Source organism: Dasypus novemcinctus, chromosome 1, assembly GCF_030445035.2.
Source record: "Dasypus novemcinctus isolate mDasNov1 chromosome 1, mDasNov1.1.hap2, whole genome shotgun sequence".
Classification (NCBI taxonomy): Eukaryota; Metazoa; Chordata; class Mammalia; order Cingulata; family Dasypodidae; genus Dasypus; species Dasypus novemcinctus.
The window spans coordinates 11,587,800-11,731,978 of NC_080673.1; the positions used below are offsets into that span (position 1 = coordinate 11,587,800).

Genomic DNA, 144,179 nt, shown 5'->3' on the forward strand with positions numbered 1-144,179 from the left:
ATATCATTCAAAAAGGAAGGGAAGATTAATATTCCAAGATAAACAAAAGCTGAGGAAGTTCATTACCATTAGCCTGCCCTACAAGCAATACTAAAATAGTTCTTCAGACAGAAAGGAAAAGACTAGACAGTAGATTGAAGTGGCATAAAGAAATAAAATTCTCTGCTAAAGTTACCCATATACATAATTATAAATGCCAGTTCTATTGAATTGTATTTTTTGGTGTATAACTTCACTTTAATTTCTTACAGGTTTTAAAATGTAAATGCATAAAAAGTAATGATAAACCTATGCTATGAGGCATACAATATAAACTTATAATTTGTAGTAAGTACTACAAAAATTGGGGGGAATAGATATTGATATGATATTGAAGTTAGGCTGGTACCAAATCAAACATGATTGTTATATTTTTATGATGTTAAATTTAAGCTCTCTGGCAACCAAAAAGAATATATATGAGAAATATAGAGAGAAATAAGGAGAGGCTCAAAATGCTATAATACAAAAAAAAAAAAATTCAAATAAGTATAAAAATATGCATTAACAGAATAATTACGGGACAAAAAAGCTATCAGCCTTACAAAAACCAAATGCAAAATGACCAAAGAAAATCTTGCATTATCAGTAGTTACTTTAATTGTAAATGAATTAAAATTTCCAGTCAAAAGGCACAGATTGGCAGAATGGATTTTTTAAAAAAAGCATTACTCAACTATACATTATTTACAAAAGATAGGCTTTAAGTCTAAAACTACTATGATGGGGAAAATATCACTATACACTGATAAAGGAATCCATTCAAAAGAAGATATAACAATTATAAATATAAATGTACCTTATGGCAGTCCCAAAATATATGAAGCAAATATTGACATATTTTGAGAGGGGAAATAAATGGTTCTACATTAATAGTAGGAGACCTCGATACACTCCTTTCAATACTTAGCTGAATGTGAATAAGGAAATAGAAGATTTGAATGGTATTATATATCATTTAGACCTAATTGATATACATAGAAGAATTCACCCAAAAACAGCAGAAAACACATTGTTCTCTAGTATACAAGGATCATTCTCCACAGTGGACAAGTTTCAATAAATTAAAAAATATTGAAATCATGCAATGGATTTTCATTGACCACTGTGGAACAAAGCTAGAAATCAATAACCAAAGGAGAATCGAAAGATCACCAAAGTGTGGAAATTGAACAACACATTCTTAAGCAACCAAATACTCAAAGAAAATGGGATAAGGAAATTAAGAAATATCTTAACATATCAAAACAAATGGAATGCAGCTAAAGCAATGTTAAGAAGGAAATTTATAGCTCTAAATGCTTGTATTACCATAATCTCACAACTAGATTAGAAAAGAAGAGAAAACTAAATTCAAAGAAAGCAGAAGGAAGGAAATAACAAAGATTAGAAGAGAGACTGATCAAAGAAGAAATAGAAAATATCAACAAATCAATAATTACTAAAGAGAATTGAACTAATAATTTAAAACTTCCCAACAAAGTAAAGCCTAAGACTTTACTTTAATTCATAGGTGAATTTCACCATCTTTCCAAAAAGAAATAACACCAATTTCTGCTCAAACTCTTCCAAATAATTGAAGAGGAGGGAATGCTACCTAAATACCTGACAAAAAGAAAATTAGAGATGAATATCCCTTAGGAATATAGATGCAATTTGGGAAGTGGATGTGGTTTGAGTGATTAGGCTCCCTTCTACCATATAGGAGTTCCCTGGTTCAATTCCTGGGGCCTCAATTCCTGTAGTGAGCTGGCTTGCATGGCAAAGCTGGCCCATGCAGAGAACTGATGCAAGAAGATGATGCAACAAAAAAGAGACACATAGGAAAAGACAACAAACCAAGTTGTGAGGTGGCTCAAGTGATTGAGTACCTCTCTCCCACATTGGAAGGTCCTGGGATCAGTTCCTGCTGCCTCCTAAAGAGAAGACAAGAAGAGAAAACCAGCAGACACAGAAGAACACACAGCAAATGGACATAGAGAGCAGACAGTAAGTGCAAGCGGCAAGCAGGGAGAATAAATAAGTAAGTAAATAAATATATAGGTAGATTAATAAGTAAATAAGATACATAAATGTAAGATTTGTCAGCAAAATATTAGTAAACTGAATCTAAAACACCTAAAAGAATTATACAACATGATCAAGTGGTATACAAGGGTGGTTCATCATAAAATCAATAATGTAGTATTCTGCATTAACAGAAAAAAAGGGAAAAATGATCATCTAAACTGACACAGAAAAAGTATTTGATAAAATCCATTACTCTTCTTGATAAAAACATATAGAAACCTAGGAATAAAATGAAACACCATCAATAAGATAAAGGGCATATATGAAAAACCCACAGCTAATATTATATCATACTCAATGAGGAAAGACCTAACACTTTCCTTCTAGGATCAAGAACTGCCACTGCTGTTGTTCAATACTGTACTGAAAGTTCTATGCAGAGCAATTAGGCAAGAAAAAGAAATAAAAGGCATTCAAATCAAAAAAGAATAGAACTTTCCCTATTTATAGATTACATGATCCTACATATAAAAATTTCTGAAAAAATTTACCAATAGCTGCTAGAACTAATAAATGTATTCAATAAAGTGGCAAAAACCACATGCAAAAATCATAAATGTTTCTATTAATGAACAATCAGAAAAAGAAATCAAGATAAAATTTCATTTACAATTTCAAATAAAACAATCAAACAACTGGGAATAAATCTATGCAAGGATGTAAAGGAATTATACAAAGAAAACTACATAATTTTGCTAACTGAGATCAAAGAATACCAAACTCAATGGAAGAACCATGCTTGTTCATGGATTAGAAGACTAAATATTAAGATATCAATTATATTCAAAGAGATTTACAAATTCAACACAATCCCAATCAAAATACCAGCCACCTCTTTGCAGGAATAGAAAAGCCAATTACCAAATTTATTTGGAAGGGTAAGGCACCCCCAGATAGCAAAAGCCTTAATAAAAAAAAAGAATGAAGTTTGAGGACTCACTCTTTCTGATTTTAAAACTTATTACAGACCTACATTAATCAAACATCGTGGTACTGGCGCAAGGACAGGCATATAGACCAATGGAATAGAATGGAGAGCTCGGAAATAAACCCTCCCATCTATGGCCAAGTGAGTTTTGACAAGGGTGCCAAGTCCACTCACTGGGGAATAAAATAGTCTCTTCAATGAATATGGTTGGAAACACCAGATATGCAAATGCAAAAATGAATGTGTGCCCCTATCTCACACTGTAAAAAAAATCTACTCAAGAAGGATCAAAGAACTAAATATAAGTACATGACCTATAAAACTCCTAGAAGAAAACCACCGACAGCATCTTGAGGACTTTGTGTTAAGCAATGGTTTTTTTTTTTTTTTTTTTTTTTTGGACTTTGCACCAAAAGCATGAGCAACAAAAGAAGAAGAGGAAAAAAACAGATAAAGGTGACTTTGTTTTAGTCTGCCAGGCTGCCAAAATGCAAAATACCAAAAATGGGTTCTTTTACAATGGGGATTTATTAACTTACAAGCTTAACATTCTGAGACTGAGAAAAATGTCCAAATCAAGGCATCATCAAATGATGCTTTCTTCCTGAATCTGGCTGCCAGCAATCCCGGACCTCTCTTTCACGTGGCAAGGCACATGACAATGTCTGCTGGTCTTTCCCTTGTCTTCTGAGCTTCATTGCTCTCAGCTTCTCTCTCTCTCTCTCTCTCTCTCTCTCTCTCTCTCTCTCTCTCTCTCTCTCTCTCCTTCTTTCTCCCTTTTTCTCTCCCTCTCCCTCTCCCTCTCTTTCTCTTTCTTCATAAAGAATTCCAGTAAGAGGATAAGGCCCACCCTGGGCCAGCCTTAACTGCTTAACTGAAATACCTTAATAGAAATGTCCTATTTACAATAGGCTTACACCCACAGGAATGGATTAGCTTTAAGAACATGATTTTTCTGGGTCCATTCACCTTCAAACTATCACATATTTCATCAAAATTAAAACATGTGCCTCAAAGGACTTCATCATGAAAGTAAAAAGACAACCTACAAAATGGGAGAAAATTTTGTTGTATCAGAACATGAATGAATCGTGAAGGTATCATGAGTGAAATAAGCCAGACACAAAAGGACTAATTTTGTACATTCTCCCTGATATGAAATAATTAGAATAAACATATTCATAGAGTCAGGAAGTAGAATGCAGTTTAGCAGGGGCCAGGGTGAGGGGAAGAAATGGTAAGTGGGGAGTTAATGCTTAATTGGTATAGACTTCTGTTTGGGGTGATGAAAAAAGTTTTGTAATGGATGGTGGTGATGGTATATATATAAACATTGTTAACAGCAATTAACAGCATTAAATAATGTATTTGAAATTGGTTAAAAAAGGAAATTTTAGTTTGTATATTTATTACCAGAATAAATTTTTTGAAAACAGGACTGTAAAACACAGTGAACCCTAGGTATGATAGTTAACAGTACAGTTATCATTTAAAAAATAAAAAAAGAACTCTTTGGGAGGAACACTATGGCCTGAAATGATCTGTATCAATGTTCATTTTAAATGCTTATGCAGATACCAACAAATAGTTTTTTTTAATAAAACAAGTAAGTTTAACATATATTTCATCATTTTTTCTAGAAATTTGGTCTCACAATTAATTGCAAGTGTTGGATGGTAATGGAAAGACTTCTTAAAGATCACTTTTAAAAGCATACCATAAGTGGTGGCATTGTTCAACCACAGAACAATTTTTCTAAAAAGGAAGATGAGTATATTTGTGTAGGGGTAGACAGACAGATGCACGTTTGCCTCAGATAAGTTATATAGAAGTAAAGACAAATTGCTCTGAAAAAAAAATGTGTCTGATAATGATAAAGATCCTCAGGGTGAAAATTCATGTGAAGAGTTTGAATGAATTGTCCCATGAAAAATTGAGAAAAGAAAGAAATGTGTCTAAATTATCATTTTATTTGACATGTGAAAACTTAACACTGAAACAAACTTCAAGACATTAAATATTCTAAGTAGACATTTGACCATTTCTGCTACATCTCCAAGAGAGGCAGTAAAGAATAAGAGTAAAAGCATGAACTGTTAAGCCAGACTCTCCATCTTTATATTCACACTCAATCATTTATTGTCTCTGTGACCTTCGGCAAGTTTGTCAACTTTTCAATGCCTTAATGCTCTCCTGGGTAAAATGTGGATAAAGATAGTACCTGCTTTGTAGGGTTATTCTGAGTATTAAATGAACTAATGTGGTAGCTATTATCACTTTATACAGACTTTATAGAGCATTTCTTGTCTATTTTACTAATTTGGCACTTGTATAACAACTTGATCGTTAGGTGTCTATTCATCTTTCTTTTTGTCATTGCCCAACTGAACTGGAAACATAAGAGGACAGAAGTCATGTCATACATTTTCTGATAGCCCTCCTACCAAGGTCCCTTGTACAATTAATGAGCTAGACAGTATTTGTTGATTAATGAGATTTTATTCCTCAAAAAGACTTCAGCATTTTATGACTCACATGCCACACAGAGGTAATAAATGCTTCGAATCAATCATTTTACTCAACATGCTAAACAAAATGTTGTTGCAAAATAGCAAACCACTCAGTAAGAGTCTTAGGCACTATGAGAGGATAGATAGGCAAGATGGCGGCTGAGTAAGGACACCGTCGCCATCTCTCCTACAAAGGAGCAGCTGTGTGGTGACGGAGTCCTGCCAGAGGAGACTGTTTCAGGAACCTGCAGGGCAGAAGGTGTCTGGACATCGATCTGGCAAGACTTCAGCAGAATTGGTGTTTGCTCAAGGTAGAACTGTGGGTTTCTAACACTGAACTCAGAAGCCGTGGGAAGGTAAATCCCTTCTCCTTAGGGCTAAGAGCAGCAGCATTCACTGAGAACTGCTGGTCATGGGGCGGAGATTCCAAGCCCCGTGGCCCCCAAACACATGAATCCCAAGCCTGTGTCCCCTGAACCCCCGTGGCCCATGTTTCACAGACCTACATACCCCGAGTCCACATTCTCCTGGGCCTCTGTTTCCTGAGCCCAGCACTCCCAGAAATCCAGCATTGCCCTCCCCCTCTGGTCACAGACTAACTCCAGGAGTGGGAGAGTTTAGGTGGGAGGTGCAGAGGGGCCAACAAGTGCAGGTTCAATTTTCTGGTCCACCCCTTTTACTGAGTTTGGAGGAGCATATCAGCTGACTTGGGGAGGGCCTAGGAAGAGAGGAGAGGTGAATCTGGTGAGAGAACCCAATTTACCTAAACACCCTGGGATAGGAAACTTGGTCTGGGAGAAGGTGGAGTCAGAAAATTAACTAGCCCCCTTGTAGCATACCTAAAGGGGAGGGACAGTAGAACATGCTTTACAGGCTTCCAATAGCATATTTAGGGTTCCTGGCAAGGGGTGGGGGCTCTCTCAAGAAATTAAGAGTCATTATTTTCTCAGGTGAGTTGGTTCACCAGGGACCCATTTGAATTTCCTACAGGAGCCCTCACGCAGCCTTCCTGCTGCCTTGCGAGAGAAGGAAGTGAGGAAGGGAGAAAGATGGAAGGTCAGACTCCTAAGCAGTTTGTTCAATTTCAAAGAGGATTCTTGCCTGAGGCCTTGTCTGGTCTTTTTTGTTGGTTTGTTTCGTTGTGTTTTTTTCCTCTTAATCCCCACCACTGCCTATTTTTTTTTCTTTTTCTTTTTTCTCCCTTCTCTTTTTCTTGCTCTGCTTTTTTTTTCTTCTCTTTCTTTTTCCTTTTTTTCTCTCTTTTTTCTTTTTTTATATTAGTGCTGCAGGCAACATTTCTTATTTGCTCTATTTCCTCATCCTCAATTTTCTCTTTTCTGTGTGTACTGATTTTGGCTACCAATGCTATCCCCTTTCCTTTACATCATTCTCTCCTCCATCATTTATTGTTTCTCTTACATTCCACCTCTCTCTGTTTAGCCCCCAATATTTCTGACTTTTTATCTCTAATACCTCTAATCTGTGTTCTATCATTTATTCACTCTTTATATTATTGTCCTCACCTTTCTTTTTCCCTCTCTCATGACCACACTGATTTTTTATTTCATAATATATTCATCCCCGTGTTCAGTTTAATAACTCATTATTGGTACTCCACTTTTTTATGGTTATAACTATACACAACTTCCATGAATTCTATATCCATTCTCCTAGATCTCACATGGTCCTTCTGCTAACATTCACTATCAATTCTACTACTATATTTTTCTTTTCTTACCCCTTTTGCTTTCTCTGGACCTAATATTTTCCTTCAAGGAAACTTAGCCAACAACAAGGAAATAGAACAAGAAGAAAAAAGTGACATAGAGAAGACAACACGCACAGAAAAACAGCAACTAATTAAACCCCAAGACTAGATGCAGAAGACAATCAACAGAATATACCCAACAAGATAAAATGATGACCAGACAGCAAAAAAAACTACAGACCATACCAATAATCAGGAAAACATGGCCCAATCCAGTGAACAAACTAAAAACCAGGAAGAGAAGTGGAACATTGAACAAGTAATTAAAGTTCTCAAAACATGTATCAGGACCAATTTGATGAAGTGAAGGAAGAGATTAAGCACATTAAGAAAACACTTGGAGGGAAGCGGACTTGGCCCAGTGGTTAGGGCGTCCGTCTACCACATGGGAGGTCCGCGGTTCAAGCCCCGGGCCTCCTTGACCCGTGTGGAGCTGGCCATGCACAGTGCTGATGCGCGCAAGGAGTGCCGTGCCACACAGGGGTGTCCCCCGCGTAGGGGAGCCCCACGCGCAAGGAGTGCACCCATAAGGAGAGCTGCCCAGCGCGAAGGAGGGAGCAGTCTGCCGAGGAATGGCGCCGCCCACACTTCCCGTGCCGCTGACGACAACAGAAGCGGACAGAGAAAGAAGACGCAGCAAAAAGACACAGAAAACAGACAACCGGGGGAGGGGAGGGGAATTAAATAAATAAAAATAAATCTTTAAAAAAAAACAAAAACAAACTAACCCCAAAGAAAGGAGAAAGAAAGAAATAACAGAGATCGCAGCAGAACTAATGAAATAGAAAATAGGAAAGCACTCAAAAAAATAAACAAAACAAAGAGCTGGTTCTTTGAGAAGATCAATAAAATTGACAAACCCTTAGCTAGACTAACAAAGAAAAAAAGAGAGAAGATGCAAATACACAAAATAAGAAATGAGAAGGGTGATATCACCATTGACCCCACTGAAATAAAGACTATCATAAGAGGATACTTTGAAAAACTGTATTCCAAAAAGAAAGGCAATTTAGAGGAATTGAACAAATTCCTAAAAATACATAAGCAGCCTACATTGACAAAAGAAAAAATCGATGATCTTAATAAACCAATCACAAAGTAAAGAGATAGAATCAGTCATTAAACACCTCCAACAAGAAGAGCCCTGGGCCAGATGGCTTCCCAGGTGAATTCTACCAAACATTCCAGAAAGAAATAATATCAGTTTTGTTTAAACTTTTCCAAAAAACAGAAATAGAAGGAACATTGCTTAAAGCATGTTATGATGCCAACAGTACCCTAATACCAAAGCCAAACAAAGACACCACAAGAAAGGAAAATTACAGACCAATCTCTCTAATGAACCTGGACATGAAAATCCTCAAATAAATCCTTGCTAATCATATTCAACAACACATTAAACAAATTATACACCACGACCAAGTGGGCTTCATTCCTGGTATGCAAGGGTGGTTCAACATAAGAAATTCAATGTACTACACCACATAAACAGATTGAAGGAAAAATATCACATGATCACATCTATAGATGCAGAACAAGCATTTGACAAAATATAGCACCCTTTCTTGATAAAAACACTGCAAAAGATAGGAATAGAAGGAAATTTTCTGAACATAATAAAGGGTATATATGAAAAACACACAGCTAACATCATTTACAATGGTGAAATCCTAAAATCTTTCCCTTTAAGATCAGGAGCAAGGCCAAGATGCCCACTATCACCCCATCTATTTAACATGTGTTAGAAGTACTTGCTCAAGCACTGAGGCAAGAACCAGATATAAAAGGGATCCAAATAGGAAAGGAAGAAGTCAAAATTTCACTGTTTGCAGATGACATGATCCTATACATAGAAAGCCCTGAGGAGTCCACAACAAAGCTTCTAGAGCTTATAAATGAGTTCAGTAAAGTTTCAAGGTATAAGATCAATGCACAAAAATCTGTAGCATTTCTATACACTGATGATGAGCAATCTGAGGAGGAAATCAAGAAACAAATACCATTTACAATAGTAAATTTAAAAAAATCAATACCTAGAAATAAATTTAACCAAAGTTGTGAAAGACTTATACACAGAAAACTACACAAAACTGTTCAAGGAAATCAAAGAAGACCTAAACAAACAGAAGAATATTCCCTGTTCATGGATAGGAAGACTAAATATTATTAAGATGTCTACCCTACCAAAACTGATCTACACATTCAATGCAATCCCAATAAAAATCAACACAGCATTTTTAAAATGAATTAGAAAAACTAACTATGAAATTTATCTGGAAAGGAAAGAGACCCTGAATAGCCAAAGACATATTGAAAAAGAAAAATGAAACTGAAAGAATCACACTACCAGACTTCAAAACATACTACAAAGCTACGTAGTGAAAAATGGCATGGTATTGGCACAAGGATAGGCATACTGACCAATGGAACGGAATTGAGAGTTCTGATATAGATCTTCATATATACAGTCATCTGATATTTGACAAGGTCACCAAAGCCACTCATCTGGGAAAGAATGGTCTCTTCTACAAATGGTGCCTAGAGAATTGGATATCCATATGCAAAAGAAGGAAAGCAGATTACCATCTCACACCTTATACAAAAATCAACTCAAGATGGATCAAAAACCTAAATATAAGAGCCAAGACCATAAAGACCTTGGAAGACAATGTAGGGAAGCATCTACAGGACCTTGTAATAGGAAATGGCTGTATGAACTTCACACCCAAAGCATGAGCAGCAAAAGAAAAAATAGATAAATGGGACTTCCTCAAAATTAAAGCCTTTTGTACCTCAAAGGAATTTGTCATAAAAGTGAAAAGAGAGTGAGGTAACAAGCATGCTACCATCGTTGGGCAGGCCCAGCACGTTGAGATGAGGCCTCGTCTCCTGCTGGGTGAGTGCTTGGAGCGGGTAGATTGTCGCCCCCCTGCTACTCTTGCCTGTAACGGCTGCCTCCTCTATCTCCACCCAGCATCCAGTCTCCATAGGGGCCGCCCTAGGGTAATCAGCCTGCCTCTCCTGTGCCTCACCAGAACCCAACCCACAACTTCCCCTTATCTTCTGCCCCAGCCCCCATATACCCCCTGCCAGAATGATAACCTCGCCTCTGCCCCTTTACCTAGCAACAGCCTCCAACAACCAATCGGAGGTCGCCTTCAGCTTAAGCCAATCCGCACCCCACACGTCGCCCCTTACCCTCGTGCCTCACCCCCAACCGTCCCCCAGCCAATTAGCGGCCTCCCCTCACATACATTGCCTTATTTGGCTTACCCTTGCTACCGCCAGCACCCTAGCCTATATAAACGCTTGTCTTCCTCAATAAAGCAGACGCGTTGCCACCACTCTCCGTCTCCGCAGCATTCTTCGCGCCACTGTGCGTCCACCCTTGACACCGCCCGCTGTCCGCCGTGCGCCCTCAGTTGGCGCCCAACGTGGGGCAGGTAAGGACCCCCGTCCCCTCCCGTGCCTAACAGCCCGCTGGAGAGGGCTCTTCCGTCCGCCCTTAGCGGACCCCTCGACCAGCCCCGTAAAGGCTCGGTCTCTTCCGCCCGGCACTCTGCGCGGGCCCCTCATCGCCCCCCCCTCAGGAGGGCTCTGGCGCACTGCAGCTCGGGCCACTCGGGCCCAGCCACCCTAGAGGCATCCGATAAAGTCCCTGCTGTCCCTCCACCTTACCCCCGCCTCGCTCCATAATTTGGCGGACCTCATGCCTGTTCTCCTCCCACCACAGCCATTCCTTCATTACTTCCTCCTCGTCACCTTTCTGTTTGTCATCCCCCTCTCTGCCTTCTGCCTTGCAGACATGGCTCCTAGGGACTGGAACCCTGGCCAAAGAATCCTCTTAGCTGTTGCCTTTCTCCTTCTCATCCTCGCTCTGGTCTCCCTTATCGTCCTGTTTCTCAAAAGGCCGTTCCCTTTTTTCCCCTTCCTCTCTCTCGCCATGGGGACCTCTCTCTCTCACAAGCAAGCACACCAGGTCCGCGCCCTGGCGGCCCTGCTTGACTTCCATCAATGCAAGGTCTCCGTCCGACAGCTGCAGTCCTTTTGGGACCTCCTTCTTCCCTTTAATCCCTGGCTTGCTACCGCTAACCTCTGGGACCCTGACACCTACCGAATTCTCGTCGACCGCGTCGCCGCGGCTATACAGCACGAGAATAAACACTTTCCCCCGGGCCTTATTCCCGCTCTCATTATGCTCCAGTCCTGCCTCCTGGGGGCTCGCCCCTCCCCAGACCTATTTTACAGAGGAGGAGGAGGACAACGCTCCCGCCGCGTCTAACTCCGATTTCGCCTCTGCACACGCTCAAATGGAGCGAGTACTGGAGCAGGGCCCGCAAGGCCAAGATGGCGAATTTCCACCTTCTTCTTCGGCTGTGAGCCGCCCACCTACCCGCCACCGCAGCCGAGGCCAACAAGGAGGGAGCGCCGCCGCCTGAGGGCCCTGCAACACCAGATGAACCAGCTCTCCCTGGGTGCGACGGATCCAGAGGAAACGAGGAATCTACTTCGTCTATACCACGCAGCTAAACGCGCTTACCCCGCCCCTCACCCAAACCTCTCTGCTCTTCTCCTCTCCATGCTCTCACTCCTCCTCACAACCCCGACGGTGCTCTACAATCCACAACACCAACCTTTCAATTGGTCTCCTTTTTTATAATCCGGAAAGCACCAGTCTCCTCCCCATCACCTTCAGTCCCAGTCAGCCCAAATAAGGTTCTAAACCCTCCCCCTCAGCCTAACCCTGCGCCCGCTTCACACGGCACACCGGTTCCTTCTAGCAACGGCACACTTAGCAACAGCACACCCGTTACTCCTGACCGCCCACCCTCCCTGGACCTAAGCCACCCGCTTATATCCCTTATTGATGCCTCATTTTACTCCCTCAACTCCTCCAACCCCAACCTCACTCAAGGCTGCTGGCTCTGTTACTCCTCCACGCTCCCCTACTAAAACCACGACCAAAACGCCAAAAACCAGCCCATCGCCCGCAGCCTAAGAGGACCGTGCCACCGACTTGATTTTGTCCCCCTGTCAGCCCTTGCCCTATCCCGCTGCCCCTTACCCCGCTCCTCCCGCCTACAAGCCGGCAGAGGCCGTCTGCCCATTGCCATGCAGCCCCCTTTCCTTCTAAGCTAAAAAACAAGGGTGAGATGAGGTAACAAGCATGCTACCATCGTTGGGCAGGCCCAGCACGTTGAGATGAGGCCTCGTCTCCTGCTGGGTGAGTGCTTGGCGCGGGTAGATTGTCGTCCCCCTGCTACTCTTGCCCGTAACGGCTGCCTCCTCTATCTCCACCCAGCATCCGGTCTCCATAGGGGCCGCCCTAGGGCAATCGGCCTGCCTCTCCTGTGCCTCACCAGAACCCAACCCACAACTTCCCCTTATCTTCTGCCCCAGCCCCCATATACCCCCCGCCAGAATGATAACCTCACCTCTGCCCCTTTACCTAGCAACAGCCTCCAACAACCAATCGGAGGTCGCCTTCAGCTTAAGCCAATCCGCACCCCACACGTCGCCCCTTACCCTCGTGCCTCACCCCCAACCGTCCCCCAGCCAATTAGCGGCCTCCCCTCACATACATTGCCTTATTTGGCTTAGCCTTGCTACCGCCAGCCCCTAGCCTATATAAACGCTTGTCTTCCTCAATAAAGCAGACGCGTTGCCACCACTCTCCGTCTCCGCAGCATTCTTCGCGCCACTGTGCGTCCGCCTTGACACCGCCCGCTGTCTGCCGTGCGCCCTCAAGAGAGCCTATATAATGGGAGAAAATATTTGGTAACCATATATCTGATAGGAGACTTATATCCTGCATATATAAAGAATTCCTATATCTTGAAAATAAAAAGACAACCCATTTGAAAAATGGGAAAAAGATTTGAACAGATGCTTCTCCAAAGAAGAAATACTAATAGCTAAAAAACATGAAAAAATGCTCAAAATCACTAGCTATTAGGGAAATGCAAATAAAACTACAATGAGATACCATCTTACTCCCATAAGACTGGCAGCTATTTAAAAAAACAGAAGACTGAAAGTGCTGGAGAGATATGGAGGAATGGGAACACTCATCCACTGCTGGTGGGAATGCAGAAGGATCCAGCCATTCTGCAGGACTGTTTGGCAGTTTCTCAAAAAGTTAGCTATAGATTTGCCATATGACCCAGCACTTCCATTGCTGGGTATATAACTAGACCATCTGAAAATAGGACACAAACTGATATACGTATACCAATGTTCATAGCAGCACTATACACTATTGCCAAAAGTTGGAATCAACCCAAATGTCCATCAGTGGATGAATGAATAAATAAAATGTGGTATATACATATAATGGAATACTATGCAGCTATAAGAAGGAATACAGTACAAACACGTGTGATAACATGAATGAATCTTGAGGACTTTATGTTGAGTGAAGCAAGCCAGGCACTGATGGACAAATACTACATGAGCTTTCTGATATGAAACAAGCAAACCAAGCTGTCTCAGAGAGGTAAAGACTGGGAGATAGGTTTAAAGGAATTTGGTGGGGAGAGGAAGCTTGCGAGCTGACGCCTACATGGGTGAAGTCTATGATAAGCTGGAGATAAGTATTTGTACAGGGAAGGGATAAGATGGGGGCATAGGGATACCTTTGGGTGGGGCTTTATGGGCTTGGGTGGGGCTAGGGTTGGGAAGATGGGTCAGATGACCCAAGGAATAGGGGGGAGGCCTGGGGGAAACATTGAATATGGGAGAATGGCAGGTATATGGTTGAAACTATACTGTTGAGAAAACTCTTCAGAAAATATAATAAGGAAGGATCATGTGTTTAATGTGTTTAATGGGGGGGCATCTGGTACAGGGACAAGCTTCTAGGGAGTATGTGAGTGCTCCTTTTGTCATAGTGTGTTATATCATTGGGTGGAGACTCATACAATGAGTATGGAAGTGTACCCACATCCTGGGGAGACCCGATGCTCCCAAAGAGAGGGAATTGTATCTCTCGAGAGGATCACTGGCTCCCAATTAGTTAGGGCAGTCTAGTATGTCAAGCCCTCAGCATTGTTTCAGTATCTGTAAATCTGGTTCCTCAAGTAGTGAGGATTGAGTGTCATGGTGTACCCTGAGGAGAGGGGGAGAGAGGTATAGCATGGATGGAAGCAGGGAAACTGGGGGGCAATGGAAGTGCTCCACAAGATCATGCAATGATGATGTGTCAACTTACACCTAAAGTGTATAAAAGTCTATAAACTAAAATGTAAACTATAATGTAAAACATAAGGAAACTAAAAATTTAGAAATTTGTATAGTCTATAATATAAACAATAACATAAACCAAAATGGAACCATGTTTGATAGCTATGTTTCAAAATTCATACATCAGCTGCAGCAAATATAACATAACAGGTAAAGATATCATTGCTGGAGAAAGGGGAAAAGGGTTTGATGTTGGATATCTGGGAGTCCCCTATAGTGTATATGTGAATTACTGTGATCTAAAACTTTTTTGAAGACAAAATAGAAATTAGAAGAAAAAAAAGAAAGGATGTAGACATTGGGGAAGAAATGAAAGTGCCTTGCCACTGTACATACAGGGCAAAACCTATTACAGTGATGAAAGAAAAAATATTAGAAACAAAGCTTTATAATATTTTTCATTTTATAAATACACCAATTTATTTTTACTTTATTTTAGTATTTCCAAATTACTATGTATACTATTTCTAAACTTTACCCATCACTGTATTTCAATTTCCTGTTAATTGAATTTGGCAATATGTTAGGATTCATTGTTGAAGTTTGGACCACAGAGAAGTTCAACTATGGCAGGGGAGGAACTCTAGTGTGGTGTGTTATTGATGGGGAGCACATGGGTGGGGAGAAGTTCTCCAGGGCATGTATATAAGGAACATAAATATGTTAGGATATATGTTGGGTATTTTTATAGTAATTACAACTACAAATATCAACTGAGGGAGTGCTGAGTTCCCACCCAGGAGAGCTCTGTCACATTCCCCAATGGAACAACAATAATCCCCCAAGTTCAATGTCAAAGATCAACAAGGAAGGATGGTGCAATAATGAGCCCTTGATACTGATGACTATGCTTGGGAGCCTGTGTGCCTGAAATATGAACTAGGTTTAGAGCTGTAAGGTGCCTAAGAGTTACCTCCTGAGAGCCTCCATGTTGCTTAAATGTGGCCACGCTCTAAACCAAACTCAGTATGTAAATGCATTACCTTCACCCCAACTTGGGACATGACTCCTAGGGATGAGCCTCCCTGCCACCAAGGGATTACTACCAATCACTAACTGAAGAAGCAACTAGAAAGAGACCTTGAATAAAAGGGCCAATTCAGACCAGCAGAATATCTCAGCCTACATGTTGGATCAAGTGTTAAAAACTGCTCTTTGACTTGAATAAAAGGGGGAAATGGCAAAGACAAATGAGTGTATATGGCTAAGAGTCTTCCAAAAAGAGATAGGAGGTCACCAGAGGGGTTGCACTTACGCACACCTCAGCAGAACCCCAGAGAGAGCCAAAGTAGATACAACCCTAGGTTCTGGTTCTCCAGAAGGCTACAGAGATCCACAGGTTTTATACAGTCATGGAAGAAGGATTTGGAGCTCTGTGCCATGTCAGAGGGCCCTACTTTGGAATTTGTGCTCCTGCATGTGATGGAACTGGACTCAGATGTGATTTTTCTATACATGCCTCTTCTGTCACTTTTACTGAACCTGTGGTTGGTGCTAGGAATGGTCCAAACTCAGGAGACTTGAATCCCTGGACTGCCCATGTGCCAGCTGGACCCTGAACCTCAGCAGAGTGGTGACTCCTACTCTCTGGTTCATTGGTCTTACCCAGGTCAGCTAACAGGGAGGTGAAGATGGTCAACCACCACACCAGGGAACCAAGAGTGCCTATAGCTGTAAACAGAGGAATTGCATCCATCATCCATGTGGAATTTAAGTCCCCTCTTACTCTAGAGATGGAGAGGACATCACCATCCCAGGGTCCCCAGAATGGAGGAATAAAATATAGACTAGAGTGGACTTACTGATATTCTACTATAAAACTATTGTGACCAGTAATAGAAGAAATTTCAACATTGAGGTGGATAAAGTGGCCACAGTAGTTGCTGAGGGCAGGGAGAGGGTAGAAGATATGTGATGTGGGGGCATTTTGGGATTTTGAGTCGTCCTTAATGATATTGCAGGGTCAGATGCTGGACTTTATATATCCTGCCATAACCCACTGAATGTCCTGGGGGAGAGTGTGAACTACAGGGTAAACTATTATCTGTGTAGTGCAGCAGTGCACCAAAATGTGTTCACTGAGTGCAATGATGAGGGAGGTTGTTGGTGTGGGAGGAGTGGGGTGGCAGGGTGGGGGGTATCACGGAACCTCTTATATTTTTTAGTGTAACAATTTTTGTGTGATGTATAGAACCTCAAAAAAATACAATTTACAAAAATGATGTGGTGGGGGGAGGGGAGTGGGTTATATGGGAGCCTCTTATGTTTTTGTTTTTTTAAGGTCTTTTAAAGTAACATTCCTTGTAATCTATTAACTTTAATTTTTTAAAAAAAAAGGAGTCTTAGGCACTATGATTTTTCCTGCAGCTATATTTGTCTGACTTCAACTAACCTGTCTCTTCTCAGTTGAATTGAAGTGTTAATACTTTTGAGGTGTGAATATTCCTGGCCTATCTCCTTTGACAATATTTGTCTCTTTCCAGAAAGGCCACACAAGGCTAAGTGAATGGAATGGACTTTGGTCCTTCATACATATTATCTTTAATCTGAGGACTCTGTCTGCTGATATTCAGCCAGTAACCAGGTCATAAGGTAGACAAAATCATAATAATGCAAATGACAAATAATGCATAGTCTACATGATGTGATTTTAGATCACCAGGATTTTCCAGTGCCCCAAAATACCTTCCCCACTCTACTTGCCAATCTCCTTTGCTTGGTCCAATTGCCTGACATACAGCAAATGGAGATTTATTGTTATTACCAACCACTAGAGAGATAAGCAGGCTGTTATATTCAAATATCCTACAGAGATATGCAGATAGGGGAAAACAGGGAAGAAAATAATAAATAACCCATTAACAAATTCTTCTAACTGAAAAACTTTCTTCCCACAGAGGAAGTAACTCCACAGCAGAGGGATGTTCTATATCACCTGAGAAGAAGGTAAATTAGTAAGGATATATTCCAGTTTCAGGAGTTCGGTAGGTTGAATTACGTACTCCAACAAACATGTCCTTGACCTTAATCCACATTCCTGTGGATGTGAACCATTGTAAATAGGACCACTGTAAAAATAACCTTTGGGTATTTTTAAGATTAGGTGTGGCCCACCTGTCTGAGGGTGGCTCTTATTCCAGATTACTGGAAGTCTGATAAAGACAGAGCCACAGGGAGGAGCCAGAAGCCAGAAGTCAAGGAGAACCAAAGAGCAGACCCAAGGAGAAATCACTTTTGTGGAAGGAGGTGTACTGCAGGTCAAAGAACCCCCAGGATTGCACCAAGCCAGCACCAAAATGCTACTTACCCCAGGAGGCAGCCCCCAAAACCATGAGACAAAAAATTCCCTGTATTTAAGCCAACCCATTGTGTAGTGTTTGCCATGGCATCTAAGACAAATGAAGACAAGGAACATCTCTGAGAACTGAGGGAAGCAGAAAAACAGACTTCACCAAATAGCTTCTATGAGACAAATATTATATAGTGAATAAGAGGCTGATATTTGCATTGGTGAGTTTTACTAGATTTTAATGGACTTTAGTTTTACTAGATACACAAATGAGTAAAAATAATTTACCTCCTTTGAACCTTAGTTATGTCTTCAGCAAAAGGCAATCATAATCATAATGCCAATATGATGAGATTATGATATAAAATAAGATTACCTAAATTGTCAGTATTGCACCTAGTAGATGATAAATAAAGGTTAATTTCTTTTCCCATCTATTAAATGGAATAGTAGAACTCTTTTGTCACCAGAGTTATTGGTAGGATTGAGTGAGTAATATAGGCAAAAAGAGTATCCTACTGATATTTGTTACTATACAGCACAAGAATTACATCTGGTCAATTGACAAGGAGCTTTGTTTAAAAACTGAGCATTTAAGTGGTTATAGTTGGTTCCAGGTTACAGTTGATTATAATAGTGAAGAAGAAAATCTCCTATCCTTGAAATCAAGAACCTTGGGTTTGATTTGAACTCCAACAACTAATATCCCCGGGGGTAAATTGCATCATAAACAAGTCCTCGTTTCCCTGTGATAAACAGGAATGGCTTAAATTCCCACTCAATAGTAGTTCTGGTATTTTAACAAACTTACGGAGATGAAAGTCCTTTTAAAGTTGTAGGGAGGCATCAAGGTATCAGGGAAGAAATCAAAAATGAGGTTGATTCTCAGGTCCGAAGCACCCCAAATTTCTTAATTTCACTGAACATCTTTTTAACCCTGAAAGATCACTATCATAGGCCAATGTGAAGATTAAGCAAAATAGCATATCACTGCATCTCAAACATTTCCACTAAGATCCTCTGTTTTAGTTTGCTAAAGCTGCCAAATGTAATATACCAGAAATGGGTTGGCTTTTACAGTAGGGATTTATTAGCCTACCAGCTTACATTTCTGAGGCCGTGAAAATGTCCAGATCGAGGCATGTTCAGGTAATGCTTTCTCCCCAGAGACTGGCTCCTGGAGATCCTGGACTCCTCTTTCACATGTCAAGGCATGTGGTGATGTCTGCTGGTCTTTCCCCTCGCTTCTGGGTTTCACTGCTTTCAGCTTCTTGCTTCTGTGACTCTCTCTCTCTCTCTGTATTCATCCCATTTATAAAGGGCTACAGTATGGGGGTTAAGATCCACTTTGGGCCATGCCTTAATTGAAGTAACCTAATCAAAACATCCTACTTACAATAGATTTACACTCACAGGAAGGAATTAGTTTCAGGACTGTGGCTTGCTGGGATACACCCAGCTTCAAGCCATTCCACCCTCCAAGAGCAGAGATTAACTTGTACGTTCACAGGAATCAAGAGAGCAGTATAAGCATGAAACTTCTCTGAGTTTTCTTCATTAACCTTAATATTTTATTCAAATATTGTAGTTACTGTAGGATATGATTATTTTAATAAAAAATCTTTTTTTCCTAAAACCCTCAAATAATGTTGATCTTCCAGGAGGAACACTGTATTTACCCTCTGATTTAGAATAAACCAGTATATCATTTCTTGATATATGTAGACACTTTGAGGAACCCAGAATATTGTAAAAAGATCTAACAGGGCTGGGATTACAGTAAGCACATCATTATATTGGTTCCCTCCAAAGGGTGCTGTCCTGTCCTCACCCGAGACTTCCTGGCTGGCTTGCCTGCTCCTCCTCCTACTGTTCAGTTCCTAGGAAAAGGTAAACTTTGAGTTGCATCTGACTGCATCTACCTTCTGATAGCAGATTTTTTTTTTTTGTAATCTCACTTCTTTTCAGAAATGTTTGTTAATGTTTCATTCTGAAAATTTCAAATTGATTTAGAAATAATAAAAATTGCTTTAAATTCAGGTTATAAGCAGTTCACATGCAGATGGCATTCAGTAGGAGCCTGTGAATTCAATCTGGCAAGGTCCTGTCCAAAGTCATGTAATCTAAGAACATAAAAACTGATGGGTTCTCTTCAGTGACTACATAAATCGCTGTCAACCTGTCTGATTATAGATATTTTTGTCTGGACCTGGGTCTCAGGTGTAGTGCAAAAATTCAGGCTATTTTCTTCCTGTAAATTTAGTCTATAAAAATACTCAATGAATACAGTACTACATTTCAGGAAAATGATGTCTCTCCATATAGTTGAGGTTAAACCACAACCTCCATAAATTATTTTGTAAGAGACAGTGGTCATTAAATCTCAAAAGACATTTATGGAATAATCTATGGTCCAAGCATTGAACAAGCCTTTTTCAAGCTCCCATTATGAGCAAGACTTTTTCACAAGTAATAGGTGAGATGCAAAGATGAATAAGACACAGTGACTGCTCTTGAGGAATAAACAGTTTTAATGCTACATAAATATCCTATTAAAAATTCCATGCTATTAAATAACTCCCACTTTTTAAAAGAAGGGATATTAATAAGCATGCTAGATTATGTAGACCATACGTCAATATGACATTTTTCCCAATTTTCCAGAGACCAAAAGTCAAATTTTTAAGATGTACTTCAAAAAAAGTTTTAAAAAGTATTAATTGCCAATTTTTAGATAAATTAATTTTATTGATACATAGTAATAAAGCATCAATCTATCCAAAATGTACAATCAACTGTGTGTAGTATAATCACATAGTTGTGCATTCATCACTTCAGTCACTTTAGAGTATTTTCATTATTCCAGTAATAATAATGATAATAAAAAACAAAATTCACCACCTCTCAATCTCTCTGTGTTTCCTTGCTATATACAGAGCTGTTATTTCTTTCCTTCTCTCTAATATATTGGTATTTATATTTCGTAAAAGCTGTCTTATTTATGCAATATCACCCATATTCATTTATGTTATATAGTCCCATGTTACAATTTTAGCTTTCCTTCTAGTAATATACATGTCCTTGGACTTTCCCTTTCAACCACTCTCATATCCATGTAATAGCTTTGTTAGTCACAAACCCCATGATGTCCTCTCACCATTTCTATTCCAAAGACTTACAAACAATGTTTTATCCAATTCTGCACAGATTAACCCTCAGCTTTCCATTCTCTGTTCTCTATTTTCTGGTGACCTATATTCTATTCATTAATTCCATGAGTTTACATTTTTAGTTCATACAGCACAATCAAGTATTTGTCCTTTTGTGTTCCTCTTGCTTCACTCAACATAATGTCCACCAGGTTCATCCATGCTGTCATATGCTTCATAACTTCATTTCTTCTTACAGCTGCATAATATTTCATCATGTGTATATACCACAATTTTCTTCCTCATTCATCAGTTGATGGACATTTGGGTTGTTTCCAGCTTTTATAATTGTCAATTTTTTTTATAGCTGTCTACAAAAAAAAAATCAAACAAAAAAAAAGTCTAAATGAGTGACCAGTTCACCAATCTGGACTTAAAATTCTCACCATCACTGTTCATATATACTTCTTTAATTATTTATGTGCTATCTTTCCTTCCTTCCAGTACAGAAATGCATTTACCATTTTATCAATTTATAAAAGAGTATTGCCTCATTCCTTTTATTTATATGACCAGTAGATTTATAAACTCTTAATACCACAGTTAGTGAGTCCAAAGTTATAAGAAAGTTTGTTCTTGATTTTTTAAAATCAAAAACCAAAAGAGTGTCTTTTCAGGTCTTATACAAAAGGAGATTATTCAACACTGAATTTAGTGGAAGAATTGACTTTCATTTTCACTTGATGAAATTAAATCTGAGTCTCTCACACTGGTTCTAAGAATGTGAGTGGGCTAAAAATGCACTCAGGGCTCATATTTTGCCCTATTTGAAAGGATGCAAAGATCTGAGGAGAAATAAAATAAGCTGACTGCAGTCAAATTAGATAACAAAATGATTTTTATATAAGGTTGTGATGAAACCATATCACTTTTGCTTCACACCTACTTTCTCTTGTACAGTTACTTCTTATGAATTATGCAATATGCATCTTAAAGATATCTATTTTATTTTGAATGAAAAATCTTTGTGCATTGAGACTACAGGATGGGAGCTGTAATTAGCTGATAGTGGATGATCTAAATATACAGAAGGAGAGAGAACTCGGCCCGGGCCTCAGGAAGGACTTGAATGCTGTGTGCCTGGGTGAACATTTTGGAGGACCAAGAATAAGCAAAGTGCATGTTCTATCCCTGCCTCCAGCAAGTTTTAAGTCTAGTTGCAGAAAAGTTTCAGGTAAATAAATAGGATATATAGAGTTAGAGAAAGGTAAGCACATCCAGAAAGCTGGAGGGCCAGCAATTAAAAGTTTGAGCAGAGTCTAAGATAAAAAGGAAGCCCAGGAGACTGCATAGACTGCCAAAGTATAAAAGATTTAGAAGTTGAGGTTCCTGGTGAGAAGGGGTGGAAAGTTAGGAATTTAGGCAGGACTGTGGAAGGTCTGGTTGATAGGAAGCAAAGAGTCAGAAAAGAGCAGAGCACAGTTAGAGATCTCAGAGCCTCATAATATTTAAGTCCAAAGGGTCATCCTTCTAGTCTGGCAATAATAATGAGAAATGAAAAGAGTCTGGGAAACTGAGTAACTGGAATGAGTCTGGAGACTCACTAATTCTAATGTTGAAATAACTAAAGATCCAGAAGAAATGTAGATTGTGATCCAAGTGCTGCAATTATGGAATAAAGTGAAAACAAGTGAATGAATTCCACTAAAGACTGACATTGAGGATGGTTGAAAGTGAATTTTATCTAAGCTGCATTTTACTGCAATGAGCTCAAAGGATAGAGGTTTTTGCAAATAATACCAGATGGCACCAGTCTGGAGATGTTCTGTGAGCATATCACCCCTTTCCCTCAGGAAAGATACTCTCAGGTTATAGTGATCACTTCCAGTCCATTCGGGAGGGAATCTTCTAGGACATGGGAAGCCATGAGCATGAGCTCTCTGACTATCTTCTATCCCCAGCTTTGCTGTAATTACTTAGTTGCAAATACCTGGTTGCAAAACCGCTTTGTAAAGCCAAATTACCCTAATCTATCTTTCAGGTTACAGGCACAACATTTTGCTTGTTCCCTAAAGATTGCATAAGAATGAGGAGGCAACTACTTGCAGTCACATTTTAGTTACATTTCAATGACAGTTGTGTAAGAATGCTCCACCATTTACCTTCTGCACCACACGGCCTGGGGAAACTGAGGACAGAAGGTCTAGCTGAGGTCTACCAGGGCTCAGATGAACCCTGATGGAATTAGATCCTAGCAATAAAGAAATGCTAAAGAGCTTCTGGTTGGGGAATTGAAGAGAGCCATTAGATTGTGAGGTCTGCAAGACTGCAAATTATTTCTATAGGTTTCTGTCTAAATAGACAGCCATCCTCAAGGTAAAACAGACAAGAGTTGCAAAAGTGATCTTCCATGTCAATGTATTTCTTTATTACATTTTAAACATGGGCTGTATTCTCAACTTCATCTAGGTCATGATTTTTATCATAATTGTTAAATGGAGAGGTCTTGATTTGCCAGGACTGCTGCACCAAAATATCACCGGCTCTTTGGTTTAAACAACAGAAATTTATTATCTTGCGGTTCTGGAGACAAGAAGGCCAAAATACAGGTGCTGACAGGGGTATCCCTCCTCTTAAAGGGGAGAATCCACTCCATGCCTCTGCCTCGACTTCTGCGGGTGGTCTCCGTGGGCTCACGGGGACTAACTCAATCTTTGCCTCCACCATCTGGCCTTCTCACTCTGCCTCTCTCACTCCATCTTCAAATTTTCTCTCCTTATAAGGACACCAGTCTTCCTGATGTAGGGCCTACCCTTATCCAGTTGGGCCTTATTTTAACTAACAGCATCTCCAAAATATTGGGAAATAGTATCACATTCATAGGACCAGTTATTAGGACTTGAACATATCTTTTTGGAGGATCCAATTTGTCCAAAACAGGAGACATAGACTTTAAGCAGAAAATTCTAAGGTCATATGAAACGCGACCCACTGAAAAAGAAATGTAAGTCAAAATGCAAAACTCAGAAACAAACCAAAAACACAAAGAAATCTATAGGTTCAAATGATGAACTTCATCAAGCAGAATATGGAATTGGGATGGAAATAGTATAGTAGTACAAAATGCACCATTTATGATTCCTAGCAGGCCATGCCCCCTTCTAAGGAGAAATTCCTTCCTGCAATCCCAGTCGCAGAGCAGCCCCAGCCAGCTGCGTTTTGTACAGTGTAACCCACCAGCTGAGACTCAAGGTGGACCCCTAATCCAAAGACTCCATCCACAGATTGTCCAATCAGTTATGGAGGAAAAAAAGAAAAGTATCAGAATTAATCAGATTGTATCTCTTAGGTATTTGAACTAAATATGCAAAAATCACATGATAATTTGCCACTAAAGCTAAACTGAAGGTTAAAGGAATACTAGAGCGTCCACCAAAAAAGCAGAAACTGCTTTTTTGTCTAAAAGCAGAAACCGCAGTGTGGAAAAAAGATTTAGAATGTGAAAGAAAAGCAGGTAAGGAACAAAAGGCGGTGAAAGATGATTAATGGGCTGGAGTGGAAGTCAGGGGTTCTGATTTGAAGCATTTGATGACTTAATGATTTCTGTCTTGTAACTACTCCTTCCATGGCCACTTTAAAGCTATAACTGTGGCGTCACTGGACATGCAGTAGGAAGAGATGCTACAGCTGCATGCAGCACACCATTAAAATGGGGACAGCCAAGAATTCCTGTTGCAGACTTGCTTACATCCATTTCCAGTCTCCATCAGGCATGGTTTTACTACAGTTATTATTTTGAAGTTGCCATGAAACTGCAGTCTTCCTAAGGAAAAAATAACCTAATTTAATCTATATTCATTATAGATTTATCATAACGAAAACTAAAACATAACAAAGAAGGCCTTTATATGTTTTTTTCACCCAACAAGCAAAATAGATGCACGTGCAATATGCAGAAGGTGAGGGTTTCAGTAGCACAAGCCAAAAATATTTAGGATCTTTAGAATGGAGAAAGCAGAGATGAATTCTCCATCTCTGTTTAAGAATTACCTGTGAGAACTAAAACTTCAACTTCCTGTATTTACTCTTTCAGCATTAGTAGAAATAACAATAATAACAAAAGTTGGCATTGGGTCTGCTCTTGCCCCAGAAGAATTTCAGGAACAAAGCTTTCCTGCTTACTCTTCCATGAAGAACTGGGCGTGCGAGTCGGCCACTGACTCTCTTCAGTGCCCTGTTGTCTGCTAAAGGGTCTTGTGTTCATCTCTTTGCTCAAATACAGTGGTTTTCTAAGTGTAATCCTTGGGCAGCAGCAGTAGCAGCAGCACACAGGCACTGTTATTTCTAAAGTAAACACAACAGACACACAGAATCAGAAATTCTGGGGTTGGGCCCCAATAATCTTTGTTTTACCTTTGCATGCTAACGTTTGAGAACCACTACTGTAACACTTTGTGGCTTTAAATACAATATTAGAAGGAAGCAGATATGATTCAAGTGATCGGGCTCCCACCTACCACATTGGAGGTCCAGGTTTGGTTCCTGGTGTCTCCTGAAGAATATAAGTGAGACAGCGAGCTTTTGCAACAAGATGATGCAACAAGAGACACACGGAGGAAAACATAATGAGAGACACAACAAAGCAGGAAGTAGAGGTAGTTCAAGCAATTGAATGCCTCCCTTCCACATGAGAGGTCCTAGGTTTGGTCCCTGGTGACTCCTAAAACACAAAACAAAACAACAAAAAAGAAGACCTGCACACAACAAACAGACACAGCAAATGCAAACAGCAAAGGGGTGGGGAGAAATAAGCAAATAAAATAAATCTTAAAAAATAAATAAATATAACTTTAGTATTCCTCCTTCCTTGGGGGGCATGCATCATTAGCTCAGAACTTCAGTGGCAGTTGTCACTTAAATTCTTCTCCATAATGACTGTTAGCAACAGTAACTATCCAACTGTCACTGGCTTCCGCACTCTGCCTAATATACAGCCGTACAACTTCCCTCAAAAGTCTCTCACCAATCTGGGTGTCTGGGAGGATATTGCACGTTAGCTGTTAAAAAGCACTCCAATATTCTCTGGCTCGGACTTGCTTTTGTTATATCAACTTAATTGCTGTGCCACAAATACAACTTCTATACAGCAGGGTGTAGGGAGAGCAGGCTTGTTGGGAAAGAGGCTGAAGGATTTGTCTTGGAGCTAAATTAAAAGCAGGTACACTGGTTTTATGTTGTTTATATGTTCCAGATCAAAGAAATGGCACAGCATCCAAAGATGTTTTCACATATACTTTGCATTGATTCCCAAAATGTTGATTTTATTCATCATTTCACAGGTAACTAGAGAGCTAATAGGAATAATAGGAATCTGATGCTAGGACTCCCTGCCCTGTTCCTGTCAAACCTTTTTCAATAGGAAATCTGCGGAAGCAGATTTGGCTCAACTGACAGAGCATCTGCCTACCACATGGGAGGTCCAGGGTTCAAACCCAGAGCCTCCTGACCCGTGTGGAGCTGGCCCATGCACAGTGCTGATGTGCGCAAGGAGTGCCGTGCCATGCAGGGGTGTCCCCCGTGTAGGGGAGCCCCACACACAAGGAGTGCACCCCGTAAGGAGAGCCGCCCCATGCAAAAAGTACAGCCTGCCCAGGAGTGGAGCCGCCCACACGGAGAGCTGACGCAGCAAGATGATGCAACAAAAAAGAGACACAGGTTCCCAGTGCCACCATCAAGAATTCACATGGACTCAGAAGAACACACAGCGAATGGACACAGAGAGTAGACAACTGGAGGGCAGGGGGAAGGGGAGCGAAACAAATTTAAAAAAATAAAAATCTAAAAAAAAAAAGGAAATCTAAGAGATTATCTAGAAATCACATGTTTGGATGAAATAGGTAAGGACAGTTTACGAAATCTAATCAGTGAGGAAATGACAAAAGTAATAATTATAGTTGATATGTCTAGTGACATTACTGAAAGAAGAGAAGCTGAGGAAGATGTAAATATCTATTAGAAGGTAAAATGATTTTGAGATTAATTTAATTACATTGACTACTGCAGTAACTATAAAGCAGGAGCTGTATTTTAATTTCCACAGAAGACAATGTTGAAATTTTTGTCCTTTTTATAATTATGTCAGCGACCTCAAATGTGAACTCTCCTCAGGAGAAGCAGAGGCGGAGAGGGGCAGGTTGGTTATCAAACCGGATATGGAATGTCAAGTTTTTAAGTAAAAATTTGCATGCCCCTTAATGACTTTGCCAAGTGCATTGATTTTTCTCAGTCGTGAAATTTTAAACTGCAGCTTGGGTATTAATTCAACTGTAGTAGAATGAAATTGTCATGGATATATTTATCCATGTTAAAGGGACTATAAAAGAATAGCATGATTTATTTTAAATTAAATTCGAATTAAAACTATTTACACGGGAATTAATTTAATCACAATTCCTAAAATTCAGAAACTTTTAAGAAATGAAATTGAACAGACGTTTGATATCATTCAGCAGAATATGGCATGTATATGAATAAAGAGAAATATCATAGCCAGAAAAATTTAAATAGGCAAAATGTCATTAACCCAATTGGAATTTAGCCAGATTACTAGAGTTTGTCCCTGTCACCCTTAGGGCAGTGTCTCCTTAGTGCCAACTTCCAGGATTTTTTTTTTTTAAATGAAAAGCTCAAAAGGGTACTACTACAGCAAAGCTACTCAATGAAAATCTAAGAACCTATTTTCACTTTTATTAGCTTGGAGTGTAATTCCAGCTAAATCTTACACAGCATCCTCTTTTTAGTGAAACAGCTACAATTTAGATTTTAATAAAGCTTCTTGACTTTGCCAGGAGGGAATGAACATATACACAAGTGGGAGTGGAGAGAAATCTTCCTATAGTTATTTATTTACAATAAACTCATTGATTGGTAACATTGTGAAAATAAGAAAATACATCCCCTTAATTTTTGCAATTGCATGATTTAATATACCACAGCCATTACCAAGATATATACACAGTTTAAAAACTCACATTCTAGGCGTCTGATGAAAAGGTATTATTTTAAAAAGCAACCACAGGTTAAGACTGATTTTTAAACCTTGAATGAGCTACATTTTTGTGTTTTAAAAGATTATGTCCTTGAATAAATGCATAGCATATTCATACCAGAATCCATAAAATACAAACTTTTTTGTATAAAAAGTTGTGTTTTTCTAAGTGGTAACAGAAACTAAGTATCTTTTGCTTAAATTGTGGCTAATACCATGTGCCTCAGGGTAAGAGGTTTTGATTTGGGTTTTTTGTTTGTTTTTGTTTTTTTTTCAGCGCCAAAAAGGGAAAAAAGTAAGTTGATACACAGTTCCGCCCGCTGTCTTTCCTGTCTGAAAGCTCAGAGAAACAAAGGTAACATTGTCATTGTTTTATGATTTCAACTCTGCTGGGAAGCTTCTCTAGTAAGTTTCAACTGCCGGAGATGCATTTGATGGAAATCTTAAAAGCAATTGAGTGGTATAAACTGTTGACTTTTATCCTCCCCTATCATGAGTCTCTTATTCTTTGAAGAATCTTTACCTGGGAAGCTTTCAACTTCCATTGTCATACGAAGCCTTCTGTACCCAGAGAGAAAACAAAATTAACTTTTCAAGGACATGGTGGTCTGGAAAATGGAAAGTTATTTAGGAGCTAAACATAAGTTCAAAAGTCTAATCGATGCCCCCATTGAAAATAAGTTGTGTGAACAACCTGTTTTCTCCCTTAGGCCAGAAATTATGCAATTTATTTCATTTTCATTCTTCCTTCCTTGGATTATTTTTATATTCATTGTCATATTGGCTCTTGCACAATTTAATATGAGTTTTGGAAGTCAGTCATAGGCACCACAAATTTTCTAAAACTGTCTTAATTTTAAGTATTTTATTTTAGGCAAATCATAAGTGTTCCTGTTGTTTCCAATTGCACTGAATTTAAATGTCCTCTACAAATAAAGTGAGTTCCTCTTTTAAAAAACCTTTCTTCTAAAACTAACATTCAACGTCCACATGTAGTGTAAAATCAACTGAAATAATTTCTTCAGAAACAGTCTGAGTTTGTTAGTAATCTTATACTATATATACTATATACCATAAGCCTGTCAGTTAGCCAAGATGGATATTAAAATTATTCAAACCCAAATCTTAATTCAGCACTATTAATAGAAAATTATTTTGTGTTATTGATTGATTTGAATACTTCATGGGCAACCATGGCTAGGGCCTAGTTCTCATGTGATTCTCCTTTCACAGCAATTTGAATAAGAAGGCAAATATTTCAGAACCGCAATAAATCAAATGATAAATGACAAAAGATATCAATAAGAGAGTAATTAAAAAGAAAAAAAAATATCAAGGAGTTCAGGCTTTGCTATAGAACAGAGTACTGATCAGAATTAGGTTTTAGAGAACATAAACATAGGGTTATCTTTATGAAGAGATCAAATGAAATTTGTCTAGTCAAATTTATGACAGGTTAGAGGTAGAACCCAGGATTCTGAAGTTCCAGGCTAGTTTTGCTAACATTATTCTATTCTGCCATTAATGTTTCCATAACAGAGAGAGACATTTGCAGTATGGAATAATTTACATAAAAATAATTTATATAGTTACAAAAAGTACATTTTTAAATGAGAGGTAGAGACTAGATTACTATAAATGAAAATTTTTCATTATTTAGTTTTCTGCTTTTTGTGTTATAAATTCACCCATTTCAATGTTTAAAATTATGTTTGAATAAACAAATTTCATATGGATGTTTAATTTGTCTTTCCTTCTTTCCCTCCTTTGTTCCTTTATTCCTGTCTCTCCTTTTTTATCTTTTTTTAATCTCCTTTCTGTCTTTAAGACTATGGATATCTTCAACCCTAGCAGTTTACTTTATCAATAGCAAATAAAATACTATGAATTGATATATAAGTAGCCTTTATGAGATACAACAATTTTATAAACATATAGTATTCTTTGTCTTTTGCATTCAAGTTTTCACTTCAGATAATATCTCTGTGTATGAGTAGAACTGAAAAGGTCAGGGCATGATAAGCAATATGCACACTGTAATCATATTTAGTCTGCTCTCTCACCTTCTGCATCACATAGTTTCAGATCTAGGTAATATACTCTAACCTTTCCAACCCCAGTGCCCCTGTTCAAACCTAAAAGATACAGTTACCTATTCCCTCCTCCTCATCTCCCAGAATTAATTCATCATGCAATCTTCCTAATTTTTCTCATGAATAATTTTCAAATGTACACACCCACATACCTTTTTTTCAGCTACTTCTACTCTCCCTGCCATTTTCATCTCTCACTTGGACTATAACAATATTTTTTTTAATTGGCTTTTTGGCCCTAAAAATCCAACCTCAATATTGCTACCAAGATGAAGTATCTATATTAAAAATCTGCTGAAAAGCCTTCACGAGCATTTAAGTGTAAGTTCAAGCTCCTTACTGCGACTTGCAGTTCCCTGAGGTCTGAACCTTGCCTTCCTTTACAGTCAGGGAAAGGAAAGCAAAATCTTGGATCAGGGTGATTTCTTTTTAGCATCTGTTTGCAGCTCTGATTGTTTACTTTGTTGAAACCTGGACTCCAGGCTGCATTAGGATGAGTGAAGTTGAGGGGCCAGAATTTTCTTGGAGTAACGTAAAAAGAACACAAAGAACAAGGAGAACGATCCATTTTGCCAGACTTTAGATGTGTGACCCACCACCTACCCATTAACTCTGTTTTCCTAAGCCCAGAAGCTGGGCCCTGCATCAAGACACCAGGAAATGTATTCAAGTGGGAAAGCATCAGCATTCTTGAAAATTGCTTTTAGCTGCGGTCTTAGTTTGCCAGGATCACTATGACAACCACAAAGTGTCTGGCTGAAATAACCAGAATTTATTGTCTCGTGATTTTGGAGGTACAGGCCCATTAAGGCTTGCTGTCTCCCGGCCTCGGCCTCAGCCTCTGTTCTCTCTCTCTCTCTCTCTCTCTCTCTCTCTCTCTCTCTCTCTCTCTCTCTCTCTCTCTCTCTCTCTCTCTCTCTCTCTCTCTCTCTCTCTCTCCTCTCTCTCTCCCTCGTCATATTGGATTAAGGCTGCCCTCATTCAGTTTGGCCATACCTAAACTAATAATAACATCCATCTCCAAAGGTCCTGCTTACTAATGGGTTCACACCCACAGGAACAAGCCTTGAATGTGTCTTTTGTGTGGAGCAGGACTCAACCTCCAGCACCTGTGGGTAAAATGCCACTGAAATAGCTTTCTTGCTATCATCAATGGAAAATCTTGGATGTGGGGACAGCAGAGGCTAGGTAGTAGCACTTAACTGTCAGTGACAAGATGAGACTTTTACCATAATAGGCAGGAGAACCAAGTAGTAAAGCACATACTTTGATACCAAAGAATTTGTTGCTAATGTCTAATCAGATTATCATAAAGCCCTTAATACCCAAAACAATAGATATATTCTAAAACATTTATTTAACCACCTCAATAAAATATCATGGCTCATCAACCAATTATGAAAATGAATTAAGTCATATACCCAAAGTCTCTGAATGAATGGGGAGGCAAATATTTTTGAGATATTTTTGATAACATCAAAGTATATTCTCTTATTCTTCCTCCCTGGCTTTTGCCAAAGGAACTTGTGGCCATTTACGAGTGCATCTGCATATTGGGAAAGAGAAATATATAGACATTTAGAAGACTAAATCCTGGTCTGATAATCCCTGGAGACCTAAAATGCCATTATGATACATAACTTAGAGTCAAGGCCTGACACTATTTCATGGTAGACCCATCGTCCTTTTACTTCCCAGAATCTGGGTGCATTTTTGGAATGGAATCATTCAATAACTATCAGAATCCATACAATTAATTTCTGAACCTTGAAGAGAGGACTACCAAAGTAGGAAGAGCCAACTGGGAGACCATCGATCCTTCCTTCCCTAAGAAGAGTTAAGCCAAAACAGAAATTACATTTATGGCATGGCTCTGTAAATTAGTGCCATCATTAATTAATTAAAAGATACAGGGGTTTTAATCCGTTTCATGTGCCTTTTAATTTGCCTTTTTGTCTGTACAGAAAATCAGTGACTTAGAGAATGACAGTAAATTAAGAGCTTAATCAATAGTCACTCTATTTCAAGCCACAAAATCAAACTCAGTCTTTTAGAACAAATCAAAAGAGCCCTCCAGCTAAGTATGAAGTTAGAAAATGTTTTCCTCCATCATACTAAGTAGAGAATATTGGAAATAGTTTGCTTTCACCAGGTGTGGATAGCAGTGCATTTTCACTCTCCTGTCTTGAGCACGTCAATTTTCCAACTCTGTGTCAAAAGTTAGTCTATAGGAATGATATAATATCTTCCATACAATATCAGGTTGGATTACTATACTGATTATTTCATAATAGTAGAGCGATGAACTCCATTTTTGTTTTCTTGGTTGCTCAAGCCAAAAGTGTGTGATGGGTGTGCTTAAACAACAGGAAATATTAGCTCATGGTGTTAGAACTATGAAAGGTCCAAACCAAGGTGTCATCAAGGCGATGCTGCCTTCCTGAAGAGGGGCACTCTGGGGCAGCTCAGGTGATCCTTGGTCCTGGGCTCCTCTGCTGCATGCTCATTCACATGGTTGCCTCTGCTGGATTCCCCCAGTCTTCCAGTTACCTTCAACCTTTAGCGTCTTCTTTCCTGTGGCTTTCTTTCTATCGGTCTGAATTTCATTCTGCTTATAAAAGGCTCCAATAAGAGGATGAAGACCCATCCTGTTTGAGGTGCGTCCCGTCTTAACGGAAGTAACCTTACCAAAAGCTCCTCTTTACAGTGGGTTCACAGCCACAGGAATGGATTAAGTTTAAGAACATGTTTTTCTGGGGTACGTAGCTCAAGTCACCCCAAAAACAAGGGTAATCCACACACAATTAATATGAAAAACTCATGTGATATATTCATGTCATAGAATAGTGTGCCTCATATGATCCTATTTGCATGCAAATAACAAAAATAAGTTGGTAAAATCAGTGATTTCAAATTTAAATATAAATTTTGGAAGAAAAAGTATAAAACTGATTTCCTCTGGGAACAAACAATTAAGAACAGATGTAAGGAGGGCACCTTCTAATATTTTTCTTATGCTCTTTTGTAAAGGTTGAAAATTTTACCAAGATAACGTATTACATTTTAATAATAAAGTATTTTTAAGATAACTCCCTTCCTTATTTGACCCCTAATCAAAAATATCTTTCAAAAGCTTTTGCTTCATATATCTTTGGTCATTCAGAGAATCCAAAATACTCTTTGAGAAGATATCACAAGGGCTTCCTACAAGGTTTTTTAATATTCTTTTGATAACAAATGCATTATTTTGTAAGAAAATTTCTGTATCAATTTCCACCTGATTGAGAAACTGATTTCAGTGGAAAAATATTTATATTCTTATTTTAAAGCAATCAGAATATGGTTATGACATGCATTCAATTTAAATCTCTTTTAGAAAACATGTTTTCCGGGGGTACATAGCTTCAACCACCATGACCACTAAGTAGTAGCAATTAATCTAGTAGTTCTAACAAGACACATGTATGCAAGAAAGTTCAAGATAAACCCCCTAAAAATTTAAAGTGTTCAATGGACTGGACATGTTGGGATATCCTTGCCAAAATGAAAGGTAAATTGTTGTAGCTTTCATCACCTGTAACTGGGAAAGAATAAATTGTGCTTATGATTTGCTTAGATTGTGAAAGCAACATATAACACACTGGTGCCTGGATATAAACTCCTTACTAAGAAATCCGTAAGACTGACAGTTTTAAATGGAATCCAGAGAAAGATAAGTTTCTACAGCTGATAAGGTTGCAGGAAGAACATCTCTGCCGCTTGGTTCTTATGATTTAGTGGACCAAATAGCACTTGAAATGATTGAGCTCATCAGAATGCTTGATGTAGCCAATGACAGTCTTCAGGAAGAGAATCAGAGCAAACGCTCGCTGAAAGCCCCCTGAAGGAGAAACAATACCCCACCGGTAAGCAACTCTTCTCCTCTTATAAACAGCTGTCAGCTGCTTATCAGGATCTGTAGAGTGAATGCCCAACTCTAGACACCAGTGACCACGCAAACAAAGCTCTCCAGCATGAATTTTGTATTTCTGGGTCCACAAAATCAACAAATTAGATATTCTCAACAGTACTGCATCATCAAGTGAATGTAGATGCACTGAAGACACAAATAAGTTCCATGAGCAGATAACTCCAATTTTCATCATTTCTGCTCTTGTTGTACTGCCTCCTATGCCTGACAGAGTCTCATTAGAAGTACTCTATTACCAATTGAGGGTGGAAGAACTCATCTAACCTTAGTTTACTTATTCATGATAAATTAGACCCATCCGGAGGTGGAATGATGCATCCTTTCATGCCCACCCTAGAGTCTGACGGAAGATCTATCTTTCCAATGGGCACAAATTCCAGTGTGGTTTTGAGGTGGAGTATATGCTCCAAGCCCCCCTCCAGTATATGATGCTAAATCTCCCCCAGCCAAAATACGTGGACCTGGAAATCAAGTGGAAGTGAAAAATGGCCTTTCACTCTTACACCTTATGTCTCTCTCACAGATATTTACTTTCCATCCCTGGAACTTTGGTTTCTGCTTGCTTAGAAGTTTTAGTGCCTGTGGAATAGACTGCCAACTTCCTAAAACTAATTATCCCCTTTTGCATGTTAGTAACAGAACACCTTAAGCAATTGTTTAGCGTATAGCTGCCCAGAGAGAGACTACAAGTTCCAGTTTACTTTGCCTCCATATCAAGGCAAGTGATTTAAGTCCTGGCGAATGGGATGTGAGTCGAGTGATGCATGCAACGTCCAGGTCAAGCACTGTGAAAAGGAAATGCTACAATGTAAACCATAATCCATGCAGTGCAGCAGTGCTCCAATCCGTATTCATCAAATGCAATGAATGTGCCACACTAATGAAAGAAGTTGTTGATGTGGGGAAAATGTGGGGGAGTGGGGAGTGGGGCATACAGGAACCTCCTATGTTTTTTAATGTAACATTTTTGTGGGATCTATGTATCTGTTAAAAATAAATAAAAAATATATTATTATTTTTAAAATTCCACTTCCTTTCTAGATTTTACAGATGTAATACAGGTGAGCTTCCCTTGTATATAAGGACAAGATCATAAAGCAGCAAGGTAGAACAAATAGAAGGAGCCTCTGGATAACCTCATAAAGCGCAGGTATCCAAATACCTGGAAACACTTTCCAATCCTGGACTTGTGAGAGTGAAACTACCTCGTTTAAGCTACTCTACTTTGAGGTTTCTTCATTACAGCAGATTAGCCTGGACTTTTACTGAAACAGTAGCCAAGGGAGAAATGCTCTCAGCACACGTTATAAAAATGGTCCCACTGCACCAGCACATGAGACTGCAGTTTGGTCATTTGAGGGTACTCATGTCACTAGACCAACAGAAGGAGAGGGGAGTTGTTAGGTTTCCTGGGGTGATTAAAACAATTTAAGGGGAAATAGAATTTTGCCATAATATAAAGATAGGAAAGAATATGTCTAGAAAAATGGGGATCCTCTGAGATGTCTCCTAATTCTGCTACAATCAGGAAGATTTGAGTCACCCACTAAGAATAAACCCTGATTTGCCTATGTGTCATCTGAGGGAAAAGGGAGTTTAAATAGGTGAAGAAGGGAAGAAATTACAAATATCCATATGTCCTCATGAACAGCTGTAGAAAAACAGGGCTATGCAAACTACCAATATTTTCTTTATTACTCTTATGTATAAATTTTCCTGTTTATGATTTCTCCCTCCTCTCTACTGCTTTATATAGGATCTGCAGTTTTGCAGGTAGTGATTCACTTTATAATAGAGGCTACAGATTAGGGGATTGCAGGGAGAAATTAATATAATCTATAAAGGACGTAAGGCGTAATGAGACTTTGGATCTTCTTTCTGGGGACAGCATTTTGTTGTTTGTATGAGGAAGTATTGCATTAGTTGGAATAAGAACATTTTATATCTATGATCGTTATGTGGAAGTTTAAGAATGTGAAGCAGGAAGTGTACAGACATGGACTGAAGCAAGTTGCAGAGCATGGCGTGTATGTGGTCTAGTTCACTCTCCACCAATACCTACCTGCTGCTAGTATTTCTTCCTCTATTGGGAGGCTGAAAATCTAAAAAAGAATTGCATCATCTCCTAGACTGCTGCCCACCTACAGCTCAAATGTCATGTAAGGTCTGTCCACCAAATAACTCATTCAAGATTTCAATTGGAAATTGAGTTATATGCGGAGAAGCAGAGCATCCATTGCGCTGGTGCAGACTGCAACAGAGAAAAGTACTTTTTGAGGTGGCATATTTGTTGGCGCCTTTGGATTCAGCAGATGGATCTCTGATTGGGCAGTTTTATGGGCTGAATTGGGACCTCCTCATAAAAGGTATGTTGAAGTCTTATACCCCAGTGTCTCTGAAGATGACCTTATTTGGAAATAGGGTGATTGCAAAGAGAATTGGAATTAGTTAAGTTAAACAAAGGTCATACTGTCCCATGGTAGGCCCTGAATTCAATACAACTGGTATCCACATAAGAACACAAGAAGAGCCCCAGAGAGATGATAACCATAGGACAGTAGAGGCAGGAGCTGAAGTGCTCAAGCTGCAAGCCAAGGAAAGCCAAGGATGGCCAGAAAACACTGGCAGCCACAGATTCTCCCCCACAGGCCTCAGAGGTAGGAAATCCCTCCTGATGCCTCGATCTGGGACTTCCAGCCTCCAGAACTGGGAAACAGTAAGTTTCTGTTGTTTTAAGCCACTCGGTTGGTGGTAATTTGTTATAACAGCCTTAGGATACAGACCCAGGCAGCTTCTGAATTTGGGAAGAAATGGCTTGGTCTGGAGCTAGCAGTGGATGACAATTTCCTGGTGGTGGCAGAGGCAGCAGCTCCCTCAGCCAGACACGTTGATGGGGTGTCGTTCATAGAACCTCAACTCGAAGCCACAGTCTTTATGGATGTTGAGCACTCTATATATCTTAGAAGGTCTTTTGTCTCCTTTTAAACTACTCAATTGCTTTCATACCCAGGTTTAGATAACAAGCAAGCAGATGATTGTTTTTACTCTCTCTCCTTTATGATCATTCACTTGACGAAGTAACAAATATGAAAAAAGAGATCTTTCATGTCAAAAAGTCTCTTAATCCAAGTGTGAGGCTTTGAATTCAGAGGAGAGATTAGGATTAGTGATTTAAAAAAAAAAAAAAAAGCAAATTAAAGTTAGGGAAGTGGATATGAATACCATGAGGAGGCTACACAAACAAGGAAGAAAGCCCAGGGCAGAATTTTGTATAGTGTAGAGGGGAAATTAACAGTAACAAGTAGATAAAGCAGTGAGAGAAAGAACGGCTATTAAATGCCATGTAATGAAAGCTAGGTGTGAATTTTTTTTCTGAAAAAGGAGTGGGGGCATTACTATAAAATACTGATGACTTGTCAAGGAGGATATAAAGTGGAGAAGGACCACTACTTTTGTTTTTAGACAATCACATGTGACCATCAAGGCTGCTGATCAGTTACTAATGAGGGAAGGTATGAGGCAGATTATTGAGTTAAAGTACGAGAAGATAATGTAGAAATTGTATTATTGAAGATAGAAAAGTTTTATCTGAAAAATGCATTGGCTAAAAAAGGAAAGTGATGTGTTCCTCAGTTTCCTGAGAAAATAGCATGGCCAAAGGAAAATTTCCATTTTGCTTCCTGTTTCTTAATAGGGAAGACATGGAAATGTGTACAGGCAGAGGCAAAGCAGGTTGGAAGAAGGAGAGAAATTGAAGATGCGATGGAAAGAGGGTATTAGTTTCCTAGGGCTGCTTTAACGAAGTGCTGTGAAGTGGGTAGCGTGAAGCAAGAGAAAGGTATTCTCCCACAGTTCTGGAGGCTAGAAGGCTGAAATCAATGAGGAGCAGCCTCCCTCTGGAGGCTCTAGGGAAGAATCTTTCCTGGCCTGTTCCAGCTTCTGATGGTCTCAGGTGGTCTTCGGTTTGAGGCAGAATAACTCCAGTCTCTGCCGTCTTTGCATGATCTTCTCTGTCTGTCTCTGAGTGTATTCTTATAAGGACTCCAGACATATTGGATAAAAGGTCTATCCTACCCTGGTGTCTTATTTTAACTAACTATATCAGCAACAACCCTATTTCCAAAAAAGGTCACCTTCTAAGGAACTTGAGATTAGGACATCAATATATTTTAGGGGTGTCACAATTCAACACACAACAGAGAGGAAAATTAATGAAGGATCAGAAACAAGAGGGGCGAATTTGGATAAGTTGAGGTTATACAGTTTATTTAATTGGAGATAAGAGAAATAATTATTTCTTCCAACAAAAATTCACTTACTGATTAGGTTAAAAATTAATTTAACCAATAAATCTCTGACAACTAAGTTTTTTTTTTTAACTTTTCTCTGTTCATCAGAAGGAATACAGAAATCTAATTTTTTGTTGTTGTTGCAGTGATGTTATAAATTGTACTTTACAGTTCACATTCCTGGAGAGCAAGAGTTCATTGCCATTCTAATTATAATTCAGAACTACTCTGTGCCTTTTCGAAACACAGAAACTAACAATGTTGCAACTGGAATGGACATTGTAAGAGAACGTTGAGTTCTTTCCTCATTATTTAAATTAAGGTTTCAAAAGAGGTCAGGTACACTAAAGCACAAGAATTTTAATTTGTAAAACAACCCTTAAAAAAAAACTCATTTTCTCTTCCAAATATACTTCAGAAATAGTTCACATAAAGAGTGTAGTTTGAGGAGACTTTTTCTAGGTCTGCCCAATTTAAGTAATTGGCAACAAGATCTCAATATTTTTTGTCTATATATTGATCTAAATTGGGCAGAACAGAATATACCGGAATAACTCAGGACCCAAATAAAATTAGAGCACTCTTCATCTCAAAAAAGTATTTCCTTCTTTTATCCTAAATTACATAGGTTGATTTTCTATCCAAACTAAATTCAACATACACTTTTGTTTATGGCATGTTGTGATCCATCCTTATGGTTTAGTTTTACATGAATGATTTAAAAACATGACATGCTTTCTCATAAGCCATAAGGGTAAAATACTCTGTGAATCGTACTTTGGGAGCCTTGAGGCAAAGAAGCCATTATATTGGATTTTTCTGAGAACTCTTCCACAAAGCCGTGGTGTTAACTAAAGTCTATAAGGCAAATCCACACATCATAGTGGGAACACACACATACACATGCACACACACGAGAAGGAAGAGAGTCCGAGAAAAGGAGCAGTGTCAGGCTCCTAACGCAAGAAGACGTGTATCTGGTGAACTTCAACCGCTGTCTTCCTATCTTTCAAAGACAGATAATGAAGAAATAATGACTCAAGGAAATTGAGACAAGATGTAGTTGGCAAAAAAGGGTACTTAATAGTTGCCAATTCACTGGAGATTTTAAGAGCCTTCAGGATCTCTATTAATGGAAGGAAACTATATATATATATATAATATATATATATATATATATATAATCTATTAGCACTCATGGGTTAAAAAGTATTAATCATCGCTGTAGTGGGCAGCCTCTAAAATGCTTCCCAGTAAAGCCCACCTCCTGCTCTCTATGGCTTTGTCTAAATCCCATCCTCTAAGCCAGACCTAATGACTCGTTTGTAATGAAGAGAATAGAGCAAAAGTGATGGAATGTTACTTCCTCAAAGGTGATCCTTCTCACTCTCTCCCTCACTCACTCTGAAGGAAACCAGTGGCCACATTATAAAATATCCTATGAAAAGGCCCAAATGACTAGGAATTGCTATCTGCAACTAACAGCCTGTGAGGACTGTGAGGCCTTCCAGCAGTAGCCTGGATGAAATGAGAGGCCAAGTCTCTTGCAGCCAGCGTGGGAGATGCTTGCAGCCCCACAGCCAACAGCTCAGCTGCAGCCTTCTGAGAGACCCCGAGCCAGAGACAGCCAGCTAAGCCACACAGAGATGCCTGACCAACTAGAAACTAAGAAATAATAAATACTTGTTGCTTCAAGTTGCTATGTTTGGGGTAATTTTTTACACAGCATTTGATAACAAATATAATCTTTAAAATCTTAACGTTAAAGCTGTCCTTGCATTTGATTTATTTTTAAACAATTTTTATAATCCAGGTACTGCTCTTAGTGCTTTATAAATATTAACTCATTTAAATGCTACAACCCTCTAAAGGAGATTTTATTATCTTTTGTAAATATAGATGGTGAGGAAGATTAAACTACTTTACCAACCACTACTAAAAGGTGAAATTCAGAGTTCAAACTTTTAACTACTATGCTATGCTGCCTTTTTAAGTAAGAGCATATTTGTTGTTTTCATTGCTTTTTAGATTGAAAATACCCCCAAAGGAATTCCCTACAACTGAAACATTCTAGCCAAATAAGCAGTTAGTTTATGAGTTCCTTAAGTCATGGACTATAACTTATACTTACCTATATGTCCATCTTCTTCCATATCACCTACCACAAAAAGTATGCTCAAAACATGTTGAAAATTTTTGACTTAGGGATGGGAAAGCAGTAGGGTCAACTACTGAAGAATTCATTCTATGTGAAAAGAAATATCGTGGAGCTAATTTTATTGCCAGTCACCCCAACAGTCGTTTCAACCTATTCTGTAGAAGAAAGTCCAATAAAATGAATTTATATGCATTTTCTTCTATTTACTTCCATGTGTACTAGCTGGAATGAAAGGTTTAACAGCTGATCAATGATCAAGTAATTTGTGGACATTGGAAGTAATTTGTGGACATTAAAAGCTCACCTGGGTGTTCTTAGATTTTTCTCTATGCTGCTACCAGTCATGCTATGTCACCTCCCCTGTATCCTTTTATTAAAGCTAAGTAAAGGGATGCTGGATGAAGTCTATTATGTCTCATGAATTTGTTTTACAATTCAAACTCAGAATCTTTATCAAGTAGAGTGAACATTTTAACTGATTTGCAAAAATCTGTGGTTCATCTCTCAAACATATCTTCTCATTTATAGTCACCTTTTTAAATTAATACACCTAAGTTTAACTATGATGTAAAAAAAAAAAAGGAAGAACAAAAAAAATTCAATAGTAAAAAGTTCAAGGAGAAAAGAGTGAAGCCAGAAGTTAAGAAGCTAGTGAGCTTATAACAGTTCTTAGGAAAAGCTGCTTTATTTTTGGATATTGATCACTATGTTAACTGCTTTACATGGACTGCAAAAGAACTTGGTCCACAGAATTAAAAGAGCTCATTTGTAATTCCCTAAGGAAAGCTTGCACATATGCTTCTTATCATGGATAGGTACTTTTATTTTCAGAGAACCAGAGAAGGGGGAAATTCCACAAAATAGAATGGTCACAGGGAGGAAACAAAAGGGACAGAGCTTCTCTAATCTTCACCCTTGGTTGTCCCCATCCCATGGCCCAGGTATCACATCTGTGTACTCAGGTGTTTGAATGTTAAGCTTCCACTCTTAGTATGAAAATCTTAGAGATAAGATCAGAAATGACTCTTAAGTGAACTTTTGAAAATTAAGCCATTGCTTATTTTAACAGCATTAAATGCATACTATAGAAAAATATGGAAATGGGTTGTATAGTAAAATCAGTCTAATTACCAGCATGTTTTGTGACTGTTCAGAAGCATGGTTATTTTAAATGTAAAGTATTTTTACTATTGTGAACTTACAGAGTGAAATATTTCAAAAGGGCCTTTATAAATATTTTCACTTTCCATATTATTGCTATGTGTTTTTTTCTTTATTAGAGAAATTGTGGGTTTACAGAACAATCATCTTTAAATTACAGGATTCCCATATACCACCCTATTATTAACACCTAGTATTGTTGTGAATGCTTTTTATGACTAATGATAGCACATTTTTATGATTTTTCTATTAAGTATATAGTACACAGTTTAACTTAGGGTTTACTGTTTGTGTAGTGTACTTCATTGGATTTTTTTTTTAATTTATTCTGTGTTTTTAACATATTCAAAGACTTTGTTTATTGTCTGATTTTTACTGAGATTGTACAATACAGAGTGACAAAGTATGCATTATTTTTGGGTTGTTTTGTTTTTCGAGATTTATTTATTTCTCTCTCCTTCTCCTCCACCCTCCCCAGCCCCGCTCCCCCACTGTCTGCTCTCTTGTGTCCATTCACTGTGTGCTCTTCTGTGTCCACTTGCATTCTCGGCAGCACCGGGAATCTGTGTCCCTTTTTGTTGCGTCATCTTGCTGCATCAGCTCTCTCTCTGTGCAGCACCACTCCTGGGAGGGCTGTGCTTTTTTCACGCATGGCGGCCCTCCTTGCAGGGCACACTCTTGCTCGTAGGGCCCCCTCCATGTGGGGGACACCCCTGCATGGCACGGCACTCCTTGCGCACGGCAGCACTGCACATGAACCAGCTCACCACATGGGCCAGGAGTCCCTAGGTTTAAACCCTGGACCTTCTATACAGCAGGCAGATGCTCTATCAGTTGAGCCACATCTGCTTCCCTGCATTGTTTTATATTAATAAAAGACCCAAAGATTTGAGGATAATGATATTTTATAAAATAAAGGGAAGGTCAGCTATTAGGGAACAAACTGCTGTGCCTCAAAATAAAATACTAAATACTCCATGTTAATAAAAGTTTGCCCTACTAGAACAGTGTTATAAATAACTAATATTCGCAAACAGTCTTATAGTTTACAAAGCAGTTTCATCCCTTTTAAGCTTCACAAAAATCATGTCAGGTATGAATGACTATCTCTATTTGACAGATAGAAAGAGAAACTCAAAAAGTTGTGTCTCTGACCACAACATTTCCAACCTTAATTTTATTTCATTACACCATACTGCTTATAATTAGCTAAGGAATATCCCAAGCTTAGGAGAAATAAAACTGAAGTAATTAGTCACTAATGACATTACAACAGGTCTTACTTATATTTAATTTGCATAGAACTGCTCGCACATGCCAAAAATGACCAACAGGAAAAGAGGGAGAATAAGTATACTATGATGATACATATAACGACTTTGTGCCTAGATAACAGAAGAAATATGTATAAAAGAAATAGGAAAATGCCAAAAGATAAAGAAATTGAATTATGCAACCACATTCAGAAATAAAGGTCCTTGATGCTATTTTAATTCTCAGGTAGTAAATATATATATGGAAGGACATATTAGTATTTTATTTTCAAGTAAGATTGACACAGATACTGATTTGGGAATTTAGAGCAAAAATAATACTTGTGGAAAATAATCTCAAGATATTTTTATGAAGTATCCTATACAATGGAATTAACATTATAAGGGAAGTACAGAATGCCTGTTCCTTTCTTTCACCACCAAGTCTCCCATGGGAATTAAGGCAATGTTACCAAGCATGCAGAACATGCATATAAATTAGAATGCTCTTTAAAAAGATTTTATCACCTCTGTCAATTTTAAACAGGACACCTAAACACTAGAATCTAGCTAAGATTTAAAGAAGTCTGGGAAAAAAAACCTTGGCAAAGCTACAAAGAATACACGGAAAGAACAGAGTGCTATTGAAAGAAAGCAAATTAAACAAGCCACTTTAGTCTTGACCTAAATTCACCAACAGGTCCAATATTCTGAATCTGTCCTGGAAAAATATATTCCACAACTGCTTGTAAAAGCTATGGGGGCATTGTGATTTATAATAGTAGTTCTGAACAAATGAAAACCCAACGTTTCTACAGTTGAACAAAATTGAGCTTGGACAATAGGGAAGCTTAAACTCATTTTGATTCACGCAGTGTTTCAAAAACACATCACTAGGAACTCTCACAATCAATCCAGGACCTAACTGGCAGCCAGAATCAAAATCTCCCAGCAGAGGTACATGTTGACCAGATTCTGCATGCTTAAAAGTCTCAGGGGTTGCATACTTGTACAAACTATCTTTCTCTTTTTCCAGTGGGACACCTGAAGGAGACCTGTAGGCAGAGAATTACAGCAATCCAAGTTGGATATCATGAGAGCACGAATTAAAGTTGCACTGCCTATCTGTGACCTTATATTCTAACTCACTCTGTTTCTAAACTGATTATACATAGGTTTTCCCCAGTAGACTGAATGTAATTCAGAAAGAACAGCCATCAATTAATGTTTTCTTCTTGTGCACAGAGAAGAGAACAGCTCTCATTTTACTTTGTAACAGGAAGAGATGAAAATCTGCAGACGCAGAGCTTTGGAAGCTTTAGTATGCATTTCTTTCATAATATCTGAATTATATTTCAGGACATCGGAGGCCTCCAATGCAAGATATCCTATGATATCGAAGCAGGTGTTCTTCCAAGCTAATAGTGAAAAATACTCTCTAATATCTAGGTCAACTTCACAATTCTATCCTTATTCTTTTCTTGGTTCATAATATCTATTTATTTCTGAAATATTCAGACACAGAGCCACATCACTGCAAAATGATAGAAAGAAAAAAAGAGTGCCTAACTTCTGTCCCTTTACCAGGATGGGCTGCAAAAGCTGTTAATAAGAACAAAACCAGATAAGGGGTAACCTGGACTGATAAAAGACAGTAAGATCCTCACAGGCAGCTTACTATTGTACAGAGGCCTCTAAGTCCTCACATGGCACAGAAGGATATCAAAGTTCCTAGGCTGGATTCAGGAAATCCAGGCAACATTAGCTCTCAGACTGAGCACAAGGTTTGAATACAATAGCTGGTTTTCATTTCTGTCTTATAGAGACATATGGTATTTTGGGATTTAATGCAACCATTCAAAAAATTTGTGTTTTCCCACAGAAGCTAATTGATAGATATTTTTGCATTATCCATACAGGTTTACTTTTCTAAAATTGATAAATCATTCCATTCTCTAATTTCTGTTGCATATGTAAATGTATACTTTCATCTTTTTTTTACATTATCAGAAAACCTTTATAATTTTATCATCATATCAGAACAGAGGAAGTATCTGCTTCATGAAGTTATAAACTGTGATTGCACCCTGGACCTTGGGGAAGTCTACAAAAAGATTATTTTATAGTAAAAATGAAATTGATAATGATGGAGATATATAGGTAGATAGATGATTGATAGGTTGATAGACAGATAGATAGATAGACAGATAGATAGATAGATAGATAGATAGATAGATAGGTAGGTAGATGATAGATAGATAGATAGATAGATAGATAGATAGATAGATAGATAGATAGAGACAGACAGATCAATCCAGCTTTGTCCCAATGTTTTGCCTCTTCTGGCCTCCTTCTTGAAAATTCTCAAGTTAAAGATGAGTAAATGCACTAGTTTTTTGTTCTTGTAACCAAAAACCTATGCCATTACCCACCAAAGAAGAGCAAATGGGAGTTATAAGTAATCACCAAATGGGGCAACTAATGAATCTATACAAAGCTATCAAAAATGTCATGCTTTTTTTCTCAAAAGGAATTTTTCCTTCTAAACGCCCCAGATGGGGTCCTGAGCTCCCCACTTCCCTTTCCTTTGATAGAGAAAATCTAAAGTAGATGAAACACTCTTACACTCTGACTAATGAAACTTTCGCTCAATCTAGTAATTTTTACAGGGCAGGCACTAACAGAGCATTCAGATGACCACTTTTCCAAGTACTGACCACTCTTTCAAGTACTACAATCATATCTGATATGATAGTAGTTCATATCAGAACTACTATGAAATTTAATTTTAGTATTTTATGTTCACTCTGGGTTGAATGTATACGGATTTTAAACCAGAAAATATAACATGTTCACATTACTTCACGTTACCTTTCTATAATGTTTTACTTTACCTGGGTCCTTGTTTTCTTTATTCCCTTTCATATAATCTAAATGATGCATAATACGTTACAGTTCATTTTCTGAAAACATATTTTCTGCCCTCATGGACTTTCTCCTTCTACTAAGAGAACTCTGTCCCCAAACTTTACCCAATTTAAGTGTCTTAGTTTGCCATGCTGCTATGACAAATACCATACAATGGGATGGCCTAAACAACAGGAATTTATCGGCTCAAAGTTTGGGGGCTAGAAAAGGTCCAAAATCAAGACATTGGCCAGGCTTGCTTTCTCCCTAAAGACTGTGGTTGCCAACAAACCTCAGAGCTCAGTCACCTGTACCTCTGCTTTTGGCCACAGGGAAATACTCTCTCCTTCTTCACTTCTGTGCCTTCCCATTTTCCTTTATAAAGCCTCCCACAATCCAGATTAAGATACACCCTCATTCAGTGGGGCCACAATTTAACTAAAATTAATGTCTTCAAGAGATCCTCTACAATAAGTTCACACGCCCATACGTTTTGGGGGGATACATAATGCAACCTACTACACTAAGTGTCTACTGCTGTCCAAGAACCAATTCAGCTGCTAACTCCTAAATGATCACCCAGACTAGATGGAAATGTTCTCCACTCTGAACTTTTACAGCATTTGGACCACTCTTACAGTATGTACTTATTATATTTCTTAGATAGTTATTTTTTTGTTAATTATAGTTGTGAGGGTGAGAGGAAGGAAGAGGGATGGTAATATATTCTTTCACCACCAGTAGGCACTTAATAAACATGCATTATATGAAACAACATCCTCTTAATTAAGAGCAAATCTAAGTTTTAGTATATAATTTTTATTAAATGTTACTGCTTTAAAAATTGTGAACTTTTTCAGGAAAAACTGTATCTCCTTTATGAATTTATCATAAAAACAGAAGGTGATATTTTGTATTGGATATCACTTTTAAACATCTGAAGCTTTGTTAAAACTCTGTGAATACCAAAAACTACTGGCCAGCAAATGAAAATAAAACGAAAGAAAATTCATCTTTCCAGTTAACCAGCCTTCTCTAATCACAACATTTTTGGTGGTACCTCATTATAACCAAATGTGGATAGTCGGGCAAACATAGGAAATGTATTTCTCTTTCAATTTTTGCCATCCCTTGTTGGGAGCAAAAGGTTATCAGAGTAAGGGAGAAAATCTGTCCCATATTCCTCTTCAGTAGGGTGCTTTTAAAATTTTCTTCTCCTGTTCTTCTTTTTCTCTTTGTAGCAAACATATTCTATATATACCCTTTTTTCAATCCACAGGTAAGGAGGTGTTTCATATTTTGAGGTCTGCTTTGGATTAAATTAGAATTGCTCCCTTTTCAGATACTGAGAGTTCACCTTGTTTAAATGAAATCCCTATTTCTTCTCATTGGTTTATTCTTGAAATTGGAGTTTGGATTGTCTCAATTAGTTTTAAATGTCTTAATTTCCTTGCCAAGGAAGGAATTCTTACTCTTCTTCAAATTTACCCACCTCTTTAATCTTTTCCACAAGTGTCAAAGGCTGGATCATCTTCATGTGGACTATGCCCTATAGCTACTACTCTTGATTCAAGAATAATGAAGACAGAAGAGTAAAGATTTTTGTATATTGATTCTAGCTCCCAGCTTCAAATCCCTATGAAAATTCTTAATTCTAGATTGTCTATGTTACAAAATGCTTAAAGTAATCAATATGACTTCCAATTCAATATACATTTACTTAATCATTTTAGAGCCCTTAATGGAGCACTTATGAAAAACACTTCTCAAATTTTAGTCCAGGGGTCGGTAAATTTTTTCTGTAAAAGGACAGACAGTAAATATTTTACGGTTTGTGAGCCATATATAGCCTTTGTTAGAGCTACTCTGTTTTACTGTCATTGCACAAAATCCGTCACAAATAAGATATAAATGAATTAACATGGCTATTTGCCATTTAAATTTTAATTGTAGACACTGAAATTTTAACTTCTTATAATTTTCACGTGTCACACACAGCTTTCTTCTTGTGATTTTTTTTACTATTTAAAAATGTGGAAAACATTCTTAGCTCATAGATGACACAAAAACAGATGGCTGACCAGATTTGACTCAGGAGCTATAGTCTGTTACCCCCAGCTTCACATAATACAAGGGGAATCAGATTTAGCTTCTGTAACTAGTTACAGAGAAAGGATATGTAAGCAAAATATTAATCTACAAAGTAGTATTAGGATAGTTTAGAGAAAGCATAAATAAAACTGTGTAAAGAATCATTTTGTGCATAACTGATGGTTAAATTTCATGGAATATTTCCAATAAAGTAAAAAGCACTGAACGTTTGTATATATAATATTGACTTGGACTTACCGTAAATGTAGTATCACAAATTAGAACCACCAAAAAAATCCTCAAGTCTATCACTTAGAAGGAGGACACAACATGAATAAGTAAAACAGGAAGACTGGACATAGCTCAATAGAGTACCACCACCGAACAGAGGCTAAAGCAGACAGGACACCAAAATAAATGTACAACATAGCAAAGCACGACACCTTAAATCTATTGCTCTCTCACAATGAACGAATACTAAAACTGTATCAAAGTAACTAATGCAGGCAAAAAGAAATGAAATGCAGACCACTAGGAAAACATTCCGTGAAAATGAACGGACTTGATGTTGTTCTTTAATGGAATTGTTTAAAAACAACGGTGGTACTCCTCTCCCCTTCAAACTCTTAAATATTCCAGGTTAAAGCAAGCACACACCCATAAAACAAACAAAAGTCAACGTTCAGTTATATGAACTGCATGGCAGAGAAGCCAGGTAAAACTCTGCAAGTGAGCTGGGCGTCTAACATTGCTAGAAGAAATCAGGCTGAAGAGCAATGGACTTGAATGATTTAGGATAACAACCAAGTCGAAACTCAGCCCAAACACGATTTTCTTCCTGAGTGTAGGACCGCCAATTACTGCTAAATTTCATTTGTGCTGTGCAGATACGTTTAATGAGTAATTTATTCAGATATGATTATTTGCGCTATTAGAAGTATGCTTACTTACAGCAAATTGATGATTTTAATTTATCATAGATTTAGCCATTTTGTGATTTCAACTTTATTTCAGGCATATGACTGGATAGAATAATTATAAAAGGCTTTGCCTTAGCAAAAGTCAAAATCAGACTGTCTTTATATAGACCAGTAGTTGGACTTCTTTTCCACTCATATTAGATTTTTCCTTTTAATTTTTCTCTCCCAAGCTTTCCCAGTGCAAAGGCTGGAAATTCTCCTCTGTGTCAATGGTGAAATTTATTCATACATTTGTGAATTCTTGAGCACCAAGGGTGACCTCCATGGCAGAGAAAATATAGTTCTCTGTTTCCTTCCCCAATTCCCCATGTTTCCACAGCTTTTCAGTTTTACTCCAGGGTATATTTTTCTCATTCTTCTTGAGATGGGGTAAACTTTCATATAATACGAACAAAAAGCTCTAGCAAGGGAATTTAATTGTCCAATTAGATGTTATCAAAGCCTAATTAGAGAGAACAGAGTATACCCTGTGACCTAATTCTTAAGAGGTCAATTGGGAGAAAAGCATCATGTTTTCAGCTAAATGCAACCACTTGCAAAATCTTATGTTGGCTCTGCAGAAGTTCTTCCTTGTAAAATAGCTCTCTGTAGAATTTAGCAGTTAAAAAAAAACTGTCAGTCGAACAAATTACCCTTTAAAGCTCTGCATATCAGTTATTTCATAAAAATTTTTGACTATACAAATTTTGGTTAGGTATCAGCACCAATAAATGCCCCATGTTTTACAGGTCTTTCCAGGAGAAAGTGGGCTATCATTACAAAGTATTTATTTATAGAATCCAATTCCTGGAGGAAATTTTGTCTGGGTCTCCAATAATACTAAATAACCTTTACATTATTACCACTGGGTTCGAAAGGGAGAAAGGAAAGGAAATAGCATTAATTGAGCTGCTACAAGATACCAGGCCTGTACTTTAGGTATTTAATGTGTATTTCAGCAGGTAATCTTCTCAATTCTATTATTACATAGATGCTATTATTATTTCACAGAGATGCAAAGAGGTTAATTATCCAAGGTCATTCAGATCCTACAAGTATCGAACGTAACAGACTCCAAAGTCCACATGCTTACCACCACATAAACACTGTTTTACTTATTAAATTTAAAGGTTGAAAAGATACTCTTTGGGTAAAAATGGCAAGAACAGTTTTTCTTTGCACGATTTACCTTTCCTTAAACCTCACCCATCTTCCAAGGCCAAAATCAAATCTCACCCCCCCATTTCTTCCCTCTTCCTGATTCACTAGTGATGGCTCCTTCCTAACACTCTCCCAATATTTTTCTGTGTGACCAAATCATCAGTATACCATACTCATGGCACGTTGCTAAATACCCAGAGTCCCTCCTTAGAGCCCCTGACCTCACAAAGCCATTTCTCTAGTGTTAATGGTCATAGTGTCTAATCAAAAGTCCAGGAGACTTCTGGCCCAGAGTTCAGGGTAGATGAGGGCCCAGGAGAATTGACAATGTCTGTGCATATTAATATCATTGTGTTTAATCCTCTTTCCTCTTCCAGAAAAAAATGGAGTTTGTTCCAACTAATAATAGCTTGATAAAGCCAATAAACACTTAAGTGTTTCTAAATTTGTCCAGTAAATTGGTTCCATAGTCCATCATATGAATACATACAAAGTGCAAGCTAGATCCGTGGGGCCAAGAGAACAAGAGAGCACAGGGCTGGTAGCACGGCCGTAGGAGGAGTAGCGGTCCAGGCAGGCTAGACAGATGGGGTCAGGCTCAGAGTTTCTCTGTGTGGACACATATCCAGGGTTGGATGGAAAATGGACCTACCAAACATGTATCAGAAATGACCGAGATAATGAGGACCAGTCAGAATGATGGACATCTCATCTCAGCAAAACCCCGTGCGAGCAAAGACGCTGAGGGTCAGACCCTGTTTCTGCAGGACCCCTACCAAAGCCCTGTGACTAATATGCCTCCAAAGTGTAGGCACGATCCTGGGATGAAGGAGGAGAAAACTCCAAACGGACTGAGTTGATGTGTCTGCCAAGGAAGAGGAATTGGCTCAAAGTATAACTTTTGATGAATAGAAAAATAAAAACATATTGATTTACTGTGTTCCAAGTGATACAAATTAATTCAGGAAATCCTCAGAAATGGCTATTATTCTTATTGTCAGTTTACAGATGTATATGGAGACATTTTACAGAAGAAAAAACAAAGTGAAATAACTTGCCCATGTTCTCACAGCAAGTAAGTGGCAAAGTTAGGATTTGCACTCAGACAGGATCGCTATTTATTATAAGCATTGCTAATTACATAAACTACTAAACTGCCACCTTTTGCACATATCAACTCATACTGCTGTTTGCCTAGCATGGACAGTAATTTCCTACTCCATTAAACTGAACAAAAACATCCACAGTAAGAAATAAGGTCATGGTAACGCTAGTGACAATTGTTGATGAGCTCTTTTCCCATTTAAATGAATGAATTTAATTAGAAGCATATTCATGTGTCATGTAGTATTCAGCAGAAAATTCAGCAGTTAATAAAAATACATGACATTGATATATTCAGTAGTGTTTTGATATAATCACAGTCCATCAGTCCTATTTTTTAAATTTATATCCAAAGAAAATCTTAATAATGTATCAATCTTATCATAATCTCTCAAATCATGTAGATAATAGATAATATTTAAAGATGCAGTTTTCTTTCTGGACAAGAAAGCTGTATTTTTTAATTAAAGCTCTAGTTTTCAAATCAATACGCTTTAGCTCTCTTTTAGAAAGGATAGGAAGAAGAAAGATCCCATTTTAGAGAATCCTGCATCTAAAGAATCCAGTTTTATCCCAATGGAAATGAAATTGTTTTCTGAGTCGTTGATATCTTTAGCAAAAATAGAACTAAATAGAATAAAAAATCTGTCCCTCATAACCATAACTAATACACCTCAAAATTGTCACCAAATTGAGTTAGGATTGCTTTAATTGCAGTAGGACCTGAAGTTCCAAACAGCCTTACATATTTTAAAATTTTTCACTTCTCATTATCTCTCCCTTAACCTTCCCATAGTTAATGATGCACAAGGATCATATTCCTTGCACAAACTAAAATAAAAATATGCAATAAACTCATTAAAAAACACAGATTTGGGCATTATTTAAATTAAATCATGTGCCTTACATTGAGTATGATAGAGACTGCATCTCAACACCTGAACCCAATACCATAGTACGGGGCGTTGCTTCCCTGATGAATGGCACTACCGGTTAACTGATGAACAAGGAGTAGAGTTCCCAAAGAAGAGGAAAGAGGAGCAAGAAGGAGAAACCCAGATGTAATGCAGATTTGTCAAGTACAGCTTTGGCTAGATTAGTTTGGAACAGGGCCAGTAACTGAAAATGTTTGTGGAAAAGCTCTTGCTTAGGAAGATTAAGGAGAAAACAGGTAGCCATCTGTATGGGATTATCAGATATTTTTCAGAGGTTCCTGAAAACAGATGTCTCCCTTTATGACATATATATTAATGGGTCATTAATATATATTCCATATATGTTTGATACTGTGGTTTAAAACCCAAATGAAACATTATGGCTAGCATTATGCTATAAACAAGCTTAACAATTCTCAAACTGATTTATTTGGACTTCAAAATGTGTTTTCCCACAGAAACAATGATATAAGTGGAACTTGGGGTCTAATAGCTAATATAAATGAAATATTGATGATTTGAAACATGAATTAGAATATTTAGTCATCATAAAACAAATAGAAATTTAAACTTTTAAATAGAACTTTTCCAAAGTGATACAATAGTAATAAATATATTAAAACACATCAAATGAATATAGAATATACTTTATTATTTTTAAAGATTATGGCTGAGGAAAAGTATATTAATAATACGCAAAAAGAGACTGCTATGGAAATTATTAAAAAGACTCCTGGGGTTTTAAAAGGGTCTTTCTTTTCTAATGAATACTTACAAAATGCCTAACATGTATGATCTTCTTTGCTGGGTTGCTAGGTTTTGTAATAGTACCAATCCTTAAGGAGCTCACAGTCTAGCTTAATAAACATTCTTTTTGTTCTTTTCTTTTTTTTTTTCCCAGAATAATACCAAAAAAAGGAATTTATTTTCAGAAGTTACTAACAAAATATCAAAAAGCCAACTTGCCTGTTACAATTCCATTTGTTCATACACCCATAAAGGATTTAAGCTTACCTTCTTAGTACAAATTTGTACTAATTTGAGTTGGCCTTCTTTCTAAGTCATACTATTCCATGCCAAGCTTCTATATAACTTTATCCAAAATAAGAAAATGCTCTCTAAACTAAAAATGTGTTGATTGACATAGAGTCATTAATATTTGTTAACAGACTTGAATAGGGATAATTGGGTTGGGTGTATTTCTCAATTTTCTCTTTACACATTTCTGTTGTTTGAGTTGGTATAATGAACAGTATATTACTTTGGTAAAACTTTTTATAAGAGAAGCTTCTAATGGAGGAAAATATAAAGAGAATCTGTTTCCAGATGTGTTTGGAAGCCTTCAAAAAACACTAAATCTTGTACCCCCCATAGCCAGTTACCTTGCCATTCCCTTTTCCAATGGAAAAACAAAATAGGATTGGAAAATTGTAAACCTTCAAAGGCTTGCAATAAAAATTTTTTTAGTTAGGACTTTCCATATAATGCACACAGTCTCTGGGTTTTCCTGGATAAATATTAGGATAATGATACTAAGAGCTAATACTTGGTGATCTCTGTGTAGAAAGTATTGTAAAAGATAACTTATTTAATGTTCAGCTTCTGTGTATGATATTGACTTAAAGCTGAATTTTTCCTGTCTCAATTATTTTCCTGTTTCTTGTTGCTCATAAGTTACAGAATTAACATTTTGTGTTTCATAATCAATCTCATTGACAAAGGATTTAGCCCATGTGCACTTAGAACATCTGTGATTTTTCTTACCACTTTCAATTTTTTAAAAGTTATTGTTCCCATTTTTGTGCCATGAAAATAAAATTCATGTTCAAAGTAGCACCTCATTCACTATATTATTATTATTAATAAATCCCCTTCTGCTTAAAATAGCCAGATTGGTTTCTATTCACCAACCCAAAACACAATTTCTCTCACTCTGCTTTTTATTCTTATTTTTAGCATTTCTTCAAGTTTCCCTCAGCTCTCTCTGACTTTCCTGATATATTTTCTCTCAGCTTTAGAAAAGTAGCAATGTAAAATATGGAGTGTGTTGTCTTTGTAGTCAAATAGCAAGTTCAAACCTCAGTTCTTTTTACTAGTTTTATTAATCTAAACCAATAACTTGTTTCCTCATCATAAAAATGAAAAATTTCCAAAATTATCAAATTGAAGTAAGATTAATGCCTTTCATGTTAAAAGTTCCTGCAACATGAGTATGAATCAGATATTTGGTATTCTGAGAAATCAGTCTTTAACCAGAAAGATCTAGTACTCAAGACTCTCCTAGCCATAGTAAGCCCATACCCTTTATGCCAGATTGTGATTTGAACTCAGGCCCTTGAATTCTCTCATTTGTTCAAGCTCTAAGCCATGAGGAAAATTTCCATCATTTGTCTTGGAGCTGTAATGTGGTCATATTGAATCTTTGTATGACTGTCTAGGCTTCTGGATCAAAGCCAGGGCTATGGAGGCAGATGTGTGAAAGTTCTGTATCTCTTGCTTACATCCCCAATTTGTAGATACATCCCAATGTATTAGAAAGAGAAAAGAGCAACACTGCCATATCAAAAGGTAAAAAGGGGACATGGGTATACAATGAAGAGAGAGAGAATCGTGCCTGGTCTTTGACATATTTGGCTGGGATTTCTAATATGTACCCATCTCCTAAGGAAAATTGGGGATTTTGCTCCTCCAATTGATAATAATAAAGAATTCTAGACATGTAGCAGCCAACCAGCTTGCCTAAAAAGTCCAACCCAATTGTCAGTATCTTAGAAAGGAAGTAGAACGTAAAAACATAGCAACAAACAAAAGCAAAAGACTCCTTGACTATTTCAGCTAAAGCCACTGCCAGAAGGAAAGCTTAGGGCTGTAAATGGAATAGAAAAAAAACCTCCTGGATAAAGAATTCTGTAAGGTGCTGCCTACCTAGTTGTAGCAACTCTCAACCTCAGAGTCTTGATAAATCCTCATTTATATATTAAACAAATTCTAATGAGAGAACCTACTACATGTTGGGCTGAAGATAAGTAAGTGAAAAAGACAGACATAGTGCTTATCTTCTACATTCTTCTGAGGAAAACAATCAACAGGTAAATGAGTAAATAATATAATTTCACATAAATGCTGATGTGTGTGCACATGTGTGTGTCTGTACACACACAGGGTAAGGAAATAGAGGGTAGGTTGGTCAGAGTAAACATTTCTGAAAAGATAACATTTGTGGAGAGATGGAAATGGTATGAGATATTAAGTTATGCAAAGACCTGGGGGAAAGAGTGACCCATACTTTGGGGTTGAAATGTGCTTAGCATGTTCAAGAACAATAAGAAGGTAGTTGGGGTTGAAGTGGAGAGGAGGAAAAGGAAAGTAGTAGGAAAAGGATGCTAGAAGTGGGTAGGCAATAGGCAGATGACATGCAAGTGCTTCTCAAACTTGGCTGCACATGAGACACCCTGGGGAGCTTTACATTTCCAGGATGAACCAATGCTTTTAAAACATCCCAGGTGACAACCAATGTGCAGCCGAGATTAAGAATCTGGGGCCTTTCAGGTCAAGGTAAATCACTGGCAGTTTAGATTGTGTGTTTCTTTTGTTTTTTTTTGGGGGGGAGGGGAAAGTTGCATCATCTAATTTATATTTGCAAAAGAGAAATTCTAGTTGCAAAGGGGATGAAGGACTATAGAAACAGAAATACCTATTATTGAGTTGCTACAGCCAAGGCCAGGGTAGAGATGATAACAGTGTGGAAGAAAATGGCAGCAATAGAGATGGCGAGAAGTAGAGTCAATGGGACTTGCTGATGAATTGGATATGAGTTTGAGAAAAGAAAAGTTAACTTCCAAGCTTTTAGTCTGAGCAATTGGATGGATGTTGATGTTACTTACCAAGTCAAATTTTAGGGTCTTCTAAACTTGGAACTGGATCAATTTTGAGTCAGAGATCAATTTTAAAATGTTGCCAATTCATTATGCTTCATGAAATCAATTTCTAAGATTATTTAGACACAATTCACACTGCTTTTCCTTTCTCTATGTGAAGGTAGAAGTCTTGAAACCCAGAGTAGAACTGGCATTGCTCTCAATGATTAGAGGTAGAATATGACAAAGAAGTTTCTCATGATTTTCTCTGTTTTTCATGGGGAAAGGTTAGAAATTGTGGCAGATATTGTTAGATTCTGAACAGTGTTTACTATATTTTCTGGGGCAGAGAATTCTGCTTTCAGAGTGGGCTTATGGTATTTTTGTTTTTTGTAATCTCTGCCTGTAGTATAATCCTGTTAGATCTTTATGCTTAAATCTTATTAGAGTCCAACTCGAGGGAAATCTCTACAACTTTCTTTTGTTTTCTTAATGAGCCAAGGCCTTTATTGTGGAGATGAAGTTACATAAAAAATGAATAAGCAAAGAGAATTCCTAAACAAAGGAGCTTTAAGCAAACAATTTTCTAATGTTATTTAATCTTTCTTGAAGCAGATATGTATTTATCTATGGAATGGGCAAAAGCGCTTGCTTGGTATACCTTGCTTAAGAACAGTGGATGTACACACCACCAAAATAATTGCTAATGTCCACCAGAGAATATATACAGGCATGCTAATAGCACCTAGCCCAAACTGGAAACAATGCAAATCAATCAATACTATGTGGATAAATAAATTATAAGACAGTGCTCACACAATGATTAAAAAAAAGAACTACTTCATGCAATGATAAAGATGGGTAATATCAACATTGTGTTGAAAAAAAGAAACTAGGTACAAAAGAATTCAAATACGGTTTCATTTATATGAATTTCAAGAACAGGCAAAACTATTTTATAGTCCTAGAGATCATCACACTAGGGCTGTTCCTTTCTTAGGCAATAGGTAGTGACTAGGGTGACTGCTGGAAATGTTCTGTACCTTGGTCTAGATGGGGGTTACAGAGGTGACTGCTTTATATGTAAAAACTCATCAAGTTGTACACTTAAAATTTGTGCACTTATACACACATATATATATATGACAACATATACCTGGTATAAATATGTGGTAACTATAAATATAGACAAAAGCAAAGAAGAAGCAAAAAGAAAATAATAAGGATCATAATTTATAAGTAACAAAGTTCTCATAAGAAGGAAAAATATTTGCATTGTAAGTATCAGGAAATTCTGACTTCACATACTTTCTGAAGATATCTCATCATATGCATATAGGAGCAACCCAACTCAAGTGTCTATACAATAACACCTAGATAACAGAGTGATATGCAACTTTTAAAATTTTGACTCGTCAACACCAGTCAATTAGAATGAATACCTGGGCTATCAGAAAAATATCAGTGATTTTCATGCAACTGTATGTACTGACCAAACACCTATATTGCATTTTATGAAGATTATTTTTAAAAATCCATTGAAAAAGATGGAACCCATACTCAGAAATGAAAACTCTACATTAAAAACTACCAAGTTCATTCGTTGGATTCTGGTATCAGTCTTTAGTTAGCCCTCATTGACAAAAAGATAATTAGCCTTTATGGAGTAAGAACTCTACACTCTACTGCAGGGGTTCTTACAAGGGGTCTGTGAGCTTGAATTGAAATTCAAAAAAACATTATTCTTGTGGGGACATGTTAGGGCTGGTGTGATGTATTTATTAAATAATACACAGTATATTGTAAGGAGTCTGTGGTTGTCACCTGACTGGCAAAGGGGAGCGTGGAACAACAACAAAAAAGGTTAGGAATCCCTACTCTACTATAGACTGCTCTATTCTCATTAACTCACACGAACTTGACAAAAGTCATGTGAGGTAGATTCCCTTATCAAACCCATTTAACAGATGAGGAAAATTAAGTATTGTAAGGTTAAGTAATTTGGCCAAGGTCACTCAATTAATAAGTGGCAAAGTTGGGAATCAAACCAAGCTGACAGAACTTACGGTATGTAGACGTAATCACTGTGCTGTGTTTCGTTTCAACCAAGAAATCAGAAAAAAGTATCTGAGTTCCCTTATTAATAAATCTTAACCATTTCCTATATGTGAGCAAATATATTTTTTAAGTACAGAGTCTCAATCAACTAATTTCCACAATAGATTTGGCCTCCTCTTTAGGTGCTGGGTATGACTGGACGGTGCTTCAGTTCCGCATTTCCAACCTGAATCCTGTGTATCTGTGATTTCTCAAAGGCATTGCATTTTTGGGGCAATATGGTGGTGGGAGGCCTGGGCTTTTACAGTGACTCTGACAGGCAGAGTCTCTTGTAGCTTTTCCACTGCAGAGTCAAGTGTGCCATGAAAATTTCTATTTATCACCATTAAACAATCTCTTATACTCTGGGAACAGTGGCTCAAAGAATTACCATTTAATCACTTCATCCCCAATATTGTATATGTCATTTTTATAGTCATGGAATGAATTTTTTAAGGTCATTTAGGTCATTCCCAAGTCTTCTAAAATTATACGGTTACTTCATGTTAAATAAATGAGGATATTTATTACTAACAGACCAAAGAAGGTAATTTCAATTCCAATATCAAATCTCCAATAACCCACATTGTCAAGAAATCTCTTATGTTTAAATAACCTAATACTCTGGGCTTCATCTTCACCAGATTCTCTTTCATCATATTCACATTAGTTACGGATCTTGAAATGCCACCAAACCTGCTGAAAAGGATGAAGAACTTTGAAAGGTGGAATGAAATTTTATACTGACTTAGAAAAAACTGTTGAAATGAGCAGAACTCTTACAAGAATGTTTAAGCTCATACAACAAGTTATATACATATGATATTGTTATCCTGACGTAACATATCAAACAAATTGATGGCAATGTCATTATCTTTTAAAACATTAAAACAAGACATTTCAGCAACAATGACAAAGAAGTAAGCTTTCATGTTCTTCAAAATCCTATTTTAACAATAAAGGTTTCATAACAGAAAATTTTTGAAAATTGAGGTAATAGTAATATGATTAAAGGGTTAATAATACATAGAAACACTGACACTTTTCTAAGATTAGGGAAAACCTCATGATTCTTATCATTTGTGTAAATGTTGAGGAATTAAGATAATTTAGTTTTTGCCCCCCAAAAGGCATTCTTTTGTTCCTCTTTTTAAACAACTAATAATGAAAGGGTTGTATATATTTTATAAGAAAAGTTTAACTTAAAATCTTTCCTTCAGAGGGGATTATGTCTTCTAGTACATTGTAACATTGGGAATTGCAGTCTTTCCCAGGAAAAATGTGTTTTCTTAATCTTAGGCTTTGTTAAAGGTTTCTAACCATGAATAGGTTAACCTATGACTAATAGCTAGAATTTAATGGAGCTCACCTCAGCTATTTATTGTAAAAGGAATTCAAAATGCATTGAACACTACCATTCGGCTTCTATAGGATGGAAATAATACCTCTTTTTTTGGTTCCCCAATGATCAAGTAGTCCCTTTAGTAGTTGTTTATATGTATCATAGCCCTTATAATCAGGTTCTATCAGCTATGGGTGGGGTTAGGAGGGAATATATGGCTCCACTGTTGGTCAGTCTCAAGTCAGTCATAGAGCTGGAAGTTTAGAGATCCAGTATTGACCTTTACAGGTGATGCGCTATGACGAGCAGTGAGCAAGTGGCTCTCGATGGTTTTTATCTACTTAAACATAGCCCTGAAAAGATTTACCTACATCTGAATTAAATCTTTCTACGAGCAAAATTTGTTTCCTCTTGTCTTGTCTTCAGGGCATAGGAGGATATGAAAACTTTGTTCTTCATTGTTGAGGAATTAGTTTTTTGTTTCAAATCTGTGAGTGCAACTAAGGCAATCCTCTTAAAGTCAGTCATTTAATGTTCTCTGCACTCCAAAACCCACTTTAACAGCTAAATTACTGTTACCTTTCACTTAATCTTATCTTCCAAATTGGTCTCCTCAAATGCTTTTTAAAATATGATAGACTGAGGGACGAGTGGGGTCCCGTTGTGGGACGAGCGGGGTCCCTGTTAAGGGATGAGTGGGGTCCCGTTGTGGGACGAGCGGGGTCCCTGTTACGGGACGAGTGGGGTCCCGTTGTGGGACGAGCGGGGTCCCTGTTAAGGGATGAGAGGGGTCCCTGTTAAGGGACGAGAGGGGTCCCTGGCGTGGGGAAGAAAGCCTCGTACGGCCGCTGAGGCTTCCCTCGGGGGCTCCGAAGGCGTGGAGGGCGCATGACCCAGGAGGAAGTCGCGGAGACAGGCTGATGGCACAAGTCTGGTCTATTGCGGAGGGGGATGCAGATTTATAGATTGGGGAGTGGTGTGGCGGGTTCTGATTGGCTAGGGCAAATGCTGTTTCCATATAAGGCAATGTTCTGGCATTGGGCTAGTGATTGGCCAGTAGAGTATGTGCTAACTCTTGATAGGCTGACACTGTTACTAAGCTGATAGGTGGTTGTAAGCTTTGCTGGGCAAACAGCGTACTAAGAGATTAGGTTTAAGGGAGGGGGGAGGGGAAGTGAGACCTAGGCTAGGCGGGAGATAGGAAGGGGGAGGGCGGTGCCGGCTAGCCGTTAGCAGCAAAGGCCTAGTCAGGCGTGGTCACCTTGTCTAGGCCCAGTGGGCAGAGGCGGTGTCACCTCTTGCCACACTGTTTGCCACTGAGGCAAGCCGGGTGCCCCTCCTCCCACAATAGACTTTATTATAATGAAATATAACTAGAGAAGTAGTAATCTGGTATATTTAAGATATTTTGAACATAATCATTTCTTTGCTTCATTGTTCAAGAAACAAAAGCACACACGTTTCCGTGTGTGTGTTTGTGTGTTTCGTATTGTAATTCCTCTTTGTGTATGAGATCACAATCAGATATAATTATATGTTTGTACATATAGTGTTGGGACAATATAATTTAATAGTAATGATGTTGATTCTGGAATCATACTTCATGGGTTGGTATTATGGCTGTAGCATTTACTAGCTATGAAAATTTGGACAAGTTACTTAACATCTCAGGACCTCATTTTCTCACCTATAAAATGTGGATATTAATAGTATTGAAGGATTAAGTTAACTCATGAAATACTTTGAACAATGCTGAACAGTAAGTACGTGATAAGTGGTAGCTATTCATATCACGGTCAATACTGTGTACATAACATGGCATATTTAGGCACCATCTGTATCTCAAGTTTCTAGTATATTCCCTAATTGGGTACCAAACTCACAGCAAAGTCAGAATGAGGGAGAAATAGCCCTTTATTTTGTGTAAAGTCTGACTCCACAACCTGACTCTTACTACAAACATTGAATGTACTTGTGTAATGGTGTGATAAGGTTCTTGGCCAGGTAACGGTGCCCAGATGTTTGGTCAAGGAAGCACTGGCCTGTTACTGTGAGGACATTTCGCGGACTTAAATCATCAGTAAATTGATTGCATCTATAGCTGATTACATCTACAATCAAGTCAGGAGATTGCCTGCAGCAATGAGAGATATCTCATCCTATCAGTTAAAAGCTTTAAAGGGAGAAGTGATGATTTCAGCAGTTAGAAGAATTTCTATCTCTAATTCAGCCAGCCAGCTTTTCCTGGGGAAGTCAGCAAAAATCTTCACTGGAGTTCCCAGTGTGCCGGCTGTCCTACAGAATTTGGATTTGTACATCCCCATAGTCACATGAGACAATTGTATAAAATCTCATAATATTTACAGATATCTCCTACCTGTTTTGTTTCCCTAGAGAACCCGACAAATACAGCTTAGAGTCACCATTTTGTATTTCAAATATTAGAATTTTTTAAAATGCATTTTGGATAAATTATTAATTAAGGGTAAATCCGGATATCATTTCTAAAACCCTTTTCTGTTTAAATTCTTTTTTCCAACCAGCATATGCAAAAGGGATTAAAAACAAATTCTTAAGAGTATCCTTTGACTGGTTTATCTTACTACTCTCAATCTCTAGATATAAATCCTAGACTCAAGTCCATATTATTAAAATTAAAGGTTTCTTAAGGATTTCTGCATTAAGGGAGAACAAGCTGCGAAACCAGAATGTTCTCTTATCTGTATTTTGAATTATTATGCTTTATCTCTTGTGATCTGTTTGCTCACATACTCCCACCTCAACCTATTATCTAAACACATTTTGAAAAGAAAAAAAAGCATATTTACAGAATAATTTCTCCATGTACACCCACATTTGCTTTTGTTTGTTTAAATTAGTAATTGCGATTGCTGGAAGAAAGTTCCATCTAGAGATAAAAGGTGAGTTTTTCCAAACAGAAGCCTCAGGGTAGAATAAAGTAAATTAGTATTAAGAAAAGAAGAAAGCATTTTACCTTAATATTGGCTAACATATTGACAGCTAACATAAATAATATATGCCGTAACTCTATCCCACACATTAATTAATATACCTAGTATTATTTGCCTTAGATTATCTATAGAGCACTCACTAACTGAAACACTACAATAAATTACAGTAAAATTACAGTAAAATTTAAATCCTTAAGACTTAAAAGTAACAAAGATTAATTCCATAATATACATAGTTAAACACAGAAGTGCCTGAAAACACTGGAGTAGGCTAATTCTTCAAGGTCTTTTTCTTTCTCAGCATTCTGTGATCAAACACACATACAAAAGATCAAGGCACCATTTTAAGATTCTTTCTTGAAAACATTTGGAGTTAAAAAGCAGCGTGTCTATGTGCAGAGATAACTATTGTGAAAATTTCTGTTTCTTTCCCATATTTCCCATACCTATAGACATAATGATGCTGGCAGTCAGGCTAATTACCACCTTTGCTCTCTTACTCAGCCTTTATAAATCACCTGATTTTTTTTCATTGTTCAGAGAGATGTGTAAAGCCAGGCAATTTTACTGCAGATTGTCCCTGTACACATATAATTTGAAAAAGACTAAGAAGCATCATTCTCTTTAACTATTTTATTTCATTTCATACAGAGAAAATGAAATGACCGAACAGTTTTTTGTTTGGTTTTATTTTGGCAAATGCTATAATTGAAAGTGTAAAACCAATCAATGACACCTCTGGTTAAAATTTATTTCTGAGTAATATCCCAAAGGAGTGATTTCTGAGGAATAATATGCAGCCTTCAATTTACTTTATCACAGCTGGATATGAAGTTAAATCCCCGGCTGGAATTTAACCACCCAGAACGAAGCACAGATGGCTTATCTGCACCTCAACCCGACAGCTGTGTCCTTATATGCACAGCTGGTCTTCACATTTGAATGACAATATTTAAATGATAAAATTGTGTAATGCAGAAAAATGTGTTTGGATAGCATGGGTCCTGAAAACTAGATTGCACAGTTCCTCTCAATAGTAAATGCACAGCCTCAACGGCTAATTCACATTTCTTCTATTTGTGTTGATGGGTCTTGGCTGGAGATAAGAGTTTACTGCCACATGGAAGCATTCCAGTGCCATTCGTATTGTACTACTATCTGTCCGTAATGACTCTCGTGGGTACTCACTATGTTAGATCTTTCTTCACATAAAAATAAGCACGACATAGCTTCCATTGTGAAGCAGGAGACTTCTAAAATTTTGTGATAATTAATAGATATTATATCCTGCCAAGATGAAGGAATTAAAAGGTGCCTGGTGGAAAGCAACTGTTACAGAAGTTCATCAACAGTTTTGGGATGTTATTATTCGTTTCCTAGTTGAGCCACAGTCAACAGATCAACAAAACCTAGCAAAATTAATACCAAATTTCAGCACTTTTAAGAATAATTCCATAAAGGGCAACCTCTCAAGGAAAATGTATTGGAATATATTTCAGAAAATTTTGACATATTTCAAATGAGAGATGAATGAACTAATGTACAAGGCTTTAACTAATAAAATATGGTGGCAATCCCAGAATCCTCAGGATTGGGGAATGAACTATGGGTTAAAGTAGATTTACTGGTATTCTACTATAGACTTATTGTGATTCTAACAATGGAAGAGATTATATCATTGATGTGGAGACAGTGGCCACTGCAGGTTCTGACGGCAGGGAGAGGGAAAAACAGGTGAAATATGGGGGCATTTTTGAGAATTGGGAATTGTCCTGAATGGCATTGCAATGACAGATATAGGCCATTACATATCTTACCATAAACTACAAAATTGTGTGGGAGAGAGTGTAAACTACAATGTCAATTATAATCCAAGCTTAGTAGCAATACTCCATAATGTTTTCATCAGTTGTAATGAATGTACCACAGTAATGAAGATTGTTGTTAAGGTGGGAGGTGTAGAGAGTGAAGCATATGGGAATCCCCTATATTTTATGTAACATTTATATAATCTAAATATCTTTTAAAATATATATTTTTTAAAAATATGATAGCACATTTTCTATTTTCACAATTTGAGATTCCTTATGCCGCTCCTCAAATATTGATGAAAATATTCATCAGGGACTCAAAGAAAACTTATCCTTAATATATATCAAAATAATTGTGGCTATAAGAAAAAAAACCTGAATTTAGTAGTCAAGAGACCTGAATATAGTATCTCACTTGTACTTTTAGGAACTGATTTTGGTCACGTCATTTAACTCCTTTGAACTTCAAGTCCTTCACCTATAAAATGGGTGACATACTGTCTACTACATAGATTAAATGTACTCTCATCTCATAGATGTTATTACAGGTGCAAATATGGTTTATAAACTGTATGAAATGGAAAATTATATGTCTGTTACTCTGTTTTCTTCCCTATGGGGACACATACTACCCCTCTCTCACATTGGGTTATGAGTAAACTGAAACATAAAATGCAGGAGGGGCAGAGGCCTGAAGATCACTTTCATAATTGATAAAAGCTAAATCAGAGGTCATCCCTTAGTGTGAGAGTCCAATGGGCTTCCTTAGCACTAAACCCCAGAAATGGACAGACTTACCCATTCAGGCATGACCAAACAGGAGCAAAGAGCCTATTCCCTGTGAGCAGCTCAGGCTCAGGAGGAAAAAGGTGAAAGATGAGCCTAGAATGCCCAGTTTAGTCTTCCCAAATGTATTAGTCAAATCACTCAGAGTTAAGAAGTAAAGGGGCCAGGGAGCCATTGAATATCTTCAACAGGGAAGGATGGAGTTGGAAAAAAATTGTCTCCCCTAATATTCTTTAGTTCTTTTATTCCATTTGGTTTAAAAGTTAAGTTTTGGTTAGACAAGGATATCAGGAGTTTATCATGAGAGTTCTAGTTCTACTTTGATAAAGCTCTTCCTGCAATAAAATAATCATTCCTCTGAGTACCCTCCTGACAACACTACTGGGCAATATAGATTTTCCCCAAGAAGGGTCAGAAATGAATAAGAGTATACATTAATGTAATCCCCTTCAAGGTAATTGTGTAACCCAAGCCAAAAATTCACTTCCTATCCCATTCCCCACCCTAAGTTATGTCTAGTCATATTATGCAATATAGCTAGCTAACCCTTGGTGCCAATCTTAACACCTTTGTCTGACACGACATACCCAAACCCTTATTAGCAAGCCCTATAGACTCTTCCTAAGACACCAATCAAAATTTCACCACTTATCATCTTCACCATTCCCAATCCCATTACATTGCTTAATTTTTCTCATGGTTTCTATTAGTCTTTAACATACTATATATTTGTTTAGCAGTTTAGGTAAGTTTCTTCAGGGTAGGAATTTTGTTGGCTTTGTTCACTACTGTATTTGTAACCCATAAAATACCCCTGACTTGTAGTAGATGACCAATAAATAATTTTGAAAGGAGGGAGGGATAAAAGGAAGGAAAGGAAGGAAGGAAAGAAAGGAAGAGATAGGTAAGTAAAGAAGGAAGAAAAAAGGAAGACAATATCTGGAGTTTCTAGGTTATACTCACCCCAGATGGTAAATCTCCCCTTTTCAGCTTCAGAACTGAACCTGCCTTTGACATTAAAAATGAGATAGTCAGCAATATGTGAAAAGAACTGTTATCATCTATTACAATCTCTTTATTTTCCAACACTCTAGTCCTCAACATCCACTAAAATAGATACTCTACCCTCACTAGAACTTCTCATAACTTGAAACCTTCCACATCACTTAGTTAAGTCTCCACTTAAAACAAACAAATGACAGCATATTCCCTGCTCAGTCTGGACTTTGCCATTATCAGCAGTATCAATAAAATTCCCATGGACCACCTAGACTCCCTCCAAGTAGGGGAAAATTATCACTTTTTACAATATAAATTAGGTGTTTTAAAATTATACTGCAAGAAAGCATAGAACTTTAATTAGGATTTACCAATATCAGATTAAATGTCAAGCACATCTTCATTCATATACCACAATCTTTTTTGTTCAGTCATTGCCCATTTTTATTGTCTGATGTCCCGAATTTGCCTTGAATTTGGAGACCTGCACAATCACCAAATCTACCCTGACTCTCCAGAAACTCCCGTGTTGATAATAGACTGTGCTAACTGCACTGAGCTACTCTGAGCACTGTTTCAATTATGAATTCTTAGTACTGACCTTTGCCCATGATCTAGTGTGACACTATATTAATTCCTATAGCCTAACTTGTAATTCAGTATTATATCTGACAGGTTAATTATGAAAAATTCTGTATATAAATAGACGCAAAATTTAAAAGACAGCAGAAAACAATGGCTAAGTAAGTCATGTAAAGTCACAGTTGAATTTTACACATCCATTAAAACTTGTGTCACATGGTTTTCTGGGGTGCTGACGATATTCTACTTGTCATAAATGGTGATTACATTGGTGTTCATTCGATATAGAATTCTTTAAGCATATTGTAGCAGTTTGATATTGTTTATGAGTTCCAAAAATAGATATTGGAGTTTGTGAACTGGTGTGTTCCTCTGGGCATATTAGATTGGATTGAATTGAGAGATTTAACTTTTACTTGATTAAAAATGATTAAGGCTTTGATTGGGCCATGTCAGTAGAACCTTGAGTCCCTACCACTTTGGTGGAAAAATGACATGGCAGAAGAGAAAGTTGGAGGGTTTTTGTTTAAGATTGATTATTTCCCCTCCCCCCCCATTGTCCGCTCTCTGTGTCCATTCATTATGAATCCTTCTAAGTCTGCTTATATTTTCATTAGGCAGCTCCAGGAACTGATCCTGGACCTTCCAGAGTGCCAACCAACATGGAGAGCTGATGCAGCAAGAAAGTTGGAGTTTTTGATTCTGGATCCTGGGAAGTAAGCACACAGAGAAGCAGATTATGTGAGGAAGTAGAGGAAGCTCCATTAGACATTGCAGAGGCCCTGTGAAGAGAGACAAGCCATTTGCCTGTTTACAGCTAGCCTTGTGGAGAGAAGTGAGCAGCTGAGCCTGAAGAGAAGTGAGCCCCAGGAGAGAGATGAGACTTATCCCAGCCTACAGCTGACACTGGAAGTAGCTGGGATCATGGAGCCTTAAGGGGATGAGGAAGCCTGAACCATGGCAGATGTTGGCAACCATCTTGCTCCAACACGTGGCAATAGACTTTGGTGAGAGAAGTAACTTACACTTTATGGCCTGGTAACTATAAGCTTCTACTCCAGATAAATACCCTTTATAAAAGCAAACATATTTCTGGTATTTTGCATCAGCGCCCCTTTGGCTGACTAATACACACATATTTATGTTTCATGTCCTTTTTGTATTTGTTATATTTCAAAATAAAAAGATATAAAGTAGTATAAAGAATACTGACATAAAAAGAAGTTAAAATTATATTAAATTAAAAAGGTTATACACAGTGTGCATAATTTCAAAAGTTTTCACCAAATAGTTATTGTGGTGGATTGACTTATGTACCCCCAAAAAACATATGTTCTTAATCTTAATCTGGGTCCTTGTGGGTATGATCCTATTATAAATAGGACCTTTTGAGATATGATTTTTAGTCACATTGAATCAAAGGAATTAAAGTGGATCTTAATCCATAATATTGGAGACTTTATAAAGGGAAGAAACTGGAAGCCAGAAGTCATAGACAGCCACACAGGAAGAAGCCAGAAGCAACAAAAACCAAAAGAGCAGACACAAGAGAGAGCGATAGCCACATGACTACAGTAGGCAGAGATGTAAGCCAAGGAACCCCAAGGAATGCAGCAAGCCATCACAAGAATGCCACAGACTTTGGGGAGATAGCACTGCCTTACCAACACGTTTATTTTGAACTTCTAGCCTCTGAAAATGTGAGCCAATAAATGCTGTTCCTTGTGTGCTATTTGTCACAGCAGAATGGCAAACTAAGTCTGATGTATACCAAAACACTGAACGGTTTTAACGAGTGCTAGAATTAGAGACTGTTGAAGAACACGTTTTTATAAAAATGAAAAAGTACTAATTGACATGTGAAATAATCTTTCTATTTACACCATTATATGAACTCTTAAGAAGTAACAGATTATTTGGATAATTATACACAGAGCACATTTATTCACTATAAGAATATTATTCCATTTAAATCATGGTCAATATATTAGTATTATTGTAAATATACTATTGTAAACCATTGTTATTTCGGAATCTCGCTTTTATTGTTAAATCTGTGCATTAAAGTCATCTGTGACACCAGTTAACAACGTCAAAGTTAAGTTTTAAAGTGAAATTATCATGACATTTATTTGTTCTGTTGCCTCAAACCTTTATTAATGTAATGGATCACATTTATGAAGACATCATGTTATAAACAATTGTCATAAAAAGCAGATTCTCTCATGAAAAATGATCTACTATACCCTCATTATAACTTTATTATCACAATGGCCCAGAATTACAATTACAAATTGAAATATTTTGCACATAACTTATTTTGAGAAGAAATCATTCAATAGGGCAATATTCTACTATACAATTTTGTTCTTTATAAGTCACACAGATGATTTTTAAAGGTTAAAAAGTCAAAAAAGTTTGTCATGTGAATCTGCTATTTACTTAACAAATGGTTTTGGGGCCATGAACCAGAAAAAAAATTGTTTCAGAATAAAGAATATTTTCTTGCCTTAAAGAATAAGATGGCACTTATTTCTTTATAAGGACTGTAATTACATCCAGAAAACACAATCAGGTACTAAATTCAAGTATTTCTGGTAATACAAAAACAGGTTTAAATTAGAAACATGGTACCACAATTCTCTGATATCAGCAAAAATCATTATAGTTTGTGAATCTGACAAAAGCAAATGCCAATCAAATAAATAACCTGTATTTAGATAACCTAGGAAATAGTTCAATGGGGAGTTTCTGAAAAATAAATTATTATTTCATTGCCAAGTCACGCTTACAGCTTTGAACAAGTAGCAAAACACGGGCATGTTTCTCAAATGGATTTCACAGCATCAGTGCAAAAGCCGGAGGGGATGGCTTAGTTTTTTAAGCCTCAGATTTGAAATACCTAGACTCCCTGCAACTACAGCGTTAAATCCTCTGTGGAACCACAGCTTCAAATGCTATCAGGAGAGACTCAACTCTTCATCCTTCTGAGACTGATAAATTGAAAGCCATGAAGTTTAGAGGAATTGGAGGAGAGCCTGCAGGGGGGTCGGGGGGCTTACCAGCTAACAGGAAGGCTCTATTTGTAACATCATTTAAGGTTCCATTTGAGGCTGTCTCATTGGTAAAACCTAAGGATACTGTTTAAAAGACATTCACAAATCTCACAACCCTGCCATGGATCACCTTTAAAAACATTTAATCTAAATTTTAGACAGCTCAAAGTAGAAAGAAAACATTCTTTTCTAACTCTTACTTAATACATTCAAGGAAACTCTAAGCACTTACTTTAAATGTAATTATCTGTGGACTTTTTTTAATTTCAAATTTATATCTCTTTGCTGCTTTGTATGTTTCTGGACTACGTCGTCCCTAACAGCAATTGATGCATGCCTGGTAAATGGCAATTATAGTTTTGTTTAATTTGCTCAGTAAAATAGCATTCTCATAAATCCTACCACATCTCCTACCTCATGTCTCAAAACTTGGAGAGTTAAACAAGAAAACTATTATTCTTCCCATTTTCTAAATGAGGAAATTGTGCCTCATAAAGATTAAATGAGTTAACCACAGCTGGTATGCTGTGACTGTAAGTTTTTAAATTCGGGTCTTCAGAATCCTCCCGCAGTAGTGAAAGCTACAAGTAAGTTTTATTTAGGAATATAAACATTTTACCAAAGAAAACTGTGTAATATATTCCAAATTTAAATAAAAATTTCATAACTACTTGATTTATCAATAACACTACATAATACTACATGAAAAATGGGGGGCTAATCGGAAAACAGTGGATCATTTTTTAAGATCTACTGCCTAATCGATTAACACATTTCCATTTCATTTAGATAACACCTCAAAATAAAAGGAGTCCAGTTAGGCCCAACTGAAAACCTAAGAGAGTTACATGTGGTGACTTCCAGGACAAATATGCAAACTATTCTCCAAGCATTGAAAGTACTAATCAAAGAACGGTTAATCCAGGAGCCAAAAAAATCCAGACTAATTTAAAACCTTGATTAAGACATAGCTACAGAGATGATTTAAAACAAGACAAACTGGATAGCAGGCCCGCTGGGTTTTTTTAAAGATACTAAAATGCCACCAAATAGGTTAGTCCATTGAGAAGGCATATTATTTTAAATACAAATAACCTAGGGAAAGTTGGCACATTGAGCCTTTCTTTCTCTAAGACATTCCCGCCCTAATATGATTCCACTGTCTTCCTTCAACCAAGAGATAAATTGAACTTCTCTGATAATTTTTACTTCAAGTAGGGAGAGAGAATTTTTAAGCCAAGAGTGGATTTAGGAGACAGAGCTCAGGCTTCTTCAGCCAGAAGAAACACAAACGTGCAGCAGGCACTGAGACCAATTTTCCATTCACTGTATGTCAGTTTTTGCTGAAAGCATGTTCTGTCTCCTTAGGCTATATTAAAAAAATACTAAGGCTGAGCTCAGCTGCTAATGAAAATTAAGTCAGAGGACAGAGCATGTTTTCCTTTCTTTCTTACTATTTGACCTTTCTTTCACATTTCACCCGGTATTAACTTGCTCTATTACTCCAGCACAACCGACTTCCTCCCTGCCAAAATTCCACAGTTAAGAACCTGCAACACTTCTCTTTATTATTACATTAACTTATTAATAAATTTCCCTGCCTTGGGATAATTTTTCTAGACTATATTCGCCGCCTAAATTATGTATTTGATTTCCTACCCGTGTGAGCCTAGATTTCGTAACCCTCACAACTTGCAGTGCTTTTTTACGTTTCAATAGATAGATGCGCTGTAGAATTCCCTGACTCCGGGGCTTCCTTAGGCAGCACAGGCAGGCACCCCAGGGCCCCGAGGGGATCAGCGGCTCCGGCCTCGCATCTGCCCGGCACCCGCCCAGGACGAGGCGCGGTGCCTCCCGCGCGCGCCGCGTCTCCTCTCCTCTTTCCACGCAGACCTCTCGCGAGGACTTAACGGGGCCAGGCTCCAGGGGTAGAACGCTCCCCCAAAGCCCGGGAGCGGGGTGCGCGCCTGAGCTGACGGAGGGGAAGCCCCCGCGTCCCCCCACTGTCCCGCCGGCTCACGCATTCACGAGGAAAGGATGTCCTCCAGATTTTTAGAGGGGAAAAAAATCGGAATGCGGTTGTGAGCCAGCACGCTTCACCCGGACCCGACAGCCAGCCCAGGTCTCTCCAGAACGTCTATCTGGAGTTTGGAAAGCTTTTCAACTTCGACTTTTCATTGAAAAGACAATAAAACCAAATAAGTCGAGCACAGCCATTACCTAAAGTTCCTGCTGCATGATTTCGTACTAACTGTCCGACAGTAAACTCACTCTACCTTTTACAACAGGGAAAACAACCATTTTGACCGAGCAGGAAAAAAAAAAAATCTTCCTCAGAAGTACCAACCCCCAGCCCCGGCGGCCCCGACCTCCCGCGGGCCCAGCGAAGGCCAAGTCTCGCGATAGCGGCGAGAACACAGACCCGGCCTCGGCAGGTGGGCGTGGCCCGAGGCTGGGCGGGTCGCTGGGTCTCGCGGGGTCCGGGCGAGGCCGGAAGCGGAGGGGCCGCGGCCCGCGGAGGCCGTGCAAGCCGTTCCTCGGCGCCCCGTCATGACGCGGCCGTGGAGCCTGCTGCTCCTGCTCTGGCCGCTGCTGCTCGGCCCGGCCGTCGGTGGCGGCCGCAGCCTCCTGCCCCTGGTCCTCAACACTTGGCCTTTTAGGGACGCGACCGAAGCAGGTGCCGGGAGGCGGCCGGGGTGGCGCCGGCGGCCGGGGGCGGGGCCCGCTGGCCCCTGAAGGTGGGGGACCCGGGAGAACGGCCAGCGCCGGGCGGGGCCGCCCTCAGCGCCCCTCCAGGCCGTCCCGCCTCTCCTGCGGGCCGTGTGTGGAGTCCTCTCCCCGCACTCCCGCATCCTAGGCCCGCATCAAGTGGGGTTACTCGCCCTGTTGAGGCCTCCACGCCAGGAGGTTCTCCACCCCGCCGCTGGCCTCAACCCGTGCTGCCCTTTCTGCTGGAACGCTTGTCGGTGGCATCCCGCTGCCTTCTCCCTGGCATCCGGTTTTTCTCCCGGCACCATCCTGCCTCTCCTCCCTAACCTCTCACTTCTCCCCTGCTACCCTGTGCTTTGGGAAAGACGGGTAATTCCCCAAATGTAGCGTGCTCTTTCTCACATTTATGCTTTTTTTGCCGCATGCTGGCATGCTGTTCTTGCTCTTCCAGCTTTCCTTAGCTGCCTCACTTCTGTGACGATAATATTTCAGCTAAAACAGAGGTTCCACCTTTGGCTGCCTGTTAAAATCACCTGCAGAAATTTTCAGAATTACCCAGGCCTGACCTGAGTCAGGCCTGAGATTTGTTTTGTTACATTGCCATCATTTTATTATGAGTGTTTCAAACATACAGCAAAGATGGAAGAATTTTACAGTGAGCACTTGTATACCCACTAACAGGATTTATTGATTTTTATTCGAGCAGCTGTAGGTTTGAAGAAAAATCATCCACAAAGTAGAGTTCCTCCGTCCCCCAGTTCTCTCCGTTATTAACGTTTTGCATTAGTGAGATGCCTTTGTCGCAATTGCTGGCACATTGTTATATAGTAAAGTAGCCCATAACTACAGTTCATCGTTTACAATAGAGACCACTCTTGGCGTTGTACAGTTGTATGGATTTTAAAATTTTTATCCTGCGATTTGGGTTTAACTGCTGGAACCAGAAATCTATTTTTTAAACCTCTCCAAGTAATTCAGAATTGCAGCCAGGATTGACAACCGCTAATCTAAGGGATTGTCTCTTCCGGGAAGCCTTCCCTGACTTACTGCCCTCACACCCAATTTCAGCTGGCTGCTTATCTTCAGTACTTTGATGTCATCCTGTACTTAACCTCTATTTTGGCTAGTCACATTGTATTTGTGCTTGTTTGTTTCTTTGGCTTCCCCCCATACAGCCACAAAAATCATTTCAGAACCGGCCATCTGAGGCTGCTAATATATATTGTGTTTCTGGAGGCAGAATTGACCCTATAACTTGGTGGAGCTGAGTTTGTATGTTAGCTGTGTATGTGATTCAAAGAAAATGAGGAAACATGAGGAGGAAATTCCCAGTAATGGTGAGGGAGGAAAGTAAGTTCAGCAGCCCAGGTAGAGGATGTTGCTGTGTAACCTGAATGTATGAAAACAGAGAACTTCTCACACTGTACTTTTAAGCCTGAAGATCCAGGAGTGATGCTTAAAACCTTTACTTATAGTGGCACCTATCCTTCAAAGAATTGTATTTTTATCAGTAGAGAAGTGGTTCACTGAAGACCCTTTCCCCACCTAATGCACCATGCTCCCTAGAAGCAGCATTGCATAGTGTTAAGCATGAAGACTCTGGAACCAAATACTTTTCAAATTTCTGGCTCTGCCACATGTCAGCTCTATGACCTTGGACAAGTTACTTAACCTCACTGTGGCTCAGTTTTCTCGTCCTTAAAAGGAGGATAGGAATACCTCAAGAGCTATTGTGGAGATTAAATGAGTTAATCCTTATGAAAACCATATTGTAATTATTTGTTGTTATAGTATTATTATTGAGACTTGCTATGATAGATATTCCCTCAATCAAGGTATTAGTTATGTATATTTTTGATAATATAATGATGCAGAAGAACCTTACAGGGTTACAGATTTTCAATTTAACTACCTTTTAAGAGTTTCACTTGTACCTTTTACAATTTAAAGAAATTTATTTTCTGACACATTCAGGAGAAACAGGTATTAATAAGTGAAAAAGCCCTCACTTTGCATGAATAACCTGTCTTGGAATTCTTAATAGTAAATAGTTGTCTATTACACTCTTGACACATCATTTATGATATATGATAGTTTGCCAAAAATTTAGTTTAAGCAACTTGAAAAAAATAAAAGAAATATGAGTTCTCAAACATTTCTGGCTTGTTACATTTGGCACTAAAAATATATGTCTAAATATAAATTATTGGATTTTGATTAACAGCATGGAAGACATTAGCTTCTGGAGGTTCTGCCGTGGATGCAGTTGAGAACGGCTGTGCTGTGTGCGAGAGAGAGCAGTGTGATGGCACAGTAGGCTTTGGAGGAAGTCCTGATGAATTGGGAGAAACCACACTGGATGCCATGATCATGGATGGGTAAGAATGCTATTTAGGACCTATTTATCTCTGCTCCTTCACTTAATTCATGTTGTGTTACATTTACAGTGGTATTCTTGTATACAGAATAGGATGGTAGAATGAATGAATTTTGTCATAGGTTAACCCCTAGCTTACTTTACTTGGCCATTCCAAACATAAGGTGCTTCTTGCTCAATAATAATAATAATAATAGTAACAGAAAAATCAAATGGAAGCAGATAGTCTCCTTTGAACAGGTAAGACCCCAAACTACAAAATACCTCTCTCACCTTGTAAACAGTTCTTTACCTTCACACCTCAAATGCCTGACCTAAAGCCTTAGGTCCATTTTTAAATGCTGTATTTAAAGCAAGCCAGGAGGAACTGAGAATTTTAGTGCATTTGAGATATATGGTAAATTGATTTTCTATTGTTCTTTAATTTTGTCTGGTTATGGGAAATTTGTGTGAACTTCATGGGATGTTTTGTCACTTCTGTGCTAAACTGGCAGAGTTTATCCTATGTAACACTATTAGTTGGAGAAAAGTAATATTTTTATTTGTGAAGCTATGAAACTACCTTAATAAATCTTACTGCATTTTTTTTCTTGCAGCACTACCATGGATGTAGGAGCAGTAGGAAATCTTAGACGAATTAAAAATGCTATTGGTGTGGCACGAAAAGTACTGGAACATACAACACACACACTTTTAGCGGGAGAGTCAGGTACAGTTTAACTATAATGAAGTTTAATCTAGTCTTTTATCAACTCATTGTATTTACTGTGAAAATTAAGACTCCATATAAAATGTTGGATAAAAGTAGACCTAAGTTCAAATTCCAGCCATTTTACTTAATATCTGATTAAATTTGGGTAAGTTATTTCTAAATTTCACCTTCTTCGTCTTTAAAATAGGATTAAAAATAGTTTATTATCTGTCGATGAGTAATTGGTAAGCAAAAACAAGATTCAACATCAATTTTCATCCTTCATTACATTTTTATAAATATAAGACTTGAGTGTTTTTTGTTTTGTTTTAGTAAAGATTTATGTTTTATTTATTTCTATCCCCTTTCTCACCTCCCCTCCCTCCAGTTGTCTGCTTTCTATGTCCATTTGCTGTGTGTTCCAAGAGTGTTTTTAACGTAAGAAGATAGGAAGGGAAGTTTTGTTATGTCAGTGTCAATAAGAGTATTAATTATGTGCCATATTATATACTGAAATTATATAGTGATGTATAATGAAAAATGATTTTTAATGATCTCTAAGCTGACAACTCCAGTAGACTTCCTTTAATTTTTTCAAAGTACACATTTAGAAAATATTTAACAAAGTGTTTGTTACCTATTCACTTTTCATTGGAATCCACTTGTCCCTTTGTTTGGTGCCTCAAAGCTTTTTTATACCCAGGGGCACGACACCCTAATTAAAGCAGTAATATTCTGTGTGGGTTAGAAGTATATGTTTTCTTTTGTGCAGTAGAGGAAGGAAGCTTGTGGAAGGGAGGTCAGAAAGAACTGTTAAAACACGCTTTCCAAGTGTCTCAAGCAGAAAAGGTATAGCAGAGAATACATATGGAAGTGCAAAATCTAGAAACGATTCCTTTAAAACTGTTCATGTCTGAATACTGCTTTCAAAGTCTTCATAGGTAATTATATGCCAGTTAAGGGAGTTGATTCAGAGTGCCTCCTGTTTAAAAGAGACTACTTGATTAGTTTACATTTTTCTTTTTGACTTCCAGCCACCATGTTTGCTGAAAGTATGGGGTTTACCAAAGAGGATTTATCTACCAATACTTCTCAAGCTCTTCATTCAGATTGGCTTGCTCGGAATTGCCAGCCAAATTGTTGGAGGGTATGCATACATGTTCAATTTTAAAAAGTAAATATTTTGAAAAATTTCAAGTGATGTCCACCCTGCCCACTGATGACTGCCTTTGTCTAGGATGCTGGTTAGCATCCTGCCTGCACACTTGAACCGACAGTTCAAGTTGGCTCTCTGGGCATGGAAGTTCCTGGAAGCTCCCTAGGTGCATCTAGTGCACAGCCAGAGTAGAGAAGAACTGGTCTTTGGAAATAGTTTCAAACTGAGCAGACTCTTTTGTGAGGAGAGAGGGCTACCTCATTCAGAGCTTTTGTAACAAAAGTTTCCAGGTCTGAAAAACCAAAGTTTGCAAACCGTTGGTTTTTTAGATTTTTATCTCCATGAAGTATATCCAGTATCTTGCCTTTATTTGACTGGAGGATTTATACTATTAGGGATCTGGGTCGCTACTAGGGGGATAATTTGTTCTTAAGTTAATGGGACTTTTAGCATACATCAGTTTGCCCTTTCCTATCCACCATCCTTCTGTGGGATGTCTTAGTTTCTCATCTGTTTCTTCCCTAACTTCTAATGACCTTTGAATAGCCAAGGAGTTTCTGGGATTAGCACTTGAAATGGGCCACTCAAAACCACGTTAGGAAAGAAGTACCTAGTGCACTAATATCTAAGGCTTATAGGTTTCTTCCTTTAATACCAATCTATATACACAACTTAAATTTATGAGATTGAATTATTTTCCTGAGCCTTTAAGACTTACAAAGGAATCTTAGAGTAACACTTAGAATATGTACACGTAAGCCTGTGCCAAAAAAAAATTTTATTTTAAACAGATTTTACTTTAACTCTTCTTTGACCAGTGAACAAATTCTGAAATTTGAAGTTCAGATGGTCTACCTAGTTGCTTTTTTAATTAATACCTAATAAAAATCTACATTTATATCTACTGTTATACTGAAAATTTGGGGCCTAGAAGGAAAAATCAAGGACCTGATCCTGGCAACATAGATGTCTAACCCATATTATGTAATTCTGAGACCAGAATAGATATTTAGTAAGATTATATCCATCTCTTCACATAAGACTTAAAGCTAATCTTTGGCTTTTAATTCTTAACTTTTAGTTACCAGATATCTTTGTTGGTTTCTTGCTAGTGTTTACTGATTATTCATACTTGTCAATTTCTAAAAACACCCTTTTTGAAAAATAAAACTTAAATCTTGTTTACAGAATGTTATACCAGATGCTTCAAAATACTGTGGACCCTACAAACCCCGTGGTATCTTAAAGCAAGATGCTCCTACCTATAAAGAAACAGGAGATAATTATGGTCATGATACTATAGGTAATTTGCCTTTTATACAGTTTTTGTGGTTAAAAAGTTTAGTCATTTTTAACTGCCTTCATGTAGCTCTTCATTTCTTCATCCCTATTCATATACTAGAAGATGATTTTCATTGTTTCAATTCCCAAATAAGACTACATATATACATATTCTAGATATCTATATACTATTTGATAAATTATTTCATACAAGACCCATAAAATCCAATGAATAATCCACATGTGGGTTTTAAATCTTTATTTGATATTTAGTTCTTTGATACTTTTATACTATTTGCCATGTTAAAATGATCTTAAATAATTTTTTCCGAGCTGTAATGTTGAAAATTTCTATTAGTTTGTCTCTGATTTTCTTTGGAATTGCCTTTGGAAAAGTATTGAAAATTGAGCAATTTGAAGAGGTAAGGATATGGGATGTCTACCTATTGATGTTAAAATCATTAAATCAGATCATTAGAAAGCACGAATTATACCTCTGGTATAGTTTTCAGTGTTCCCAAGTTTCCTGTTCTCTTCTATCTGAAATTAATGAAAGCATATTTATGTTACCAATGGCTTGATTGTTTCATTATATTTGAGATCAATTTTAGAGTTGGTACCCATGGTGATTTTTTGTGTGTTTTGTTTTTGTTTGTGTGTATGTTTTTAACTTCTAGGCATGGTTGTAATCCATAAGGCAGGACATACTGCTGCTGGTACATCGACAAATGGTCTGAAATTCAAAATACATGGGTTAGTGTTTCCAAAAGAACGTATCTCTCAAATATGTAGTGAATCCAAACCATGAGTGCTAGATGCTGTGAGGAGATGGACAATGCAGAGCACTGTTCTAGCCTCACAGCTGAGATGAGTAAATCTGGAAGAAAATACACTAGTACCTGCTAAGTGCCAAAGGGAAGGGAATCACAGGCAGTGCTTTCGAGTGGAGAGAAAGCAGCAGTGATCTGTTTAAGCTGGTGTGGTTACTGAGCCCCAAGCCTGTGGGAGGTAAGGGAGCCTCCAGGCAACAGGCACTAGCACATATCAGGAAGCGCACATTTCAGGGTTAGTGCTTGAGCTGGCTGGAAGAGAAACTCAGGGTAGGAAGTATGAGGGGAGGTGTAGGACAGGATAAGACTACAGTGGGGATGAGAGGCAGATTTCAAGGGGTCTTAATCAGTTTAAGGAGTTCAGGGTTTTAATTTTGGAAGTAGTAGAAAAGCAATGAAGGTTCACTGCAAGGAAAAACTTGGATAATTTTTGGCATGTTAGATATAAAGCAGGAATAGATTGTAATATGGGAAACCAATTTTGAGACTGTTGAGATAATCCAGAAATTAGATTATAAAGATGATAATAGAATAATTACAGTAAATCTGCCATCTTGGTATATAACTGGCTGATATCAAATTCTTAACTTCTTGCATATGGATGTAGGTTTGTGAAAACCTAAGTTGTAACACTAATGAAAATCTATTTTGTCTGTTTCTGGTGAAGCATTTCCTTAAAAAATAATTAGTGACTAAGTGGAAATACCCCCTATTGTTGAAACAGCTCATAAAATAATGTCATTTTTACACTTGATTTCCTGCCCTAAGTTACCATGCTGTCTGTCCTCACCAAGTCGTATAGGAGATTCTCCGATACCTGGAGCCGGGGCTTATGCTGATGATACTGCAGGAGCAGCTGCAGCCACTGGTGATGGGGATATATTGATGCGCTTTCTACCAAGGTGTGACTTCTCGTGGGTGTGAATTTTAGAGCTCTTTAAAGATATTTTCTAAGATGGAAACTAATTTTCTGTACTGTCATCTGAATTTATATGCACAGGAGCATTTTAGAAATTGCATGCATAAAAATGTTTTACCTATCATTTTGATGGTGATAATCATTCAAATTAACTAATCACAGTCATTCTGTAATAGAATAGTATTTTTCACCCTACTTTACAGATGAGAGAACTTACAATCTATTTAAATAATTTATGTATGGTCACTGAGTAAAGAAACTGATAATTGATGGTAAAAGTAGGAAATGTAGTCATATACATTTAATTATTTAAAAAAATAACCGTTATATCTGGTCATTTTGTACATGCACAATATCTTCCTCTTTGATTGTACTCTTTTTCTCATTTAACTATAACCTCTGTGTTTTATGACTTCTGGCTATAATAAACTAAGTGATTATTATTCAGCCTAAGCCAAAAATAATAGTTCTCCTTATCTGAAATTAATGGGTGGATTAGTTTAAAGATAGACATTGTGTCAAGCTTTATATGCTTTGATGTTGGTGCTTTAACAGAAGTTACCAAGTCCTGTTCATTTTTGGATTCCATCAAATGTGATCGTTTGGGTGGTTTTAAATAACTAACTTTATATAGGACAGTTTGGACATAGTATTTATTCTGTGATACTGAAGTTTCACCTCTGTTTAAATCAGCTACCAAGCTGTGGAATATATGAGAACAGGAGAAGATCCAACCATCGCTTGCCAAAAAGTAATTTCAAGAATTCAGAAATATTTTCCAAACTTCTTTGGGGCTGTTATATGTGCCAACCTGACTGGAAGTTATGGTAAGTTGCATTTGGAATTCATATTTGTGTTAACTTGAAAATGTTGATAAAAAGGTACATGCTTATGTAGTGAAATGTGTTTTACTCCTATTCAACAGAAAAAGAAACAGTATAGAGTAGGCATTGGGTAAATGTTAATTGATCTGTTGAGACCCACAAAATGTAAAAAATATACCCTTAAACCCTCTTTTGGTTGACAGTGGTTGTTATGATCTAGTCTTTGGCTACTAGTTGTTCTCTTTCATTTCTGTCCTAAGCAAAGTTTAGCTTCATCCAGCACGTGTTAAGGTGGGCTAATCTATTCAGATTCTTTTAGAAGTGGATAGAGATAAATTGTCTTCCATACATTTTTTTTCATTCATTATTTAAATGTCTCAGCTATTTAGATCTTCTTAGGGCTCCAAGATACAATATGTATTACTAATGAGGAAACTAAAGAATTTAGTGGAATTATTTTTGCTCTTGTGCTTTTGGCATGTCCTATGCTTCATTTACTTTCTCTGTGAGCCTATCAAAGTTTCAAAGGATTTCAAATCAACCACTGCTGGTTCTCATTAGTGAATTTTCAGATGGGGAAGATACACAGCTCACTGATCAATATGACTTGTTAGGTTAGACTGCTTGTTACTGTTCTTTGATCTTTTACTTCCCACAGTTCTGTATTTGAAAAAACCTGTTTGAGGAATTTCTTAATTTTTCTAAGTATCAAGATACAAAAGTCAATATACGTTATGGGAGACAAAGGCTTTATGTATAAAATAAGTCAGTTTCATTGATTACATCTTAAAAAATAAACCTTAAGAGTTGGAAATAACATGATGTGAGCGTGATAATTAAATAATTGCAGCCGAATTTAAAATGGACTAGTTCCTTATAGTTCAAGTAATGACAAAAGGAGGGTAATACACACACATACACACACTCAGGTATTTGAGCAAAGGAAGAAATCCACTGTTAAAATTTGTAGTTAGGGCAATAGGAAACCACTGCATTGAGATGAATTTGGTTAGACAGAGAACATCTTGACAAAGAAATAACTGTTCTGTCTTTCTGTGAAAGTGGAAAAATACAGAATAGGGGTTAATTCAGGGGGCGTGAATGATGAGAATGCCATACAGAAATTAAAATTTTTAGTATGTAAAAAATTTCGTTTTACTTTGTTGCTAAGAAAAGGATGTGAGAACAGAGTGAAATAATGATAACAGCAATAACATGTATAGAACAAAAATTCAACCGATTTTTTTTAAGCTCACTGACATGGCTTATCCACCACCTCTTTTTTTCCTGTCATGAACTGTTAACTACTTAGTACTAAGGAGGAAGACATTAACGTACTTCTGTGTGGCTTATATGGACATAAGATGTTCTATAACTAACATCCAGACGAATATGCAATATCTTTATTGGTTATAAATATGTATTTCCTGTATTTAACCAAACAACTTCTCTCTTTTTTGACCCCAGGTGCTGCTTGTAATAAACTTCCAACATTTACTCATTTTAGTTTCATGATTTATAATTCTCTGAAAAATCAACCAACTGAGGAAAAAGTAAGCTGCATCTAATCCATCTTTTTCAGCGTCTGTATTTAAAAAGAAAGAATCAAGGCTGAAAAGGTTACTTTGATCATATAGTATACCTTATATATTCTGAATTCCTTGTTAAAGATAAAGCACAAAAATAAATGTATGCTGAAGTGGCACTTTCACTTCCTGCATCTAAAATGTACCTACTATCTATTTTTATTTATGCTATTATATATTGCCTAAAAATGAATATGTGTATTTTGTATATGTTTAAATTTAAGGTGATATTTGGATTTCTGATTGATGTTTTAAGAAATTGTTTCTTTGGGAATTTATTTTCACAGTGATGTATTAAAGCCAAAGAAATATCTATATCCAAATTTGGATACTTAAAATAATTTGAGTATCCACGTTTTTGAGAGTCAGAAACAAAAGTAACAGTGAATCACAGCATGATTAGTCTTGATTGAATTTCAGTGTATTGCAGTGGTACATCTCTTTTTACTGATTATTAGTTTTACATATGCTTCTACTAGCTTAAAGAAGGAAGACTGCTGTTAATAAAGATGCTTTTCTGTTTTGCATATTTAGAAAATATAGGCAGTTTCATGTTGGCAATTGTGTTGATTTTCTTCAAGTTTTTAATTTTTCCCAATAGAGGTCTCAGTGTATGAATATTGATAATCCACAGAAATCTCTGATTGTTTCGCTAATGTTTCGTATTGAAAAGGTTTTTTTGTACTAAGGAAATTGATTTATACTTTGATTTTACTAATCTCGTACATGGAGTTTGGGGATTTCAAATAGAAATAAGTCAATAAACTTGTCACTTAGCTTGGTATTATTGTGTTCCAAAGTTCTGAATCAACCCTATGTCTGACAGACAACGATACAGAAGTTGCATGTGGGCTTTTCACAGTATCATTTTCCTTCGAGATCAGTATCTTTTAAATCAGGAGTCATTAATAAAACTATATGTACAGTATAGTCCTCAAAATTCAATATTTCTCCTCTGTTTTTTCCTATACTTATGTTAATATTTAATGTTCTTTATAGTTAGGGCTAGACACCTATAGTTTTGAGAATGGTCTCAGCCACTTGTTCTCCTACTTTGTTGTATATTAAAAATACATCAAGATTAAAGCAGTGGAAGCCATCAGTGAGGAGGGCCAGACCTGGAACATACCAAAGATTTTTTAAAAAATGGTCATGTATGCTCAGAGAGCTAAAGGAAAGCAAGAACAAATAACAGATTGAAAGGAAATGATGCTGGATAGATAATAAATCAAAGTCACATGAAGAACTAAAGATCTCCTTTAAGGGGAATGAATGGCATGGATAAATATAAATGCCAGTACTATTGTATTGTTGGTTTATAACTCTACTTTCCCACAGGTAAAATGCATGTAATGTAAAAGTCAAAAGTGTAAAATCTAATGATAAATCAGTGATTTTTAACTCATGTATAAACATGGAATTTGTGACAAAAAGTACATAAAGGTGGGAAGATGGCAGGGCATGGAATATAATTTTGTATATACTATTGAAGTTAAGTTAGCATCAAAGCAAAGGAGATTGTTATAGATTTAGGTTGTTAAATTTAAGCTCAAGGTTAACTACAAAGAAAACAGCCAAGAATATGCAAGCTATATATACAGAAATTAGAGCATAATTTGCCAGGGGTGGTGGGGAGGGGGTATGGAGAGTTAATGCATAATGGGTATAAGGTTTGTTTGGGGAGATGGGAAAAATTTAGTAATGGAAGTCGAGAGGATGCTGCAATATTGTAATTAATCCCAGTAAATGGTATGCTTAGGAGTTGTTGAGATAGAAAAGTTTATGTTGTATATATGTTCCCACAATCAAAGAGACTATTTGTGGTTTTCCTACAGATGGCTCCTTTGCCCCTTCTATTTGAACTTACAGTTAGTATTATACTTGATAGGTGTATGTCCAAGAGACTTAAATCTTTGGTCCATCCATGTGCCAGTTGGGCCTTGAATCTCAACAGAGTTGCAGCACCTACTCTCCAGTTCGTTGGACTCACCAAGGATAACTGAAAAGTGTCGATGATGGACAATGCTCATCCCAACGAACAGAGAGAGTCTGCAACTGCAAGCAAGATAGTTCCATCCATCTGCCGTATGGGATCTAAGTGCTCTCTCACTTAGAGGCTATATGGGAATCCCCTATATTTTTTATGTAACATTTATGTAACCTGAATTTTCTTTTAAATAAATGAGACAATGATAATTAAACACAATACATGATCCTTGGTGACATCTAGCCAGGGAGGACAAAAAGACTCAAAAGGACATGTGTTAGCAAAAGCGGTGCTGATGCAAAATACCAGAAATAGGTTGGTTTTTATAAAGGGAATTTATTTGGCTTAGGTGCTTACAGATATCAGGCAATAAAGAATAAGTTACTTCCCTCACCAAAGTCTATTTGGAGCAAGATGGCTCCCAACATCTGTGAGGGTTCAGGCTTCTGGGTTCTTGTGTTCCTGGCGCTTGCTTTACTCTGGCTTCAAGGTTCTTTCATTCCTGGGGCTGGCTCCTCTTTCCTGTGTGTACTGACTTCCCAGGGCTCCAGCTTAAGTCTTCAACATCAAAACTCCAACATTAAAAGCCCCAACTGTGTCCTTTGCCATGCCTTTTACATGTGAGTCTCCACCCACCAATGGGTGGGAACTCAACACCCTAATCATAACTCAGTCATGTCCAGGTACAGATGAGATTACAGACATAATCCAATATTTCTTTTTGGAAGTCATCAGTTATATCAAACTGCTACAGGACATTAATGGGAAATATGAGAAAGTTGGAATATAGACTGAAAGCTTTATATCAATGTTAAATTTCTTGACATTGAGAACTACATTTGGGGTAGTTACATGGATAAAAATTCTTGTTCTTAGGAAATGGCAGGATGTACAAGGAGCATGATTTATATGACCTATATATAAGTGATCAGAAAGTGGATTGTTAAATAGATTGATAGATATGGTAAGTGGGAAAATGTTAAAATTTGTGGATCTGGCGTCCAAGGTTGGGGTAATAGTATGTTGGAGTTCTCTGCATGGGGTTTGTGTTATTTTTGTGACTCCTTTAAGTTTGAAGGCAGTTCAAAATAAAGGGTTTCTTGTTGTCGTTGTTTGTTTGTTTTTTAATGTCTGGTTCTAAATAAAACCCACTGAATCAGATTCTCCACAGATGAGGACTGGAAACATGGGATTGATAACTACTAATGGTAGCCTGAAAGCCAACAAAGAAATACCTGTAACTTCACGCTACCAGAGGAGGAGAAATATTACTTTAAAGGTTCCCATGAGGCTCTGATGCTGAGCCTTGAAACAAGGAACAAAAAAAAAGTAGAATTAAGCTGAAAGTATGTGTGTTCCCATACTCCCCAGCAAATTAGGTGTTTAGCTGCCTTACTCGGCCTATATACGTTTTCTAAAGGTGTGTTCTCTCTCTAAGTCATGATGGAAATAATTTCCCTATGTATCAAAAGTAGAAATTGAATTTACTTTGGAAATACATTTTAAAGTTCTTGTTATGACTATAATAATTAAATGCTGCAGATGTGGTTGTACTTTCTTTTGAAAAGATAGATTTATTTATTTATTTGTCCCTGGTGAGATGTACAGAGAAAACTCATCTTTTGATGAACATGTTTTGATATCAGTGTTCACTTAGGTTATATGGGAGACTCATAGGAAACTAATGAAATTGCACAGTTGGTAAAGGGAGTTGTGATCCAATTAAAATTATATTGAACTTAGAGATAATTCACTAAAATGTGAGAGAAGCAGGAAAGTAACATGGGTAGTCATGAGTCCTGTTCACCAAATGTTTCCGATCCTGCCTTTCTGGCACATGGTACCTACCAGATTGTACATCCTGGTATTTTTGTGGCCAAATGACTAGATCTGGTAATGAATTTGAAGCAGAAGTAATTAGTATGATGCCATCCTGAGCTCTCTGTCAAGCATGGAAATGCAGCAGTTGCTGTTCCCATCAGCATCTGCCCTTGAGTGACCATATGAGCACCTATAGCAGTATACAATGGACATGTAGTGTGAGTAAGAAATAAGTTTTTACTATCATGACCCAGCATTATCTAGCTGTGTTGGTTTGGAGCTGTATGTACTCCAGAAAAAAGAAAAACAATGTTCTTAATGCATTCCTGTAGGTATGAACCCATTTACGTAGGACCTTTTGATGAGGTTACTTCAGTTAAGGTGCGGCCCACCTCAATCAGGATTGGGTCATAATCTTATTACTGGAGTCCTTATAAGGAGAATGAAATTCAGGCAGATAGAAAGCCACAGAAGCAAGGAGCTGAAGGTCAGTAGGACCTGGAGGAGAATGGAGAGGTCAAGAGAAGCTGCCGTGAGCATTGCCATGTGACAGAGGAGTCCAGGACTAAGAATCACCAGCCCCCAGCCCCAGAGCATTGACCTTCTGGAAGAAAACATCACCACGATAATGCCTAGATTTGGATTTTTACCTAACTTCAAAACTGTAAGCTAATAAATTCCCATTGTTTATGTCAACCCATTTGCATGGTATTTGCTTGAACAGTCAAGGGAATTAAAACACTAGCCTACACCAGCCTGTACATAAAGTATGCTTGAATAGTTTTTCAAAAATTGGGGGGGTGGGGGGGGAGGTGATTGAAATTAAAATAATGACAAATTCTTTAAAAGACAAAGGAATTTTTTTATTGGGAGGGTAATAGAGATAAAGACACCTAGAAAGAATTTGTAGGAAATTAACCAAAATGGTAAAGGTATCACTAAGGAAGTTATGAATGACATTTTTCCTAAGAATAATTTTGTATTTTTTAAAATATTTTTTATAATGGAGGGGAAGCGCAAATATTAAAGGTCTTATATCTGAGTATGTGCTAGTGTACTATATGATTATAAAAATAGCCAGCTTTGATTATTTCATGCTACCAAGCACTTTTAGAGGCATTGTCTGCATTTAATTCCACCAAAAGCAAATGAGGAATATAATATTAGTGTCCCCATTGTAGCGGTTTAGAACTGTATGTAACCCCAGAAAAAAAGATTCTTAAAGGTAATCCAGGCAGCAGACTTGGCCCAGTGGATAGGGCATCTGCCTATCACTTTGGAGGTCCGCGGTTCAAACCCTGGGCCTCCTTGACCCGTGTGGAGCTGGCCCATGTGCAGTGCTGATGCACGCAAGGAGTGCCCTGCCACACAGGAGTGTCCCCCACGTAGGGGAGCCCCACGCGCAAGGAGTGCGCCCCATAAGGAGAGCCGCCCAGCACAAAAGAAAGTGCAGCCTGTCCAAGAACGGTGCTGCACACACGGAGAGCTGACACAACAAGATGACACAACAAAAAGAAACACAGATTCCAGTGCCACTGACAACAACAGAAGCGGACAAAGAAGATGTGGCAAATAGACACAGAAAACAGACAACCGGGGTGGGGGTGGGGGTGGGGGTGGGGGGAGAGAAATAAATAAATAAATAAATCTTAAAAAAAAAAGTTAATCCATTCCTGTGGATGTAAACCAATTGAGGTAGGACCATTTGATGAGTTTACTTCAGTAGGCCACCTCAATCAGCATGGGTCATAATCCTACTACTGGAGTCCTTTATAAAACAATGAAATTTAAACAGAGAAAGCCACAGGAAGCAAGGAGCTGAAGCAGAATACAGAAGAGAAGGAAGAGACCAGGGGATGCTGCCACGTACCTTCCCATGTGACACCGGAACAAAAGATCACCTGCAGCCAGCCCCAAAACACAAGAGTATTTGGGTAGAAAGCAATGCCTTGATGATACCTTGATTTGGACACTTTCCAGGCTTCAAAACCGTGAGTGAATAAATACACATTGCTTAAGCTGAATCATTTGTAATATTTCTTTAAGCAGCACAGAAAACTAAAACAGCCAGCTTTTATATTTTACATATAGGAGCAATCTTTTGAGGCATGTATGGTGTTGGCTTTTGGGAGAAAAATCTCCATGGGTCTTTAGGGTTTTTGCATGTCTTGCACTGGCAACTTTTGTTCCAGACTGTCCTTTTAAGGATATTTATACAGCAAACACCCTTGGAAGACTGAGATAGTCTCACCGTCTTGGACAAAGGGCAGGTATGTTTGCTGTGCAGTATAGTAAACACAGTGTCTCCATCCAATGCACATGTTAAGCAGGTTCTAGTCTGCTCAGATACCAAAAACAATATACCAGAAATGGGTTGCTTTTTACCATGGGGATTTACTAGCTTACAGGTTTACAATTCTGTGGCCATTGGGATGTCTAAATAAAGGCATCATCAAGATGATACCTTCTTCCTGAAGATGACCTGCCAGGGATCCTGGACTCCTCTGACACAAGGCAAGGCATCTGCTGGTCTCTCCCTTCTCTTCCTGGTTTTGTTGCTTTCAATTTCTTGCTTCCACGGCTTTCTCTCTATTTATTTGAATTCCATTCTCTAATAAAGGACTCCGGAAATAGAATTAAGACCTTACCTGAATGCAGTGGATCACATCTTAAGTTCCTGCTTACTAAAAGATCCTTACAGTTTGTTCAGACCCACAGGAGTGTATTAACTTTAAGAGCATGCTTTTCTGGGGTCCACACCGCTTCAAATTATCATAGCGAATGATGTGAACATGAAGATCATGCCACCAGCTGTGCTGTAATGTAGTCCTTTATCTCTGGCCCAGGTGTCTCTTTTCTTCTACCAGTATACGTAAAACTGTGTTACTACAACTTGTTAGCTAGCAAGTAGAATAAAATCTTTTTTCCTTTACAGTTCTTGGCAATGGTAATTAGTAAGAGATCTCTGATACTGTTATCCCTGATTTTGTTATTATTCAACGCCCCTTTCATAATTGAGATAAAACATTGCAGACCTGGAGGTCAGTAAAGATATGAACAAACAGAAGTTTCTACAAGTTCAGAAGTTAAAGAATGTTTTTTATTAAAGGTCAAGAAATACAGTTGTGACAGTTTGAAGTTCTTTTGTGAATGCCAAAGAAGATTGTTCTTGAACTAATTCATTCATGTGGGTGTGAGACTCTTTGATTGCATTAGATTCAGATAAGATCAAGTGATTAGATAACTTGAGGAGACCACTTTTTATAAAAATATTTTTTATTTATTTTTGAAAGATACATAGATCACACAAAATGTTACATTAAAAAATAAAGGAGGTTCCCAGATGTCCCACTCCCCACATCCCCCACTTTTCCCACATCAAGAACTTCTTTCATTATTGTGGTACATTCATTGCAATTGATGAATACATTTCGGAGCACTGCTACATAGCATGGATTATAGTTAACATTATAGTTTGCATTCTCCCAGTCCATTCAGTGAGCTATGGCTGGGTATATAATGTCCTGCATCTGTCCCTCAGGGACATTATATTGGACAATTCCAAGTCCCAAAAATATCCCCATATCACACCTTCTTTTCCCTCTCCCTGCCTTCAGCAACTCCCGTGGCCACAGTCTTCACATCAATGATATAATTTCTTCCATTGCTAGAGTCACAATAATTCTATAGTAGAGTACCAGTAAGTCCACTCTAATCCACATTTTATTCCTCCATCCTGAGTTCCCTGGAGTGGCGATGCACACTCCACCTCTCAATTGAGAGGGGGCTTTGATCCCATATGGCTGGTGGCTGGGACTCTCATGCCCATAGCTATAGACTCGGTTCCCTGGTGGGTGGTTGTCCATCCTCATCTCCCTGTCAGCTGACCTGGGTAAGTCCAACAAACTGGAGATTAGGTGCTGCAACACCACTGAGGCTCAGGACCCAGCTGGCACATGGACAGCCCAGATATTCAAGTGTCCTGGACCTACACCAATCCCAGCACCAACCACAGGTTCAAAAAAGTGACAGACGAGGAATGTGTAGAGAGGTCACATCTGAGTCCAACTCCATCACAATTAGGAACACAAATCCCAAAGTCAGGCCCACTGGCAAGGCACTGAACTCCAGAGCCATCTGCCATGGCTATCAGACCTGGTGAGGGGGTCACTTCTGATTATACTACTTCAGTGAGGCATAACTCAGGTTGGGCCCCTACCCTCTTGCTGGGTCTTACATAAACGGAGAAGACATGTAGAGGTAAGAAAGCTGAAGCACAAAACCCCCAAGAGGCCAGCCCCAGGGAGCAGCTCCAGGTGCAGGGAGAGCCATACGCCTGATCACTCATAGCTGGGGAGGAAGCAGAGCCACCAAGGCTGAGACAGGAGGCCTGGAAAGAGACACGCCCTGTGCCCTCTCACCCACTGCCGAGCTCTGGGAAATGGTGAGCCTGGAGGGGAAGACGGGGGCCTCAGCAGAGATGGCTGCCATCTTGCCTTGCCACTTGCAGGACACTGGGATCATCAGCAGCTGACCGTAGGTGTGAAGGCCTCTCTGCTGATGCCTTGATTTGGACATTTCACAGCCTCGGAATTGTAACATTGTCCCCTAATAAATCCCCTTTCTAAAAGCCAACCCATCTCTGGTACTTTGCCCCGACAGCCTTGTGGCAAACTAATACAACAACCCTCTGACATTGTCTTATAAATAATTAAAATAATGAACCATTAATTAATTGTTATAAAATTTCTAAAAGAACTCTCATCTCATCAAGGATTCACATCTAGTAACGAACTATAGAAATGATCCCTGAAAGTAGTCTTAAGGATTCACATCTAAAACATCAAAATGTTAACCTCATTCATTTGAATAAAATAATCAAATAGTAACTCATAAAACTCAAATTTTAATAGATTGCCCTACTAAATATTGTATGCCCATAATGAGTATATATCTCAAATAATACTTAATGTTTCCTCTTGTTCTAACCATTCTTTATAGATCTTGATTTATTCTTATTGTATAGTGACCTGAAGTTGTTAGAAACATACCTGCATGCTATATACACCTAAACATAAATGTTTATTTCTAATACAGTGCTTAAGGGATCCCATTTGGTTTCAGAGTTGAGAAACCATATGTAAATGTATTTTTAATTGAGAGATATTATACATAGACTATATTTCCAATGCCCATACTTTTTAATTCTTGAATTTCTTTTTAAAGTGTCCTTACATCTGGATCTCTGTGATTAAATTTGAATTCGAGGACATAATTGAACTCATTCAGTATCTTTAATAGTTTAATTAAATTAATTTCAATAAAAATGAGAGGTGACATAAATATATATCTTAATCAGATTTTTATTAGGAGCATGAATTAAAACCTATTTATGTCACTTTATTGGTCAATATTTCTTTAAGATTCCTGGACCTCTCAAAAATCTTCTAAAAAGGAATATTTAAAAATTTTTCCTATTCTTTTGGGTATTATGATGCTTATGTGTTACTTGGTATACTTCCAACTCCTGTCTTAGGAAGTTAAAAAATGAGTTAATGAGGTCTACAAAAAATATGAATTGTTATTTTGTGGTTGCTATGCATTTTTTTCCACTGAGTACAGCCTGGACTGATTTAGAAAGCCACTTTTCTGTTGTGCTGTATGTTTCCTTATACAACTCAAATTCAGCCAGTAGAGAAGCACCATATTTCAGTGTTTGGAGAAGGCATATCCATTTGAAGGATTACAACATCCACCACATTCAAAATGAATGTAATATAAATTAAACATCTTTGATCAACCTATTTGCTTCTGATTTAAAGGGAAAGAAAGTCATTAATAGTTCCAATGCATGGACAGTGCACTGAAAATTGGTCAACTGAAAATTGTACCCTTTCTCTACTGTGTGTGTTAGCTGTGGTTGCTCATTTATTTTCTTTATTTAAAATTTGGTTCCTGTCATGTGGATAGTGACATATATTTACAAGAAAATCAGATATTGAGTAGATCTGGATAAACAAATTCCCTTCCGGTACCAAGCGTTCTATCTTTATTTCTTCCTAACTTGTGCAAAATCCTTAAGCACCATAAATATTAAAATATTTCTTTCCATTACTCTCTTGGTCTGCCCATTGTAATTAAATCCAATTGAAAATCAGACCAAAGAAGAGTTCAAAATAAAAGAAATAATCAAGCAATCCAAGCTCACTTGATTTAATTCTAATAATGCTATTACAATAGTGCCTACTTTTTCAGGCAGGGTTGCTTGTTTAATTATTGATACCTTGCCATAGTGGGGCTATTTTCACCACAGATATCAGCAAACACTATGAATTAGGACTTACTTTTCCCCTGGAGAGGCAGTTTGCTAGCATACCACTGGCTAAAATTGTTTTGAGATTATGTAGCATATACATTTTACACACATACACACACACTCACATACATATAATATCTTAGAGTATTCTGTAACTTAATTGCTTGGGTTTAAACTTGGATTTTTTGCCTCATTTTCCTCATCTATAAAATGGGAATGATGAAAATGGTACCTACTTTACAGGATTGCTGCAGGGGACCTCCCTAAAGTATTTATTTATTTATTAAGATTTATTTTTTATTTATTTCTCTCCCCTTCCCCCGCCCCCCCCCCCCCCAGTTGTCTGCTCTCTGTCTCCATTCGCTGTGTGTTTTTCTGTGACTGCTTCTATCCTTAGCGGCACTGGGAATCTGTGTTTCTTTTTGTTGCATCATCTTGCTGTGTCAGCTCTCCGTGTGTGCGGCACCATTCCTGGGCAGGCTGCACTTTCTTTCGCGCTGGGCAGATCTCCTTATGGGGTGCACTCCTTATGTGTGGGGCTCCCCTATGCGGGGGACACCCCTGTGTGGCAGGGCACTCCTTGCGCGCATCAGCACTGCACATGGGCCAGCTCCACACGGATCAAGGAGGCCCGGGGTTTGAACTGGGGACCTCCCATGTGGTAGACGGACGCCCTAACCACTGGGCCAAGTCCACTTCCCTCCCTAAAGTATTTAGAACAGCGCCAGACACATAGACTCAGTAAATATTAGCCAATATTATTATTGATTATCTAGACTAAAGCAAGAAATTTAGAATCAAAATATATTTGAACAACTGTATCTCATGTATCATGTACTTCTCATAGCCACAGTTTGCATCACATTGAACCCCTCTGCTCCAATTCACTACATTACGCCCCATGATGCTCCTAGAAAACCGTGTGCTAATACGCAGCTCTACGTACCAGTTCAGGCCTGCTTGCGCGGATGACGCTGGCGGTGATGGACCTACACACTTTCTTTCCTTTTCCCCGGTGTACATCTCCTGTAAGAAACCTGAGGCAGGGAGAACATCATCAAAACGTGGTTCCTCAGTCCACTTGCTTACGTGCAAAATGTCATGTATGGGTAGTTTATTTTGTAATAATTCTCCATTACCTAAAGAATGGCTTCTCACAGCTGCCTGGAGTTAGAGAAACTGCAGTCGAGAGGCTGACACCAACTGTAAGTTCAGGGAATTCCCCAAGCCGCCCTCAGGTTCAATAATTTGCTAGAAGGATTCGAAGAACTCCCTGAAGGTTATTAGACCTACAGTTTATTAAAGGAAATTATACAGATGAAAATCAGCCAAAGGAAGAGGTGCACAGGGCAGAGTCCAGAAGAATTCCGCACGCGGTGCTTCCAGCACCCTCTTCTCGTGGGTCAGGACGCGTTCCTCTTCCAGCATCTGTGTGTGACAGCACACAGGGAGCACTGCCAGGCAGGGGCGCTCACGCCAGCTTTAGTGTCAAAAGTTCAACTGGGCTTAATCACATAGGCATGATTGATTGAGCGAGTGATGATTGATGGATTGCTCATGTGGTTTATCTATTTACATAGTTATGTAAATTATAATTCCAAGTGTCTATGTTCTTCAATTAAACATGTAGTTCTCAATATTCAATGTTCTTTCTAAATTACAAATTTTTAAAATCTGTACACAGCATTACAGATACGGGAATAAATCATTGAAATCACATTTCTGATATCCTGAGGTGCAGAGGACAAATCCATATTTTGAATGGTGGCTATAGAACATAAGGTCATTTAATAGGGGCTTTTATTCATAGGATATATAATTTTAAATCCATATATATTTTGTAGGACAATTTGTATGAAGTATTTGGGTGTCTTTGACCAGTTAAAAAGGATTAAAAAGCCATGATACCACCTACTCTTTTCCCCAGGGTTGGTTCATTTCATGAAAGTATTTAAGTGGTTGCAGGTGTCTCCTCTGGCCAGATGTTGGCATTGGAAGGGAATCAGTAATTACTATTATTTAATAAGATTCTCTAACAGTCCATTGTCAGCAAGACCTCCTATGCAATAGAACATTAAGAAGCCAAATTACACAAGTCAATCAGGAATTCCATAGCTGACTTAAAAATGGAGGATAAGAATGCATCTTACATCATCCTGGATATGAAGAGAAGGAAAAGCTGAAACACACAAATATCTCATCCAAAAATGCTTGGAAAATGCTCTCTCTCTCCTCTCTGTTTTCAGAGGAACTAATCAGATTGAAACTAAGATCCTAACTAGCTAGGTAAGAGTTAAAGCTGAACTTGATTGCCTGACTTCATTAGACTCTCTGACAGTTTGGCTTGGAAACCAACCTGCTCTCTACTAGTGATCCTAGCTTCAGAAGTCTGCATGGGGTTGGTTGAGGCTTTTGCTAATTCTGCTGCAGAACCCAGTCCTTCTTCTGTCCTTGTCCTTCCACAGGTGGTTATTGCAAGAGCATTTCCCAACAATCACCCTGCACACTCCACTCTGGTTTAGAGTCTGTTTCCCTGGGAAGCCAACCTGCAACAACATTCATAGCAGAAGGCTGAGTCCCTGGGCATTCTCTGAGGGTGCTCAAAATGATACAGCTGGAGGGTACCTGTACTGCTGAAACCGTGTGGTGCACGAAATTAATAGCCCTCGCTGTGACTTCTAACTCCAGGCAATTAACATAGGCATGCCTCAGTTTTCTTATCTATAAAATGAGGGGGTTGCTTTTACAACTCTCTCCAAGTCTTCAGACCTAGGTAGGGCCCACAGACATTCTTCTGTTTCTTTATTCATTTATTGAGACTGAATTGTCTGTCTAGATTATTACGATTTCTCTTAGCTCTTAGCTTAAGATTCCCACTCCATCTATCATAATAGTTAGCTACTGAAGTGGTGTGTATACCACAGACCTAAACAGGGCCCCTCCAAGAATCATTCTTTTCATTTCAACAGGGCAAATCACTGAATCTAACACACTTGATCATTACCTTGATTATGGCTAAATGAGCTTTGGCTAAATGAGTTAGTTCAAATAATATCACACTGAAGAATTTTTCTGCACATCAAGAGGAGCAGACATTAGGATTTGGCAACTGTCTGGCCAAACTGACGTCCATATATGTTTTGTCTAGCTAGTTCAGTGTTTTAAAAATATTTGAACTGTTGTAAACATTTAAAAGTTGTGTTTTTTTTTAAAATCCATATTTCCGACTTTCCTGAAAAACTGGAAGGTCATTGGGAGTTCTTTATGGGCTGCCCCCGTGGGCAAGGACACAGGCCCTCCCGGCCTGCCTGCTTCTTGCCTGGCCACGCGCATCTGAGTCTGTGACCCCTGCTGAGGGGGAGTTCTAATGACTGAATTCCCTTCTGTATCTGTGCATCCCACCTTGAGATGTAATCATTGAGTTACAGCAGAAGGAACGTTGAGTGGTAGTGAGAACACGAGCGTTCACAGCCGTGGCGACTCCAAAATTCTCTATAGGAATGAGGGACAGCAGCCTGTTTGAAAAGGGGGGCTCAGGGGAACCCTGTAACTGAGTTCGCATAGCAAGCACATGCATTTTTGTATGGGTCAGACTTTAGGGAGCTGATTAGAGAATAGGAGGAAGCTACCTCCTTAAAACCACCCTATAGGACTGACCCTACCTCAAAGTACAGCTTAGCCACTAATCACTTATGTGACCTTAGACATTTCATCTCTGCAGCTTAGCTTTCCACGACGGAACTGAAGAGGGTCAGTTAGAGTCTTGCTGCTCAAAGTGTAGTCCCTAAACCAGTAGGATCAGCATCAAATAGGAATTCATTAAAATAAGAGCATCTCAGGCTCCACCCCAGACCCACTGAACCAAAATCTGCATTTCAAAAGATTCCCAGTGATTCATATGCACATAAGAATTTGGGCAGCCCTGAAATAGATGATATTAAATTCTTTTCTTGATGAGCCAGCCTGGTGAACTAGAATGTATGCAATACTGGAATTTGACAGACTAAGAATTTTTTTATTGCTGCTACATTATGTGTCACTGGACAAATTAACTTGACTTCTCTGAGCCTTTTTTTCACATCTGTTAAATTAGTGACAATAATATCTGCTTTGTGAGGCTGTTGAGGCAATCATCAATTATGAAGCACCAACCACAATGCCTGATATACAATAGAAATTCATTAAATTTCAATTCCCCTCCTTTATCACTCATTCCCTCCTGCAGAATCAATATTCTATCATTTTGCCTCCCATTTCCTGCCAAAGACCTCATTTCCTATTGCCTTTGTCTCCAGCATAAGAAGAAAATAAACATAAAGTATCAAATCTCATAAAAGTAACATCCTATTTTAATAACAGGTAGGAATCAGGCAGCAACAGGGTAGGAATAAATCAAGGCATTGACCTGCAACACCCCTCAGAAATAAAAAAAAACAATAATAAGAAAAAATTCTGCTTCTTCTTCAACTTGTAACAATTCAGCTCAGAGGCAAACTAACGTGTTTCTTTTTCCAAATCATCAGAATGGAGCTGTTGCCTGGGTGGCAAGATGTGTGTATCCCTGGAGTATTGTCTTGAAAGAAAACCATTGCTGACCTGATTACCTATTAAGTATTGTAGTTTTTCAAAGTAAAGATATCTATTTATATTAAAGAGCTGTTAGGAGAGAGAATGTCTCCCACGATTTAAAAAATGATGCTCTCCTTTTGTAGTTTGAGGTGATATGTTTTGTCTTTTACTGGATATATTATTATTCAAAAATTGTTCACTTATCTTTACGCTCTTCATTTTGAATTCATTTGAATTCAGCTACATTGTGCCTTTTCTGTAAACTTTTGTGAAGAAGGTCTCTGGTGGATCATCTTTAATTGGTTAAGGATTATCAGTAGAGAACACTGTCAAAACCCTAGACATTATTTCGGTTTAAAAATCATGGCACAAACTTTTCCTGGGATAAGATGTCTGAGTGCAGATATAAACAAACCACGTCCTCAGTCCCACAACACGGTTTGAACTTGGCTGAGCCAAACGAAAAGGACTTTCAAGGGCCACATTAGCGCTCATATTCCCTAACAGCTTTGTTTTCTAAACCTGAATTATTTGTGTTACGATTCTGGCCAAACTGGTTGAAAGAAGGAAGGAAATTGGAGAGCTTTGCTAATGTATTATTCTTGTAACTATTCTTTCAGGATATAGACTAACAGAAGGTATCAAATACAAAAGCCTCTGATGGGCCTCCTTATGTCATCTTACAAATCTAGACAACAATGTATTAACCAGCGTGAAGTAATAAGCATAAAAACACATACTCCCACACACCAAATGTATACTATTTCCTCTTTTTTTTTTCTGGGTTTTTGTCTAAGTCTAGTAAAAATTCATGCTTGAGTGTGTAGCTGCCTAGTTCAAAGTCTCCCCTCTTAGGGGGAGGGGATGAGGTATCTAGGAATCCCCTATATTTTTGATGTAACATTTATGTAACCTAAAGCTTCTTTAAAAATAAAACAAAATATTAAAAAAAAAGTCTCCCTTATTTCTTTCTCTTTGTACTCCAAACTTATGAGCATATTCTCAGTCCTTTCTCAGTACTCATATTTTAACACGCGCAAAAGTTTATTAACTTTTGCTATATTTATCTTTGGATGGCTCCACTAGTTAACGTGAGTATTGTAACATTTGCAAATAGAAGGCATTTTATTTTATTTTTTTAAAGATGTATTTATTTTTATTTATTTATTCCCCCCCGCCACCCCCATCTGGTCTCTGTGTCCATTTGCTGTGTGTTCTTCTGTGACCGCTTCTATCCTTATCAGTGGCACCGGGAATCTGTGTTTCTTTTTGTTGCGTCATCTTTTAGTGTCAGCTCTCCGTGTGTGCAGCGCCATTCCTGGGCAGCTCTCCTTACGGGGTGCACTCCTTGCACGTGGGGCTCCCCTATGTGGGGACACCCCTGCATGGCAGGGCACTCCTTGCGCGCATCAGCACTGCACATGGGCCAGCTGCACACGGGTCAAGGGGGCCCGGGGTTTGAACCCTGGACCTCCCATGTGGTAGGCGGACGCCCTATCTATTGGGCCAAGTCTGCTTCCCTAGAAGGCATTTTAAAATACTGTGTTACAACCCAAGTCCTGTAGGGCACGAGTTGGTGAGGCCGTGAGACCGAAGAGCACACCTGGTACTTAGTCAGGCATACTTTCTTTAGGGACTTACGACAGGAGAGAATCTCTGATGGTGGCGGTTCACTGAATGAACTTAGCGCTCTGCAAAGAGATGAGAAAATGAAGGGTGCTGTATAAGGGGCTTCAGAACAAGGACGTTCCACAGGGTGGGAGAACGGAGTGCCTGCTGGGGGCCCGTGGCGGTGCACATGGGGCTCACCAAGGACGCTTACTGCTTTGGGAGGATGACAGTTTACGATACCATCTATCTGTGCATCCTCTCCCCTCTGGGGAGGGTTGTTAAACCTTCACTTTACGTCTAGGTCACGCAGGCCACTCCACGCTGAGGACGGAGTGAGGGCCTGGGTCCCCCCAGCTGTACTAAATGTAGAACTTACACCAAAGAAAATTTTAATTCTTAAAAAAAAAACTATTTTACATTGCTTTTATATCATTTTTAAGTAAAAAGCATTCAAAATCAAGACCAAACTCAAAATTAAAACATGAGCAATATTCTACGTAACATCATAAATTGAATTCAAGGAAAGCAAACTGATTATAATATTCCTATAATTTGAGCATCATTAAAAAGAAGCTACATTTCCTGCCAAGGTATTCATATCAGGCATCACAAAATTATAATTCTGGCTTATTTATGTCTTCACCATTCTATTGTCTATATCAGCTATTAAGGATATACGTACCATTTCTGCCAGCTTGGAGAAGTTGTTTTGGATTGGCGTAATTGCAAATCAGAACTAAACTTAGACATAATTATGTTTCTTTTTAAAACTATACCTTAATTCACCTTATTAGGGATTTACAATGCCACTAAATATGTCTTTATAGCTATCCTTAGATTTTAGAGAATGCATTTTCTGTCATTTGTATAATCAGAAAATTCATTATTTCAAGCATATCTAGATTTGTGTTTTTCCAAAATCTACTTTCATTCCTGTAACACCCCATCAATAGTAAGAGGGGGAAAAAATAAATTAACAGGAAGGACGTCTTCATACCACCTGTGTCACATCAGAGATAAATAGTCTATGGGGAACAGGACTAAGCTGTTTACTCCAAATACAATGCCTTCCCAGGATTTCCTCTTCTTTTGAGATTCTCATCTAACGTGGGAGAATGGCTCAAAGGGTCAGGGATTTTTTAAAGAACTTACATAGGGGACAGTTTTTAGGTATCTTTTTTACCTGGGAGATTTTTCATAAACCTGCTCAGAATCTCTCTGCTTGGTATGCAACACGGAAATAACCGGGTAAGTCTCTCACTAAATTGAATTGAACTGACCATGGATTTGAAGTAGCTGCCTTTTCCCACTGAGTTAAAGCCAGATGGAGTTGGCTCCCTGGGCCAGGCTTTGATCAGTAGCAGGGTACTTCCCTTTTCCTGACTTAAACGTAGCCCGTCCCAGCACCGGTTTTATTTAATGTTCTTGTTCACTTCACTGGAAATGCTCTAACGCTGGCACCTGCTGGCTGTGAAAGTGATTAGGATTCCATGGGACCAGAGTGTTTCATTTCTAGTAAGTCACACTACGGCCCATAAATTAATACAGGATTATGCTTCAGCATTTACTCTGCAGGCTTGTTTTGAACTGAAAAGGAAAGGCAATTGAAGGATGAAGAAAAAAGAATGAAATGATAAGATGAAAAGTGAACAGGCTAAAACCTGACAGTGTGCTTTAGCAGAAGCACTTTCTTATGAGGAAACTAAGAAACACTACACCACCGTACTTTGGTAATGTTGATAAGTCCCATTCCGTCCTCTCAAAACCCGCTTCTTTTTACTTAAGGAAAAATGCCTTACCCCTGTCAAAATGTGTATTTTTAAAGTTTCTTTGAAAGTCAGGTCAGCAATTGTGTTAACAATTCCAGTCGAGCCCAGCCTCCAGGTATTTGCATAAAGGACCTAAACATAAGACTGTCTTGAACCCAACAAACCAGTCCTTCCCAAGCTGAATGACCTCCGTCAACACGGAGAGGAAGCATCACCCAGCTCAGCCCTGTCTGCCTGCTTAACCCCCAACCTGGACGGAGATACTATAGTCCATATTATCTACATATATCATATGGGATATGTAATATCCCAAAGATGGCAAACCATGGCTCAAGGGCCAACACAGCCCACTGAGGGTTTTTGTATGGTGTGAGGGTTAAGAATGGATCTTATGAATAAATGGTTGAAAAAGAATCAAAATAATAATATTTTGTGACATAAGGGAATCATGAAATTCAAATTTTAGTGTTCACGGATAAAGTAGTATCGGAACACAGGCCCACTCATTTGTTTAGGTATTGGCTGTGGCTGCTTTTGTGCTACAATGTCTGAATTGAAGAGTCACGACGGAGACTGTTGGCCTTGGCAAAGCGTAAAATTTACGATACTGTGTAAACTTTTACAGAAAAGTTTGTCGACTCCACTTTTAAGCCACAATGATCTGGGCGTATTTGTTACATAGAAATAGGTAAGAAGTCATCAAACGAAGCCATTATAGATTTTGTGAATACAATATATAAGAAACACATTTTAATATAATTTATCAGTTGATTTTTTAACCATATAGTTTCATAGTTAAGACCTGTAAGTAAAGAGGAAGATAACCTCTGGAAAAACTCAACAATAATGTTCTTAGATTTTTTTCTCATTCTTGCAAACAAAGGCATCATTTTGATCCGATGGGGAACAAGATGAATCGAACCTTTATTGAACTTGTATCATATGCAGGTATTGTACTAGGCCATGAGGATGAAATGGTAAGAAAAACAGATAAAGATTCTTCCCTATTTCAGCGTACAGTCAAATGGAGAAGACATATAGTAATCAAATAATTCCACAACAGAATCTGTGATAAGTTTATCAAAGGAATTTTATGCAGTGATCTGGTTAACTTTACCAGGAAAATCTGACCTAGCCCTGATAATAACTAAGATTCCCCCAGGATGTGATACTTAAGTTGAGATCCTAATAGTGAGCAGGAGTTAATTAGGAGTTAATAAAGCAAAGTGGGTTTGCGTTGTTAAGGAGGGGAGAATTTTCCAGACCAAGAGAGCGTGGTAATTGGAGAAACTGGAAGGACAGTGTGGTTGGAGACAGGGAAAATGGTGCAAGAAGAATCCCAAGAGTGTAGGTCTTCGTAAGCTATAGTACTAGTTAATTTTCATCCTGAGTCAATAAATTGTTGCATTTTGAAAAATCATTTTGCAATATGGAAAAATTATTGGTAGAAAGGAGGATGGCATTACACCAAAGGGAAAACAAGACACGTTGGTGATAACCAGTCCAAGGGAAAATAGAACGCATTTCAAAAAGGGGAGAATATTGAGGAATGAATAATATTCATTGAATTTAGGGGCGCAGAGGTCATTAGTGACTTTAATGGGTACAGTTTCTAGAGTGCAGTTAGCTGAAGCCAGAATGGAGTGAGCTGAATAGGACTGTAGGGTGAGGGAAAAGAATGAATAAATAAAAATACCTTCCGTATTTTAGTGATGTTGGCTGTGAAGGGAGAAGAGAGAGAGGACTAATATCGCAAGGGGAGTGGATAGAGTCAAAGGTTGGCTGCTTTTCTGTGAGATGAGAGAACTCAAGCATGTTCAAAAGCCAATGAGAAGAATCTAGTCAAAAGGAAGAAGTCAAAACTTCAGGGTAGAGGGAGTGAATGTGGCTCAAGCAGTTTGAGCGTCCGCCTCCCACATGTGAGGGGGTGGGTTTGGTTCCCAGTGCCTCGTAAAGAAGATGAACAAACAACGAGCAGACATCAAGGAAAAACGAACAGACAATGAATAAAAGAACAGTGAGCAGACAGTGAGAAAAAACGAGTAGACAACACACAAAAACAATTAGCAAGACAATGAGCAAAACAACACTCAGACAATGAGCAAAAACAAATGAACAGGGAGTGATGTGACTCAAGCAGTTGAGTACCTGGCTCCCATATGGGAGGTCTTGGGTTCAGTTCCTGGTGCCTCCTAAAGAAAAAACAAACAGAAAACTTGCAAAGAACAGCAAGCAGACAATGAGCACAAACAATGAGCAAAAACAACAAGCAAACAGATAAGGGCGCCATCTCAGGGGGGGCTGGAATTTTTAAAATTTCAGGGTAAAGAAATAATAATAATTCATGATGTGAGATTCTTGGGAAAGTAGAAGGAGATAGGATTCAAGGCTTAGGTGGAGGATTGGGGCCTTGCAAATGAAGAGAGGTTAGTTGCATGCAGAAAGCTCTATACCTTGAAAAGCACTGAGGACTTTGATGGGCAGGTTTTTAAAGGGATATAAATTTTTATATATTTTGATTTGAAGGTTTTATCAGTTCTGATCCCTGGAGGAAATAGAATTTATCCCCGTATTAGATCAAATGGAGAGAATTTAATGAGCCAGATTAAGGAAACAAAAAGGAGAAGCAATAGCTCAGAATCTAGGGCAAGAAACAGTATTTCCAGTGTGCAGTGTAGAGGAGGGGCCTGAAGCTGGGCAGAACTTTGGACTTGCCGGGTTGTATATGAGACTTTCACATCCCACCCTCCTGTCTTGGGGCTGCTGATTGCAGGAAGCAGCTGGAAAGCAGTTGACAAGGAAGCTTGGAAGGAGTCAGTCTCCCAGTGCAAGAGGAGAGAATGGAAGGGGTAGTGGGGTGGGAAACTGAATAGGTCCATACTCATTACATCTTTAGCCCTTGGATTTATTTAAATGTACCCATCCCCTCAACTTCACTTACATGCAGAGTAGGGATCATTATAGCACATAGCTAAGAGAATGTGCCCAAACCGAAAAACTTCAGTCATGATATTCTCCTGGATTTGCTCTTGCTCTTCTGCCACCCTCTCGGCTTTTGCTTCTCGGGCCTCGACTTTGAATGCTTGCCCTCCTCCAAGCTTGGTCCTGGGCTCTATCCTCTTCTTCCACACTGGCTCCTGCTGCCTCATCTACTCCTATGGCTTCAAATCCTAGCTGTGATGTGATGACCCCCGGATGTCTCTCCCGCCATCCTTCTCTCTGAAACTTTGGACTCATATGCCAATATGCCTACTGGAAATCTCCACCTGGGTGTTCCACCCATCCTAAATTTATCAGGTGCACTGAGCTAATTTTTCTCACCAAATCTGTTCCTTCTACCATGTTTTTTGTCTCAAGGAATGGCAAAGCCATTCATCCAGTTATTCAAGAGCCTTGACACTCTATAGAATCAATCATAGAGACTGCTTGACCTTCTAAGTCTTTCAAATCCATCTATTTATCACTCTCCTCTGCAGAATTTCCTCAGTGCAGCAATCAGTCTCTTTTGTCCAGATTATTCCAGTAGCCACCTAGCTAGTCTTCCTGCCTCTCCTCACAGCTTTTCTCCAATGCATTCTCTAAAATCCAACTAGCACAATCTTATTAAAACCCAAGAACAATAACATGGACAATTTTTCAGTAATTGCACTGGTAAAGGACCAGTCCTGAATATGGTTTGAAATGTGTTATCATACGGTCCCTGCTGACATCGCCAACCCTCTTTCTCACAAATGCCCACTCCTCTCACTTTGTTTCCAACCAAATCCTGTTCTTTGCCAGGATAACACCTCTATACCCTCCACTTTCTACTCTATACTGCATCACTTCTTACAAAGTGTTTTCCCTGATACCTTAACCCAGATTGTGTCCCTCCTAAATATTCCCTTAACAACTGTCTCCCTCTCCATCATAACCTGTATCACATTAAGTCGCTATTGTTTGGAATTGTCCTTTCTGGATTATAAGATCCATGAAGATGGAGAATTTCTGTGTTAAGTATTGTATCCCTAGTTCTAAGCGTGATGCTTTATTTTTATAAGGCAATCAATAGATATTTATCTATAAAACAAGGAAAGAAGGAAGCAATAAAACTCTTATATGCAGCAATTTTGGAAATGGTCATAAGGGGAAATTGTGAAAGTAGGACAATCTAGTAGCTAAGGTTGATGACGAGGGTGGAGAAGTTTAAAGGGTAAGAGAAGGCAGCAGGAAGGCTTATTCCTCGTGGTATTACAGGCAAATAGATCTGGATTACTTGAGCTGTAAGTGCAGAGGTAAAGGCGATTATATTAAAGCTTCCATGATAAAAAACATTTTATAAGTGACTCAAAAAACGTTCTCTGTTTCAGTGTACGGTAATTAGTAACTTGTGACCAGCTGTGAACTAGTCTGCAATGATTCGTCTCTTGCATGTTTTATATAAGTGTGATAATATGTTGACAATTTAATGTAGATAGAATTCTGAGTCCAGCCTATGAAATATTAAAATTTAAGCCTCCATTGTAAAAATTTTTTCCTAAATGTTTTCATCTAAGCACTTTAGACTATAGCAAGTAAATTTTAAAATGTGAACGAACGTTTTGTTTTATTTAACTTCATGACTTAAAAAAAAAAAAATATATATATATGTATTTATTTATATCTCCCCTCCCCCATATTGTTCTGTCGTCTGCTCGAGGCACCGGGAACTGAACATCCCATGTGGGAGGCAAGTGCCAAATGGCATGAGCCACATCTGCTACCCACAGGCCACAGCATCTGCTGGCTTGTGGCATCTGCTCGTTTAGACATCTGTTCATTGAGGCGGGTGTGGTGTCCAGCTCGTTGCAGTGGGTGCAGCATCTGCTCATCTTCTCTAGGAAGCACCAGAGCTGAACCCATGACCACCCATGAGGTAGAAGGGTGCCCAACTGGTTGAGCCACTTCCGTTTCCCAACCCCGTGACTCTTATGAACTGACTGTAGAAACGAACTACAACCCCCCTTATTTGGCCAGCAAAGAAGCAGCATCCACTGGGATAAAGCAAAGGTAGGAGGCATCCCCTGGTATCTAGTAGCTGGATCCCAATCTTACCACCCACTACTTGACATGAAATAAATAGGAATAAAATATTTGTCAAGTAAATTTTTTTCTCTATCTTCCTAGCAGGGATATTTCTATAATCAACATGTTTATTTTTGTCTAATGCATAGGGATTTTTACTTCAGGGAATAAGGAAAACGAAGATGTGTGGATATCATTCTGTTAAGATTTTGCCTGGGTCTATTTTGCTCCCTGAATAACTCTGTGGCCAGGTGACATTGTTTTCTATAAGTATCATTTGGAAATCATTGTACTTCCGTGTGCTTGAAATTGCTTTCCTGAACTTTTGCTCTGTTAGTCCAAAATACTAGAGTTATGCTTTAACTTAGCTGCGTTTATTGGATTGTATACTGTTACAAAGTGTATTGCATCCTGACTCGGAGGTTGGGGCAAGGGGTTTGTCACAGCTCTCTTTCCTACAACTTGCAATCAGTTTAGGTATGAAAGTATATGCCAGTGGATACCAGATGTGGCAGGTTCTTATGGCTTTGTGACTAGTTTTGCCATTTTGGTTTGGGTTGCTGAGTCAGGGAATTGACATTTTACTGTTGTGCTTTTAAAACTGTTTGCTGTGACTTCATTTTTTTTTTCTCTGACAGCTGAAGCAGAAAGGTGGATTAGCTTTCTTGATTCCAATTATCGTCCCTGTAGTATATTGCTGATATGCTACTGTGTCAGATAAGTTATGTGAAGTAGAAGGAAATGTCACCTGGTTAACATGCCAAGTGTTGGAGGGAGGGCTTAAAAGGTATTTCTTGTCAGTGATGGGTCTTCAAGAACATTTCTTTCAGAAAGGTAGAATTCTTTTGAAAAATTTGAGTGAGTTTTTTTTCTGCCAAATTTGCTAAAAGACCACCACAGAATGTCAACTTTTTGTTTTCAGAAAAGATATAAATTGAGATAGTCAGTGGAGTGATCTACTTCATTTCATTCTACATTGGAGAGTTAGAGTGGAATTTGGAAGGTGTTCTTCACAGCACTTGAAACTTTTTCTGTTTTCATGTTGTCAGACAGTAGTCCTATCTCAGAAAGACCAGGTTCTCACTGCCAAAGGTAGAGAGAGATTTGAGACAATTAATGGATCATATCTGCTGCAAATATATCTGGGTTTACGAATGTCCGTGTTTGTGTTTTCATGCTTTAGGGTAGTGAAAGAAGGCTTAGGTATCTGTGTATTCATTCAAATCCTTTTAAGAATGCAGAATTGTCTGTACTTTTCTGTCCATCTGGGGAAATAGAGCTTAGTTTTCCTTTTAATTCCACATTTGTTTTATAATAGTTTATTGTTATTTTTAAAATGTATAACTTTCTTCTTAATAAGCACCTTTATCTTTTTACCCCATCAAGAGATTTTTAACTGCAGTTAAAATATAAAATGCAATTCATATTTTCAAGGCAAAGGCAGAGCCTTCAAAACTTTGTATGAAGGAACTCCTTACAGAGTCAAATTAAAGAGGAAACCTGGTAATTATTTATATGAATGAGGCAGAAAGTGATGGCTGAGTTCTTTGTGTTATGAATTATATTGTTGTGTCTTTGTGCAACAGCAAGGAATCACTGTGAGATAATAAAATGTAAAATAATGTTTTGTGGTTTAAACTAGGACTCTCCTTTACTTGTTCACAGTATGGAAACCAATGGAAACTAACTTTTCTTTTCTAAAATGCTAAAATGGATGGACTGAACTTCAGATCCCTTGGGTTTGCTCATTTTTTTCGGTCAACAATAAAAACTTCTCAATAATTTTCAGTACCATACTGAATATATATTTCCTATATTGACAAAAGAATTCCTGAAGGTCAAAATAATCCTAGGCCCGATATCTCATTTAATTGATTATTAGCATTTCAATGAAAATGCAACATTCTCATTTTAGAGTCCCTGTGTTGCTTTCCTTTTCGTATTTAGTCCGTAATAATTAAATAGCAATGAATCAGCTTTTCTAGTCCTCAATTTTCTTCAACTCAGTACTTAAGCAGAAAGTACTTGTGCCAGAAAAGGAAAACTCTACTAATCATTCTCAAGACTTCCTCCTATTTACAACCCAATCTCCACATCTAATGAACAATCTATAGTCTTTACTGGAACCATGAAGAGACTGTATAGGAATTGTGTTTGTTTAGGAATAGAAAACAGAATAGAGGTGATGACACTGGCTGAGCAGGAAGAAGAAAAAGAAGCCAGGGAACAAAAAGCATATCTTTTAGCATTGAAACAGCCCTGAAAAGCAATTATAGAGATAAAAAGGAGGAAGAAGGAACGCTTGCAGGTCACTGAAGGTAAACTTGCCAGTACTAAGAAAATTTTGTCTATGTGTCAGAAGATATTTCTCCTTAAAACACCCATCTCTGTCTTTCACAAACACACCCCAGGCTCAGAGTAACCAGGTTTGATTGTCAAGATGAATAACAAAAATCCTAGGGTACACAGAGGGAAACAGTATGTTGTCTACAGGGAGATGAACTACATCCCAACTTTGCAAGTTTGGCCCCTTCCTCCTTCAACATCTGTGCTTACAGCAGTTGCTGGGTCCTTATTTTTCAGGAAATCTGTTTCAGTAGAAAATTTGAAATAAGGAAGGATATGGAAACAGGTGAGAAAGAAGATTGAATGGGATTACAGTTTATGTTAGAAATCATACCAGCTTTTGTACTAACTTTTGGGGTTGAGGAGATGAGGACACAAATTATTTTGCTCTGGGAATATTTATTAAAATTCTGCATAGCTTCAGAAAGCTGGACTAGGAAACCTGAGACTTAATGTGACCAAATTTTACAGAACCAAGACCAAGCATTGAATAGAAAGCTTTGTGCATTTTCTGAATTTGCCCTGACGAAGTTAGTATTTGCTGTCAAAAACTGAGAATCACTCTAATCTGTCTTCCTCCATGCTGAGGATCCAGGGATGGTGATGTCCACTCCACCTCTAAATCCAGAGGAAGCTTAGATCCCACATGGCTGATGGATGGGGTTCTCCTGCTTGCGGTTGTAGAGTCTCTTGGTTCCCTGGTGTGTTGGCTGATCATCCCCACCTCCCTGTTAGCTGACCTGAGTAAGTCCAGTGAACCAGAGAGTAGGTGTTGCAACTCTGCAGAGGCTCAGGACCCAGCTGGCACACGGACAGTCCAGAGATTCAATTATTATGACTCTAGCAATGGAAGAAACCATGTCACTGAGGGCAGGGAGAGGGAAGAAGAGGTGTGGTATGGGGACATTTTCAGGACTTGGAGTTGTCCTGAATGATATTGCAGGGACAGATGCGGAGCATTATATATTCTGCCATAACCCACTGAATGGCCTGGGGGGACAGTGTAAACTACAATGTAAACTATAATCCATGCAGTATAGCAGTGTTCCAAAATGTATTCACCAAATGCAATGAATGTGCCACAATGATGAAAGAGGTTGTTGATGCAGGAGGAGTGGGGGTGGGAGGAGTGGGGTATATGGGAACCTCTTATATTTTTTAATGTAACATTTTGTGTAATTTATGTATCTTTAAAAAAAAGACAATAAAATTTTTTTTAATTAAAAAAAAAAAAGCCAAATCAGTGGTCCTGCATTCACTATGTACTTTTGTCACTTTCTGGGTCTTCATCAAAACAAAATCTGCTATACACATATGCAACACAGCTATAAACAAATACCATCTTGCAAACTGCAATAGGCTATGTGATGTGATGTTTAGGGGGCAGAAAGAGGCTGAAGGGAAGGTGATCTGTGAACTGGGCAAAGAGCTAAGTTGTCCAAGAGTTGCCAGGAATGACTCACTGTTTCTCAGGGCGGGGGGATATCAAAGTCCAGGGAAGCAATAGCCTGAGAAAGGTGAAACCAAAGTAACTGTGAGAGAACGTCTAAAGCCTCTTCCTTCTCTTCCTCAGCCAAGCCATGAACATTTTACCTAATATCTACAAGTTTTCAGAAAGGAAACTTGACCATTATATCCCTGAGAACAGTTGACAGTTACCAAGAAGCTTGTGCATCCTAAGAGGACCGAGAGTAGGGGATCCAACTGTGGCCCCAAAGGAATAAAGCAATAATTCCATTCATTCTACATTATTTACTGATTTTTACTGGGTTTCAGAAACAGATCTGGTGACTGAAGAAACAGACAAGGTCCCTGCTCCCAGGAATCTCCTGTACAGTTGGGGGGGGGGGGTGAGATGGGAGGGGAGAGGAAGGGGAAACTAAAAAAAATTAGCAAATACACCCATGAGTCATTTCAGACTGACTGGGGAGGTGTGAATGCCAATTTAGATAGGTAATCAGAGAGGGTATCACAGAAGATAATTTTGAGGCAAGGTCTAAATACTGGGGCAGAATCAGTTTTGAAAAATAACGGGTCTGATATTTTGCAATGAATATTAATCTGCAAAATTGACCCATCATTATCACGATCATCTCTATACATATAGTAGTTTCAAAATTACTATGGCAGCTCTGAAGTTCTGGCAACTTCCACATAAACATTGCATTAAATATCATGCAATGTACTGTTGAATGTTGAATTTTTAACAAAATTCATCCAATGGCCACTCACAGTTAAGTATATTTTTCCTGTTAAGAAAATCAACTTCCCTTTTGGTCCTTCAGTATTAATTACTTTTTTTTTTAAACTGCCTTTGGCACTCTCTATTTCTCTAACTAGAGTGTTAATTTGAAGAAAAACAAGCATATGTTAGGTTATGAAAGAATTTTTCTAGTTATAATAAATGTTTGATTTAGCAGGAACAGTTATTTTTCTTGCCTGAATCAAAACCATTCTGTGTTACTTTTTGTTAGTTTTCGAGTAACATAGCTACATTTTATGTGAAAACCTAAACACTCTATTTCTACTCTCAGTCTATTTACATAATAAATATTTTCCTTGCTTTATTAGTGCTCATTTAGGGTTTACTCTTACCTGTAGGCAGCGTAACTGTTCATCCATATATTATGAATTTACAATTTCAGGGACAACAGGCAAAATTTTCTGCCTAGAACTGCGGTTCCTAGAAATTGCCCCCATGACCACCACCGTCTCTATTTCATTTTTCTGTACTTAAGTCATTGTCAGTCTCAGACCAGTAATACCAAAGCTGTCATCAGTCACTGATGCCCTGATGGAAAGGAGTCTTACTTCCTTTTTGGGAGCTGATCTTAATGAGGGCAGGAAAAAGAGTGGAAAGTCACTGTGTTTGTGGCAGGGAGTGGGATGGGAATGAGGAGTTAGAGGACAGGACAATTAGCCATCCCCAGAGGAAGCCCTGTGCGCTGTCAGATTGGAAATGCAGTCAAACTGGAGTCTGTGCAGGACAGGACTTCTGAATGTACGGTGTGTGTTGCCAGAAGAAACCATCAACATCCTTGTACAGCTCTCTAGTTACCCAGAGGATTTGATGGCCTCTCTTCAGTCAAACGCTTATGTATGAGACCTATGAAAAATATGAACATGACATTCTCCCTGCCCTCTAGGAACTTATCGTCTGGAGCAGGGGTTCTTAAACTTTCTGGTTCCACGGACACCTTCGCCAGTCAGGAAAACTGCGAACCCCCTACTACGTCCACACTATCCTGTGTATTATTTAATAAATATATCACCCCCCACCAACACGTCCCCACAAGAATCATTTTCTTTTGACTTTTACTTCCCGCTCACAGACCCCGTGTTCAGCGCCCCCGGGCTGGGGAACAGTGGGCGCTGATGCTGGGAGCCAGTGGGCGCTGATGCTGGGAGCCAGTGCAGCCTGGCTCTGTCATACCACTACGTGTGCGCAGAGGTTCTGTCTTTGTTCCAGGCTATTTTTCAAGAATGTTTGTATAAGGAGCAGACTTGGAAGGCGGAGCCAAAGGAGCCATGGAAACCGCCTGGAACAAAGGGAAGATAATGTCTCCCTCCAGGGCAAAGCTCATGCAGGCTCCCTGCTTGGAATCCGATTGGGTCCTGTGAGCTGGTGGCTTCTCTCCTATCCTATGTATTCCTAGGCAGGTATCACCTGGCTCCCTTTGTGTCACCTTGTGGAAAGTGGGGTTCAGGGAACTGACCCAGATGCTAAGAACCTGCCTACTGCTATTTTTGTATGTAACAAAAGCCTGCTGCCTGACTCAGGGGTCCCCTGGCTTCCGTCATCATTGGTGAATATGACAGACAGGCTTGTTATCTTACGTTAGGGTAAAATCTCTGATTCTTTCAGAACTGTTGCCGATCAACATGTTGAGCATCTTTAATTTTGTACACAGTTTTTAGTGAATGATAAAATGAAGTTGATGATAGAACTTTAATAGAAATATAAGCAAGTCTCTCTGAAGATCCGTCCAGCGGTCGATAATTCTGATTGAAGAACATATGGGAAGACCTAGAAAAGTTAGAATTTGAACTTGGCATTGAGAGAAGGGCAGGACTTCAACATGTGGACTATCAGGCAAGGGCATTCCTGGCAACAGGAACAGCTTTTTTTGTTTGTTTTCAGGAGGCACCAGGAACCGAACTAGTCACCTCCCTTGAGGAAAGTGGGAGTGCAGCCACGTGAGCCACATCCACTCCCAAGGAGCAGTTTTAAGAAAGTCTAAGAACTTGTTTGGGAATGAGAAAATGGTTACTATCATGGGTCAAGTCAGTGGGAAAGGTGGGGAAATAAGCCTGGAAAAGAGAGTATCCTCCAAATTTGGGGAACTTTGAAAACTGTGTCATTTTTGCTTTATTCCAGAATTATGGAAGATTTTTTTTTTTTTAAGAAAGGGTCGCAATCAAAGTACTTTGAACTGAGGAGCTGGCTTTGGCACTAAAAAAAAGTAACACAGCAAAATAACTTTTACTCTTTCAAATGAGGCTCGGCATATTTTTTTCTTTATTGCTTTATGAAAGAGGAAGCATACATGCAAAGACTATAGATTCCACTCTGACATTCACTTCCACTTAGATTAGACTAACCTAAGACTCTAGAAAATGGTAAAACCCTGTCTGAACAGAAAAGCACAACTTTCCTTTCCCAGTAGGCGTTCAGACCATTGATACTTATTTAAGGGGGCTATCCAATTCCTTTGCACAGCAAGGGTCCTCCTTGCACAGAAAAAGAAATCCAGCTAAATGTGCACATAATTGCCAGTAATACAGTGCAGCCTTCATCTCTTGAAATACCTCAGTAAATGTCAATGATTTTAAAAGTACACTCCAACGCCACATCAAGGACCGGACTTGCTCGAAATGGCTCATTTACAATCCGAGAAAAACAGTCGGAAATAAAATGTAGGAATATAGCTCTTAAGATGTCTTAGCAGTTGATTCCTTTACAGTATTGACGTTAAAAAGTTCTAGCACTAATGATATTTACCGCAGAGCGCAATATGAAAGCATCGAGGTCACTTCCCAAATGTTCTTTCCCGATGTTGCTTTCCAGAAGTGTAAATATGACTGAGTGTCTTGAAGCTGCCTAATAGTGGTTTTATCATAAATTCTGAATGATAAATGACTTTCAGACAGTCCTAAGCATCCTACAATGGGTGCTAATAATACCGAAGAAAAATTTTATGATGAATACAAATCACCCCTAAAACCCATAAAACATCATGCTGAGTAATATCACAATAAGAATGGGAAAGAAAATGAAACTTTAAATCAGCATATGCTTCTATGTACTGTGATATGGATTTGTATTCTTTTCATCTCCTTTCTCAATCCAATAATATTATTCTGGAAAATAAGAAAAGACCTTAAATATCCCTTTGAAATTTTGATCTGTGAAAAAATAAAACTAATACCAAATCCCTATGATAAGATTTTTACATTATAAGTTTTACTTCTTAGTTAAATCTAGTGTAATAATGCTTTATACATGCTCACTTTTGAAAGGATTTTTGTGTGCATTTTCATTTGAACATTCCAATAACTCTAGGTAATAGATATTCTCCTTTTATAGACAAAAGAGTCAAGGTTTTAAAATGTTGCTTTGGGTAGTTCACAAAGGTAATGAGTAATAAGACCAAGAGTGAGAACTTGGGTTGTTTTTGAAAATTGCACATTAGCCTTACCAACTAGCTAAGATCCAAATAAACTCAGTTCTGGGCCTCTCTTCCTGTGAATATTGCTGTAGCAGTTAGATATGGTTATGAATTCCAAAAATAGATATTGGTTTATGTTTGTAATCTAGTCTGTACCTGGGCATGATTAAGCTATGATTAGGGTTTTGATTGGGCCACAACCTTAGGGTGTGCAGTCCCTGACCTTTGGTGGTTGGGGACTTGCAGATTAGGGCAAAGATAAAAGGCACGGCAAAGGACAGATTTGGAGGGTTTTTGATGTTGGAGCTTTGATGTTAGAGTTTCATGCTGAAGCCTTAAACTGGAACCCCGGGAAGTAAGCTCACAGAGGAAAGAGATGCAAGCCCCAGGAAGAGAGGAACCCTGAGCCCAGGAAGAAGCAAGCCCTGGGAAGAGAGGAGCCCTGAACCCAGAGAGAAGCAAGACCCTGGAAGGGAAGAACCCAGGAAGCCCGAACCCTCACAGATGTCAGCTGCCATCTTGCCCCAACACGTGGAAACAGAATTTGGTGAGGGAAGTACCTTATGCTTTATGGCCTGGTATCTGTAAGCTCCTACCCCAAATAAATACTGTTAATAAAAACCAACCAATTTCTGGTATTTTGCATCAGCATCCCTTTGGCTGACTAATACAATTGCTGTTTTTAAAATGATCCCCAAACTTGGAGGTGTTTTACTTTGATCATGATTTTGTGAGTCAGGAATTGGAGAAAAGATTGGCTGGGCTGTTCCCACTGCAGGTCTCTAATGCAGTTACAGTCCAAGGTCATCTGGGGCTGCTGTAATCTGGAGACTCACAGCGGGAGAAATCCAGGGCGCTCACTCCCGGGGCTGCAGCAGCAGATGGCAGTGGGCTGGGAGCTCAGCTGGGGCTGTGTTAGAGCCCTTACAAGAGGCCGCTCCAGTGTGGTTGTCTCAGGGTTGTAGAACTTTCTTTTGTGACAGCTCTCATTCCCCAAAGAAAGTGGCAGAAGCTGCCTAGATGTTTACCATTGAGTCTGGGAAAACTTGGCGGCACCACTTCTACTGCGCTCACTTGGTCAAGGAAGCCCCAAACTCTTCTCCACGGTAGGAGTGTCAGATACCTTGTGGCATTTTATTGTTTTAACTACCGTGGTAGTTACTAAGTTTACTGTTTTGGTTTGCAAAAAGCAGCCAAAAAAGCAATATACCAGAAAAGAGTTGGCTTTTACACTGGGTATTTATTGGCTTGCAAGCTCACAGTTCTGAAGTTGAAAAAAGTGTCCAAATGGAAGCATCATTAGTAGGTGGTGCTCCCCGAAGACCTGCTGTGGGTGATCCTGGACTTCTCTGTCATATGTGAAGACTTGGTGCCATCTGTCAATCTCTACCTTCTTCTCCAGGCTCTACTGCTTCCGGCTTCTGACTGCTCCTTCTGTGGCTCTCTCTCTCTCAGCTTCTGTAGGCTCCTCTCTGAGCTCCTGTGTCTTTTCTCTCTCTATGTCTCTCTGTATTCATCCTATTTATAAAGGAGTTCAGTAAGAGGATTAAGACCCACCCAGGGTCATGCCTTCTGAAGTGATCTAATCGAAAGGAAAGTCCCACCCACAATAGGTTCATACCCACAGGGATGGATTCTAAGGCCATGAAAATTAGGCAAGTGGAAAAAGATACATAAAAATAGAAATGGTTGGGTAGTTAGGACCCTTGAAAGATATACTGTTTTTATAAAAATATTAGTATATCACATTTCCCATTTAAAAAATAAATCTGATTGATGCCTCAAAGTGTAGCTTTTGAATAAATGATGATACAGGGAATCTGGGGTCATGTATACAATAATACATGATACAGGGAATCTGGGGTCATGTATACAATGAATCCTAAATGATTAGTTATGGGTTTTGCTCTAGTTTATACTTTTTTTGGTGATCTTTAATAGGTAGATGGCGGAAGGATGGACTATGTGTCTCTAAAGTTGATTCCAGTCAAGTAAGTATTAATTTGAATCCACCACCCCCTCTGTGTGGAAGACAGGCTGTTTACTTGAAGACACACTGAGCTTATTCTGAGCTCCATTCTGACTGCCTGGTGGGAAATTCGAGCTGAGTCTTGACTGATGCCCTTGTATTCTAGGGGCCTCAAAGGTTTTTGGGTGTGGGGAAACTTACCCAGAGCTGACCTCGTGAGGACACTCCCCCAGTCACTCAGGATGCTGCAGATGTGTTCCTGTTCCAGGCTCACATCTTTGTTTCTTCAAACGTTCCTCTGCCTCCCAGGGCCCAGGAAATTTTAACAGGCTAGAGACCCTGGTGACTAGTGCCCAGTGTCCATAAGTTCAACCAGCAGCCATTTCCTTTCAGAGCACTTTGCACTGGCCTTGCTGATTTCTGTCATAGTAGATAATTCCCTCAAGGAGCTCAGGATTCTCGAAAACAGAGGCCAGGAGGGAAGGGTGACTACAAATCGCCTCAGCTCTCCTTCTTCTGATATGATGGGGCACAAAGTCCTGGCCACCTACTTGGAAGCAGGAAGGAAAAAGTGGTAAGGAAGAGCAAAAATTCAAATCCACATATCAGTCCTCTCTATAGTCCAAATAAATTTCATGTCCTAGTCCACTTGTAAAGCAAGTATGAACTCCCCTGGCCAAACCAAGACCTGATATTTTCTTTTTCAACACCCTCCCTTTCTTAGTTTTTACAACTTTAAAATGGAAATTACCTCGGAGGGGAACAGTTTTGTTCATCCTTTGGTGTGTATTATTCTGGCCAAATTATTGTCCTACTTAATTATTGGACTGGAGATACCAAACTGGGAAAGAGAACACGGAGGCAGAGAAGGAGTGGACTCAAATCTGGGCAGTCTGAGATTAGAATGGGTAGGGCATGGGGTTGTGTGGCGGCCACCAGCAGAGGACTGGTGGGACGTCTATGGTGACAAGTTTAGCCCATGTAAAGTACATGTTTCATGATTACTGGCTCTGTTTTGGAAGACAATAAACACTTGCTTTTTTAGTTTTGAGCCTGTCTCTTAGTTCAGACTGTCCAAGCCCAGCTTGGTGTTTTCTAACTACTTACCTACGAGAAGGGCTTCCAGCAGCATTTTATTCCTCTGATCTTAGAACAGGTGATTCTCATTAGTCTACTTCTCTACTGCCATTTCGAGAAAGCAAATGTCTTCTTGGTACCACATTATGTCAATATTAAATGATTCTTTATATTGGTTTCTAGTTGTTCCATTAAAATAAAATACTCTATATATTATAAAATATAAAAACCCACAGACTGGATCTGAACAGTAAAAGTGAAATGATGATTAGTTCATGTACCTAATGAATTTTAATATGTCCCCACAGCCAGTCCAGACCTCGGAGAACAAATGGTTCAAGGAGATCAAAGGAATGGCTTGAGAGTAAAGAAGAAACAAATGGAAAAGCACATCCTCATCTCTACCTGCTCAACCAAATCTCTGAGGTATCTGTGGACATAGCTTATACCATAATTATAATTAAATCTGTCAGAGGTCTTCTGCTGCCATCACCTCTTTTTCTTCTCCATTTTTCAATAATCACTAACATTCATCAAAGGCACTTTTACTCAAATAATAGTCAAAAAGTGGTTTAGTGATATAAAATCATACTTTATGTTTGTGGCACCTATGATCTCAAACTTGGGAATACCTGAATTGTTTGTGATTGCACAATTTTGTTTATGTATCTCAAAATGATGTGGCATGTTTGTTTTTTTGTCTGAGATTAAGCTATTGAGTGAGACAAAGCACATGCAATATTCTCTCAGAGTCGTGGAATCAGAGGATGTTAAGAAAGGTCTCCAGGTGACAAGGAAGATAATGGATATCTTTATTAGAACTGATCTTCTAGATAACACTTCCACATTAATTAGAGAAAGAAATTCCAAAAATACAAATTCGTGTAAGAGAAGGAATTGTGGAATTAAAAATGATTAAAACTCTAATGACTACGAAATCTGAAGGAAGTCATTTCCCCATCAGGGATATAGGTATTAGAACACCAGAGCAGAGATGCAAGGAACAGCTGTCATCTGAATAAAAGGTGATTAGTGGCAGAGAGAAAGATGTTATGCCACTGGAGAAGCTGATGCCCAATTTGGTTAGCAGACTGAAGAATTAAATCCAAGACTTCTGAATGCGTTTCCTAAGACATCACTTAATAAATGCAACCAAAGTCCATGCAACCAAAATTTTAATGCATAGATGGAAGGAGAGTCCAGGGAAACTATATGCAGGCATACTAATTAAGGAAGGGTGAACTTTACCCAAACAACATTATATATAGCTCCCCCCGAAATCAATTAAATATAGGAAAGTAATTTTGTGTGAAAAATTCTGGAAACCCAATATATAAGAAAATGTAAGAATTAGATTCAGAGAGTCAGTTAAAAGTAATGAGGGTATTTTATAGACTATTGAAGGAACATAGGAATAATCAAATTGTTTATTATTAGGTTGGTGCGAAAGGAATTGCAATTTCGGGCTGTGAATTTTAAACCATTATAACTAGACTCAAATACATCCTTATTAATCAAAATAGGAACCATTGCAATCAACACATTTTTGCCAACGGGAAATAAGTTTGTGTATTCCTGTAGCACAAAAATCCGTGCTTCGGGATTTGTTGAACTCTTGGAAAGTGTTCTCTGTATGCTGCTGGTTGTGGAAGCGTTTTCCTTGCAAAAAGTTGTAGAGATACCTGAAGAAGTGGTAGTTGGTTGATGAGAGGTCAGGTGAATATGGCAGATGAGGCAAAACCTTGTAGCCCAATTCATTCAACTTTTGAAGCATTGGCTGTACGCTGATCAGTTGGATGTTCTCATAGAGAAGAATTGGGCCCTTTCTGTTGACCAATGCCTGCAGGCTGCAGGCATTGCAGTTTTTGGTGCATCTCATTGATTTGCTGAGCATACTTCTCATATGTAATGGTTTCGCTGGGATTCAGAAAGCTGTAGTGGATCAGACCTGCAGCAGACCATCAAACAGTGACCAGAACCTCTTTTTTTTTTGGTGCAAGTTTGGCTTTGGGATGTGATTTGGAGTTCTTCATGGTCCAATCACTGAGCTGGTCATTGCTGGTTGTTCTATAAAATCCACTTTTCTTTGGATGTCACAATCCAATTGAGAAATGGTTCATTGTTGTTGCATAGAATAAGAGAAGATGACACTTCAAAATAAAGGTTTTTCGATTTCGGTCAGCTCATGAGGCACTGACTTATCGAGCTTTTTCACCTTTCCAATTTCCAAAAGAATGGTTGACATTGAATTCTTCGGTAAATTCTCCTGTAGTTCAAAGAAGATCAGCTTCAATGATTGCTCTCAATTGGTCATTGTCACCTTCCAATGGCCAGCTACTATGCTCCTCATCTTCAAGGCTCTCATCTCCTTTGCAAAACTTCTTGAACCACCACTGCACTATACCTTCGTTAGGAGTTCCTGGACAAAACACATTGTTGATGTTGTGAGTTGTCTCCATTGCTTTACGACCCATTTTGAACTCAAATAAGAAAATCACTCGAATTTGCTTTTTGTCTAACATCATTTCCATAGTCTAAAATAAATATAAAATAAACAAGTAATGTCATTAGCAAAAAAACATAAAGCAAGAAATGCACATTAAAATGATGTATAATATAACCATATTTATTTAAGAATGAATGACTGGGAAGCAGACTTGGCCCAATGGATGGGGCGTTTGCCTGCCACATGGGAGGTCCGCAGTTCAAACCCCGGGCCTCCTTGACCAGTGTGGATCTGGCCCATACATGGTTGTGATGTGCGCAATGAGTGCCGGGCCATGCAGGGGTGTCCCTGCCAGGGGAGCACCATGCACAGGGGGTGCGCCCTGTAAGGAGAGCAGCCCAACACAAAAAAAGGTGCAGCCTGCCCAAGAGTGGCGCCACACATGCGGAAAGCTGACACAGCAAGATGACGCAACAAAGAGAAACACAGATTTCCAGTGCCGCTGATAAGGATAGAAGCAGTCCCGGAGGTGCGTATAGTGGATGGACACAGAGAGTAAACAACTGGGAATGGGGGTGGGGAGAGAAATTAAAAAAAAAAAGAATGAATGCCAATATCAAACAGCAAATTTCAATAATGTAAAACCACAATTACTTTTACACCAACATATATTGCTCAATCACACTGTCGGAGGAAATGGAAAAGACAAATCAAAGTGAGTAAATTCTTTCAAACGAATGTTAAAATCCCTAAAATTAAATTGAAGAATGACTCGAATGCTTGGCAGCTAAGTGAAAATCTGAGTGTAATTTGAACTTCAGGTGCTAGGAGGATCAAGGAGATCTAGGTTTGGAACTATGGATACCCCAGAGAGACATGTCCTTGAACTTAATACACTCGTGTGGGCGTGAACCCATTGTAAGTAAGACTTTTTGAAGAGGCTACTTCAGTTAAGGTGTGGCCAACCTCAATCAGGGTGGGCCTTAATCCTATTGCTGGAGTCCTTTATAAACCCAATGAAATTCAGCCAGATAGGAGAGAAAACCATGGGAGCAAGAAGCTGAAGGTTGGTGGAACCTGGAAGAGAAGGGGGAGACCAGGAGAGGCCGCCATGTCTGTTGCCATGTGACAGAGGAGTCAAGGACCATGGATGACTCCAACCAGCCCTAGAGCCCCAGTGTTTAGGAAGAAAGTATCGCCTTGATGACGCCTTGATTTGGATTTCTTTATAGCCTTGAAACCCTGAGCAAATAAAGTCCCATTGTTTAAGTCAACCCATTGCGTGGTATTTGCTTGAGCAGCCAAGGAAACTAAAACAGGCATACAGATCACAAAATCTATAGAAAAGATTTTAAAAATGAAAGGAAATAGCTTTATAAAGGTAACAGCATAAACCATGATGGTATCAAAATTTTACTGCATGAAGTATTATTTTTATTAATCCATCTAATATTTTAAAAAACTGACAATGGAATATATATCAGAAATTTGACAAGACTAAGTTCTTCTAAGCTAGAAATAATTGGTAGTGATTGGAAGAAATGTAAACTTAAACATAGGGAGTGTTTGTAATGGGGAACTTTACCCATATTATATTAGCAAAATCTCACCTTTGGGCAAGAATAATTTAGAAAGAATAAATGACTATAGACTTGGACCTGAGCAGTGAAAAGAAACCCTTACTGGAAATATCTGTGGATTAAACCACAATATATCAACAATCAATATCTTTTTGGAGAATGAACATTCTTAAAAGAATCTATCACTTGTTTACTCAAATTTAGAAAACAAATTATGACATAATACAGGTACTGTAAAGGAGAGTCAATAATCAGCAGGAAATCTGTAAGCTATTTGAAAACACCCTAAAGCAAACCCAGAAAAAGTGTGTTATGAATCAAAAAGAATGATTGTTTGATTCCTTTCCTCTACCACCTTCTACTCCCATCTTCCTGCTTCCCACTTTTCTGCCTTCCTCTTTTTTTCTTCCACCAGCTACTGCTTCCTTTTCTCCAACTTCCTGCACCTTGAATTCACAAATAGCACAGCTACCTGGCAAATAATAGGCTGTTACTCTTGGAAAAATATCTTTCCTAAGACGGTAAGTTTTTCCAAACAAGAGCAAAAAAAACTCACATTGTGGAAAGTTAAGGACGAACTAGAAATCTAGAAGGCCAGACCAATTCAAGGAGTATTTCTATTATCCCCATAACTCAAGTTAAATATCTAGGGATTCTTTTATTGTTCTCTCCCTCGTTCTTTCTCTCCTTTTCAACCTAATTGTCTCAAATCCAGGCTGAAGTCATGACTGCAACTTCCAAACCCAGCATGAAATATATTTCCTCTAATGCCCTACAACAAGGAAGGTAGACATTACTAGCCTCATCTTGGAAATGAAAGTCCTACGGTTCAAAGACCTTCAGTGATTTTCCCAAGGCCTTAAACTGGCAAATGCTAAGATTTGGGTCTTAAGCCATTTTCCTCAGCATTCCTTTCATTAAATTCACTCTCTCCCACAGCTTCTCATCCCTTCTTAGCTAGACCATTACAAGAGTTTCAGATCTGCCTCTTACTTTCCACTCAACGCTTCAGTATTCCAAAATAACTTTCCCAATCAAACAGTCTGTTTGAGCTGTACTTTCAGAAGAGTATAGTGGGGAAGTGGATTTGGCTCAAGTGATAGAGGGTCTGCCTACCATATGGGAGGCTCAGGGTTCAAACCCAGGGCCTCCTGACCCGTGCAGTTACCTGGCCCACGTGCAGTGCTGATGTGCATAAGGAGTGCCGTGCCACGCAGGGGTGTCCCCCATGTAGGGGTGCCCCACGCGCAAGGAGTGCATCTCATGTGAAAAAAGCGCAGTCTGCCCAGGAGTGGTGTCGCACACATGGAGAGCTGACACAGCAAGATTTCGCAACAAAAAGAGACACAGATTCCCAGTGCTGCTGACAAGAATGCAAGTGGACACAGAAGAACACACAGTGAATGGACACAGAGAGCAGACAATGGGGGGGGGGGGGGGAGACGAAGGGGAGAGAAATAAATAAAAATAAATCTTTAAGAAAAAAGAAGAAGAACATAGGGGATGGAGAACAGGTCCAAAGGAGGACAATTAAAGAAACCACGTGAAAAGAGGGACACCAAAGTGATTACAAGGCAACTGAATTAAACCTCTGGAAACTCACCTGAGAAGAGATATGACAGAAGTCAATATAGGAAGAAGAGAAAGGAATAGAAAACAGATATGGCAGCAAATCAGAAAAATGCCATGAAGCTGAAAGGTGTATGAGGGGAGGACCTTTGAAAGGTCTAAAAGGAAGAATGGTTTAATGGATAGATATTGAAATTCTGTAAAATTCTACTCTGCAAAATGCTAAGTATAAAAACAAATGACTTCAAGATGGCTTTGTCTAAATTTATGGATAATAGCCTTGTAAAGGATCATTAAGAGCAGCTTCTTATATTTGGAGAGCACTTCAGTTCTTTGGAGGTTGATATCGTCAAGGATAGTTATTCTTCCTTTCTTAAAGGACACCTTGGGGCTAAGACTAAGATCCCATCTTAGGCCTAAGGGCTAAACATCTCACCTTTTAAGGAAAGACAGGTAGCTCAATTCCAACTGTCACACTGCCACTTACTAACTTGGTCAATTTTCATGTCATTTCTAAGCCTCAGTCTTAATATCTGCAAAATGGGGAAATGATCTTTCCTATGTCAGTGTGCAGTTGCAGAAAAAAAAGAGAATATATATGTGTAGGCTTAGCACAGTGCCTAGGATATGGTAACACTAAACAATGCTTAGAAATTTATGAAACTACAATATGATTTTGAAATAAGGAAGGAAAGCAGAGGATCAGGAAAGGGGGGAAGGGAGAGGGAAGGAAGGGAAGAAGGAAAGAAAGAAGGGGAAAAAAGGGAGGGAAGAAAGATTTTTAAAATGGAAATTATGTAGGAGATTTCAAATAAGAATTTGTAGTATAAGGAAAGTCAAGTAAACGGAACATCAAAATTACTCAGTTAACATGAAAAGTGGATGTGAAAAATGAAATTAGTAGAAATGATTGAAACAGAAAGTAACCAAACAATCTGACAAATTAATGGGTCATTAGATGACCATCTGCAAGGAAGAAGAAAGAACAAAATCATGTGCAGATGTAACTTTTTTTCCCAAGATACTCCCATGAAGTGGCACTAGACACTGTCACAGACAAAAGTGTAGTTAAGCCTAAATTTACACCGCTTAGAAATTTCCGCTCAGTGGTCTGGTAGGAAAATAGAGAGCCTAGGAATGCATTCAGATATAAAGGTGGTTTTATGAAGAAAGCACAATGATTGGGTTGGTTTACTATTGCTTCCTTATTTCACAAAAGTTTGATGAACTGATAGTTTAAGTAATGTATTTGAAACATTGGTATAAAAAAAAGAGAGAAGTGAAAATAATGATACTATATAAAAGTGGATGTTTATTTTCAGCTAAATACCAGGCGTAACTTTTCACTATTTGTCCAAAAGCATCCCGGAGAGCAAATTTTGCAAGTTTTAATGGGACCTTTAACCACGTCATGGTCAATAGTGCTATGAAGTCGTTCCCTATGGCAGCTCTGAAAAGACAACTGTGAGACCAGTAAAGCTTGAGACATTTATTTCCAGTCATTTCCTTTGCCTGCCTGAAATTCCTCTTCATGTCATCAATCTCTTGATATACTCTTAAAAAATCATTATCTTCTTCTTCTGGCCTGGAGGAATTCTCTCTCCTTCTCTTTCACCCTCTGAGCAGCAGTCACTCTTCGGTGCAGTATCAGACAACTTGATAACGGCGCAGAACGACAACCTCTATGACAGGAGAAAAATACGCGCCCTGCCCCCCATTCCTATCTGTAGTCCTATTTAGTAAAGTGTTCAAATAACGTTTCGTGAAGAGCTTTATAGCTTTATCTCTGGAAAGAGTTCTGTCAACCTTGCTAGAGGGCTAGTGAACTATGGTCCATAAGCTGGAAATGTGGATTTTTGACACCAACTCTCTTAGGGTCATTAGTCATCTGAGATGCTCACATTTATTTATTTACTCGTTTATTTATTTAAGGAAAGGAAATTTGCTCAGATGTGAGCAGGGTCAGTTGATAGACTATTTTAAGTGTTTTATATTTTTCATAGAAAAAGATGGCATAAACAGAAAACCTTATTTTTATAATACTTAACATTAAACTTTGCTTTATGGTTTAATGTTTTTTAGGAAATTCTGTCACTTGTAGAGAGCTATTATGTAATCTATATGTATATTAGGATATTAGCATATTCAACAAGCCTAACTTTTTGTCCACATGAAGCCAGGGTATCCTACACAGTGAAATTCAAAACCAATTAAAGTGCTGGGCTTAAGAAGGAACATAAATTGCAATATGTATTTTCTTTATATTCCTATTAGCAAATACAAATATATATATGTGTGTATTCTTTTCCAAAAGCAACTTCATGTAGTCATTGATAATCACTTTAAAAACCAAATAAAATAATAGGATACATTGCTTAGTAAGCTAAATGGCTTCAAAAAAAATACATAGTGAATTAAGAAGAAAACGTTTTTGAAAAATGTATCCATTGTTAACACACTTTTAAATTGTGTTGGTACACTTCTCTGATTGTGCAGTGAACAACAGATAATCTTTCTTCATGACTCAGATATTTTCGTTTTTGAGAGAGCAGCCTTGGAACATCATTCCCATTATGTGAATAATTATGAAAAAGTGAGTTAAATCAATACTGACACCAGACCCCTTCCTCCATTTTTTTCCTTAAAGAGAAAAATTTGAGATAAACTCTTTACTTTGATATTTGTCTATAAGTAAAAAGCAATGGAAGATAGTAAAAACAAATCCCAATTAATTGCTCCAGCTGGTTTACAGTTCATTGATGTTTGGTTTTTAAATCAGTCATCATTCAATGTCTGAAAAGATTTCTTACATAAGATGAAATATGAATGAGTTAGAACAGTGATAATAAATAAGGGGATAGAAAGTATTGAAACAAGTTTCAATTAACATGAGATCAAACCAATGTTTCTCAACCTTGCTGATAGCAGAAACACCTGGGAAGCTTTTAAAATGCATTGATGCCTGGGGCTCACTCTCAATGGTTCTGATTTAATTCTGGCATAGGGCCTGAGCATAGGTATTTTTTCAACCTCTCCAATTTCTTTAAATTAGAGTAGAGAATCCCCTGCGGTAGCCAGCAGTTCTCCAAGCGTGGTGCATGGATCCTAGGGGTTGCTGGCACACTTTCATTTGGTTCACGACCATAACACTTTTCATAGTAATAGTCAGACATTATTTGCCTTTTCCACAGTGCTGGCGTTGACAATAATGGTGCAAATTCAACTATGGGTAGCACCGCTGGCATTAGCTTGAATCAAGACAGTGGCACCAAACTGAACTAATTGCTATTGTATTCTTCACCATCACACACAAGCAGTTAAAAAACAAAACAAAACCGTTTGCTTTAGGAATGTCCCTGATGAAACAGTAAATAGTATTAGTTTTACTGAATCTCAACTTCTGACTCTACTTTAATATTCTGTGCCACAAATGGGAATGTATGGCTGTCACATACTGCAGCACAATTTTTTATCTTGAGGAAAAACACACATGTGATTATTTGAGTTCTGAGAGAAAAGTAGCCAATACTTTCATGAAATACCATTTATATTTGTAAGAACAATTAACAGACAAATTATGGTTATACATATTCGGGTATTTGGTAATATATTTCATGAAGATGGATAAAATAAACCTGACACTTCAAGGAAAACTGTCTTATTAAATCTTAACATTTGAGTTTTCATGTTAAAAAATAGATTTGGGAAAACATCCACAACTGTGAGACTTGATAGCTTCCCACTATTTAAAGGATTTTCATTTGAGATTGGTGGTTATAAAAATGAATAATATTTTTGATATTGCCTAATGAAATGTCTATATTTGGAAGGGTACAATAATTCAGTGAGTCAGTATATTCCAAATAACAAATGCATAATCTAATAATATTATGCATAGGGAAAAGACCCATTTGGGTACCAGGTAGAACAATGGATTTCAATGTAACAGAGAAAAACAAGTTCATTGATATAGTTTCAGTGTCTACATTTCACATACCCTTTAAGAAATTACCATTTGTTCAGTTTTGGTATAGTATCAAAGAAGAAAATCCAAAATTAATTTAAAAGTCTATCAAAATACTCTTCCTTTTTACAACTACGTAGCTATGTGAAGCCAGATTTTCTTTATGTACTCAACCAAAAGAATCTATTGCAACAGATTGAATTCAGAAGTAGAAATGGGAATTCATTACTTTTAAGTCAACCTTTAAAGATATTTGAAAACAAAAAAGTAAAATAATACTATTCTCACTAAATTTGTTTTCTGTATATATTTTTCACAAAAATATTTTTAAGTTGTAATGGGTTTATTATTTTTAATTAATAAAAGATGTTTTAGAATGTCTCCATTTAAATTTTTAATATGGTCAATATTGACAGATGTAATTCACACAAACATTGGGTTGTTCTTAATAACTTTAATAACCAAAATGCTTGAGAACTGCCGCACTAAACAAATGTGACAGGTAACAAAGTTTGGTGAGATGAATGATGGGATACCGCCACAATAAAACAGAAGGAAACTCAGGGAGCTGAAACGGAATTGGTATAAGAGTCTAAGGGGAGCCAGAAAACTTTTGACGACTTATGTGACGTGATCAACCTGAACCAATAGGCCAGGGAGATGTTTTCACAATGGCAGCCTGATGTAATTGGAGAAGAAAATTACTGTGGTCCAGGCAGGGGATGACTGTGACCTGAACCAGAGAATTAACTGATTCTGATCTGTGGAAAGGAAGGTACAAATATTATGACTGTTTTAGAGGAAATGATTCTGATTTTTAAGCCAAAGAGTCAGAATTGACTCTAAGATGTTGTCCTTGGGTGACTGCTATTGACTTCACGGTTTTCATGGGGTTGGCAGAAGGTGAGACATTGAGGAAGAGCATCACAAAGTAAGTCATGCTTTGCTCTGGTAAGGTTATTTCTTACCCCAAGAATTCCTTCTGAAAACTTAGCTGGTTGTCACGATTGTCGTATTTGACACACTGCGTGACGATTGCTGAATCCCTCCATTTAGCTCTGTTGCCCTCTTGGTGCTGCCTGTGTACATTCCTAGGTTTGAATTCTGGAAGAACAGGAAGCAGCTGCCATGAATGTCCCACGTGGAATTCGGGGCCATGAAGGAAGGGCTCTCCTCAGTTTGGACTCCAAGGGTGTCAAACCAGGCAAGGACAGAGAATCAAGCTTCTGAGTTAAAAAGCTGGAGAGAACAAGACATTTTCCATCTTTGGGATGTGTTTTGTTTCTCAGAAAGTTAAGAGTGTTACTTTATGCTGAGCTACTTAAGTAGGTTTGAAATAATACATTTATAAGGGCTGACTGTGGCATGCTGCTCTTGCTTAACCATGCTTCCTAAAAAGTGCTGCTTGCAATCAAATTGCCACGTTACATTTGCATCATATGTCATGCCTGGAGTATTGTCCTTTGAAATAGATTGGGCAGCATACACTATTCACAGAAGAGCAATAAGTAACTGGCTTAATATTGCGCCTGCATTTTCACTCTCTCGGAGAGAATGCCAAAGTAAGTTATCATAGACTACTACTGAAAAATAAATGAGCCTGTTCAGATCAAGCACAGTATAAAGAAAAGCCTTTCTCATTCACTAAATCCCTCTTTATTTAGCGGTAGTATTCATAGTCACCAGCTACAGCTGAGATCTTCTCCGACAGTCTCAGAACTGTGGCAGCTTTTCCCTGACTACCTTTCTATAACTTTACTTCCAGTTCCTTTGTGCATAGGAGTCATGTGTGGTTATCAGAGACTATGTACAGGCTGCCATTTGTGGCAGCTCAAAAAAGGACTTACATTCTGTTTCCTGAATGATAAATATACAAAGTCAGTTTTCACGAAATTCATTAAATAACATAATTTTTAAAAATATATCAGGCTCATTCTGTAATCCCATTTGGTGGGAAATAGGTTCCTCAGATAAGCAGCATTGCTGAGTATTGTTGAAAATATATCAAGTTCAGTTAGGTCAATACAGTCCACTAAATACGTTTTCTGAGAAAGGCAAGGCTGAAGACAATATCATTGACCCGGGATGCTTTTTACATAAGATGGTGTTTAATTAATTAATTTACCAGTGATCCCTAATATCTGAAATAATAGCATTTATGATGAAATAATAAAATGTTATGACCCACATAATGAGTGGAAAGGAGTTAGACTCCCATCCTGGGGAGGCTCACTAGGTTCTCAGAGGGGAGGGTGTTTTTCAAGAGCACGGGCGGTTCCTAATAGGGCAGGACAGACTAGTGTGTCAAGCCCTCAGCATTGTTGCAAGTGTCTATGAAGCTTGTCCTTCAAGGAGAGAAGCCTGGTGGTTGCTGTGGGCCCTGAGGGGGAGGGGGATAGAATAGATGGAAGAGGGAGTATTTAGGGCGCAATGGAAAGGTTTTCTTTGATCTCGCAATGATGGATAGAGGCCATGTTAAATTTCATCAAAAATTTATAGAAGCATATGATCTAAAATGTAAACCATAATGTAAATCATTGACCATGGTTAGTGGCTATGTGTCAATGTTTGTACATCACTTATAATAAATGTACCATCCACATGTAAAAAGGTTATTAATATAGGAAGGGGGAAAAGGGGGAGGATGTTGTGTATATGGGAGTCCCCTATATTCTGTATGTGACTTTACTGTGACCTAAAAGTTCTTTGAAGACAAAATGAAAACAAGTAAGACACTGGGGAAGAAATTAAGAAAATGACACTGTATATACAGGACAACAGATATTACAGTGATGAAAGGCAAAATGACAAAAAAATTTTAAAAAAGTATTTTTCATTTAATACCCCCAATTTTTTTACTTTTTTTAGTTTTAGGTTTTCTAAATTACCATATATTTTGATTCTTATGTTTAAGCCTATCATTATTATTTCATTTTCCTATTAATCGAAATTGGCAATATTCTTGGCTTCATTTTTTAAGAAGTTTTTGGGTCACAGAAGGGTTACAACTATGGCAGGAGAGGATCATTGGTGTGGGGTGTCAGTGATGGGGGATACATGGCAGGAACTCCACCTGGGCATACATATTAGGTATATAAATATGTTCAAATGTTTATGGGGCATTGCTACAGTGGGTAGAGATTCACACTACAACAGAAAGAATACAGAATTCCCATCTTAGGGAGCTCTGCCACATCCTCTAACAGAACAGCAACAATCTCCCAAGTACAGGGGCAATGACTAGTGAAGAAGGATGGTCCATTGATGGACCCTTGATATTGATGACTATGCTTATGAGCCTTTTGCTCTTGAAATTGAAACTTAGCTTATTGGTGTAGGGTGCATAAGAGTTACTCCTGAGAACCTCCAAGATGATCAAATGTGGTCCCTCTCTAAGCCAAACTTAGCATAAACATGCATTACCTTCCCTCCAGCATGGGACATGACTCCCAGGGATGAGCCTCCCTGGCACTGAGAGATTACTACCAAGCACCAGCTGGTGATGCAGCTGGAAAGAGACCTTGAATAAAAGGGGAAAGGTCAAGACAAATGAGTTTATATGGCGAAGAGATTTCTTAGTGAGTTGGGAGGTCATCAGAGAGGTAATATTTATGCATGTCTTGGCAAGATGTCATAGTCAGCTGCGGTCACCCCTCAGGCTGAAGTGTGGTTTGCTGGCCTGGCAGGGGAGCAGCCGCGGTAGGCCTAATTCTGATGCCCCCATAATAGGGTGGTTGGTCCGGCCCACCGCCACCCCTGAAGGAAGCTCGGCATGGGCGCAGAGTGCCCTCGGGTCTCCCCTTCTCAGCAGCCATGCTTCCGCGGCCGCCCCTCCTCCCGGATGGCGCCACACGATGCCTGTGGGGCAGCACCCTTATTCTTCTTTCTACCTGCGCAGGCGCAGGGCGGAAAATTCCAGTCTGCCCTTTTCCCCTCCCCCGACAGCAGCAACAGCCAGGCGTGGGCGGAAAAATCCAGTCTGCCCTTTTCCCTCCCCCCGACAGCAGCAACAGCCAGGCGTGGGCGGGAAACTCAAGTCTGCCCTCTACCCCAGCAACAGCAGCCACCAATCACTAAGCCCTGCCACTTCCCCCAGCAACAGCAACAGCCAATCCCTAACCACCACCCCTCCCCCTTCCAGTACCTCCCACTGACCTTTCCCCGGCAACCAATCAGAACAGGGCGTGCTTCGACCAATCAGCCTTCCCCAGCCCCTATAAAACTGTTGCCTCTCCCTCAATAAAGTTGGACTTGCGTGTTTACCTTGTCTCCGCGGTAGTTCTTCTGCCGTGCGCCCTCCAGTCCTGAGAGCCCCCGACAAGGGCCTGGCCTCCCTTGTCCCCAGTTTGTCGCCTGCTTCTCCGGGCGACCCCTTCGTTGCCGGCTTCGCCGGGCGACCCCGTCAGCCGAACCGCGCAACCCCTTGTGAGACTGATCCCTCGTCTGCTGCCGGACCAACCCCTCGTCCCAAGTGGGACCGACCCCTCGTCCCAAGCGGGACCGACCCCTTGTCCAGAGCGGGACCGACCCCTCGTCCGCAGCCAGACCCCACCTCTACCGACCGAGCAAGCCACCGCAGTCAGCCAAAGTAAATACTACCCCAAATAGTGGAGCTCCTGAGAGCTTTGGAGATACCCAGGTCCTATGGTCCTCTGGAGTTTGGTACCCTGCCTATTTTGGAGTTTGTGCTCCCAAGTGTGACAGAGTTGGACTCAGATGTGAATTCTCTACACATACTTTTTCTGTCCCTTCCTTTGAACCTATAGTTGGTACTGGGGTTGACAGGTGTACATCCAAGAGGCTTGAATCTCTGGGCTGTCCATGTGCTAGCTGGGCCCTGAGCCTCAGTGGAGTTGCAACACCTACTCTCCAGTTCATTGGACTCAACCAGGACAACTAGCAATGAGGATGGATAACCACCACACAAAGGAACTGAGAGAGTCTACAACTGCAAGCAAGAGAGTCCCATCCATCAGCCATATGGGATCAAAGTTCCCTCTCAATTAGAGGTGGAGTGGGCATCACCATCCCAGAATCCTCAGATTGGGGAATAAAATACAGACTGGAGTGGACTTCTTGGTATTCTACTATAAACTAATTGTGATTCTAGCAATAGAAGAAATTATGTCATTGATGTGGAGACGGTGGCGCCTGGAGGTGCTGAAGTCAGGGAAAAAGAGGTGTGATATGGGGACATTTTCAGGACTTGGAATTGTCCTGAATGACATTGCAATGACAGATACAAGCCATTTTATATCCTGCCATACCTACAGAATTGAGGGGGAGAGAGTGTAAACTACAGTGTAAACTATCATCCATGCTTAGTGTCCATCAATTGCAGTGAATGTACCACCACTCTAATGAAAGAAGTTGTTAATGTGGGGGAAAATGGGAGGTGTGGGGAGGGGAGCATATGGGAATCCCTTACATTTTTTTATGTAACATTTTATGTAATCTAAGTATCTTTTAAAAATATATATTTTTAAAAAGTTATGAGATGATCAAAACAGAAGTTTCTTTACCCAGTTATTGAAAATAAGGCCATCTCTGATCATCAGTTAAGACTTCTCTGTATAATTGAAAAATGCTGATTAATTGACTGGATCTGAAGAATGAAGTCTCTGGAGGAGGAATACAAATAAGATTTAACCTTCACAGTGCGGGTAGGTGACGCAACCTGGCAGAGGAAGCTTGTGGACCTTTTTCGAAGACTGCTTCTGTTTTTTCAGTGACATAGGAAATAAGGTAATCACCTCAAAGAGGATGTGGAAGGAGGTGTTTAGAAGTTTGATATTTGAGGAAGGAAGAGAAGTTATTAAATAACATCTTATAGAGACAAAGGAGAATGGACTGGGGAATGTTTGTGGCTCAGCGGTTGAGCACTTGCTTCCCTTGTATAAGGTCGTGGGTTCAATCTCCAGCACCTCCTAAAAAAACGAAATGAGAATGGACTAAGGCTGGGAAGCACTAAGAACCCACACGTTATTAGTAACTGTGAATTTAAAGTGAGGTCTGCAGTACGATCTCTAATCATACTGAGATTCAAAGATGCTGACATATGAGAGGCAGAGAGATGGATTTAATTAGGTTGGTGATTTAGCCAAGCAAGCATGATGATTATAGTATTGACTATGAAACCTAAGTTGAATAAGGTGAAGAATTATTATGGAATGGAATGGTGAAGGAAAGTAAGAAGTTAGTAGATTCAATTAATTTTTAGGTCCAAGTAGAATAGATAAGTTGTTATAATTAATGAACTACAGGGAGTAAAATAGAAACATAGGGAATATTGGGATTTTTCTCAATATATCACTTGTCTTTAGCCTTTCTTAAGATGTATTATGATAAAGAATAGGCATATATTATGTAAATTAAGCCTTCTTTATCTTTGTTTAGATTATTTATCATTAGGAAGATCTTCCCATGCTAAGATCTTCTAAATGTTAAGTTTCTAAAAATTAATTTGCTAAGTTTCTAAAAATGATTGCCACGTATTTTAAAATGTATTCTGATGCTTTTACTTTTCAGTATTTAAATATTTGATCCACCTGGGATTTATTTTTGTATAAAGAGTAAAGAAAGGGTTCAGCATTATTTTTCATTCCTTCAAATCTCCTTTTTTCTCTTCAAAGAAATCTTGTCTTTTGTACACTTTGGTCATTTCGGATAAACTACAGAATTATTTTTATCAAGTTTTTTCCCCAAAATGCCTTTACAGTGTTTATTAAATTACACAAAAATTAATTACATAAGTTAATACATAAAAATTAACACATTCACAATTTGGAATTTTCCTTTCTAAGAACTTGGCATTTGACGTGTCTCTCTACTGAATTAATTTTACTTTTTGTTTCTTCAGCTGCATTTTATAGTTTTATTCACAATACTAAGTGATAAAGTTTGCAAAGTTAATGGTGGCTGCTTTGGATCTCATAATAAAAGTTCAGACCAATGTTCTCCTTTTCATTATATATAGGCCATTCATGCTCTTGTCTAATTAAATTGGCTAGATCTCCCAGAAAAAAAAAAGTATTTCATTCCAGCAAATGTTTAAATCAGGAACACTTAGTTTATAATTTTTGTTTCCTTAATGAGTGAATTTTTATCTATTTTAATTAGTCATTATTATTCCTTCTTTTGAAAGTTGTCTATTCAGCTCTGTCTAATCACAAAGGGCTTAATTGTTAATCAGACTCAAACGAAATACAAATCTAGAACCAAGAGGAGTGGGGTGAGGGAGGTGGGGGATATATGGGGACCTCATATTTTTTTAATGTAACATTTAAAAAAAAAAAGATTTAATAGTGATAAGGATGTAAAAAAGAAACAGTAGCTACTTACTGCACATCCCAATGCCTGGGAGCGCCAGTACCACCGGACGCAGCCCCTTTACCATACCAGCATGGGTTTGGGTTTAGAGGGGTGCGCACTAATGTTGTATGTAGGAACATTTTGCAAAGAGGCCACTAAGTTTCGTAGTCTGTCCGTTTTTTCCCCTTTCTAGTCATGTAGCTAAAAGGGCTACATTACTAACTTCTATTTTTCAGGCAGCTGCTGTATCTCATATATTCCTAAATTGTTTCTTTACAATAGTCAATGCAGACAAACTAGGTATGTCCTGTTAAAAAGCATTTCTTAGAAACTAATTGGCTCCTAAAAAAAAGCCCATTTACACCCCCCACACACACATAAATACACATATTTATATTTGTATTTATATATTAATTTACTAGATGATATAATGAAAGAAAAGACCTCATTTATAATAGCAACAAAGATTCATTCCCATGAATGAGATTTAAAAAAATATGGATACAGAAAGTGAGTGGCATCTGGAAGATTAAAGTCAGAAGAAACTGTACGTTAGCACTGTACACTGCTCAATGAATTTGTTACCTATGGGGGTATTGGTTAATAATTCTGATAGTGCCACACATATATCCTGGCACTGAACAATTAAGTGTAGATGGATGGTGGATTGTAGGAGCCAGATTTCTCACTATTAGAGTGAGAGTTTACAGATAAGCAAAGGATGAGGCTAGAAGGGTCCATATGGTAATAGATAAGAATTGGAGACATCTGTATGAACTCATGTTTAGTGTAATAGAGTTACAGAAGGTTTAATATAGAGACATGTATAGATATGTATAAATATACATGTGTTAGTATACTTATGTATATTTCCTGGTACTGTCAGCATACAAGGGCTAAAATCAAGGACATCCCAGTAGCAATAAGCACAGTCTTGGGTTCAGCTCTTGGTTTCCAATACTATTCTTCAATTAAAGGAACCATGTCTCCTAGGAAAAATAGTTGATTCTGTGTTCAGGCAGGAAATATGCAAAATGATCCTGGAACTTCTTGTAGTGCCAGAAAGTAAGGAAAAACTAAAGTAAATAAATAAAAGTAACTCAAAAAAACAACTCACAATAATGATATATGTCAAAGGGACACAGCAGCCAATTGAAAATGCTCCCAAAAGTCAAAGTTAGAACAATTTTTGCAAGAACTTAAATAAAGACATGTTAGACCCAATAACCCAAGTATAAAATAGATATCCATGAGTAGATCCTGTTATAAATAAATTGTTGCATAAATAAATGGGAAAGAAGAGATAAATATCCTATGAGAAAAGATTCCAAATAATTTTTGTAGATACTTTCACCCTGAAGGAGGTGGAGCATAACTCCCCACTCCTTAAATTTGGCTGCCCATAGCGATGTCTTTCCAAAGAGCACAATGGAGAGCAAGAAGGAAAAGAAGAGTAACTTTACAGTGAAGAAGCATGACAAACTCCACCTCAGTCAGGTAATCAATTTCAACAACAGTAGTGATTAGTCACACTGATGATATGAACTCTTAATATGATCTGATACAAATGGCACTTTATCTCTGGGTCTGCCTCCCCCAAACCCATAATCCAGTCTAAGTGGGAGAAAAATATCAAACAAATTCAAATTGAGGGGAACTCTACAAAATCCCTGACTGGTTATCTGAAAAACTGTCAAGGTCATTAAAAAAGAGAAGATAAAGAAAGTGTCACATGCAAAGGAGGCATGACAACCAAATGTAATGTGGTTCCCTGGGTGGGATCTTGAAACATGGAAAGGAGAGTGGTAAAAGCTAAGGAAATCTGAATAAAGTATGGATGTTAGAGAATGCAAACATGTTGATATTGCCCATTAATTGAAGCAAATGTACCATACTAATCTATTAATAAGAGAGTGGACCGGGTGTATCTCAGTAGTTGGGTGCTTGCTTTGCATGTTCCAAGTCCACTGTTCATAACCCAGTACCTCCTTAAAAAAAAGAAAAGTAAAAAAGGAGAAACTGGGTACTAGGTTTATGGGAACTCTATGTACTATTGCCAAGTTTTCTATAAATCTAAAACTGTTCAAAACATAAAGTTTATTAAATAAAATAAAACATATATATATATAAAATCTATGGGAAGAAATTTTTATGTTTAGACCTAAAAATCTCCAATAAATAGAAAAGCATACCAGGTATACTTAAAGGAATATTTTAATATTTTCTCTCCCTGTAAAAACAAATACAAGATATTTTTGGAACTAACACATTAAACCCAAAGTTTTTATGGAAAAATTAAAAGGAACCAATATTAGGATAATAATTTTTTTTGTATTAAAGCATGAATAGGGAAGCGGATGTGGCTCAAACGATTGGGCTCTCGTCTATCATATGGGAGGTCCTGGGTTTGGTTCCTGGGGCCTCCTGGTGAAGGCGAGCTGGCCCACGCAGCGAGCTGGCCCATGCAGAGAGCTGATGCAACAAGGTGATGCAACAAAAAAGTGACACAGAGGAAAGACAATGAGAGACACAACAAAACCAGGAGCTGAAGTGATTCAAGTGATTAAATAGCTCTCTCCCACATAGGAAGGTCCCAGGATTGGTTCCTGGTGCCTCCTAAAGCGAAGATGAGAAGAGAAGACAAGCAGACATAGAAGAGCACACAGTAAGTGGACACAGAGAGCAGAGAGCAAGCGCAAATGGTAGGGGAGGAGGGGAATAAAAAAATCTAATAAATATTCAAATCCTTGAAGCAGAATAAAAACTCTAGAAATACTCCAAAATATATGGAAAGTTAGTATGTTGTAACAATGTCACTTTAATTAGAGAAAAGATGGATAAAGCAAAGGATAGACATTAGAAGAAAAATAAAGTTGGGTCCATCCTTCCACCTATCTATAAACTTCAAACTGATAAAATATTGAAAAATACAGCTATGTGAGTACAAATCCTAGATAACACTTTTTACCCCCTACTATAGTCCCCTCTCAAAAAAAACCCCATAAAACCAAAGGCAATAAAATAAATCAGAAATGGGAGAGAAAGAAAAAGTGAATGAGAGAAAGAGAGAGAAGGCATGGTGGGGGGTAGAAATCTCTATTGTAAAGATTTATGGTGAAAATCTCTCAAGCCCCCTTAAATCAAAAGAAAATGTCATGAAAGCAATACAAATATAGAAAAAAATGATATAAAAAGCTCACCAAAAGTGAAAAAATATTTAAATATAAATATATGCTAAGCATCCCTGACAATAAGAGAAATGCAAATTAAAATTAAACTTCTATTCCCTATCATTGGTCAAAGATCAAAATGTTTGATAAGCCACTGCTTTTGTGAGGACTTAGGAAAAGTTTCTTTTTTAGTTTTTGCTGATAGAAATATAAAGTGGTATAACCTTTCAGGAAGACTCTATTGCAATGTCCATCTAAATTACAATAAACCTATCTTTGATCTAAAAATTCTACTTCAAGAAATTCAGCCAACAGATATTATCACTTGTACTTATGTACAAGGTGAATCATTGCAGCCTTAATTTGTATTTATAAGAAGTGGACTCAACGAATACATATCATGGAATGTTACATAGTTACATAAAATGAGTGTGCTCTTTAGGTACTGATGTAGAAGCATCTCTAAGATTCAATGAATGAAAAAAAAAGCATAATAGAGCCAAATAGTTCATGTATATTCACCTTTATCTTTATAACTTACCTTTCAAAGGTTACACACACAGATGTCCACATCTGAAATCTTCTTTGTCTTGAAAAGGGAAAATGGTATGCTAGGAAGAGTTGTGTCAAAGACTTAAACTATATACCGTTTTGTATTTTGGCATTTTAGAATCATATGAATGTAATACCTATGCAAAAAATAAATTAGAAATGGGGAGCGAAAGAGAGAGTGAGTGAGAGAGAGGAGTGGGCAGTAGAAATCTCTACATTGAAGATCTTTAGTGAAAATCTCTCTGAGAGATTTTCTGACTGAAAATATGTTTACTTTCTTCCTCATCTTTGAAAGTTTTTTGTTAGGTACACAATTATAAACTGATAATTATTTTCTCTCAGAAGCTAGGAAAATTCACATACTCTCTTCAGTTATCACTGTTTGAGAATATCTTGTTACCTAATTTTCCTGTCTTTGTAAGGAATCTATTTTCTCTGGATACTTTTGAGATCTTTTTATCTTTGGTTTCCTTACTTATCCCAGTAACTTGTGGATTTCTGCTTGGAATTCACAGTGGTTCTGAATTTAATGATTTGTATATTTCACTATTTGTTGAAAATTCTGTACACTTATTAAAATATTGCCTTATTTTATCACCTTATATAATATACTATTTTCCATTGTAAGTTTCACTTTTTTTCACATTTAAACACCTTTGAAATTGTATCACAAATTACCATATGGTTGTCATAGAGTATTTGGTAGTTTTTTGTGTGTTTCATCTCTTGTGTCTCAAAGTTCCTTTCATATTTTCCATATGTTACACTGCAAAAAATGTTCTCTGCACTGCATTCTGAGTAATTTCTTTAGATTTATCTTCCAGTTTATTATTCTTTCAGTTCTATCTATGTATCTATCATGCTATTAAATTTATCCAGTAAGTTTTAAATTTCATATTTTTTTCTATAAATTCTGTCCTTTGGTCATCCTTTAAAATAAATTTCTGTATCTGAATATCCTCTCAGTCTTTTAGTATCTGCTTAATCCTTTAGATTCTAGTCTTTGTTTTGACCAGTGAAATATCTCCTTTTTTGTGACTTTTTATATATATTTTATTATTCAGTATTTCTAGGTTGCTTTTTATGGGGAGTCTTTTTCAGAATATCTAATCTACCAAATTGATGGAAATGAAATAAAGAAGATTTTAATGACTTAAGGGGAGAAAGAAACTAGATGATATTTATCTAATAGGACACTATATGACAACAACAAGGAAATTCAGAAGGACAAGTAGCTATACAAGAATTGGAAGTATTAAAAGAGGAAAGAAAAGAAATAGTTTAAATCTGGCAATGAAAAGCAAGGGGGTTATTTCTTTTATCCTAAGTTAGTTGGGCAGTGGAAAGAAAGACAAGTGTGTGTTTGGAGTGGCTGCAAGAGAAGTGTTTCCAGCTTCATCAAAGTTTCAGCTAAAACAAAAGGTGAATGAAGTGTTTAGAGCAGAATTTGGACATTACAGCAGGTTCTTAAGAAAAGGGGAGAGAGAGAGGAAGAGGGAGGGAGAGAGAGAGAAAGAGAGAGAGGAAGAGGGAGGGAGGGAGGAAGAGAGGAAGAGGGAGGGAGGGAGGAAGAGAGGAAGAGGGAGGGAGGGAGGAAGGGAGGGAGAGAGAGAGAAATGTAGAGTCAGTTTAAAGGGTGAGGAGAGAGGTGTGGGGAAATTGCCAGGAAAGAAAATGTTATAATATTTTCTTAGAGACAAACCTTCTAATTTCAGCAAAAAACAATGATATATTTTTAAAAAGAAAAAAAATATGGCAGTGCTTACCAAACTCAACAGAAGACCATCATTTCCATTGATCAGAAATGGAACAGAAACAAAAGTAGTAGCTGGGGTTCAAAACAGACTTCAGAAGCAGGCGGACAGAACTAATTTTTTTACCTCTTCAGAGCAACCTGCGATAAAATACGCTCCTTGCATCACCAGTGCAGATGACCATGGCCGGAGTACTGCTTGAAACTCGATGCTTATGTGAGATAGTCCTGCCTGTGAAAGAAATGTTGGGAAAAACTATCACAGAACATTTAACTATTCCCTGTACATATATGTATAGGGAGGCAGAGAATACGGTCTCGTAGCCAGAATGTGGGTTATCTCAATGGCTAAAGCTGTGATAAAATCCCAATATCCTTTGGAACAGGAACCCTAGCGTCATAGAATTCATTTTAGCTTGTGATTCACTGTGGGAAGATAACTCAGTAAAAGCACTTAAGCAAATGTTAGAGAAGGCTTAAATATGTGTGAATAGAAGCTGAGGGGGAGATGAAGAAATGAAAATCATGTAATCCTAGGAAAATTGCTTTCAGTATGTTTAGGATTCTCAAAGGAATGATAAAAACAATAAGAAATCATGAAACATAACCAATAGAAGTTAAAGAACATGTAGTGACAAGAAACAATTCAAATCTTTAAAAGTAAAATATAAACTTTGAGATAAAATCTAAAAGTATGAGATAACCTCTAGATTGAGCGGAGTGAGAGAGAATGAAAGAATTAAAATAACTAAGAGGAAACTACTTCCAGTCCTTAATATAAACCAGCAGATTAAAAAGAAGCTAAATGAAAAATTCATACCTAGGACTAGAAACATTATAGTGAAAAGATACAACAAAGGATGTGGAGAAAATCGTCAGGGTTACCTTAATCAGTATGGAATGGTATTCTAGGAGATAATGAGGCTTGGACTTCAGGAAGCGATTTGAAGCCCAAGGAATATGGCAGGACAGAATTAGTCCTCATAGGATCTGAGAGTCAGGCTGCAAGCTCAAATGCTTTGCCAGGCAGGTGACATAAATGGGAGAAGTCAAATGGGAGTTAGTTTGTAATATGTTTAAGGATAACTGATGCTCTCACAGTGTTAGAGAGACAGTGGGGAATAGGTTAGGAGTGGGACAAATGTGAGCAACTGAGTTATAGAAAAAGGTGACTGCCCACGTGGGAATGTGGCTCCTATATAATGTCGGTTTTGTGTTTTTTTAAAAGATAATTCATAATCTGGACTTTTATATGATATGTTCCAATTTTAAAAGTTGGTAAATAACCTAAAATGTGGTACAAGGTATGGTGCAAGCAGGTCAAGAAAAGTACATTGATTTGCACCTGCTCACTTTCAGAGATACAGGCACAGTTAGTTGAAGCGTATAGTCTTGAATAGGCTTGCTGTGAATCTATCAGTTTCTTTGACCTATCTCGACAATCAGCTATTTAAACCAATCTCATAACTTATGTAAAATGCAATTTATATTGTGAGAAACTAAATACACTTTCTTATAAAAAGGAGGCTGTTTTCTGCCCATGTATAGAGACAGTTTTGCTACTTTTGCCCATGGTAAAGAACTTTGCCAGATGTTATTGGACTGGGTAAAATTAAATCTATAAATTCCAAAAGACTTCCATTTTAGCCTTTACAAAATAATATCTAAATTCTAACAATGACAGGATTCCATTCCTATTACATTCTGAAAAAGGCAAAACAAAGGTGATAGAAAACAGATCAATGATTTCTAGGGCCTTGATTGCGAAGGGACATGAAGGAACATTTTGGGGTTATGGGAGTGATCTGTCTCGATTGTTAAGGTGGTTGGGTTACTGTATACATTTGTTAAAATTCATTAAACTGTACACTTAACATGGGTGAATTTTGTATGTAGGTTATACCTCAATTAGTCTGATTTAATTTTTACTTAGCTTTGTTGTTTTCTTTTAACTAATAAGATTCACAGGAGATCAGCTATATCATCGTTTAAAACAAATGACAAAATATGAATGAACTTTGAAATAGTTGATGCTTGACTCGTGCCATAGTCTTTTCCACAAAAGGGAGTTAACTGGACACTACAAAGATATTAATGAACTAGAAATGGCATATAATATAATAACTTATTTTTAGAGGGAAAAAGTCATGTTTTAAAATAGCCATCTTACCACTATGATTCGTTTTGCACACTTTTTTTGCTTCTTAGGACAATATTTCACCCATACACAAATCATCTAGCTACAAATTTAAGAATCATAACAGAAGGGAGTAGGTTTAGCTCAGTGGTTGGGCACCTGCTTTCCATGTACAAGGGCCTAGGTTCATTTCCTGGTGCCTCTTGAAAAATAAAATAACAGAATTATGGTGAAATAATGTACCAAATCTATGTTCCACCCAATTACTAGAAATAATCCTTTAAGAAATAGTTTTCTTATTTTTCCTTGTCTTTTTGTGTAAAGTGTTATACAAAATTGTGCCGTTTATATAGTGGAATATGGTAAAAGCTTTTTCACTGGAATTTTACATGTGGGTAAGTGGGTAGAAGTCCACCCATTTCAATTCTATATACTCTGGTTTTAGTTAGTTTGAGGACACCTTCTTTGTTTTAAATATTTTACTTGAAATATTTCAGGTTTTCAGTTAATAGGAATGTCTCAAGCATTATGCTGCTATAATAAGTCATTTAAATGGCCAGGTTATATTTTATAGCTCCAGTTGCTTGAATATTTATTGTAAAGCTTCAAGTATAATGATTTCCATTTTTATAATAAATGAGATCAGAAAAAATGATTCTAATTGGTAAGGCAAGAGTGATTGCAATGTATTCTCAAAATTTTGTCAGATCCCTTAGGTATCATTCTGTTTTTGTGAACACAGTTTAGTTAGAATATTGGAGGAAGTATACATATTAGAAAATGGAGTCAAGACACTTTGATGGTGAGGGGAGTTACCAATAATAAATGGCTATTTGGATCATATTTTGTATGATCTTCTTTCCAAACCACAAGCATCTTTTTGATGCATCTTCTATAATTTTCAAAATATTTCTCCATGTTAAATCATAAAATATTTTCTTATTGAGTGCAGTGAAGTTCAAATCTGATTCTCCCTGTATAATTCTGATGACAATATTAGCAATTATATGGATCTCAAATCTATTTTATCCCCTTCTTTTAGTTTTTATTCTTTTATTCTTTAGTTTGAATCTGTGATCTTCCTCGAGTTTTATGTCTTTCTTTATTCTTTAAAGAATGCTATGTACCTGTTGGTTATGCTAGAAAGTAATTTGGTTTTGATCATTTTTCCCTTTAAATTTTCTCATTTTTTACTGCTCCCAAGGCCAAAAATAGTTAAGTTATCCTTGATTTGATCTTGCCATTTCCTCTCTGCCTTTCCATCTGTCATCCACCCCTGAATATTTCTAATATATGCCCTTACCAGAATCTCACCTATGCCAAGATTCTTATTTATATATTAATCATTTTATATATCAAATACCGCCTCTACCTCATTTATAGCCTTCTTAAATCTTTAATCTATGAGTTTCAGAAGATCGAGAATTCTACTGCTATACTGTTACCTCTACATTTTTCAAAGCTCTATATTCCTGACCTTTTCCTGCAGTCTTTGAAGGTTTCTTCATCCATTTTTTTTAAACTCTCAGTTGCTAACTCACTTTATTCTTGCTATCCTTTTAGCTTGCACATTCTCTTCTTCTGACATAGTCCCATTTAAAAAAATCCCAATACAGTGTACCTAATTTCTATTGTGGTTCTACAAAGACTATTTTCACAGTATCATTCAATATAGATCAATTGAACTCCTAAGTATGGCCAGAAAATGTATTGTGAGCTAAATATAAAAACTTATGTTATAGACAGAATACCTATAATATAGATTTACAAAAGATTACTTATTGTTATCATTAGGAGCATGGTTTACTATATTATGACATCATAAAGTGATGATTTTAAAAAACTGAATGAGATCAGAAGATCTCTTGCATTATGAATTATTGATTTCTGTTTTTCTTTCTAATTGCTTGCATTTGTCTTCTTGCTTTTATCAGAGTGGATACCAATAAGCAGCCTTTGTCCCTATCTCCCGTCTCTGCTTCTGTCTCCTGAGATCTGGAAAACCAGATGACCAAGTTTATGGAAATTAGGCACAAAAAGCAAATGGGGGAGTGGATGTAACTCAAGTGGTTGAGCACCTGCTTCCTATGTATGAGGTCCTGGGTTCAATCACGGAACCTCTACAAACAAAAACAAATGAAAAAGCCAAATCTCATTGGGAAGCATCTGTAGCTCAGTGGTTGCATGTCTGCTTCCCATGTATGAGGTCCTGCCTGGGGCTCAATCCCTGGTACAAACTTAAAAAAAAAAAGTAAATAAGCTAAGACTCTGATCCTTGTCCCTAAGGTCATAAGATTGTATTCTTAAAATGAATTGTAAAAGTTTAGTGCTTGGACTTGGGGACCTATATTTCAGCTTCTCAAAGCCACATTTTACTTCCATTGCAGTGTTCTATTTATATGAGGCTGTTGGATACATGAGTTCAAAATACAGACATTATTAAATCTCTTATTGAGGTCTCTAAAGATATGTTAAAGCTTTATTCAGTCTCTGAGGTGAATATAATAAGGTCACACATTTAGACGACAAAACCCGAAGCATATATCAGAAAAGTTATTTTTGAAATAAAAAATAGCTATTTGTAATTCTTTTTTTTTCCTTCAGTGTACTTATTTTGTAAAGTTATTTAGGTTATGTGTCAAGAGATTACATTTCCTGTAGGTTAGGAAAGTGTGAGGAAAAAAAAATACATACTATATTTTATATATTTTTAACTTTATAAATTGTTCCTCTCTTTTTCCTTTCAAAAGCAATTAGATGTTGGCCTAGAGATGGAGCATGGGAATGGACCTGACTGTACAAATGGAAGCTATATCTGGAAATACTAGAAAACTAGGATGCCAAAACTTTAAAATAGTTTAACAGCATACAATGGCTATGAGAGAGAAAATCATTAGTCCATGGACTAAAAGAATTTCACCACCAATTGATATTTACCATGAGATCCTTTACATTCCCTTTTAAATAAAAAAAAAAAGTTTATTAAAGAAGTTGTAGGTTTACAGAACAATCATATGTAAAATACAGGATTTCCATACACTACCCCACCACCAACCAACACATTACACTTTTGCAGATCATTTGTTACCCTTGACGATAGCACATTTTTATAGTTGTACTATTAATAGTTGCGCTATTAATTTAAAGTCCATAATTTAACTACACATATTTGTGTAGTTTAGTTCCATGGATTCTTTTTAACTTTTTATTCTCTTACCTCATATACAATCTATCATTTTCCCTTTTAACCAATTTCAGGTAAAACTTCACTGCTGTTAATTGCATTCAAAATCACCATCATCCATAACCAAAACATTTCCATCATTCCAAATAGAAATTCTGACTCTCAGAGTTTGCGTACTCTAGTTGTTTCAAATCTGTGAGATCATATAATATTTGTCCTTTTGTGCCTGGCTTATTTGACTCCACAGGAAGCCTGCGAGGTCCATCCATGTTATCACACGTATCAGGACTTCATTCCTTTTTAATGGCTGAATAAATATAAATATATCACGTTTTAT

At 38.2% G+C, this 144,179-nt stretch overlaps 1 protein-coding gene and 1 long non-coding RNA gene across 4 annotated transcripts; one reads left to right on the forward strand and one right to left on the reverse strand.

Annotated features, from left to right (window-relative positions):
• Positions 1-20,362: 20,362 nt before the first annotated feature.
• Positions 20,363-71,964, reverse strand: LOC131280077 (uncharacterized). 2 transcript variants are annotated; one of them, XR_009187662.2, is made up of 4 exons: positions 71,847-71,964; positions 65,953-65,997; positions 25,178-25,339; positions 20,363-21,366 (listed from the first exon to the last, which is right to left on the reverse strand). It is a non-coding gene; the product is annotated as an uncharacterized lncRNA (long non-coding RNA). The 2 variants fall into 2 exon arrangements; XR_009187664.2 differs by lacking the exon at positions 25,178-25,339.
• Positions 71,965-72,050: 86 nt separating this feature from the next.
• On the forward strand, positions 72,051-85,094 carry AGA (aspartylglucosaminidase). 2 transcript variants are annotated; one of them, XM_004473189.3, is made up of 9 exons: positions 72,051-72,303; positions 74,560-74,713; positions 75,309-75,421; positions 76,438-76,550; positions 77,748-77,862; positions 78,518-78,593; positions 79,465-79,572; positions 80,283-80,416; positions 81,881-85,094. In XM_004473189.3, the coding sequence occupies exons 1-9, from the start codon at positions 72,177-72,179 to the stop codon at positions 81,979-81,981; spliced, it is 1,041 nt and encodes a 346-aa protein (XP_004473246.2). In that variant the 5' UTR covers positions 72,051-72,176; the 3' UTR covers positions 81,982-85,094. The 2 variants fall into 2 exon arrangements, with proteins under 2 accessions (XP_004473246.2, XP_058161964.1); XM_058305981.2 differs by lacking the exon at positions 72,051-72,303 and adding an exon at positions 72,413-73,685.
• The last annotated feature ends 59,085 nt before the right edge of the window (positions 85,095-144,179 follow it).

Excerpts from the sequence above, each read along its gene's own strand:
- AGA (XM_004473189.3), top strand. The coding sequence starts at position 72,177 with ATGACGCGGCCGTGGAGCCTGCTGCTCCTGCTCTGGCCGCTGCTGCTC. Across the intron at positions 75,422-76,437 it reads ACTTTTAGCGGGAGAGTCAG|CCACCATGTTTGCTGAAAGT; the intron begins GTACAGTTTAAC and ends TTTGACTTCCAG. Across the intron at positions 77,863-78,517 it reads TTATGGTCATGATACTATAG|GCATGGTTGTAATCCATAAG; the intron begins GTAATTTGCCTT and ends TTTAACTTCTAG.